At 42.5% G+C, this 135,587-nt stretch overlaps 1 protein-coding gene across 1 annotated transcript; it reads right to left on the bottom strand.

Moving 5' to 3' along the window:
* Window positions 1-26,726: 26,726 nt before the first annotated feature.
* LPCAT1 (lysophosphatidylcholine acyltransferase 1) lies at window positions 26,727-129,577 on the bottom strand. The gene is made up of 13 exons (XM_068236715.1): window positions 129,441-129,577; window positions 99,729-99,943; window positions 98,900-99,012; window positions 94,385-94,445; window positions 67,164-67,222; window positions 66,025-66,059; window positions 65,007-65,061; window positions 63,806-63,888; window positions 54,926-55,051; window positions 49,929-50,082; window positions 41,340-41,438; window positions 36,123-36,264; window positions 26,727-30,439 (listed from the first exon to the last, which is right to left on the bottom strand). The coding sequence occupies exons 1-13, from the start codon at window positions 129,572-129,574 to the stop codon at window positions 30,252-30,254; spliced, it is 1,464 nt and encodes a 487-aa protein (XP_068092816.1). The 5' UTR covers window positions 129,575-129,577; the 3' UTR covers window positions 26,727-30,251.
* Window positions 129,578-135,587: the final 6,010 nt, after the last annotated feature.

The raw sequence follows: 135,587 nt of genomic DNA, 5'->3' as shown, positions 1-135,587 counted from the left end.
TTGGCGTTTTCCTGCATGTAGCATTTAATACCCATCAAAAGTGGTCTAAGAAAACGTCAGGAAATAAATAGGTAACATGGCTATAAGCACCTAAGAGCCAGTGAATAAAATTGGAAGCAAATACTTGTCCAACTTGTCTAATTTCAACAAGGAGCTGTAGTAGCACAACAGTTTGCACAAGCTTTTAGCACTGTAGCAATGCTTGGTGTGATTTGCCTTCTTAAAGCGGCAGGGGCGGTCCTAGGGTCCTTGGAGATCGGGGGCACCTGTGGGCACTAGGTGGGGGGTATATACAGAAATGGGCGTGACCATGCAGTGAGTGGGCGTGGCCTTGGGTGGGGCCAAATGTACATGAAATTAGCAGCGGTGTAAGCTACAGATAACGGGCCTGCCCATCTAAATATTGGGTGGAGCCCCCTGTCCTTTATTTAGATAATTTACAATCAGTATAGGCATAGATCAAAGATGTATACGCACGTACAATTTTGATTGGTCAATCACTGACCAATTTTACCAACCCCATGCAGTAAGTGGGCCAACAGACAATGAATTTGATGAACAGATCTAAAATTGGCTAATCAAAATTGTACGTGTGTACCTGGCTTTACAGCTAATACTGTACATACTGAAAGTAACAGGGATCAGCATACAATACAGCTGGTTTACAATCAGTAAAGGCACAGAGTAACACCTTATACTATACACCAGGGGTGCCCACACTTTTTCGGCTCGCGAGCTACTTTAAAATTTGCAGAGGCCAGGAGATCTACCAACGTCCCAAATGCTAAGCACGCCCCCCCCCCCCCCCCGCGTAGGTTAGCCAGGTGTATGTGCCTGCAGCATAGGTTACGTGCCCTCAGTGTAGGTTAGCCAGGTATATGGGCCCTCAGTGTAGGTTAGCCAGGTATATGGGCCCTCAGTGTAGGTTAGCCAGGTATATGGGCCCTCAGTGTAGGTTAGCCAGGTATATGGGCCCTCAGTGTAGGTTAGCCTGGTATAGGGGCCCTCAGTGTAGGTTAGCCAGGTATAGGGGCCCCCAGTGTAGGTTAGCCTGGTATAGGGGCCCCCAGTGTAGGTTAGCCAGGTATATGGGCCCCCAGTGTAGGTTAGCCAGGTATATGGGACCCCAGTGTAGGTTAGCCAGGTATATGGGTCCCCAGTGTTGGTTAGCCAGGTATATGGGCCCCCAGTGTAGGTTAGCCTGGTATATGGGCCCCCAGTGTAGGTTAGCCAGGTATAGGGGCCCCCAGTGTAGGTTAGCCAGGTATAGGGGCCCCCAGTGTAGGTTAGCCTGGTATATGGGCCCTCAGTGTAGGTTAGCCTGGTATAGGGGCCCTCAGTGTAGGTTAGCCAGGTATAGGGGCCCCCAGTGTAGGTTAGCCTGGTATAGGGGCCCTCAGTGTAGGTTAGCCAGGTATAGGGGCCCCCAGTGTAGGTTAGCCAGGTATATGGGCCCCCAGTGTAGGTTAGCCAGGTATATGGGCCCACTGTGTAGGTTAGCCAGGTATATGGGCCCCCAGTGTAGGTTAGCCAGGTATAGGGGCCCCCAGTGTAGGTTAGCCAGGTATAGGGGCCCTCAGTGTAGGTTAGCCTGGTATAGGGGCCCTCAGTGTAGGTTAGCCTGGTATAGGGGCCCTCAGTGTAGGTTAGCCTGGTATAGGGGCCCTCAGTGTAGGTTAGCCTGGTATAGGGGCCCTCAGTGTAGGTTAGCCTGGTATAGGGGCCCGCAGTGTAGGTTAGCCAGGTATTGGGGCCCCCAGTGTAGGTTAGCCAGGTATAGGGGCCCCCAGTGTAGGTTAGCCAGGTATAGGGGCCCTCAGTGTAGCTTCGCCAGGTATAGGGGCCCTCAGTGTAGCTTCGCCAGGTATAGGGGCCCTCAGTGTAGCTTCGCCAGGTATATGTACCTGCAGGGTGGGTTAGCCATGGTCCTCTGGACTCCTGGAACCTCCGGCAGGCAGAAGACGGCAAAACGCGGCGAGGAGAGAGGGAAGAGAGAGGCGGCGCGGCCGCTACGTCATGGCTGGGGGTGGCGCCGGGGCATGTCACAAGCACGCACATTGCAGGCTGCCCGGCGCCGCCCCCAGCCATGACGTAGCAGCCACACCGCCTCTCTCCTCCCTCTCTGCTCGCCCCGTCCCCTGAATTCCTATTGGCCGGCAGCTAAACATGCTGCTGGCCGCAAAATTTAATGAGACGCGGCCAAGAGGCCGCGATCTACCGAAAAGGCGGTCGCGATCTACCGGTAGATCGCGATCGACCTATTGGGCAGCCCTGCTATACACACTGGAGGTAGATCAGCACACAGTGCAGGCACGCTGTGTGCAGAGCCGAAAAATGTGTGGGCCATGGACCAGAATGTGGGTGTGGTCACGGGTGGAGACAAATTTACATGAACTTAGCAATGGTGGGACATTAGATTAGGACAGTGGTGACAAACCTTTTGGAGGCCGAGTGCCCAAACTGCAACCCAAAAGTCACTTATCTATCGCAAAGTGGCAACAGCAATTTAAACTAAATACTGTACAAACGTTTTAACTCATACATGAACATTATGGAAAATCCAAGTTGAAAATAAACTGTGAAGATAAACAATTTCATCCATCTTACTCCTGAAAAATGTATTCATTTTTTTAGAACCTTACAGTTTTATTTTCGGTTTAAAAAGCTAAAAAAGTAGGTTTAAAGCTATTGTCTCATATGATGAGAGAGAGAGAGAGAGAGAGATGAATCTACCTGGCTATGTGGGGTTCTCTTTGGACAACTGTTGAACACAAAAGACAAGGCCATGCCTGGCTACAGATCTGTAAGCAGTGGATGCATGGTGTAATGGTGAAGGGCTCTGCCTCTGACACAGGAGACCAGAGTTCGAATCTTGTCTCTGTCTGTTCAGTAAGCCAGCACCTATTCAGTAGGAGACCTTTGGCAAGTCTTCCTAACACTACTATCTTGTCTAATTTTTCTCGTGACAACTGTTGAACACAAAATACAAGGCCATGTCTGGCTAGATGTCTGTTAGCAGTGGCTGCATGGTGTAATGGTGAATGGTGAATGGCTCTGCCTCTGACACAGGAGACCAGAGTTCGAATCTCGTCTCTGTCTGTTCAGTAAGCCAGCACCTATTCAGTAGGAGACCTTAGGCAAGTCTTCCTAACATTGCTATCTTGTCTAATTTTTCTCTTGACAACTGTTGAACACAAAATACAAGGCCCTGTCTGGCTACATGTCTGTAAGCAGTGGCTGCATGGTGTAATGGTGAATGGCTCTGCCTCTGACACAGGAGACCAGAGTTTGAATCTCGTCTCTGTCTGTTCAGTAAGCCAGCACCTATTCAGTAGGAGACCTTTGGCAAGTCTTCCTAACACTACTATCTTGTCCAATTTTTCTCGTGACAACTGTTGAACACAAAATACAAGGCCATGTCTGGCTAGATGGCTGTTAGCAGTGGCTGCATGGTGTAATGGTGAATGGCTCTGCCTCTGACACAGGAGACCAGAGTTCGAATCTTGTCTCTGTCTGTTCAGTAAGCCAGCACCTATTCAGTAGGAGACCTTAGGCAAGTCTTCCTAACACTGCTATCTTGTCTAATTTTTCTCTTGACAACTGTTGAACACAAAATACAAGGCCCTGTCTGGCTACATGTCTGTAAGCAGTGGCTGCATGGTGTAATGGTGAATGGCTCTGCCTCTGACACAGGAGACCAGAGTTAAAATCTCGTCTCTGTCTGTTCAGTAACCCAGCACCTATTCAGTAGGAGACCTTAGGCAAGTCTTCCTAACACTGCTATCTTGTCTAATTTTTCTCTTGACAACTGTTGAACACAAAATACAAGGCCATGTCTGGCTACATATCTGTGCTACTGCCTATATAGAATGTGCCCTAGTGGCTGCAGCTCTGGTGCTTTGAGTCTGCCAGGAGAAAAGTGTGATATAAATGTTATTTGTCTTGTCTAATTTTTCTCTTGCATTAAGCATAAATGGTACATGCTAAGCTACTTTCAGCGTCTTTCAGCGTCTTTCAGCGTCTTTCAGCGTCTTTCAGCGTCTTTCAGCGTGTAGTGTTGGTGGTACAATGGATATGTTAGTTGCCTACCATACACTAAGGCCTGGGTTCAAATCCCTATCCTGGTATATAAGCTGGTTTTTGAAATACTGGAATTCCCTGGCAAATGAAACCCTTCTCCCTCCGGTAGGAGGGAGGACTAAAATAGGGGTCTGTGTGAAACCTAGATGTTAGCCTGGGACGTTTGATGTGTATTTCACTCAATCATGTCTGCCTCCAGGTATTAGAGCCTTTGAAACACGTTTTCCATAATTTTTCTAGGTGTCAGAATTTTTTCTTTTTTACAAAGTTCGGCTCCCCATTGAAGTGTATTGCGGTTCGCAAACTTTTTTGCGAACCGAACCTTTCGCGGAGGTTCGCGAACCGAAAATCGGAGGTTCGCGACATCTCTAGTCATCATGCAGCCGAAAAAAGGCTGCTATTTATTATTATAATTTAGAAAATAGATTTTATTTATGAAATCTTGTATTTTTAATTTGGGTCCACTTTAAGGCAGCGCCAGGACTCCCCCAGTTTAGGTAGTGACAGGAGCCCCCCAGTTTAGGTAGTGACAGGCACCCCCCAGGTTAGGTAGTGACAGGAACCCCAGGTTAGGTAGTGAGCGACAGGGACCCCCAAGTTAGGTAGTGAGTGACAGGCACCCCCTAGGTTAGGTAGTGAGTGACAGTGACCCCCAGGTTAGGTAGTGAGTGACAGGGACCCCCAAGTTAGGTAGTGAGTGACAGGCGCCCCCCAGGTTAGTGAGTGACAGGCACCCCCCAGGTTAGGTAGTGAGTGACAGGATCCCCCAGGTTAGGTAGTGAGTGACAGGGACCCCCAGGTTAGGTAGTAAGGGACAGGGACCCCCAGGTTAGGTAGTGAGTGACAGGCACCCCCGAGGTTAGGTAGTGAGTGACAGGGACCCCCAGATTAGGTAGTGAGTGACAGGGACCCCCAGTTAGGTAGTGAGTGACAGGCGCCCCCCTCACCTGACACAGCCAGCAGCATCAGTATAAGCCGGCGACCAGTTAGAGTGGGCGCACGGACCCACCACTCTGTATATGCAAAAGTGATGTCACTTCCGCATATCAGTGCAGTGTCTGCTACGTCCTAGCGCCTGCACTAGTGGTAGCCGGCTGATCGAAGCCTGATGCTGGCAGTGGCGGCCTGCAAGGGGTGGGGGGGCAGCGGTGGCCAGGGGAGGGGCAGCGGGCACCCTTGTAAATAGATTAGGGGCACCCTAGGACATGTTGGGCCTCCCTAAAATAGGGCTAGCGACGCCGCTGTAAAGCGGTATAAAACCCTGACATAATATTCAATAAAATCATGTTTTCCTACTTTTTATAGGCCATACGGTTATTTGCTTTTGTGCATAAGTATTATTCATTTAGAAATTACAAGTTTGCAAAGTACACTTTTTTTGCTCTGAGAGCTGCCTTTGCATTTCATACATAACTGGTTTTATTCATCTTGTATTGAAGGCAGAAATGCTTTCTGAGTCTCTGTCTGTGTTCAGGAGAGTCTGCACAGTCGGACTTTTTTTTCAGACTTTTGGTCCTCCTCAGTACATAACAGGGATTAATATGACTCTATGGGATAGGGCTTGGACCAGTACAACAGAGTAACCAAGCAGCTTGGGGTGATCCAAACCACTAGGAAATTAAAGGGAACTAAAAGAGACCGAAACCCCTCCTACTAAAAATCAATGCTTGGTGAAATTTGCCTTCTTAAAACAGAAGGTACTACCAATAATTCAGCTTTCAGACCACACCAAGCATTGCTTATTATTAGGAGGGCTTTTCAGTCTCTTTTAGTCCCCTATACTTTCCTAGTGGTTTGGGTCACCCCGAGCAGCTTGGTTACTCTGTTGTACTGGTCCAAGCCCTATCCCATAGAGCCATATCAATCCTTGCCATGTACTGAGGAGGACCAAAAGTCTGGAACAGGCTGTCTGCATGTGGGTTGATGTCGCTCTGTAAAATGTAAAGCTATAGGCTTGCTATACACCAGCGGTTCTGGATGCAAGCTTGGCTACAGGGGTATAAAGAGATAATCTGCATATTCAGCAGCAGTGCATTGTGGGCAACCACAGATGTTCACTTAACCTTCCTGGCGGTAAGCCCGAGCTGAGCTCGGGCTGTGACGCGCAGGAGGATTTCTCAGGCCCTGCTGGGCCGATTTGCATTTTTTTTTGCAACACGCAGCTTGCACTTTTCTAGCTGCGTGCGCACTCCGATCGCCGTCGCTCCGCGCCGATTAGCCGCTGCTTGCCGCGCCGCCCCCCCCTAGACCCCATGCGCTGCCTGGCCAATCAGTGCCAGGCAGCGCTGAGGGGTGGATCGGGAATCCCTTTGACGTCACGATGTCGATGACGTCGGTGATGTTATCCCGCCTGTCGCCATGGCGACAGGGGAAGCCCTCCAGGAAATCCCGCCGGAGGCGATCAAAGCGGGTGGGGGGATGCCACTGCACAGTGGCTATCATGTAGCGAGCCCTAGGCTCGTTACAGGATTTAAAAAAAAAAACAAATTTTAAACTGCTGCGCTGCCCCCTGGCAGATTTTAATAGACCGCCAGGAGGGTTTTAAAGCTGAATTATTGCAAGTACCTGTTTTAAGAAGGCAAATCACACCAACATTGCTTTTTAGTAGGATGGCTTTTTAGTCTCTTTTAGTCCCCTATACTTTCCTAGTGGTTTGGGTCATCCAGAGCTGCTTGGTCACTCTGTAGAACAAAATCTTGTTGCATATCCTATAGGGTAAATAACTGCAGGCCAGAAGACTCCGTAAAGGGAAAGGGGTGACACTTTAGTAGATAAAAGGCTCATATTTTGTTCCTTGATCCACTTTGTTATGGCATGGTGCTCCATCATGTTGCAAAAGGCATTGTTCTTCACCAAACTGTTCTTGGTTGGTTGGAAGAAGTTGCTGTTGGCGGATGCTTTGGTACCATTCTTTATTCACAGCTCTTAGGCAAGATAGTGAGTGAATCCACTCCCTTGGGTGAGATGTAGCCCCACACATGAATGACTAGAGAGAGAAGGACTGGCTACCGTAAAGTAAGCACAGAGACAACGGGAGCCCAATAGCGTAGTATTTTCAGAGGATACTCACAAGATAGGATTGCATAGCGAGCAACCAACCAAAATCACTTTTAGAGAATAACTTTAAAGAGGTGCTCAATGCCAGGCTGTAACTATAGTCCGGAACTATTATTTGACCTGATTCAATTAGCGTTTATTTAATCACAAAATGTGTTGCTTAGTGCAAATCAATTTCTTGATTTTAAAAGCAGTGTTGTCCTTGAGGTAAGCCCCTCCCCCAATTTACATTTTAAACTGGTATTGAAATCTCTCCCCTTCTTGATGAACTGATGCATAGTTCATTTAGATCAGAGCTGCCCACATTTTTTTTTTTTTTTGGCTTGTGAGCTACTTTGAAAAATTAGCAAGTCAAAAGGATCTACCTATGTACAATTTTAGGAGCACACTTGTATATACAGAATGGAAAATGTAGTGGGGTCGGGATCTACCTAGAAGTCCTTTGCGATCTACCGGTAGATCGCGATCTACCTAATGGGCACCCCTGATTTAGATTAAAACCTAGTAACAGCAATATCCTTGCATGTAAAGTTCTTTTTTTATGAAAAGCAACGATGACTTCACGTGTCCTTGCAAGCAACCATGTTAACAGAGGAAGAATAATGATTTAAAGCATCACCCTCCTTTTAAAGCATCCAGTCTGCTATTCTAACTCAACCAGCATGACAGAATGATCTCCAGGTCCTGTGCTTGTCAACACTCTTACCTGTGTTAATAAGAGTACTGAAATGATTTCAGCAGGTCCGTTTGTGGCAGGGTTGAAATGCAGAGGAAATGAGTTTTCTGGGATTAACCACTTGCCGACCGCACGCTTATACCGTGCCTCGGCAAAGTGGCAGCTGCAGGACCAGCGACGCAGTACTGCGTCGCCAGCTGCAGGCTGATTAATCAGGAAGCAGCCGCTCGCGCGAGCGGCTGCTTCCTGTCAATTCACGGCGGGGGGCTCCGTGAATAGCCTGCGAGCCGCCATCGGCGGCTCGCAGGCTAAATGTAAACACAAGCGGAAATAATCCGCTTTGTTTACATTGTACGGCGCTGCTGCGCAGCAGCGCCGTAAGGCAGATCGGCGATCCCCGGCCAATCAGCGACCGGGGATCGCCGCCATGTGACAGGGGACGTCCTGTCACTGGCTGCACAGGACAGATAGCGTCCTGTGCAGCCCGGATCACTGGGCATGACAGGTAGGAGAGGGAGGGGGGGAATTTCACCGCGGAGGGGGGCTTTGAGGTGCCCCCCCCGCAACATGCCTGCAGACAGGAGCGATCAGACCCCCCCTGCACATCATCCCCATAGGGGGGAAAAAGGGGGGGGGGGCGATCTGATCGCTCTGCGTGCCCGCTGATCTGTGCTGGGGGCTGCAGAGCCCACCCAGCACAGATCCCAACAAACAGCGCTGGTCCTTAAGGGGGGGGGTAAAGGGTGGGTCCTCAAGTGGTTAAAGTGGATCCGAGATAAACTTTTACTCATTGCATAATTGTGTTCCTTTCATTCCTCAACCCAAATACTTTTTTGTTTTGTTTTAATACTCTAATTCCCTATAAACTGAACAAGCCTCGCCCACAGCTCCTTTTGTGCCTTGGCACTGTAGCAAGGGCTTATGGGAGCTCAGTCTGGGCAGGAGGAGGAGGTTACTAGCCATTGATTTCAGAGGCAGGGGGAGGAGGACTGAATTTACACACAGGCAAGCTGATCGCATCTCAAGCCCTCAGCCTGTGACAATGTGACAAACAGAATATTGTATCACAGGAATAAATAATCAAAGTTTTGAAGCGGTTTGCAGCTAAATATGCTGTGTAAACTATCTAAACGTTAGATAAGATATGTAGACAAGTTACTTGTTATAGTTTTTCATCTCGGATCCGCTTTAAGTAAATTTTTATGGCAAGGAAGGACTTTTCAATTCATCTGCTCACTCTTCACAAGATTCTGGGGGATATGTAAATTGCCGTCATTAAAACTGAAGCAGCAAATTTTGTGAAAACCAGTATTTGTGTCAAAACTTTTGGCCAAGTCTGTACGGAGTTTGCTATTGCCAATAAACTACCTGCAAAGGAGTACAGAAAGAGACACAGAAAGCCCAATATATTGTAGTACTACTGGTAATATGCATGTGACATAGGCACAGAGACGCTTTGCTTTGTACTAGACCTACATGAGTTTTATGCTCCATTCATAGCCTGAGGAAGCGGGATATGCCTGCAAAACACGTTGCACTTTCTGGAGTATGTGAATAAATATTTGGTTGAACTCTATCAACAGTTTGTTGTGTCTGCTTAGAGGAGGGAAATCCACCTCGGCCTCCCCCGACTTAAAAAAAACAAAAAACTTTTTATCAACTTTTATCCTTTTGGCGCCTCTGTTTGCCTGTACCTGCAGAGAAGGTTTAATAGCAGTGTGGGATGAGTAAGCGGCAGCTGTGGATGTGCATCAGCAGGTTCCTCATTCAAGCTCCACTCACAAGAGGATATTGGCATGGTAACAATAATATAAACATAAGTATTCAGTAAAACGGGGAAAAGAGGCGCCCTGGTAGGATAAAAAAAAAAAACAGCTTAAAAACGATAAATGTGAGGTAGCTTACCTCAATGACGAAATCTCTGTAATTGATACAAAAGATTTTTATTTAGCACAGGCAAAGCGTTTCGCGGGTCTCAGCCCACTTCATCAGGCCAATAGCAGTGCCAAGTGATAGGAATCAGTCTAGCATAGGGAGCCACTGAATAAGTATTTAGTGTTGCGCATTAAAGTGGGATTAAACACTGCTTTTAAAATCATAATTCATACTAGAGTGGTACATTGCATTATAATGTACACATAACATATAAAACATTTGTTTTTGCATGCGATGTAACACGCAAAGAAGCAACTGACTGCATTAATGCACATGTGTAGATACTTATATGTGTATCTTCTTTGACTAACATTGTGGACCTCAGTGTGCAGCAATGTACATCTACTGCATAGTCTAAAATCTGCATAACATGTCAACGTGTGCGCTTGTAGCAATATTCAGTTGAATCCAAATTGAATCCAATGCACAACAGTGCAACTGATGAGGTGTGAACTGCTCAGATTTTGAATCGTACCGCATTACAGTGTGTAAAAAACAATGCAGTGTGAAAGTACTTTTACTATAGAGTATCCAATCATTTAGATTCAGGGGCTGTGGCATCTCACACCTAGCTGGCAAATTGATATACTCATGTCTGTCAACATGACATAAAAATAAGCAGCAAGATGAGAACCAAAAATAAGTCCTCAGCAACTTTCTGTTTTACATTGTTACTCCAGCTTCTTCTTGAACAATGAATAGCAAATGTAATCCAGCAGGTCGACGTGGATGGAAGGAAAATACGTAATTCGACTTCTAGCGGATGCTGGCGGCCGAATTACAGTGTTTTAAAAGTAACTTCAGCTCAGTCTTCTGACGGCGCCAAAGTTACTGACTGTGTGCCGCTATAGCCGTAATTCCTATTATGGTCTGTGGTGGCGCCAGCTGCGCCAAAACCTCCTGTGCTGGATTCCTAGTGTTTGTGTAATCCATACATAAATATAAAACATACAGCACACACTTACCAAAGCTTCATAACTGGGTCCTGAATCACAAGCGTGTGCCAGCCTGTTCATGGGGTACACCAGAATACTCAGTATATAGGTGTATGGTGCAGAACAGTAGGAATTCTTTTTTTTTTCCTATGGAATTCAGTGGCATGTGGGTCATGCCAACAATGCATTGAACAATTTTATGCTCAAAAGGGATCACCTATGGAATATCAGTTGAGTTTGGTTTATGCTGAATCGAACTGGGCTTGCACAAAGCACTTCTAAATAATCATGTAATCAATATTTACTGTAAAAGAAGATGGAACTAAAGCTATGCAACCCTGATGTAAAGTCTGCTTTGTTTCTAAAATAAGTAGAGCTATCTGCAAGTGTTCCAATCTTGCCAGTCAAGGTCCTGTGGAGCCTGATGTCAGACTCATATAATTTTGGCATATCATATAATCAATTTCAATGCAGATGACTGACAGTTTTCTACGGATAATAACCAAGATGACTAAATTGGAGAACTGTGCTCCATGTCCTGAATTAAACCTGAATTGTCACAGTTATAAGAGAATATTTTCCCTGCACAGAGAAGGTATTATTTTCTCTGGCTATGTCAACCAGGACAGCTAAATGCTTCCAGTAGTGAAAAGTGATGAGAACTTAGTACTTTCTAACGTCCATGTCATTGGGGTGCAAAAAAACTAATGTTTCGGTTACAGCAGCCAGGAAGAGTCATACTTATGTCAGCTGGAAGGAATATTCCAACCGCTTTCAGTGAAAACATTTGTTTTGTAGGTCCTATTCTCTTCATCAGGGCAGTGAGAGCATCTCAAAGCTAAACTCAGGACCGCTACTCTTACAATCTAATTTGAGTACAGTGATCATCACTGCCATGATCTACTTCCAGCCGTGATACAGGTCACTGTCACCACTGTGTATTGTGATCCCAAAAGATTCTGCAGAAAATGTACAGGAAACCTGCTCTGACATACATGGAAGGGTCACTGGCTTTGGGGACACTGAGGAAAATGTGGGTAGTGAGTCACCAAACGTTTTCAGGCAATCTGGTTATTTTGGACAAGGCTTTCCAACCCTGTCCTAAAGTACCACCTACAGTGCATGTTTTGTGGAAATCCACAGATGTAGTTAATCAGCTGTGCTAAGACACTAGTGATCTCGCCTGTGAATGTTTGTGGTTTTCTGCAAAACATGCACAGTTGGTAATACTTGAGGACAGGGTTGGGAAGTTCTGCTTTAGGACACATACCATAATTCTTGTAGGAATATGGTGGTGGTGAAGTGTGATCCTTAACCACTTGAGGAGCTAGCCTTTACCCCCCCCCTTAAGGACCAGCGCTGCTTTTTCAGATCTGTGCTGGGTGGGCTCTACAGCCCCCAGCACAGATCAAATGACAGGCAGAGCGACCAGACCGCCCCCCTTTTTTCCCCACTAGGGGGATGATGTGCTGGGGGGGGTCTGATCGCTCCTGCATGCTGTGGGTGGGGGCACCTCAAAGCCCCCTCCACCGCAGGATTCCCCCTCTCCTCCCTCCTAGTGTTGGGCGAACAGTGTTCGCCACTGTTCGGGTTCTGCAGAACATCACCCTGTTCGGGTGATGTTCGAGTTCGGCCGAACATCTGATGGTGTTCGGCCAAACTGTTCGGCCATATGGCCGAACTAAGAGCGCATGGCCGAACGTTCCCCGAACGTTCGGCTAGCGCTGTGATTGGCCGAACGGGTCACGTGTAGTGTTGGGCGAACATCTAGATGTTTGGGCCGAACATGGTCGCGATGTTCGGGTGTTCGAGCCGAACTCCGAACATAATGGAAGTCAATGTGGACCCGAACTTTCGTGCTTTGTAAAGCCTCCTTACATGCTACATACCCCAAATTTACAGGGTATGTGCACCTTGGGAGTGGGTACAAGAGGAATTTTTTTTTTAGCAAAAAGAGCTTATAGTTTTTGAGAAAATCGATTTTAAATTTTCAAAGGGAAAACTGTCTTTTAAATGCAGGAAATGGTTTTCTTTGCACAGGTAACATGCTCTTTGTCGGCATGCAGTCATAAATGTAATACAGATAAGAGGTTCCAGGAAAAGGGACCGGTAACGCTAACCCAGCAGCAGCACACGTGATGGAACAGGAGGAGGGCGGCGCAGGAGGAGAAGGCCACGCTTTGAGACACAACAACCCAGGCCTTGCATGAGGACAAGAAGCGTGCGGATAGCAATTTGCATTTTGTCGCCATGCAGTCATAAATGTAATACAGATGAGAGGTTCAATAAACAATAAACAGTAATTAGTGTTGTCCAGAATGCGCACAATGCGTGGGTCGCGTTCAATGCAGTCCTAGGCCGAAGAGGTCATAGCCTAGGGTCACAAAAACCTGTTTATTTGGGCAATTTCAATGGTGGCGAGTCTGACGTACATAAATCGCAGCAATGGCCGTTAGCAACGTCTGAATCTCACAAAATGTCCCATGCAGGTAGAAGACATATTGTTAGACTTGGGCTCCAAAGATGGGTTCCCTACATCTCTGCAAACCAGAGTTACAGGGGTGCAAAATTGGTAAAATCCCCCATAGGCTTTCATTGCCTCCCTATTTCACTTTCCAAAATCTCACATCTTTTCAAAGGGCAATTGCTCAGCAGTGGCAAATTTTCTAGCATTGTAGGGACCCTTAGGTGGAACATGACTGGTGAGTTTCGGGCCCCTAGGCCAAAGAGGTCATAGCCTAGGGTCACAAAAACCTGTTTATTTGGGCAATTTCAATGGTAATTATGCTGACGTACATAAATCTCAGCCATGGCCGTTAGCAACGTCTGAATTTCATGAAATGTCTCATGCAGGTAGAAGACATATTGTTAGACTTGGATTCCAAAGATGGGGTCCCTACATCTCTGCAAACCAGAGTTACAGGGGTGCAAAATTGGTAAAATCCCCCATAGGCTTGCATTGCCTCCCTATTTCACTTTCCAAAATCTCACATCTTTTCAAAGGGCAATTGCTCAGCAGTACCAAATTTTCTAGCATTGTAGGGACTCTTAGGGGGATCATGACTGGTGAGTTTTGCCACTGCTGAGCCATTGCCCTTTGAAATGGTGTGAGATTTTGGAACGGTAAATAGTAGGCCCAATGAAAGCCTATGGGGGATTTTACCAATTTTGGAGCCCTGTAACTCTGGTTTGCAGAGATGTAGAGACCCCATCTTTGGAATCCAAGTCTAACAATATGTCTTCTACCTGCATGAGACATTTCGTGAGATTCAGACGTTGCGAATGGCCATTGCTGCGATTTATGTACGTCAGACTCGCCACCATTGAAATAGCCCAAATAAACAGGTTTTTGTGACCCTAGGCTATGACCTCTTTGGCCTAGGGGCCCGAAGCTCACCAGTCATGTTCCCCCTAAGAGTCCCTACAATGCTAGAAAATTTGCCACTGCAGAGCAATTGCCCTTTGAAAAGATGTGAGATTTTGGAAAGTGAAATAGGGAGGCAATGCAAGCCTATGGGGGATTTTACCAATTTTGCACCCCTGTAACTCTGGTTTGCAGAGATGTAGGGATCCCATCTTTGGAATCCAAGTCTAACAATATGTCTTCTACCTGCATGAGACATTTCGTGAAATTCAGACGTTGCTAACGGCCATGGCTGAGATTTATGTACGTCAGCATAACTACCATTGAAATTGCCCAAATAAACAGGTTTTTGTGACCCTAGGCTATGACCTCTTTGGCCTAGGGGCCCGAAACTCACCAGTCATGTTCCCCCTAAGGGTCCCTACAATGCTAGAAAATTTGCCACTGCTGAGCAATTGCCCTTTGAAAAGATGTGAGATTTTGGAACTGTAAATAGGAGGCCCAATGAAAGCCTATGGGGGATTTTACCAAATTTGGAGCCCTGTAACTCTGGTTTGCAGAGATGTAGGGAACCCATCTTTGGAGCCCAAGTCTAACAATATGTCTTCTACCTGCATGAGACATTTCGTGAGATTCAGACGTTGCTAACGGCCATTGCTGCGATTTATGTACGTCAGACTCGCCACCATTGAAATTGCCCAAATAAACAGGTTTTTGTGACCCCAGGCTATGACCTCTTCGGTCTAGGACTGCATTGAACGCGACCCACGCATTGTGCGCATTCTGGACAACACCAATTACTGTTTATTGAACCTCTCATCTGTATTACATTTATGACTGCATGGCGACAAAATGCAAATTGCTATCCGCACGCTTCTTGTCCTCATGCAAGGCCTGGGTTGTTGTGTCTCAAAGCGTGGCCTTCTCCTCCTGCGCCGCCCTCCACCTGTTCCATCACGTGTGCTGCTGCTGGGTTAGTGTTACCGGTCCCTTTTCCTGGAACCTCTTATCTATATTACATTTATGACTGCATGCCGACAAAAAGCATGTTACCTGTGCAAAGAAAACAGACATTTCCCGCATTTAAAAGACAGTTTTCCCTTTGAAACTTTAAAATCGATTTTCTCAAAAACTATAAGCTCTTTTTGCTAAAAAAATTTTTCCTCTTGTACCCACTCCCAAGGTGCACATACCCTGTAAATTTGGGGTATGTAGCATGTAAGGAGGCTTTACAAAGCACGAAAATTCGGGTCCCCATTGACTTCCATTATGTTCGGAGTTCGGCTCGAACACCGCGGCCATGTTCGGCCCGAACCCGAACATCTAGATGTTCGCCCAACACTACTCCCTCCCTTCCCCGAGAGATCGGAGGCTGCACAGGAACGGATCTGTCCTGTGCAGCCTCTAACAGGCTCCCCGCTGTCATGTGACAGCGATCCCCGGCCGCTGACTGGCTGGGGATCGCTGATCTACTACAAAGCTGCTACTGTAGCAGCGTTGTAACAATGTAAACAAAGCGGATTATTTCCGCTTGTGTTTACATTTAGCCTGCGAGCCGCGATCGGCGGCCCGCAGGCTAATCACGGAGCCCCCCACGCGAGCGGCTGTTTCCTGATTAATTAGCCTGCAGCTGCCACTTTGCCGACGCGCGGTATGAGTGCGCGGTCGGCAAGTGGTTAAAGAAAACCTGAACTGAAAATTAAAAGTCAAAATAAACATACACAAGTCATACTTCCCTCTCGTGTAGTCTACTTGTCAATCTATTTCTCCTCTCCTGCGTCCTGTTTGTCCACTGTGATCAAGAGAATTCTCCGTCCTCCATTTTGAAAATGGCCATTTCCCCATCTCATTTTGAAAATGGCCATTTCCCCATACAGCTTCCTGGTCAGCACACTGTTAAACTGTAACATCACGCACTTGAGCCATAGGGAAACAAGGACATTGCCTGACATATAACTGACAGCAACTGATATTTTAGTTCTGCCAAAATGTTGTCAGAACTGGAAGGGATCATTGTCAGAAGAAAATGGTAAGCTTCTGAGAGGAACTAATGGCAAGGTAACTATGTCATGTAAGTTTGAAGTTACCTCATGTGTTTATTTGAAATAATTTTACTCAGTTCAGGTTCCCTTTAGGACCCGTTTCCACTATTGCGTTGCGGAATAGCCGGCGAATCACCGCAGGCAAATCGCATGCGGGGGCGATTCCGCATACTTTTTTTGCCGCGATTTCGCATAGGTTAGGGTGATGCGATTTTAACCATGTCACTTCCTGTGTGAATTAACATGGGTACCTATGCGAAATCGCATGCGAATTCGCTGCAAAAGAAGCATGGGGAAAACGCATGCGATTTCCCTATTAAATACATTGCGTGCGATTCGCCTGCATTCCACACGCAGGCGAATTCTGAGGGCTGTGCTGTGCAGAAAAATCCTGCACAGAAAAACGCACAGCAAAACTGACAAGTGGAAACAGGCCCATCCATTTGTATTGGCTGTGCGAATCCGCATGCGGGCAACGCATGCAGATTCGCGATAGTGGAAACGGGCCCTCAAGGACAACATTTCATTCAGCTATCCTAGCACTCGGTGTATAAGCATATTAATCAAAAGTTGGATAGAGGTTGAAAGGTAATCTGGAAAGCCTTTAATCTGCAGAAGAAGAAAGAGGACTAGTCGTGAAGTTAAAAGAAAGGCAGTTGCAGAAAATCAAGCATAAAGAGCTGGGTTATCCATTGAATGCCACCTAATTAGCAGGGTTAGGCCTGAGACCTTTCTGTGTCTCTCATCTTGTTTTATTGTTCAGAGTTCTTCAATAGCCATAGGTTTGGTGTGATACAAAATGAAAACATTTGCTCGAACTGGTATCTGACATAACTTGCATGGAAAATTATAACCCCTCCCTTGTTAGAGTGAGTGGAATCTTATGGGCTGTCCAGAAGGTTGCACTGCAATAATGCCTCATGCTGGGCATACACGGCTCGTTTTTAACCATTTAGATGGCTCAATAGATAATTTCGGACATGTCTGATCTCCCGCTCGATCGTTTCGCCACTCGATTCCGGATAGCGGTGAATGGAAAAAGATAATCAAAACAAGCAGAAGATAAGAGAATCGACTGCAGAATTGAGCGTGAAGCGATCGGACAGGAGAATCGAGCAGGAAAAACTAGCCGTGTATGCCCAGCATTACAGGGAAAATATACACTAAGTTCCTATACCAAAAAGGCCATTGTACACGTGCTGTGAGGGAGGAACACAACCTAGAAAAGTATAGTGTATGGTGCTACTGGATTACAGCTACCAAGCTTGAACTACCTGAGGAGATCGGAAGATGCCTACAAAAAGCATTGTCCTTAATATCTAATTAACTGGTAGCTGGAAAAGCCTCCTAACCTATTAGGAAGTATTCCTTTTTAAAGGCTTAAAATAGTGTTCTTTTGGATGATCTTTGCAACAAAACTCAGCTACTTGGAACTTTCAATGCAAGCATTGCTGTTGCCTTCATCATATCTTTGCCACCTATAGCAGCAGTTTTCCACCATCCATGCCACCTGTCCAAATGTGTGTTCCCTTTTTGCATGCATAAACGGTCTTCTTGGGTGGGGTACTCTAACTTTTTAGGATGTTATTCTATTTTTTTGAAGGCTTGGAGGAATATTATAACTTAAATTATAATTCTAAAGAACAGTGAACATAACATTTTAATGTAATGCTGCTTGGGAACCACTTCATAACATACTGCAAAAGTACTCGGAGTCGTAAGAGATTGCTCACACCACAATTTGCATGATGGGACAGGACGTGATTGATAAGCATGATTACAAATTTTAGAGGATGTGTTTCACACCTATAGGGTTTTGAAGCAGAAACCCAATCCCTGGAATTACAGCAAGTAAGACAGATGCAAAGAAAGAAGAAAGACAAGCAGTCGAGAAAGACAAAACAAATTTGTATTTTATTAGATTAACACTGAAAAAACTGAGTTTAGACAGTCACATTAAAATATATTTAAATGTGCAGTTTAACCAACTTCATAGTAAGTATTAACACAACAAAAATATACTTTTTATCTTGCTGTGCTACAAATTAACATTAGTACTTCCTAAAAAAAACACAAATACAGAATGAAAAAAAAAAAAATACACAAAAGCAAGTATATAAAAGTACAATATAAGAAGTATGGGTGTGCTGATTGATTACATAGGAACCATTTTCCGCAAAAATATTGCCTGGTGTCAACGTTTTGGGTAGAGTGGGGGTGGGAAAAAGCTAGCTCTTCTGTTCTTTTTTATGGCTGTCTGTGCTCCCTCCCCCACACTTCCTGTTTCAGTGACACTCAGGATTGTTCTGTGCTTCCTTTTCCCCATCTTTAGAGAATTGTTCCCATTAATGAGAAAATTATACTGTTAACATCCTCTCAAACTCTTTGAATATGTGGATAATGTCCTCCAGAGATGGGAAACAAGCTGATCTCAAACCAATGACATTGGTGAATGCAAGAGAGGGTGGGGAGAAATTTAGGGACATAGTATACAGTTCTTTCATTTTTTACCCACCATATTTTGGTTGATGATTCACTCGAAATAAAACAGTTCAACAAAAGTGGTTACATTGCTTTTTTTAAGTATGTGCACATTTTTACAACAGTCTAAGTTGTAACAAGTGAAAAGAAAATGAGCTAGTTGCGGTCACTCTGCTCCAAATTATCCAAAATCAGCACAGGTTTTGACAAGTAGCTAACATTTTAGTTGTAGCAACATTCCAGGGCAGGCTCTTGCAGCAGACACATTTCATACACCTTCCATAGCTGTAAGATTGAGTGGCCCCTTGCAGCAGTATGGCTCAGGATACTTATGGCTCTGTTCTCTTCACTCAGGCCAAGGGCTATAGCACTGAAAGTACAAACTACTGTGCGCATGCATGAAGTGTTACAAGGCACATCATAAACACGTCTACAATAGCCTTTTACAGTTAAAGGTAACGGTGGCTATTGCAAGGCAAGCTCTACCCATCATCAGCCTTCATCATTCAAAGCATGGCTGGACTGCTGAATGCTTATCAAAAAGTCAGTCATACAAATGGACAACCTAGAAGCTACAAAGCAGCAGTTTGGTATATACTGGTGTATATACATGTAATAACTGGGAAACTTGGTCTTCAATTAAGAAGATCTAGTGACAAACCTCTATCAGATATGTATGGTACACATAACCAGACTCCCCTCCACCCACACTGCTAAACATCAGTTTGGTGGAGTTCTTCTTTAATAACAACAAAAAAATACTTTTTTTGTGTTTAGCTGCTTTCATTGGGACTGTAACAGCAGAAATTGTTTGAACCCAGCATGCAACACAACTGTGGTGGGCCCACCAGGAAGCATGCTAACTATAGTAAAATGTCCTGGATAACTTAATATCCTAGTTTACAGCCTAGCCTTCTGATGACATATTAGTCATTATAATAGGGATACAAGGGTCATACTTACGCTTTACAGTGATGCATAGGATATTGGATTGTAGCCTGGGAACTTTGGTTTAATTACCAAGTCTCACAGTGAGCAAGCTGCCTGTCCTAGAATTAGAAATTCAGAGAATGGAAGCTTACATCAAAGACTTCTCAGATAATTAAGTAGATTTGTTTTAACAGCAATATAGAATTCTGCTACAAAATAAAAACCTGTGCAGTTTTGGAGTTTTAACATCAAACCTGAAAGACTGGTATAAGCTAATTTTAGACTAGCACCAATATTCAAGCCAGAAAAATCTACAACTCTAGAAACTCCCTGACTCATGTAAAAGCAAACCTTATAAAAGCAAAAAGGTAACTGGTTAGAGTAAATAACTCACATTCAGGACTACAGAGTGGTTAAAGCACATCTGAACTGACCCAAAATAGAAACATGAAGATGTGTCTGTATTATTGGGACCCCAATACTTGTAGCTCCCCAGGTTTTACTGGTCTGCCCTCTGCTGCAGCACTCTGGCCTTGTACGTGGCTGCAACTGAAGATAGTCGAATGGAAGCTGAAGGAGTGTTCCACCTCTGTCCATACTCCACACTCTGTCTGCACTCCCATCTGTGTACAGCAACTGTGGCCAGGATTGTTCTGGGTACTCATGAGCGGCATTACTTAAGTGCACACACCTAGAATGCTCCTGGCTGTGTCTGCTGCACACAGTCAGGTGGGAGCACGGACAAACAGAAAGTGTGGAGTGGGACAGAGAAAATGTAGGAGGAGAATTCCTTTGGCTTTTGTTCAAATGGCTTTAGTTGGACCCACAAAGAGGGGCAGAGCGGTGCAACCGAGGAGAGACTGGTGAAACCAGGGGATCTGTAGGTATCAGGATCCCATAATAGAAATTTTGTATGTTTATATTAGCATTTTTGTGTCAATTAAGGTGTCATTTAACCTTTCTCCATCTTCCTAGCTCCAAATTTAACTGCACCTCTGAACTATGGAAAAGAGCATTAGAAATGTTCACAAATATGTGCTTCCTGTGGTATTGCAGCATGCTTCCAAAGACCTGTTCATATTGAAGAGTACAAATTTACACTGCACTCTCAAATTTCCTGTTTGCAGCAACTAGAGTGTGCTTAGCCCAGGGGCAGTGACCAATTCCTATGAAAACTATGGATATTTAAAATATGGTTTTCAGGATAATGTAAACAGGCCTTGGAATATCACACTGAATTAAATATCACGGAACTCAAATGAATACATATTCTACAATGCATGAAATTGATCAAGTACTGCACAAATAATACGAAAACGTTACATATAAGGGAACGTTCTAATATTTTGTGCACTGAGAGGTTGGCCCTTTGACCTACGGTTAGTAAAACCACCCCAAACTGACAGAAAAAAAATACAAATAAAATAGCAAAGTGCAAAATTTAATGTTCACAGCTCATACATAAACCTGATTAAATAAAGTTTCAGCATACACATCAAAGTGCAGTAACCAACCATCCTTTACGGATCTCACCACAGCAAAGAAAATTTTGGTTAATATGGGTTACAGCTTTTCACAGATCATCGCAGCTTACTGTGCCACCTCATTCCACTATTTAAAACGACGTTTGCAATGTACAAATGAAAAGAAAAATACACAGTTATCTGCTGCTGTTTAGATTTGCATTGGCCTTTGATATTTTTCAGTTAAGAAGTCAATAAACCCTACGATTTACTCTACATTTTTGATTTAGAAAACCACTTCCATTATGTTAAGGCCCGTGTTGTATGTATTTACATGTAGGTAGTGGTGAACAGGAAGAGGCAGTCACATGATACTTCTATGTATGGTATAGAACCAATGTATTTGTATTAATTATACTTACCAACTACATGTTCAAATTGATTCCTGCTTCCAGTAGTAAATGTATCAAAAAAGTGGAAAAAGGGTGAAGTTATACTGCCCCTTCAACTATTCAGTTACTGTGGGAGTTATCACATGAGACATCCTAATGCGCTTGTCATTCCCAATCGTGAGGAAAAATCTCTAACTCTGTGATCCCTTACATTTGTGCGCTGCATCTAGAAGCACCAACCCACTGCAGGTGCAATTAGTGTGGCATTTTAAAATAGCAAAGACAGTTTCCTGAACTCTTGCTTGATAGCCCTGCCAGTGTATGGCAGACCTACAGTTGAAACCCTACAATGAGGACTGGAGCTCCTCAATTGGTCAAATTACGAAAATCTTTCATGGGTTGGCAAGGATTTAAATTAAAAACATGAACTCAAGTAACGCTTCTCAAATTCAGTGGCTGGTTTACCATATCAAAGTAGAATTCCATGAATTTTATGTGGACAATTTATAGTCATATCTCATTAAATATTAAAGTTATTAAGCTGCCAAGTGTCTCTTGTTATATGTTATATTCTGTGTTGCTGGAAGTCAATTTGATCCCCTTGAAAGATGAATTGAAAACTTCAGACAACAAAATAGCCAAAGACTGGTACTAATTGCCTATCAATGGTTACATAGGCGAGTAGAACAGCCCATGCCTGACCCCATCATTTGAGGAGGTTTGACTATCTTTTAGAAGATTGACAACTTACTAATGTAGGCTATTAAAAACTCATATACGTGTTATCAAGCGCCTTTACCCAATGAAAGTTCATGGAATTTCCTTTTAAACCAAGTCCAGATGATGAGGACCAGTTGTATTAATAATAATAATAATATTTATTAATATAAAGCATGAGTTCACAAACCTTGTGTGTCACTAATCTCAGCTCGGGACAGCCCAACACTCTCCAGTGGCCCACCAATGGTTTCTGTGCCATTGTGGGAACCACTCAACTAGAGAATGGGGAACTGCATGGTTACAACAGCTCATAAAACCTGTGAGTAAAATGCACAGAAAACCTTCCCTGCAACTCATAGAATACAAATCTCACCATGCAAGACAGGTAGACTTGAGTTAAGACACCAGTTGGAAGGGTTTTTGCCCCATTTTTTGGTGAAAATTATTTTAAAATATATCTTTTCTTATTCCCTTTGACACTGGAGTAAAACTTTTACAAATACGTACATCTGATAAAAAAAAAAATATTAAATAATTTTAACACACCTCCAACCGAAGAACCAACATAAAACAAGTACAAATGACCATCAATCCGCACTACTTCATGTGTGGTTGATGTACCTGAAAAAAGTACTGTAAATATTACTTTTCTTTCCAATAGAAACAGATATATATAGTATTCAATTAAACTAGCATCAGCTCATACTCTCAAAATCTAAAAACATTAAGATTGTATATGAAAAATCAGAGTGTTCCCATGTATCAGAAATACCATGTAACATGATATATATATATATATATATATATATATATATATATATATATATATATATATATATATATATATATATATATATAGTTATTAGTTGTGCGTGAATATACACAACACCTCGTATGCCATTTTGTAAGACACAAACATATGCAGTTAATATAAACCCACACGCATTGAAAGTATTAGAAATATAGTCAGATTCTGTTTTTTTCCCTTTTTTTTTTATTTTTTTAAATATTTTTAATTATTCAAAATCCTGTCCTTATTTTGCCTCCCATCAAGGTCCTCCTTCCCTCATTCAAACAAGCAGTATGTTCAATACGTTTGAATATCTCAAATACGATTGTTTGAAGTCAAAGAGACGTCAACGGACCTGTCAATCAGGGGCAAATTGGTCAGAAACTACCTGTTTAGGTCAAGTGTGTCTTTTGATTTACAAAAAATGGGAATGTGAAGAAGAGAGAAAAAGAGCACACTTTCTCCAGGAATGATACAACAACAAGCAAAACTCAGCATTATCCCAACACCCACAATCAGGAACATGGTAAAATCCTAAAACTACCTTGTCCTAGTAAATTCACAGTAACTATAAAAAAAGGAACTTAAAGAGACACTGTAACATCAAAAAGATCCCCTGGGGGGTACTCACCTCGGGTGGGGGAAGCCTCCGGATCCTAATGAGGCTTCCCACGCCGTCCTCTGTCCCACGGGGGTCTCGCCGCAGCCCTCCGAACAGCCGGCGACTGTGCCGACTGTCAGTTCAATATTTACCTTTGCTGGCTCCAGCGGGGGCGCTGTGGCGACTTTCGGCACGGAAATAGACGGAAATACCCGATCTCCGTCGGGTCCGCTCTACTGCGCAGGCGCCGGAAACTTGCGCCTGCGCAGTAGAGCAGACCCGACGGAGATCGGGTATTTCCGCCTACTTCGGCGCCGACAGCCGTCAGAGCGCCTGCGCAGGAGCCAGGAAGGTAAATATTACGTCACCGCTGCACGGAGGGCTACAGCGAGACCCCTGACGGATGGAGGACGGCGTGGGAAGCCTCATTAGGATCCGGAGGCTTCCCCCACCCGAGGTGAGTACCCCCCAGGGGCCGTTTTGTTGTTACAGTTCCTCTTTAAAGAAAAAAAAAAAGCTATGCATACCTCTCACAGAGCAATCACTGTAGATCATCAAAAGTCAACTGCATACACAGGTTTATAATCAAACGTTGAGTTCAAATTGATTTAAATGGACTGCAGAAAAGCCATTATAGTACTCTTTAAATGTCACCTTTTAGTCTGCATACATATATGTTCAACCTGAGGATTCATTCTAAGTTATTTCACGGACATTTTAGCATTGAGAAGTAATAGATTATAGTGGTCAACAATGCAAGAGTCATCACTATACATCAGTATACCAATTACTACAAGAAAGACAATTTAGTGTAAATGGTCACAAAGCACACATCTCTGAATCGTCTAATGGAAGCAGTTCTCGGACCGGGTCCTAGTGTATTGCACTAGTTTCCCGGGGCAAAGCAGTTGGATTTGCTCAACTTTACTTTCAAGTGACCTTGTTGCCCTAGATGTGCGAGTTCTGCAATGGGGAAAACATCCACTTCCTTTAGAGGTCTCCTGAAGACATGCTGTACTGACAGATTCCCTTGAAATTGGGAGGAAAAACTGTCTAATACAAAGGATATAAATAAAACTGTACTGCATACCAGTTTTTTTGAGCATTGGTCAAATTATTAGAAGAAAAAATACTACAGTGTACTATTTAACATTGAAGGCAGGTCATTTTTAATATTCGAGAGCTTTAAGGTGACCATACACCATACAATCTTGACTATACAGATTTACAAAATCTATATAGTATAAGGGCCAACAAATTGTCAAAACAATATTTCCAAAGTATTTTAAGGTCTTATACTACATGGAATTGGTAAGACTGAACAACCAAGATTGTAGGGCGTATGGCCACCTTTCGCAAATTTCAAATTTACTAATATAAGACAGGAGCGAACCAATTTTCAGCTTTCATCAGCTTCTCACAGCTAACATCTAGTGATGTCTAGTTCATTTCTGTGGGTTACTGCAGTCTGTTACATTGCTGAAGGTTTTGCTTAAAAACAGCTCCTGATTGTTCTGATGGCCCAATAAGAGATACATCAGCACAATGTATTGCCGTCTCCACTGTATATGTACTCTGTAGCCAAAGACAACTCACATTTTTGTCACTCTAAAAAATGATTCAACTTATCTTCCAATCTTTGCGTGAAAGATGGATGATTACACATTTCAAAAGGGAAAGAACAACATCTTTTCAGTCTGTCAGAAAGAGGTTCTAGAATGCCGACATGTGAAGTCCTAAGGCCACGGGAGACGTACTAAATCACCGACTCTGTATACTGCTACTCTACAGTGAACTAGAGAACTGACATGATTTCATTAATCTATGGGCAGCAAAAGTTTTACATTTTTAACCACTTAAAGCAAAATGGGCGTTTATAGACATCTCATTTGTGCACTAATTATTGCAGACAGGGACATTTAATAAGTGTTCATTCTGCCAAAATGCACATGCTCATTTTAACCCCTCAATGGAGAGGCGTTAGGTGGTTAAAGCAGAACTTGAGCAATTTTATTTTTAGCTAACAGTGTAGGGGTGTTAAAACCTCTGACAGTGTTTTATTGCCATCTGTGTCAACAATAGAAATACTTTGCATACTACATTTGCATGAGGATGTTTGAAGAGATACCTTTTCTTCCGATAACTGGTAACAGAACAGGAAGTGATGCCAAAGGCACCTTAAAGAGAGACTAAAGCCAATAAAAATAGGGCTTTTTATTTACCATTCCTCTTCTGCCATGTCAGGAAAGAAAAATCGATGCATTCCTGCGGCATAACGAGGTCTTTAGCCGCCCAAACTCCCCAAGGAAAAAAAATTCCCCATTACTTGCTGGAGGAGGCAGAGCTTTAGGCTGTAGCTCTGCCTCCAGTTTAATCAATCAGCGCTAATCGCCGCCTCTCCCCGCCCCTCTCAGTGAAAGAAGACTGAGAGGTGCGGGAAGAGGCACCGATCAGCGCTGATTCACTGTACTGGAGGCAGAGCTACAGCCCAAAGCTCTGCCTCCCTGGGTAGCAAAATCCATGACTTTGAAAGTCATGAATTTTTGCCTCGGGAGTTCGGGGGGTTACAGACCTCATTTTGCCGCGGGAATGCAGTGATTCATCTTAGCTGATATGGCAGGAGAGGAATGGTAAATAAAAAGCCCTATTTTAATGGCTTCAGAGTCTCTTTAAGGGAACACAGACTGCAATAAAAACCTGACAGACGTTTGAATCCTTGCCCTCTACATCCAAAATGAAAACACAGAGTACACATGGAGTACCAGTTACAGAACATCTCCACTTCACTAACAGCTTTGATCATGTAAGGTAGAACAGTGAAATCATCAATTTTATAAACAGTCAAAAGCATTTGTACAGATTCTTGAAGAAACGTTGAAACAGTCACTTATGAACTACAGTCCTCAATATTTTACCACATGGCCCAGAAGCCATATTTGAAGAATTCCCATACATACTGAGGCAGTACTGGACATGATACATATATTGGTCACTTTACAAAGTTGATGATTAAACACTTGTTACCATTTCGGACTGTAAGAAAGGTGGAGTTTGTCTTTACACAACACAATCATACTGTGATTTGTCTCAATATTCTGGAAAAAACTCCTAAAAGTCCAACTATAAAGTTAAAGACAAGCCTGCAAACCATTTACTATAGTACATTCAGCACGGATAATAAAATATGAATAGAAGAGTGCAAGAAGAAAGAATTCTAATAAAAAAATACAAAATAATTACTCTGAAAACATACATCTGGATTGTAGGAAAAACAAACCCTTTTGTTTAATAAATGGACACAAATAATAATCTAAAGCAACTATTTATCATAGTGCACTAACATTCCACATAGTTTACGTTACTTGTTGTACATGCACACATTGTACAGTACAGTGGAAATACATTAGTGTGAACTTGTTATTAAAGGATATTTTCCAAGGACTATTAAACCTAAAACATATCATCCGTGTATCCATAACGACAGCTTTGATTGCATCATAAATAGATCTAAAGTCAAATTTTAAGTGTGCCTGAACAACCATACTAGCTCTGCAGAGATGGGAAAGAGATTTGCCTTGGTTGAAAAGCTTAGACCATTTGAATAGTTTAAAGGTGCCCATACATCGACCAAGAGACCAATCTCAAATCTAATCAGATAGAGATCTGTTGCCTGCCCATACACTGCAGGCCAATTCCCGATTAATTTCATGCTGAACTCGATACAGAATCAGCCTTGTGACGCCACATCCGTCCCCTCGCTGGCCTGAAGCTTTTCAATGTGCCCCCCAATGCACTATACATTACATGCCTGCATCTGCCACTTGTCCGCCATTGCCAGAGTAACGCGGGTGTGTGACGTCACATACACGCCCACATGTATGCAGGCAACCACGTGGGGCACATGTATGGACAGAGGAGTGATTGGAGCGAGCCCGGAGCTAGTGGTGGCCGCGGACAGGTAATATATAGTGCACTGGGCACCGGGGGGCACATTGAGCATTAGGGGGGGACAGCATCGGGGGTTTCGTTGCTCCTCCCAATATTGCTCGCTGCTACTGTCGTGCAACCGACTCCTCTTGCAGCATGTCCGACTGATTAATGCGACCTATTGTGACCCAAAATTGATTGCATTGTTGATCGGGCATGCGCTTGGCGGCACAGATTTTCATCTGATTTGATTATAATAATCGAATCGGATGGTTCATCAGCTGCCAAGTTGCCTGATGTATGGCCACCTAAAAAGTTGCTCCACTCTGCAGCAAAAGACCTGGAAGCTCCCATAAGCCAAGAGCATAACATCACTCATCTCAGTAAAGTGGTGCTTCCACTCTGTGGCAAGAACAATGAGGATTTTACCACTAGGATTCCTTTTAATTAAAATATTTAAGCTGAACTGGGTTATATTGTCTCAACTAAATGTGACAGCCTTTTACAAAGTCTGAAAGAGTTCTAAAGCTCTGTACACATGCTAGATAAAACTCACCTGAGACAGCAGATAACGACCATCTATGCTGAGAATCCTGTGCGTCTACAGCAGCCTCCGACCTTGGCGGCTCAGTTAGCGATTCACCTAGATCCGTTGTTCTCCCCATTTATCACATCCACTGAGTAATGGCACTCTTGTGCGGCCCCCCAGCCTATACTGTCTCGGTCCTGCAATCGGCACATGATCCCTGCTGGGCAACATGCCTCATATGTGTGTACGAGGGTTGAGCTAATGTATATGAACTATTGACCTATTTTTCTTAAAATCTACCCTACACTCAGGAGCTGTTCTTTGCAGGCAAGAGTTTATGGCTGTAATTCCTCAGTGAGTGTTACACCATAATCCGACTTAGTCATTTGCATACCTGAATGTTTAACTCTTTCAGGCAGAAAAGGAGGAAAAGGAACATGACCTAGGTATCTGCGTGCTGGCACTGTACATAGTCTTGTCCATCTCCTTGTGCTACCTCAGGTACACTTTAACATTTTGCCAGGGGCGCAACCACTTAATAGGGTCCCACTGCAAAAATAATAGCATGGGACCCCCTTGGTCTCTGAACCCCACGTGATCGGGAGCCGGTGAATGGCAGCAGAGAGTTTTCTGCTCTGAAGCAGTGTCTGGAAGCAGGAAAAAATTACACACGCTCCTGCACACAGTGTTTGTGAGTAAATTGGGAGGTTTCTTTGCTAATTGACTGCACTTGCGGTTGGGAAGAGGGAGGCAGAGGGGCTTCCATAGCCTCTGCCCCCCCCCCCTGCGATGGAAGGGGTCGCAGGGGTGATCGTTACGCTCATGCATGTTGCATATCATAACACAAGAAGTAGCTATTGCAAATTCTGTACTTGAATCTAAAGAGGGCTTTTGACACGTTCCTTGCATTAAGGCCATCCACAGCTATAATTTCTTGATGTGGATAATAGCTTGATCAAGTCAGGGGAGGTCGTTCCGTCCTTGCACCCTTCTTTATGCTGAATTGAGGTGTGTTGTGGCCCAAAATGTTGAATTTGATAGATGAATGTATTTTTCAGTCTATACCCCTTGCAGCACCATTTTTCCCCTTCTCTGCTGAGCTAGCATAGCCTGTTCAAGTCGACCTACAAATTGACTTCAAATCCACAGCAAACTGCTGAGCAGCCAGTTATGGTATGTTGCCAACCAACTGCCAGTATTATGTCCTCATTAGAAAGAAAGTCAACAAATACAGGAATTTACAACTCCCAACTCCTGTTTTTGTTTTTTTTGACTGTTTAAAGGACACCCAAGGTAAAAATAAACTAATGAAATAAACAATTGTATCTATCCTCCTCCTCCTAAAAATGACTTAAGATATTCCAGTTTTATTTTATATTTAAATCTACTTTAAGTGTTTACTGTTTTAGCCCAATGACACATTAATTGAAGTATGCCAGAGCTAAAATCTAGGAACCATTGACCCTTTTATCGCTTTCCTTCTCTCAGAAGCCATTTTCAGCTAGGAAAGTGTTTTATAGTTGTAGTTTCTTATTAGTGAGGGTCACACTGTAGTCTGACCCAGTCCTGACTCATACAGGAACTGCCACTTGCATACCTGATAACTCTTTCAGGCAGAGAAAGAAAAAAAAAAGGAACACAGCCTAGTTATTTATGTGCTAGGCACTGTACATACACATGTCTATCGCATCATGTCACTTGTCACCTTGGGTATCCTTTAAGCTTTACCGAATAGTCCTTTACTGTCACCCACATTTCTAATAAGTAAAACATGATTCTTTTATGTTTATTGGCCAATGAAATACAATTTCTGCACATGTAGATTCAAAAAGTAGACTGGGTGCTATACAATAGTACACCTATATATTTGCAGGACAGACTAAAGAGAACTCTCAACACAACATGTATCAAAAAAACTTACAAAGTAATATTTAGAAAATGACAGACCTTTTGACCCTAAGACTTCTTAGCAAGGAGGTCCCTTGCCCTTCACACTCTGCTGTCTAATGCATGGACTGACTGCCAAAATCAGTAATTGTTTCACTTACTTCTGTAGCAGCCAGTGAACCAATCATACAACAAGGCACTTTTGTAAGATTTTTTTGATGACAGTTGTATATATTTTAGCACACAGTGATTATAGACCACTCGCAATCTTTGCAATTCTAACACCTTATAACTGTAATAGAGATGAAAAGGTACACAAAAGCTGGGCAAAAGGTGGAAACGGTCACAAAGAAAAGATTGTTTTGTATAGGTGAGTCTAACTCTGCTCAGAGGTACAATACACATGGGCCCCTCCTTGGCAGAGGGGGAAGCAGTAGCGGGTCTAGTTTGTTTTCTTCTTATCATTGTGGTATTGTGTTTCCTCCATGTTGTCAGGTGTGAAATCCGTACAGAAACCATTAGGAGCGTCGGAAGAAGGACTGTCTAGACACGTTTCAAAGTCTGCTATCTTTGGATAGATATAGTCTTCAGCAAAATTTGGGTTCATTGCTGCAAATCTATCAAAGTCCCCTAGAACAAAAAAAAATAAATGAATAAAAACTAAGCAAATCAGAGAATGTTGTTAAAAAAAAATGAGGCTTAGCTAAACTGCAGCACCTTTTATAGTGATCGCCCAAAGAATGTTTATGTTCCAAGTTTTGTCATACCAATACGTTTGCATTATGAAACATGTGATGACACAGTAGGTGGAGTTTATTCACCAGAATGTAAACAATATTCACAACATGCTTATGAACATTGACAAATCTAAACATTCACAGAAGGAATCTGAATATTCCCTTAACTTTATAATTTTAATATTGCAAGAATCAATGTAAAGATTTTCTAAACAAAAAAAAAAATCGATTTTGACTTATTAGTCAAAAATATAATTTTACTCTTATTATTTTAAAATGTTGCTTATATAGAATGGATTATTTTGAAAGCAATTTTCATACTGCAAGACTTTTTTGTTACTCCCGTTATGTGCATGTTTTCTGTACTGTAATTCTTTGCTTGTAGTTAAAGGATACATCAGAGATGGCAAAAAAAATGAGATCTACTTACTACAGAATTCTGCAACGCAACTGATCACTGTTACTATTTATTACGCAGGTTAGAATTATTCTATTCTATTCAAAGTTGTCTGCAGCAAAGTGTGCTTAGAATTTAAAGCCTTTGACTTTTTTGTAATCACAAATAACATTAATCCTAGAGGGAAAGCACTACACAGGTTAACAGAGTTTCATATCAAAATAAACAAACAGTATACCTTCAAAATGCCAGACAATTGTGCTGTACAGTTCTATACAGGAAGGCAATAGAAGACATCAAGTGAGTGATTTTAAGGAGCAGTGAAAACAGGCACTGAGGTTTCACAGTGTTCACTTCAAATTAATTTTTTTTTAAATCTACTGCGTCTGACTGGATGGTTATGTGACTAGGAACTGATATACAAAAAAGGTATAATTTTATAATCATCCCAAAATGTAACACACTATCTGTAGTTTGCAGTGAGCATAATGCCAATATGATAGTTGAATATTCTGTGAGGAATTCAGTCTAACCTTATCCTTAAAGCAGAATATAACCCTGCATTTCATCTTTGCTCTAAAACATTATTTACAGCATATTATATGCAACCAGCATTTTTTTTATCAGACCAGCATTGGAAGGGTTACACACAGAGCTTGAAAGTTCAGTGCAATGAACTGCAGATGCACCTGAACTTTAGATAATGTTATCTTGTGTTTACTTAAATGTATCAAGTGAGGAATGTGACACATTCTCTGACTGTGGAGAAGCCTCTCAACACAGAGTCAAAACAGGTCTGCCTGAACTAATGAATGAATAAAACCAGTCATTAATAAAATGCAAAGTCAGCTCACAAAGCAAAAAAACTACTTTTGGGAACCTATAACTTCTAAATGAATAATAATACTTGCATAAGTGCACAAATGCAAATATAATAACCATATGAAATATAAGAAGTAGGAAAACATGTTTTTATTGAATATTGTGTCAGGGTGTTAAACCGCTTTAAAGCTATGCACTTGAAATCCTCAGCACTGAAGTGTAACTTTTCAGTATGCCTAAAGTGACCCTAAAAGCAAAGATTGTTTTCAGAAACACTGGCTGAGATAGCTGGAGTGGCTGAGATAGCTGGAGCTCTGGTGAGAGTCACCTGATCAGCTGAAAGTACAGGAAAGGTCAGGAAATTTTAAAGGTGGTCATACACTGATTGAACAATGTCTGATCAACATTCTGATTTTTTTTTTTTTTTTTTTATCATCAGAAAACAGTTGGAGGGATAATTGAGCAGTGCTTCACGCACTGAAATCAATATCTGATAGACTTGTTCTGTCAATCTGTTCACAAAGTGAGCCATAATGCTAACCCTCTTCTCCCCTCCACAATACTGATGGTGCGCATGTTCAGAAACACTGAATTAATGTAAATAACTGAAATGCACTTAATTCTTGTACAACTGACAGAACTGTTTCATTCTGTTCAACAGTGTTTTCCATGGATTGAACCTGCAAAATTTGTATCAATTTACAATTTATTCGATAAAAGAATCTAATCTATTGGTCTATCATACAGTTCCCCAACCCTATCCTTAAAGAGACTCTGAAGCGAGTCTTAAAGCATGTCATTACTGTAAAGCACTATAGATAGAGCTAAACTGCCGCATCCCCACGGCAAAACGAGGGGTTTATACCCCCAAATCCCCTCTGCAAACTTGGGGGAGCGCTTCTTGATGAGGCAGAGCTTAGTGCTGTAGCTTTGCCTCTTAGCGTGTCAATATCCGCTGATTGCTGCCTCTCCCCGCCCCTCTCAATCTGTCTTCACAGAGGGGCGAGGAAGAAGCGGAGATCCGCGCGGCGATTGACGCGCATGTAGACAGAGCTGCAGCTCAAAGCTCTGCTTCCATGAGCAGCAAAATACACGACCAAGAAAGTCATGGAATTTGCAGAGGGGATTTGGGGGTTATAAAACCCTCGTTTTGCCACAGGGGATGCAGCGGCTTAGCACTAGCTAAAGTGCTTTAAAGTAATAACATGATTTAAGACTCGCTTCAGAGTCTCTTTAGGGCCCACCAACAGTACATGTTTTGCAAAAAAACACAATCATGCACAGGTGAGGTAATTAGTGTCTCAGCAGAGCTGATTGACTACCTGTGTTGATTTCCACTGTTGGTGGGTCTTGAAGACAGGGTTGGAGAACACTGGTCTATCAAACATTAATATTTATCAGTCTACTGTCTACAGCCATCTTAAGTAGTATGCGTTAAAGTAAGGTAATATGGACAAGCCATCCAGGAAGGTGCAAATTCCCCTTGTCAATTTGTAAAGACGCACGATAAAAAAAAGGGAATCGGCGGTTCCCTGCAATGACTGTCTGCACGACTACACTATGCAGCAAGGTGATTAAATACCAATCACAATGCTACTTTTGAGTCTATGGACCCTTCCTCTACTACTTGGGATATCTAGTGGTAGCATCAGCCATCAAGGGCCATTGCACCTCCACTCCCCAGCAGAACCCCCCTTGCTTGTATGATTCATATGTTGTCTTTAATAAATGGTCAACTGAGAAGTGTGCTCTATCTCAAAATGCTGAAAAAGTTGGTTAATCATATACAGATTACTAATGAACTAATATCTAAGGACAGGCTACAGATGTAAAAAATAATTATAATCATTCACTTTATGTAGTTTATTATGGTGAAGGTGAAGTGACAGGTTTTCTTTAACGTGTACTTCCTACAGCCGCATGAGGTGCGTGGGCTGCCTCGCCGTCTTCACTGTTATCTTCTCATTCCACCTGGTAATCTGGGCAGTCGGGTGCGCCTGCGCATGCACCTCTGCCGCTCCCCTGTGCCCGGGAGTGTACTGCACAGACGCAGAATGAGCCAGGCTGCAGGAGCATGATGGCGAGTGTGCACAAGGCCGAGCCGCACATGCACAGAAGAGCACGGCCGGCTGGATTACCGGGTGCAATTAGAAGATAGCGGAGTAGCCGGAGAGGACGGCGAGGGAGCCCACGTACCTCATGGGGATGGAGGAAGCACCAGGTAAGTATTAATACACTCTGAGGAATTGTCCAATGAGGACAGGAAACGCGTAGGTGGGCGGAGCCATAGCCCGAGCGCGTCCTCCACCCCACGTGGACTCATGTTTGGCGTTCGATAGCAGCTCACAGTGACCGGTCCTGCCACATGCCAAGTATCCTGCTATCCTTGCAGTGAACGGAGTAGCTTCTACCCGGGACTATACACAGGACTGGCGAGATCACTACAGCTTGAGTCCTCAATAATCGCTACATGGGAACTTTGCAAAAGCCAGGAATCATCTGGTCAGCGGCTAGTGCTATTGTGCCCCACAAGAGTGTATGTAGGTGGCCACACGTGTGTGAGTGAGAGGTGTTGCCGGCTTAGCTATTACCATGCTGCGCAGCAGGCTAGTTTAGCTTGCTTTTTCACTCGGTCTTTCGGCTCTGCAGTGTGTGGTTTTTATCATGGCAGAAATTTTGCATGCAACTGCCATTCATGTGTTTGTCTTTTGATATTTCATATTTAAATAAACTTTCCTATCCGTTTTTGAGTATAGAACCTTGTCAGCTCTTATTGTCTATATGTCTATTATTAGGTTGCTCAAACCCCGACGGGGTTAGGGAGGAAAAAAGTTTTTTGACCCAATTATCTCCATTATTGCGGTATCCACTATTGTTTTAAGTATTAATACACCAAGGAAATCCACCTAAGGTTTCCTTTAAGACCTTCAAGTACGACAAGGAACCTTAAAACTCTGGCACAACAGAGGAACTTCATTATAAAGTACTTTTCTCAGCAAGAGATGAATCTCCTCGTAGAACAATTCAAGTTTACGACATGGTATTGCACTGAGGACATCCAAGGGACTTTGGGTAGACTCATGTAGTGCAAGCAATGTAAATGTGGTGGAAGCAAGGTCAGCAGGGCTGAAAGGCATTTTTACTATACGTTCGCTACTCTATTGCTCTGTACAATGATTTGCTGATGTAGAGAGACTGGGTCGGAAGGTAGGGAAGTACTTTTAGGGAAGTTTGGGCAAAATAAGAAAAAAAGCTTTGCTCCAACCATTGTTACTCTATATACACTTAAGATGCCCTGCTGTTGTTTTTCCTGGTTTCGGGGGTAATCTAAGTTATTGGCATGTGCATGGCTGTATACCTGAGAAAGAGTTATGTTGTACCATGCTGCACAAGCAACAAATAAAATGTTTAGAAAAAGCAAACTCTGGCACAGTAAATAAAAGTGCTAATACTGCCTTATATATCACCCCTCTTCGCTGTACATCACAGCCCTTTTTGGGACTGCTGCCATGTTTGCTGTGTGCCAATTCAACTGAAAGAACTTCAGTTATTAACCAAGTAATTATTATGCGATGCCCAGATTGGAGAGGTTTTGACTCATAGGCTGCGGCAGGACAATCAAATAAACTTGACTTTATCAACTATTCTGGTGAAGAGGCAAAAAATGATGTGTAAAATCATGGTTTTATAAATAAAATTAAAGTGGCCTCTTTCACAGTAGGCTGTTGTGTTTTGATGCGACGTTAAAGTCGCTACGCAAATCACAACGCAACGCCCCAAAAAAGTCACAGCGCAACTTAATGCCCCGTTATTGTCGCATACAATAGAGCATACAGACAATGAAAAGTATGCTCCAAGTCATTATTTAGCATGTGCAAATAGTCCAACGCAGCTAATAACGTGAGTAACGCACAGCATGCAGCACTCTCTAATAAACACTACACGTTACACACAAACGCACAGGCTTAGTATTGCTGTGCGTTAGTCTGCGTTAAAACATTTTCTAACGTGCGACTTTAACGTCGCACTGTGAAAGAGGCCTAAAAGTCTTACAATAAAAAAAAGCCCCTAACAGTAAGTGCCCCTAACATTTTAGACTTGCCTAACAGATTAGGTCAAAAAGACTGGTGCTCGAAATGACCCAAGAACTTCAAACCGGGCATCAAAAACAACTGACCAAAGATGCGGAATCTGAAAGTAGTGTTCATCGCTAAACAAATCTACCACATAAATTCAAAAATAAGACCCAAATAACAGCTAGTATGCAAAAGCAGAAGCAATGCAAACATGGAGTTATGAACATTTACATAAAACATTGAAACCCATAACGCTGGTGACACAACAGTAATGCGCTTACCAAATGTGAGCTTGCCCTGCTCTTCTTCATCTATTGCTTTAAAGAGATCTACTACATTCAGCTCCGATACTCCCAGTGCTGTCTTCAGTATCACTGCCAGGTCTTCCTCTACTATGGTTCTATCATTTTCTGACTCGTACATCTACAAAAGACAAAAATCATCATTCAACAAGATAAAACAGACCTGAAATTATACCTGGCTGAAGGATGCCACCTTTTCATGTGCAGGAAATATCTCAAGCAGCACAGTAGATTTTTCAAAGCAAATCTTCCATTATACACACATGAAGTCATCACAACCCATCTAGCACCTTCAGCTGAGCACAATGTATACTTTCAGCTCTTTAAAGAGACACTGAAGCGGAAAAAAATGATATAATGAATTGGTTGTGTAGTACAGATAATTACTAGTACATAAGTAGCAAAAAAAAATATTCTCACATTTTTATTTTCAGTTATACAGCTTTTTTTGAAAAAAATTTTTTAATTTTTTTTTAAATTATAACATTGCATCATTCTCTAATATTTGCAGTTTACACACTACTCAGCATTCTAAATGTTTTTTACAGAACAAGCAGTGAACTTTTGACCTGTCCTGAACTGTTCTCTACAAAAGAAAAAACAACGCAGTTAAGATAACAACCTTCAGAAGACAGGGCTCTCTGTGACTTTAAAAGTCGTGGAGCTCAATGGCAATTTGCATAGATAACAACTGGAGTTTAACTCATCCTGTGCTGGAAACAACATTAGACTTCTGTCGCTGCGTCTAATGCTTTATTTCTTAATTGTACTACACATACAAATCATTATAACATCATTTTTTTTCTCTTCAGTGTCTCTTTAAGGTGGCCATACGCATCAATTTTTCTTATTCTATTCCTTGCATATCCTCTGAAATATCAGACTGATCTATTTTTTTTATTGAATTTAACTAAAAATAGAAGAAAGGAACTAAAAATAGAAGAAAATATTGATCGGACAGGATGTAAAATTTAAAACAATCGGGGGCGAGGCAAGTGCATTGGCAGATTGATGGCCAATAGCTTTGCATTGCATCGAACAGTGTTACTTTGAAGTTTGAACGGTTTTCAACAGATTTCCTGCTGGAATCTATTGGAAGTTGATGAGCAACATATAGTTCATTCCGTCTGAATCAATTGCTTTCAGAAAGTAATAGATTGTTTTGGAATACTGGGTGGAAATCTAAAAGTGTATGGCCAGCTTTAACGGATTCATTAACCTGATGTGAAAATAAATAAAATACCAGGAACAAGGCCCCACCAATATTCTGCAGCAGTGTTAAAGAGTACCCGAGGTGGTTTAAAGTCTTAAAAAAGGGACACAGAGGCATGTTCCCATCTGAAGGACATGCCTCTGTATGCCCTGCCTGCCGCTCTTAGTGCCCCCTGTGCCATGCTAGTCCCACCCCCTGGGATTTGCCGACATGCAGATGTCAGACTTACGGGGAAGGGGCATCCCTGTGAAGGATAAAAAATTTCTGCAAAAAACGCCTCTTCTCCGCCTATCAGAGCCTTCTAATAGGCTCTGCTTTCTCCCTGCCCCCTCCACGTCAATCATCGCTGTGTAATAATCCTGATTCAAAACTTCCTGTAAAATACAAGCACTAGTCTCCAGCAATGCTTAGCTACAAAGATAAGGAATTACACACGCAGTGTTTCTCTCCCTCCATTCTCTTCCTCCTCCCCTTGCTTGTAGAGTCAAGACACAGGCTGAGGGCTGGAATAAATTGCCTTATTTGTCCACACAGGAGCAGCTTGCTAGCAAGTGAGGATTAAAGCATGCCTGCCAACTAGCCAAGTACATCCATAGGTATGTTTTCTTCAATAAAAGCAGCATCTTTTGGACAATCTGCTCTACTCAAAAGCCTCTGATTTCGGTTTGTGATATTTACATTTGATTCCTATCATTGCTGTACTAGTTGGCCTTCATTTTATCACTTGAGTTAGGTGAAAAATATCTAAAGCTCGCGATACAAACATTGATTTTGATCACTGAAATTGGCCCCACCAGCCAGCCATCGTGCCCCCCTACAAAAAACAATTTGAAGCTGGAGCCGCCACTGCCTGAACTCCTTTTGTGCCCAAAAGAGTTAACGCAGCCCAGTCATTTCTATGCTTGGTACTGTACATACACATGTCTATCTCATCATGTCACCTTGGGTATACTTTAAATGTGTCTGTGTAGTCACATACGCTCTAAAGTTATCTTTTCATGACTGAAGTTGGCATTTTTTACATATATATTAAATTGCTCCTTAAAGAATTATCATTTGACAGTCATGCCATGTCCAATCATTGAGGCTGCTTACACACAGGGACGTTACGCGCCTGTAACGCTCCCCCAACCCACAGCAATGTAACACAAGTGGGCTGTTCACACAGCCCACGCTGCCTTACATGTAACGCTGCACGTTCTAGTGAAGGTGCAGCATGCTACGGCGTTAGAGCGGCTTATGCCGCGTTAGACTGTCTGCACATGCGCAGTCATGTTGGGGAGGAGCGGAGAGTGGCCAGGCACATGGCTAATTAATATTCACTGCACGTTGTGACGTGCAGTGTTTACTTCCTGGAGCGGCCGCTCTGTGCGGTGATTGGCCGGCGGGACCACGTGATGCCGCATGCGCACAAGAGTACGCATCACGGACGCCAGAGTGAGCTGCACAACGCGGCTCACTCTGACGTCCACATAGAAGAGCACCAGGCGTCGCGTTAGGTGCACGTTATGCGACCTTAACGTAGCACCTAATGCAACGTCTTGGTGTGCAAGTAGCCTTAAGTCAATGGATATATAAAGAAATTTGATTGCTCTGTGTATGGCTGCCTTTAGACATTGCACTTTTCTTTTATTAATTCTCTTGTAATACCTAGAAAGATAGACAGAGGCATATCTCACCCCCCCCCCCCCCTCTTCCATTATCAACTTCCAACTAAGCAGTGATCAAGTGACCTCCACATGACCTATTGGATAGTCTGCCAACAGGAATCACTTTCCACTATGCTTTACAGTGCTTTCTATCAGCAAATTATTTAAAAAGTGAACCTGTGGTTACTAATATAGAACATATATGTGTTTTAAGCATGTTTCTTGCCTAAAAGAAGGAGTTTCTTAAAAAATGTTCTGTATTAGTGTGCTTTTACATTTCTGCAAAGGTAATGACGATTGTCTCTTTACCTGCTTTTAACATCCATTCTCAAGATGCCAGAATGCAGGTATTGGGGTGACTTCAGTAATCAATCAGCCTCTATGCTTCATTATTATTGGTTGACCTGTGCCTTCCTGCCACCAGATAATCCTCACTTCACATTTCAAAGAATTGAACCTTGTATACTCAGACTGAACTCTCCTGAGGTGGCCATTGGAGACAGTATCAGCTGCATACATGTCCCTCAAGCCCCCTCTTCCATATGGAACATCCATGTACAGCAGCCCCCTTTATCAGAACCTCCCCTCTTCAGTGTGTTGTTCCCCAGTGGCAGCCTCCCTTTTCAATTTGCAACGTACTCTTCTATAAGCATAAACTTCTCTACCATGTCAAGTCGCCCCTTTGGGAAACAGCCACCCAAGACCTGGGCCTTCAAGGCTTCTCCAGAAATCCAGCCCTGTCTCTGGGGGACATTTAGTAACAAGACTATATACATTGCAAGGTGCTGCAGAAGATGTCAGCGCTTTATAGAATCTAAATAATAATAAATCATAATATGTCACATACAAATAGAAAGTGTATGAGTAGAAATCTAATGATTTCTAATTTTTTGTTTATCGGTTTAATAAAAGTGGAAGAGTCGATGTTTGTTTAGAGTAAGATGGATCAGCTTTTCCCAAGTCCAGCAGGTGACAATTCTATGCCAGTCTTAATTCTCACTGCAAGGCTTGCTTGTCAAATGTTTTTTTTTTCCCCAGAGTGTTCAGACTAAGGATACCATATTTTATTTATCTAATTTAATCCCTGTCTCATTTTTTCACTTAAAGTAAATAAGTAATCCTCCCTCAACCCCACAGTCAGCAGTGGCGACCCTCTCAAAGCTGGCCAGCCACTTGCCTTCTCATTGTGCCCCCCTGCACCGCAGAGTTCTGCGCATGCACAGCAAGGCAAAAATCACTACTGTGCATGCACAAAAGTCTCATGGCGATGGGAGCGCAATCAAGATGCACACGACTCAAGGCCACACATGTACAGTAGCCTGCGACTGGCCACGACCGGCCAGCTTTGAAGGGGTCGCTGTTGTTGACTGGAGAGTTTTTAGACTTAAATATCCCTTTAAGTTTCATTTTTGTAACACTCTCTTCATTTAAAAACAATGGGCCTAATGCACCAACTAGCTGTAGCACTGGCAGCGCAAACCAATTTTACAATTACCTAAGTAATTTTACAATTACCTAAGTAATCACGCACTGCCTGTTAACCCATTTGCGCTACTGGAGATACCAGGTTTGCACGCATGTTGCTATGATGCTAATGGGTTAGTGTGTGTGTGTGTGTGTGTGTGTGTGTGTGTGTGTGTGTGTGTGTGTGTGGGGGGGGGGGGGGTAGTGCTCCCCCAGTGTTGGTAACAGTAAAGGTGGCCACACACCATACAATGTTTTAAATATCTGTTCAATTTAAGAATTTCAGTCAATTTTTCTGACTGATTGTAGCATTTCAAAAATATGGCCAATGTACCACACATCTATGTTAAATTTTTCCCCAATTATGATAAAAATGATTGGAAAAACTGACAAAATTGCTAGGGTGTGTATATTAATAAATTGACAATTAACACACACCACACAATCTTTAGAAAGATTGAAGAAAAATATCTGGCATTCCGAATCGATAAAAATCGAAGAAACCGGGAAATCCGATCGGATTTTTCAGTCGAATGAAAAAAAAAAAAAAAAAGCTTTCGATTGTTTCGGGAGATCCGATTGTTTTTATCGAATTGCTGTAAAATCGGATCATTTTATTGTATCGTGTGTGGCCACCTTAAGATTGCTCTGCACTGCCTGGGGCAATCTTACTGCTAATTTGGGCATCAGGCCCATTGTAACATCAATCGGGTTACAATGATGAGCTTAGAAAGGTAGGTTTTTCATGGCTTACTACTCTTATCGTGAACAATACCACACATATATATTTAAGAAACACAGACAAGTACAATGCAGTGCTCTATATTGTAAAATCACTTTAATTAGAATACATATTTGAAAAAAAAATACCTCAAAAGCCAACTGAATGGTGTCTAATGTTTTGGAAGGTCTACATACAACTGACAAAGCAATAACATACTCCCGTAAGTCAATAGCACCTTCTTCATTCTGCAACAAATAAGAGAAAGATGTAAGCGTATAGAGACATTCAAATTATTGAACACATTTACATAAAGCAGTTATGATAAAGAGCATCCACGGATCATTTCAAAAAAGATATACCATTGAACTGAAGAGCAGATGTTCATAGTGACATACCCCCTTGTGGGAGGAGTGGGTGCCCCTTAAAACCAGGGCTGTGGAGTCGGTACAAAAATCCACTGACTCAGACTCCTCAAGTTAGGATTCCACCGACTCAGACTCCTCTTATTTGCAACCGCAATCTCAGATCTGCGCACGAGCTTCTTTTATCCTCTTCTACAATTACCTCCTCACATTCACGGGTACAAGACTTCTCACATGCCTCACCCCTCCTCTGGAATGCCCTTCCACAGCACATCAGCCACTCTGCCACCTCTGAAATCTTTAAATGCACCCTCAAAACCCACCTTTTCCAACAAGCATATTCTCTTAGGCGATGCACCCTTCAACCTCGCATCTACATTTACTCCTCACTAAATAACCTAATTACGCACTGCCTGTACATATACTGTATACTTCCCCCACCTCTTGTTTCCACCCCATGATCAGGGGTCCCCAACCTTTTTGAGCCCGGGGCCCACTATCCCAACCAAAATTTTCTCCGGGGCCCAGGGAGGGGGGGGGGGGGGGTAGTGACGGCGGCAGCCCCCCATTTTTTACCTGATTTTGAGTATAGTATATAGGCAAGTAGGTATCTAGGTATAGTTGCCCCCAGTATAGGTAGCTAACACAGTTGCCCTTGTATAAGGACTATAGTTGCTCCAGTATAGTTAGTTAGGTAGTATAGTTAACCCAATATAGTTAGTATAGTTACCCCAGTATAGCTAGTACAGTTACCACAGTATAGCAAGTACAGTTAGTCCAGTATAGCAATACAGTTACCACAGTATAGCAAGTACAGTTAGCCCAGTATAGCTAGTACAGTTAGCATAGTAAAAGTACAGTTACCACAGTATAGCAAGTACAGTTACCACAGTATAGCAAGTACAGTTAGCCCAGTATAGCAAGTACAGTTAGCATAGTAAAAGTACAGTTACCACAGTATAGCAAGTACAGTTACCACAGTATAGCAAGTACAGTTAGCCCAGTATAGCAAGTGCAGTTACCACAGTATAGCAAGTATAGTTAGCCCAGTATAGCAAGTAGTTAGCCCATTATAGCTAGTACAGTTAGCCCAGTGTAGCCAGTAGTTACTCCAGTATAGATGCACCAGTGTAGCTAGGAGAGATGCCTAATCCCCCCAGCCAAACACCCCCCCCCCCCCCCCCCCGCTCCTGTTACCTTATGAGCGGGCGTCGCGTCCTTCCTTATATTCCCCATAGCTCCTCTCCTCTTGCAGAATCTCTTATTACAGCAGCGCTTCCCACGCAGCTGCTGTGAGGAAGGGAAGGAAGCAGGGCAGCGGCTTCCTGTATCGGCGATCACCGTTACCATGGGAACCGCTGCCCCGCCTACTTCCCTCCTTACAGCAGCCACACAGGAAGCGCTACTATAATAAGAAATGCTACAAAGCGGAGAGGGGCTATGGGGAATATAAGGAGAGAAGCGGCCGCCCGCTCGTGAGGTTGGGGGGGAGAGGGAGAAAGGCCAGATCCCCCCGAAATCTGCCCATGGACCACCAAGGGGCCGCGGCCCCCAGGTTGGGGACCTCTGCTTTAGATTGTAAGCTTGCAAGGGCAGGGCTCTCACCCTTTTGTGTCATGGAATGTTATTTTTAATTGCTTGCACACATTTTAGTCATCATGTTAAATTTGCTATTGTAATCACCTGTTCTGTATTTTATACCAGTGTTCATATTTGATGTATACCATTGTCTGTATCATTATGTATCCCTTGTTTGTTTTCCTACATTGTACAGTGCCACGGAATATGTTGGCGCTTTATAAATAATAATATTAATAATAATATTTTGTTGATTGAAAGTATGTAACATGAAATGCATCTCTTAACTGCCAACACTTAGGAATTTTAAAATACAACTGAAGTGAGAAGGATAAGAAGGCTGCCATATTTATTCCCTTATAAACAATACCAGTTACCTGGTTAGTTGGCTGATCTTCTGCCTCTAATACTTTTAGTCATAGACTAAAACTAGTCCTTGGTAAGAGTACTTGTAGAAGACAGGAACAAAGAACATCTATCAGGCCCTAGGCAATGTAACTGTGGGTACATGTAAGAGTGATGTGCAGGTACTCTGCAGGGGAATGAGGCTAGTCTTCCTCTATTACACATTCTTCATGTACAATCTGAACCAGGTTTATGGGTGATAGACAACACCTCTGTGTTCAATGTGCACAACATTCTCAGTGGATTCCCTGCAGCTCTGTGGGGAGTGTAGAGTATAGTACTACTGTGAGTACTACTGTGTAACAGTAAATCTGAGACAGATGAAATTAAAGTTTTATACATACATGGAGCTTCCTCCAGCCCCCTTCAGGGTAATCAGTCCCTCGCTATCCTTCTCCTCCACCTGGATCTTCTGCTATGGGTCTAGGTACTTGAGCCAGTCGGGCGTAGTGCGCATGCACACACTCTAACTCTGGGAGCGTACTACACCTGCAGCACCATTGCGCTTTGCAGGTGCAGAAAGTTCCTGGCTGTGGGGGCGGCACGCGGCCGGACTGCGCTGACTGGCTGAATTACCAGGACTCATAGTAGAAGATTCAGGTGTTGGAGGAGGAAAGCAAGGGACTGATTTGCTTGAAGGGGGCTGGAGGAAGCCCCAGGTATGTATAAAAGGTTTTCTTTTCAACCGTCTCAGGTACCCTTTAATTCGTAGTCATTAAACCAAATTTTAACAACATATCAAATAATTTGATTTCATGAGCAAAGGGAGTGCATACATTTGCATAAACCAGCATCAGCGCAGAACTATTTCCATCTCATTGACCATCTCTATTAGTGACACAGCTACACATCAGGCTTTATTCTTACAGCATAGATGTTATTAAGATGTTATTTATATATTATTATTTATATATACGCACATCGTATGTAATGTACACTCACAATCAGGTATGTATATGGGGACTGCTTTATTGAAGCAGCACAAGTAACTATTTTTTTATTGGTTTGTTTCATTTTTGTGGACTAAGCACAGCTATTACTGTATATATAAATTATTTGATGACTTATCTGAGAAATAGAACATGTTATCATATTTTCTATTTTAATTACAGTTTAAATTCATTAGGAGTCAGAGTCTGCATTTTCTCCCGACTGACTCCAGGTACACAAAAATTGCCCCAACTCCGACTCCACAGCCCTGCTTAAAACTGTCAACGACAATCAAATAGAAAAAAAAGGGGTACCTTGCTCAACGTCACTCAGTGACGTTGAGCAAGGTATCCCTTTTCTATTTGATTAGCATCCATGGATCCCAATAAAGCTTCCATTTTTTTTCTGGAGTGTTTTATAACTGCAGAATAGATATATTATACGGATACAAAAAAAAAAAAAAAAATTAAACCACACCTGCTGATTATTGCAAACCAAGTTATCTTAACCTTTCTCTTTGCTCACTGCTCGAAGGTGTTCCTTTTCCCTTTTCAACTGCGATTTAATCTGCATTGATTGTTTAGCCACTGCAGCGTGTATAGCCCTCCATTTTATTACCAGAAATGACAGATATATGGAACAGTTCCATCCCAATGCCGTAATACCCCCTTCACGGTCAGAGGTGTGACTGATAGCCCCACAAATGATCTTTTGTGCTACAAGTCACAGCTTTCTTGGGGAGGACAGAGGAATTTTCTGTGACATTTATTAGGCAAAAGATCTTTGTATAGTCATGAAAAAGGAATTTTCTGTAGATTTTGACCATGTAATTATATTTAACTAAGCAAGATGTAGTATGATTTTTTTTTAATAAACCCTTAGCCAATAGTGAAATCCACCCACTGCTTTGTGGAAAATATGCCATAATTTATCTGCCAGTCCGGTGGGTAAATCTTGTCACATTATGTCATTCCTTAAAACAGCAGTTCTCACAAAGGTAGCACTTATAATGCTGCTCATCCTGGTTTGAAGAGAAGACTGTTGACAATGTTATCACCATACAAGACAGTAGCTGTCTGTCAGGTCTGAAACGGGTGAGAGGAACTTTGAGCCCAGCATTTGTAGGATTGGCTGATATTTTTTGGATTGGCTGATATTTTTAATTTGGCTCATGCAATTCAATCTTATTGGTTAGCCTGTTTTTAGTAGGCAAACGTATCATATTCACTTGAGTAAAATTAACACTATATGGTTAATATAAAAAAAAAAATTAGGATGATGTATTTAGCGATTTAGAAACCTTATCCATGCAATACTGTATTTGCATAACGCATTTCGTTATTTGTCTTAATTATCACATTAAATCCGTCCCTTTCTTTCAGTTTATCTAGTGGAAGATAGTCAAATTCAACTATTCTATTTAAGTAATCTAGAAATACCACGGCACCACTAAGAGCTCTTTTTATATTGGCAGCTGAAGGCAATGAATTCGCCGACATTCAGCTGCTATCTTGCACTGGCCAGGTACTTACAGTAAATTCTTTTGTAATTAAAGAAATAAATGAGAATACCCCATGATGAGATGGACTAGTCCAAAACCTGAAAGATCGGTTAGATTTTTACTACCTACTGTAAGTGACAGAAACGTAGGATAATAAGTATTTTTAGTGAATTTTATTCTCAGAGAAACGCACATTTTCTGTGTATGCATTTTACACTTTTTGTGATAGTTGTCCTTCAAGTCGCTGAAGAAATTCACTTCAGTTTGACTTCTACATAGACATAGCATGACTTGGCTGAACAAAAACATTTGCCGATTTTATTTTCAGGTTTCAACAGAATTATAATTAAAGTTAGCAAACCCCAAACCTTAGCCTATTACATCTATAGGAGTATACAAGTGAACTCGAGGTGAAAAACTGATGAGAAACAATTATATATATCTTCTTCCTACTACTAAAAAGTGACTTTTTAACCAGTTCGCATTCAGTCGTTTTTCGCTTCATGCATCCGAACAATGTTCACCTCCCATTCATTAGCCTATAACTTTATTACTACTTATCACAATGAACTGATCTATATCTTGTTTTTTCCGCCACCAATTAGGCTTTCTTTGGGGGGTACATTTTACTAAGAGCCACTTTACTGTAAATGCATTTTAAAAGGAAGAATAAGAAGAAAATGGAAACAAATCATTATTTCTCACTTTTCGGCAATTATAGTTTTAAAATAATACATGCCTCCATAATTAAAACCCACGTATTGTATATGCCCATTTGTCCCGTTTATTACACCATTTAAATTATGTCCCTATCACAATGTATGGCGACAATATTTTATTTGGAAATAAAAGTGCATTTTTTCCGTTTTGCATTCATCACTATTTACAAGCTTATAATAAAAAAAAAAAAGAAATATTTCAATCTGACATAGATATTTAAAAAGTTTAGACCCTTAGGTAAATATTTGTGTTTTTTTTTTTTTTTTAATTGTAATGTTTTTTGTTTTTTTTTAATTAAACATTTTATGTGGGTATTTTTGGGAGGGTGGGATTGAAATTGTATTTTTTTTGTAAATATATGTGTATTTTTATTTTTATTTAACCTTAAGATGTAGTTTACTTTTTGGCCACAAGATGGCAGCCATGAGTTGTTTACAGTGACGTCACTCTAAGCGTACCACGTACGCTTAGAGCGACATAGGAAGCAGAAAAAGCGTAGCTTCCGAGAGAAGCTGTCGCTTTTTCTGCGGGGGAGAGGAATCAGTGATCGGGCACCGTTGCCCGATTCACTGATTCACTGGCTAGCAAACCGCCGGCCGGGAGCGCGCGTGCACGCGCGCGATCGGCCGCGTGGACGCGCAGGAGCGCACATGGCTTCCTGGACGTGAGTTTCACGTCCAGGAATGTCAAATAGTTAAGTATCCCATTTTTATAAAAAAAAAATGTTTTTAATATATTTAAACATTTACAAAGTAGGTTGAATGTTTTATGGTCTCTAATCAGTGGCAGCTTTTATCCCAAATTGTAAACACCCGAATATCTTGGGTAAGCAACTTATTAGGAACAATATTGTTATATCACTGTAAACATACTTGATGGTAGTTAGTTGGAGCTTATAAACCCAGTCTTAAAGGACAACAGAGGTGACATGTGACATGATGAGATGGATGTGTTTGTACAGCGCCTAGCAGTAGTATACAAATGACTAGGCTGTGTTCCTTTTTTTTCTTTTTCTGCCTGAAAGAGTGAAACATCAGGAATGTAAGTGGCAGTTTCTGTCCAGGTCGGGACCGGGTTGGACTGGGTCAGACTATAGCATAACCCTCACTGATAAGTAATTACAGTCATAAAACACTTTCCTGTCAGTAAATGGCTTCTGAGAGCAGAAAAGAGATAAAAATGGTCAATAATTCATAGATTTGAGCTCTGGCATACTTCAATGAAGGTGTCATCGAGCAGAGACAATGAATCAGTAAAAACTTAAAAAATAGATGTAAATATAAAATAAAACTGTGGGACATCTAAAAAAGTAATTTTTTGGAGAAGGAGGGTAGATACAATTGTTTTTCTCATCAGTTTATTTTCACCTTGGATGTCCTTTAAAGTATCAAACTTGATATTTATTTATGATTTTTTTAAGTGAATACCAAGATTGGTATTCAGAGCAGTATTTTCATTCGAAACTCTGTTGGCTGGTTCTAGATTTTAACTAGTGAAGTCCACCATGTATTAGCTATACATTTAATTTAATAATACCAATAAAGAAAGGCAGACTCCGGCACTCTCCAGCATGAACTTCCTTTATTAGCCACGGAAAACAGTTACAGGTACACAGAAAGGCCCTGGACTACAGCTCTTTCTTGTGCATAGCACGCCTCTTCAGGGCACGTCAATGTAATCATTCTCACAGGAGCAGAATTCTCTGACTCCCTTTAGGGCTGAATTACCCCAGTATCCCACATCCCCATGGTTATGACAAAACTAGATCATAACTGCTCCAATGCAATCTCAGTGTATGGGGGACAACTAATGGGGAATTTAGCTACAAAATAACCACATCACCACTGTTCTCTCACAGCTTTAAAGCCTTCAGATTATACACTCAGTAACACCTAATTAAAACCAATTTAGCTATATCAGGACATGTATAGTTTAATTCCAATAATTGCTGATGAATGGACCTCTATGTGGTGCTGATTCAGTGAACAGGAGCATTCTTAGCTCTAGAGCCCTCTAGCAGCCGCATTTCAGATTCAGAAATCACGAAGTTCTGCGTTTTTCAGGACGATTCCTGGAACGATCGCAATTTGCCCCCCAATTCCCTTGAATGTGATTGCTCCTGGGTCACAGGCAGCACTTCTGATGTGGAATTACCCACATAGGTTATTACTGTTGATTTTCCGATCACCTGCTAAAGCGCCACTAGAGGGCCCCAATCCTTACATTTTACCCACAATGTTTACCATAAACAGGTCTGAATTTCAGACTACAAACTAAATGTAGAATACTAAATAGGTGATGCCACCATAATTGCAAGATTTACAAATCCCTATTTAAACAATTGGCTTATTGAAGCCCAAGAGAAGTTACAGGGAAGGTCCGAGCACAAGAAAAATAAAAAAAATCTACTTGCTTCAGGCTTCCCCCAGCACCCTGCATCTGTCCTGTGCTCTCGCCGCAGCTCCGGTTAATCCCCAGGTCGGCATCTGCTTGCGCTTCACCATGCTACTGACGTCATCCGGACTGTACTGTGCAGGTGCAGAACTACTGCGTCTTTGCAGTACAGTCCTGATGACATCAGCACGACTCAGAACTGATCGCGCAAGCGCAGTGGGCATCTTGCGCCAGAGGGGACCCTGGGCCACCGGCAGGGAGCGGAACTGCGGCGGGGGCACCGGACTCCTGGCAGTGGCTGGAGGAAGCCCCAGGTAAGTGGATTTTTTTTACTTTATTAGTGCTTGGATGTGTCCTTTAAGGTTAGCAGGACCACTTCTGAAGTTGGCTCTAGTGGCTAGTTTAGCTACACTTCTTGCCGCAATAGCAGTATAGGGGGTGCTATTGTGGCTGAGAACGTGAATAATCACTCGCGCTCCCATGTCTATCGGCCGATGACGGCAAAACCGGAAGTGGTCGCAGGCGGGTCCAGGAGCATCGGAGCGGGGCTGCGAGGCCACCGATCAGCTGAAGGGGCTGAGGGAAGCCCCAGGTGAGTAAATCTCATTTTTTTTAGTAGGCTTAAGGTTCACTTTAAAATGGCTGTGCTTTGCATGCACATAAAAGCATGTAAGTGAAATGGAAAACAATGACTTTAGTTCTTGCAACGTATGCAGCATAAAGAAAAGAACTGCATTTTTTATTTCCATTATAGCACTGACTAAAACATATATTCAACTGTAGTAATACATGCTTTATTCACTTTATAATCACACCCTAATTTTCTAGATGTAAACAATTCATACCTCATCAAATAAGGCAAACAGGTCTTCTAATTTCTCTGTTACTGGAACAGACAGGTATTCGGCAAACTCCTTTAGGTTTATCGTCTTGCCTTTCCGTTTCTTGGCGCTTTCTGAGAATTGTTTCAGCTCCTTTTCAAGCTTTTCTGGCTTTAATCTATGGAAAAAAGCAGGTCTTACTCAAGGCAGTAAGAGGTGATTAAATAGTTGTATAATTGTTACTAAACTACACAGTACATAAGGTGGAATAATAGGTCATGCAGTTTAGCTCAGAGCATGGCTGACATAGCCTTAAGGTGGCCACTAACTGTCCAATTTCTAGCAAAAAGTTTTTGAGCGATCAGAAATTCTGATCGGATTGGTTGTAAATAATCTCCATTGATGGGCACAATCGATTACAAACGATTATAAAACTGGTCAAACCAAAATTTGGATTTTCTAGTTGGTTGTGATAGATAGCAAGCAAAGATTGGTTCATTGATGGTGTAGTGAACGATTTTTCTTCAGATCAGAAATATCTGATCACGCGAACGATTTTATTTACTAGAAATTAGATCGTTAGTGGCCACCTTTAGGTATATGCAGAATTGGCACTGTACATACACGTTTATCTCATGTCACATGTTGGTTCCGGTACCCTTCTAAGGGTGGCCATACATGGTACAATTTTTCATTTTTTTTTCGATTAGATAATTTAGTTCAATTATTCAGTTAGATCAAATATAAAGATTTTTCCAGAATGTCCGATCTGATTTTTCTCGAAAAAAAACGGGATAATCGTTCGAATTTCTTGATCGAAAAAAAAAAAAAAGTTCAACTTTCATTTGATCATTTAGATCGAATAAACGAGATAATCGAACGTTTTTATTGTACCATGTATGGCCACCATAAGTGTTCTCTTCAGCTCCCATTTTTGCATACTGTCACAATCCCACCTTTGCTAGCAAGACTGTGGACAGACACCAGACTTGTGCCTTCTGGGGGTGGAACTCAAAGGCTGAATACCTTCCTTTTGTTGTTATACTTTGAATACTGCAATATGATGAAAGGCTATACCTTCCTGAACAGTTACTGCTTATCCACATTTCAGATGAGATGGTTGGTTGACAACTACATAAACCATTTACACACTTTAGTGTTCTCTCCATATCTTACTATGTAAAGAAAACACAGAGAAGTCAAACATTTCTAAGCCCTGTTCTAATGCTCTGTCCATTTACAACACACAAAACTGCCAGTATTTAAAGTGAACCAGAGACTAAGCACCCTCATGTATTTTACCATATATATCAGTGGGAACATTAGAGAAAACACCCACCCTGCTCTCTGTTTCATTCTTCACTGATCAGCAGGCTTGTTATCAGCCCTGATAAAAGCATTCAGTCTGGCTTTGCTCAGGAATCATTATAGCTGAGTCATTATAGCAAAACCAGAAGGTGGCAGGCTTGGGCTTGAAAAGACATCAGAGAAGACAGACTCAGCTATAATGATTTCTGCGCAAAGTTAGACTGAATGCTCAGTCAGGGATTTTATCAAGGCTGACAAGAAGCAGGCTGAGCAGTGAAAAATGAAACATAGAGCAGGGTAGGTGTTTTCTCTAATGTTCCCACTGATATATATATATATATATATATATGGTAAAATACATGAGGGTGCTTCGTCTTTGGTTCAGTTTAAACATTGTGACTTTGAGCTGAGGTTTAGGGCCATTGGCTCATATCACTAAATTTAGGATAATTAGTAACAAGACATTAGTATCTACATGTTGAAAACTGTAGCATCAATGGACCTCAGCTGTGATTTTGACTTACAATTATTTCTTTATTATTGGTTTTGTATTGCAGATGGATGAAAATCAAAATTCGACTGACTGGATAATTTGGGGAAACAGATTCCAGGCAAATTTGACCACAGGAACCAATTTCAACAAATAAAGGTATTACCATGGAGCAGAATACTCCTAAAAGTATTTAAAATAATATTTTAAATGTTCATATATACAGTATTTGGGAAACTACTCCTTTTTTATGTTGCCACTCTCTACATGCTCCTCTAAAATTGATACTTTACAGGTCCTGTGGTAAGGATGAGACCTGTTGTATTATATTATTTTGATGCACATCCAGATTGATAAATAGTAATGTTTGTTAACACAATGTATTCATTTGACTGTACTTTGCAGTGCCACTGAAGACATTTGCACTTTTTCTGCCTCTGAAGAAGAAACTTCAGGTTGGGAAAAACGTCAGGCATGGATTCAGATATTGTGTGGAGAATCTACAGGTTTGTACACTCAAAAAATTACAGTATATAGGGCCTTTTAAAGATGATATTAAAAATATTTTAAAGAACCTTAGACAGCTCACTGAGTGGTCTGACTTGACAGTCATACAAATATACAGTCTATACAAAATGGGGTCTCACCATTGTGTCCGGTTCTTGGAAACCCAGCCTTCCCTCCAGGGATGTATGCTACCTTTAAAGGGGAACTGAAGAGAGAGGTAAATGGAGGCTGTCATGTTTATTTCCTTTTAAGCAATACCAGTTGCCTGGCAGCCCTGCTGATCCTCTGCCTCTAATACTATTAGCCATAGCCCTTGAACAAGCATGCAGCAGATCAGGTGTTTCAGTGGCTCAGACTTTAAAGTCAGATCTGACAAGACTAGCTGCATGCTTGTTTCTGGTTTTATTCAGATACTACTGCAGAGCAATAGACTAGCAGGGCTGCCAGGCAACTGGTATTGCTTAAAAGGAAATAAACATGGCAGCCTCCATATACCTCTCTCTCCAGTTCCCCTTTAAAGCAAGATGGTATTACCACGTGTTCTTTAACCATTTCAGCCCACCGGGATTTTTCACCTTATGCATCAGAGCAATTTTCACCTCCCATTCATTCGCTCATAACTTTATCCCTACTTATCACAATTTATTGATCTATATCTGGTTTTTTTCCGCCACTAATTAGGCTTTCTTTGGGTGGTAGATTTTGCTAAGAATTTTTTTTTTTTTTAATAAATGCAATTTAACAGGATTAATAAGAAAAACAATGGAAAAAAATCATGATTTCTCAGTTTTCAGCCATTATAGCTTTAAAATAATCCACGCTACCATAATTAAAACCTATTATTTTATTTGCCCGTTTGTCTCGGTTATGACACCATTTAAATTTTGTCCCCATCACAATGTATGGCGCCAATATTTTATTTGGAAATAAAGGTGCATTTATTCCGTTTTGCGTCCATCACTATTTACAAGCGTATAATTTAAAAAATGTTCGTAGTATACCCCCTTCAAATGCATATTTAAAAAGTTCAGACCCTTAGGTAACTATTTATGTCTTTTTTTTTTTTTTTTTCTTCCCCATTAAAAATTTTATTTGGGTAATATTTTGGTGTGGGAAGCGCGGCACCGCAGCAGAGCAGCCGCCCGGATGTGAGCTTCACGTCCGGGCGGCACAAATAGTTAATCTGCGAAATTGGACTAATCAGTTGACAGGTGAACTTATTGATAAGTCTGCCTTGATGGATATAATGTTTACCACCCAGACACTCATGGACTATAATCAAATTAGCCACTTCCTTCACCATAGCTTTTCCAAACTCTCTATATCCCCGCAACTCTCCCCTTTTGAACGCCTCTGCGCTCACACAGGACATCAAAAAGGTCTCATCTCCCAAATTTACTCTATCCTACAAAGAAAATCAGGTTCTCACACTCCCACACATAAGTATATGGCCAAATGGGAAACTGCTCTGTCCACTTCTATATTACTAGAGGTTTGGGAGGATATTTGGAACAATGCTAAACTTTCTTCTATTTGTATACAAATCAGGGAAAACATATGTAAAATCTTATTTCGATGGTAGTTGACTATGGATATCCTCTCGAACATTTACCATAATATGTTGGAGGGGATGTGGTGAGAAAGGCACCATTGAACACATCTTTTGGTTCTGTCCTGTTATAGTTCCTTTATGGCAAGAGGTTCAATCTCCGATCTTTCTGGTGTCCTCATTCCTTTAGATCCCCTCCACATGCTCCTATGTAAACCTGTTCCCGACATTAATAAAAATACAATGCAATTGATCATTCATATTCTAACAGCCACCAGATTATCCATAGCCAAGACCTGGAAGAATATTGCCCCCCCCCCCCCAACAATATCAAATGTTAAAAATAAGGTTAATTGGAACAGACCGATGGACCAAATGACAGCATCCCTAAGAGATACCGGTGGCAAATTCCACAAAATATCGGATCAGTGGACATACACATCCCTAGATTACAATCCCCCTTAGCTACCTTCCTAGACTGGAAAACCTCAACCTGAGTTCCTTCATCTGTACGCTCTATTTTACAGGCTCCTCAAATTTAATAGAGGCCTACTCACCTATAAAGCTCTATTGATACGCTGGACTTACCTATATAGTGACTTTTCATAATTTTTAGTTTAGTGTTTATAGAAGACTAATTTTTCAATTGATACTGTGGATTTTCTCATATGATATTTGCATTGTCTTAGGCTTCACCTGTTCTCCTAATACTCCGATACGTGTAGCAGGACTATTTGAACTTTGTTATCACCTCTCACCAAAGTCTGGAAAATTAACTTAAAAGACTCTTATTTCCTGCTTTATTTTGCTTATATTAATATAAGAAGTGGCCTTTGATAACTGTAATTTGTTCTACTTCAGTATATGATGCATCTGCTTACCTTGAATAATAATTTAAAAAAAAGTGGTACAAAAAAAAAATGTTTTAAAGAATTTAGTGTAAGAGTATTATGCTCCATTGCAAAACCCTATTTGTTGGCATTGGTTCTTGTAATTCTGTATGGTAAGGAGAGGAGTAGACTTGTGCAATAAATAGAACGTATTTACACATTAATTTGATCAGAACGATCAAATCTGTCAGGAATTGAAGTGCATCACTGTGTGCAATGGTACGTTAATATGCTCCTAGGTGCGCATTTATGTATGTATGTGTGTGAGGTTACTTACCCCAGACTTCTTACAAGTCTTGCAAACTCCAAAAGAGAGGTGTCTGATGGGAGACGGAGCTGTCCCTCTGCTAATGCCAACTGACAGTCTTCAAAGGTGTAGTCTGTCACAGACACATCCAATGCTCTTTAAGAGGGAAATTAAATAGAAATAGAAAAAGAGTCAGTAAAGAATATTTAAGAGTCACCTACAGTACAAACAACAGGCAAGTTATTTGATGAACTATTGACCACAAACCCCTATTAGCCTGCAAATATAGCCCACATTTCAGCATTGTATTTTGCCAGTTCCCTCTAGTCTCGCTTCACACGAACTGTAAACAGCCAGCCTCAGAGAGCGTGTGAGGGAGTTAGTAACACACTACAGACAGGTAGTTGAGTTATGTGACCACTGTTTTCAAAACAATGGCTGCCTTTATTACGTTGGAATGAATGTCACCGGAGAAAGATATTTAGTGCCCTTTATAGATAAACTGAAAACTCTAATTTGATTGTAGTTGCAGCGTAAATTCACAGGAGACTGGATGCTGACAGACACAAACAATAGTATTTTATAATGCAGTTTACTAATTAAAGCCCGTGTCAGCACATCCAGCGAAGGATACATCTCTGCTAAGCAGTGAATAAATTGCAAGGGTGAAGAGCAATTGACTCGCATTACATCCTGGCATAAAGTGGAAGCCAAAGTCAGTGCAAGTCACATTATTTATTTAGCTCAGCTCCTGTTCTGATAACATTGCAATGACTGAGATAGGTATAATCAACAGAGATAGCTCCTGTTCTGATAACATTGCAATGACTGAGATAGGTATAATCAACAGAGATAGCTCCTGTTCTGATAACATTGCAATGACTGAGATAGGTATAATCAACTGAGATAGGTATAATCATCAAGATTTCCGTAAAGCCCTATGGTAAAAAAATAAAAATAAAATATGTCAAACATAGATTTTTTTTTTTTACTTTACATGTGTCAGGAAGACCATCATTCCACCAAATACTAACAGCTCAAATAGAAATATTGTGTTTATTTTCTGCCAATGGCCTACTCTATTAATACCGATTTTACATCAAGTAAAAGAACACTTAACCACTTGCCCACCGCCCCCAGCCCATGGGCGGCGGCAAAGTGGCAACGACCGCAATACGCCCATCGGTGGTGGCTCGTTGCAGATTAGCTGGCAATAGGCTCCGCCCACCCGCGACGTCAACCCGCCGGCCAATTAGCAGCGCCGGCGGATCCCCGACATAAGCGTATAATACGCTTTGTAATGTATACAAAGCGTATTATACAGGCTGCCTCCTGCCCTGGTGGTCCCAGTGATTGAGGGACCACCAGGGTAGGTTGCAGCCCCCCTGATAAGCACAACAACACACTGATCCTGCCCCCTCCCCCTGCCCTCTGACTGCCCACAGCACCCATCAGATCCCCCCCCTGCCCACCCCCCTGAACCCTGTTTGCACCCAATCACCCATCAACCACTCCCTGTCACTATCTGTCAACGCTATTTTTTAGATTAGGTCCTAAAGTGCCCCCCCCTGGAGGCTCCTGATCACCCCCCACACCCTCAGATCCTATCCAGACCCCCCCTCCCCTGTGTACTGTATACATCTATTCTCCCCTGTATTTACCCATCAATCACCTGTCAATCACCCATCAATCACCCCCTGTCGTCACCTGTCACTGCCAGCCATCAGATCAGACCCTAACCTGCCCCTTGCGGGCACCCAATTACCCACCCACAACCTCAGATCGCCCGCAGACCCGTCCTCAGATCACCTCCCAAGTGCATTGTTTACATCTGTTCTCCCCTCTAATCACCCACTGATCACCCATCAATCACCCCGTCACTTCTACCCATCAGATCAGACCCTAATCTGCCCCTTGTGCACCCAATCACCTGCCCACACTCTCAAATAGTCCTCCAGACCCCCTCTGATCACCTAGTTAGTGCATTGCATCACCTACTGATCACCAATCAATCACCCCGTCACCCCCTGTCACCACCTGTCACTGCTACCCATCAGATCAGACCCTAAACTGCCCCCTACGGACACCCAAACACCCGCCTACACCCTCAGATCACCCTCAGACCCCGCCTGAACACCTCTCCAGTGCATTTACATATTTTTTCCCCTCTAATCACCCACTGATCACCCATCAATCACCCCCTGTCACTGCTACCCATCAGATCAGACCCTCATCTGCCCCTTTGCGGGCACCCAATCACCCGCCCACACCCTCAGATCGCCCTCAGACCCCCCCCCCCCCCCCCGATCACCTCCCCAGTGCATTGCTTGCATCTATTCCCCCCTCTAATCACACCTTGAGACACCCATCAATCACCTCCTGTCACCCCCTAGCACACCTACCCATCTGATTAGGCCCTGATTTGCCCTGTGTGGGCTCCTGATCACTCGGCCAAACCCTCAGATCCCCGTCAGACACCCTTCTGATCACCTCCCCAGTGCATTGATTGCATCTATTCTCCCCTCTAATCACCCCCTGAGACATCAATCACCTCCTGTCACCCCCTAGTACTCCTATCCATCAGACCAGGCCCTAATCTTCCCCCTGCGGGCTTCTGATCACCCGGCCAAACCCTCACCCGCCCCACCACAGTGACCGAATATTTTTTTTTCTAATCACTGCTGGTCTCTATGACTTAATTGTGGCTGAGACCAACCGTTATGCCACACAATACGCAACCACCAATCCAGAAGCTACCATGCCCAGCTTTTTTGGTGGAAACCACTCCAAGTTTCCGAACGTAACATTTTTTTGGGGCCTTCTCCTTAACATGGGTCTAGTCAAAAAGAATGTATTGCGGTCTTATTGGTCTATGCACCCAATACATCACATGCCCATGTTCTCTGCTGCCATGTCCAGGTCACGATTTGAGAACATCCTGCGCTTCCTGCACTTTAGTGCCAATACAACCTGTCATCTAAGGGGCCACCCTGCTTATGACCGGTTCCACAAAATTTGGCTCCTCATAGACCACCTGTCATCAAAATTTGCAGATGCTTATACCCCTGAACAGTCATTTTGAGGCATTTGGTTTCCAGACTACTCCTCACGGTTTTGTGCCCCTAAAATGCCAGGGCAGTATAGGAACCCCACCAAATGACCCCATTTTAGAAAGAAGACACCCCAAGGTATTCCGTTAGGTGTATGATGAGTTCATAGAAAATTTTATTTTTTGTCACAAGTTAGTGGAAAATGACACTTTTTTTTTGTTTTGTTTTTTTACAAAGTGTCATTTTCCACTAACTTGTGACAAAAAAATAAAATTTTCTATGAACTCATCATACACCTAACGGAATACCTTGGGGTGTCCTCTTTCTAAAATGGGGTCACTTGTGGGGTTCCTATACTGCCCTGGCATTTTAGAGGACCTAAAGCGTGAGGAGTAGTCTAGAAACCAAATGCCTCAAAATGACCAGTGAAATCCTAAAGGTACTCATAGGACGTTGGGCCCCTTAGCGCACCTAGGCTGCACAAAAGTGTCACATGTGGTATCGCCGTACTCAGGAGAAGTAGTATAATGTGTTTCGGGGTGTATTTTTACACATACCCATGCTGGGTGGGAGAAATCTCTCTGTAAATGGACAATTGTGTGTGAAAAAAAATAAAAAAAAAAATCTCATTTACAGAGATATTTCTCCCACCCAGCATGGGTATGTGTAAAAATACACCCCGAAACACATTATACTACTTCTCCTGAGTACTGCGATACCACATGTGTGACCCCTTTTTGCAGCCTAGGTGCGCTAAGGGGGCCAAAGTCCTATGAGCACCTTTAGGCTTTACAGGGGTGCTTACAATTTAGCACCCCCCAAAATGCCAAGACAGGAAACACACCCCACAAATGACCCCATTTTGGAAAGTAGATACGCCAAAGTATTCAGAGAGGGGCATGGTGAGTCTGTGGCAGATTTCATTTTTTTTTTGGTCACAAGTTAGCAGAAATGGAAACTTTTTTTTTTTTTGTCACAAAGTGCCATTTTCCACTAAATTGTGACAAAAAATAAAATCTTCTATGAACTCGCCATTCATCTTAGTGAATACTTTGGGGATGTCTTCTTTCCAAAATGGGGTCATTTGGGGGGTATTTATACTATCCAGGAATTCTAGCACCTCATGAAACATGACAGGTGCTCAGAAGAGTCAGAGACGCTGCAAAATGGGAAAATTCACTTTTGGCACCATAGTTTGTAAACGCTATAACTTTTACCCAAACCAATAAATATACACTGAATGTTTTTGTTTTTTTATCAAAGACATGTAGCACAATAAATTTGGACAAAAATGTATATAGAAATTTTACTTTATTTGAAAAATGTCAGCACAGAAAGTTAAAGTTTTTTTTTTTTTTCAAAATTCATGTCTTTTTTGATGAATATAATAAAAACTAAAAATCGCAGCAGCAATCAAATAGCACCAAAAGAAAGCTGTATTAGTGACAAGAAAAGTAGGTAAAATTCATTTAGATAGTCGGTTGTATGACCGAGCAATAAACCGTTAAAGCTGCAGTGGTCTGAATGGAAAAAAGGCTCTGGTCCTTGAGGGGGGAAAAGACTGCGGTCCTCAAGTGGTTAAAGGATACCCGAACGGACATGTGACATGATGAGATAGACATGTGTATGTACAGTGCCTAGCACACAAATAACTATGCTGTGTTCCCTTTTTTCTTTCTCTGCCTGAAAGAGTTAAATATCAGGTATGTAAGTGGCTGACTCAGTCCTGACTCAGACAGGAAGTGACTACAGTGTGACCCTCACTGAAAAGAAATTCCCCTTTTTACCTCTTTCTTGCTCTCAGAAGCCATTTTCTGCTAGGAAAGTGTTTTATAGTTGGAATGTCTCATCAGTAAGGGTCGCACTGTAGTCGCTTCTTGTCTGAGTCAGGACTGAGTCAGCCATTTACATACCTGATACTCTTTCAGGCAGAGAAAGAAAAAAGGGAACACAGCACAGTTATTTGTGTGCAAGGCACTGTACATACACATATCTATCTCATCATGTCACATGTCCGTTCGGGTATCCTTCAATTTACTGTATATGGTATAAAATGCTCACATCCGGAGAGCAAACAGAGATGCCCACACATGCATATTTGAGCACTGCCAGATTCAGTGATATTAGCGCATTCCACATTAAACTGCTCTTCAAAACAGAGCCTTCACAGTAGACTGGAGTTTTAAAGTGAAAAGAGCACAATTTTTAGCACCCATTGCATCTCAATAGCACATTAACCACTTGAGGACCACAGTCCTTCTACCCCTTAAGGACCAGATCCTTTTTCTCCATTCAGACCACTGCAGCTTTCACGGTTTATTGCTCGGTCATACAACCTACCACCTAAATGAATTTTACCTCCTTTTCTTCTCACTAATACAGCTTTCTTTTGGTGCTATTTGATTGCTGCTGCGAGTTTTAGTTTTTATTCAAAAAGACATGAATTTTGTCAAAAAAAAAATGACTTTTTTAACTTTCTGTGCTGACATTTTTCAAATAAAGTAAAATTTCCTATACATTTGAGTGCAAAAATTATTCTGCTACATGTCTTGGTGAGTTCAGAGAAGATTTTTTTTTTTGTCACAAGTTAGCGGAAATTGATTTTAATTTTTTTTTTTTTTCACAAAGTGTCATTTTCCGCTAACTTGTGACAAAAAATAAATTCTATGAACTCGTCATACACCTAACAGAATACATTGGGGTGTCTTTTTTCTAAAATGGGGTCAGTTTGTGGGGTTCCTATACCGCCCTGGCATTTTAGGGGCCCAAAACCGTGAGTAGTCTGGAAACCAAATGTCTCAAAATGACTGTTCAGGGGTATAAGCATCTGAAAATTTTGATGACAGGTGGTCTATGAGGGGGCGAATTTTGTGGAACCGGTCATAAGCAGGGTGACAGATGACAGGTTGTATTGGGCCTGATCTGATGGATAGGAGTGCTAGGGGGTGACAGGAGGTGATTGATGGGTGTCTCTGGGGGTGGTTAGAGGGGAAAATAGATGCAATCAATGCACTGGGGAGGTGATCGGAAGGGGGTCTGAGGGGGATCTGAGGGTTTGGCCGAGTGATCAGGAGCCCACACGGGGCAAATTAGGGCCTGATCTGATGGGTAGGTGTGCTAGGGGGTGACAGGAGGTGATTGATGGGTGTCTCAAGGTGTGATTAGAGGGGGGAATAGATGCAAGCAATGCACTGGCGAGGTGATCAGGGCTGGGGTCTGAGGGCGTTCTGAGGTTATGGGTGGGTGATTGATGGGTAATTAGTGGGTGTTTAGAGGAGACAATAGATGTAAACACTGCGCTTGGGTGGTGATCTGATGTCGGATCTGCGGGCGATCTATTGATGTGGGTGGGTGATCAGATTGCCCGCAAGGGGCAGGTTAGGGGCTGATTGATGGGTGGCAGTGACAGGGGGTGATTGATGGGTGATCAGTGGGTTATTACAGGGAAGGACAAATGTAACTAATGCCCTGGCGAATTGATAAGGGGGGGGGGGGTCTGAGGGCAATCTGAGCGTGTAGGCGGGTGATTGGGTGCCCGCAAGGGGCAGATTAGGGTCTGATCTGATGGGCAACAGTGACAGGTGGTGATAGGGGGTGATTGATGGGTAATTAGTGGGTGTTTAGAGGAGACAATAGATGTAAACACTGCGCTTGGGTGGTGATCTGATGTCGGATCTGCGGGCGATCTATTGGTGTGGGTGATCAGATTGCCCGCAAGGGGCAGGTTAGGGGGTGATTGATGGGTGGCAGTGACAGGGGGTGATTGATGGGTGATTGACAGGTGATCAGGGGGGATAGATGCATACAGTACACAGGGGGGGGGTCTGGGGGGGGGGGTGTCTGGGGAGAATCTGAGGGGTGGGGGGGTGATCAGGAGGGGGCAGGGGGGGGGGGGGGGGTAAAAAAAATAGCGTTGACAGATAGTGGCAGGGAGTGATTGATGGGTGATTAGGGGGGTGATTGGGTGCAAACAGGGGTCTGGGGGGTGGGCAGGGGGGGGGTCTGAGGGGTGCTGTGGGTGATCTGGGGCAGGGGGGGAGAAATCAGTGTGCTTGGGTGCGACATAGGGTGGCTGCAGCCTGCCCTGGTGGTCCCTCGGACACTGGGACCACCAGGGCAGGAGGCAGCCTGTATAATACACTTTGTAAACATTACAAAGTGTATTATACACTTTGTATGCGGCGATCGTCGGGTTAACATCCCGCCGGCACTTCCGTATGGCCGGCGGGATGTTGCGGCGGGTGAGCGGAGACAGGCGCCGGCGGAGGATCGCGTCACGGATGACGCGATCGCTCCGCCCATGCCCCTACAAGGACCGCCGCCATTTGTCAATATGGCGGTCCTTGCGGGGTCCACTTGACGGCCGCCAATTGTCAATACGGAGGTCGGGAAGTGGTTAAAGCACAAACAAACAAGCAGCACAAGACGCAGTGGTCGGAAACTTACTGTGCAGATAAGCAACACATTTTGCTTGATTCCCATTGAATCAGAAGATCTTTTCTCAAACCTCTGTTTCCACCTTTTCTCTCTTTTTTAACACCCTTAGGTAAACTCACAAATGGATGTTAATTGCCAACAGCTCCAGGCTGGAGGTAAAATGCCAAGCATCTCACTTGTTTTACCACCTGTTATTTGTGAATTGACATTTATGAGGCATTAACTTCAGAAGTCAGTAAATTTTGTTTTCCATGTGGTAACAGCGTTTGTGAATTGACATTTTACAAAATGTTTTTTGTTTTACCGCATGCGGTAGGTAATGCTTTATGAGTTAAGCCCAATCAAAGCCACTGTGAAAGGAAAGAAGATAATAGAAAACCCTCCCACTCTCCCTTTGATAAAGGGATGAGGGGATGCCTTAATTCCTATTGGCTGCTAGGGGCAGGTTCTATATGGTCTAATCCCATGGTGTGGATACCTAGGAACACTACAATGGATGGAAAAAAAGACATAAGCAACCTCCTTCCAACAAATTCACCTGATGGTGAAAGTCTGCCTCATATATGTGAAGAATTTACCTTATGCAAATCAACAAGATTTGCTATGAATTTGACCTTGTGAATTTTGCATGCTCATCCCCCAATTTGCAAGTGTGCCTTTAAAATGATTCCGTTCTTCTACGTAAGGGTTGGCCACACCAAATATTAATTTGATTTTTGTTCTTTTATTTTGCGCAGTTAATTGATAAAACTTAAGGTGCCCATACACTGGCAGATGGTCATCAGATTTGACCATTAGATTCCTCTCTGATCGAATCTCATCAGAGAGGGATCTATTGCTGCCAGGGTAGTGCAAACAAATTTCCAATAGATTTCAGAATGTAATTTTGTACAACTCGCTATGAACATACATTACTCGATTACTCACCATGGGGCCCATAATGAATAATCGAGTAATGTATGTTCATAGCATTTTTTTTTTTTTACAAATGTCTAAAACCGTACAAGGGTCACAAAGCCTGAAACTAAAAGGCGATGTGAAAAAGCTAGTGATGACCCAACAATGTTTGTTAAACGCCCCACATTGATGTAACTGCTGACCATAAGAGGAACTAAGATAATAGGTTACTGGAACACAACACAACCATAAATATATTCTCTTTAAATCATCACAAAGCTTTTACACACAAATATTAGAATGAACCTGTATGTCGAGCGACATAATTCTAAGATGTATTTTTATCATTAATGTTACAGTTGTGAATAGAGGGAGGCCTTAACCTGAGCATTTGTCTCACTGTGACCAAATATTCATCTCAGCAACGTGGCAGGATGGAGGGCAAGATTATAGATCAGTCAAAAGTATTAGAATGTGCTACAAACAATCACAAAATGCAACAGACTAAGATATCTGAGGTACATACTTGGCCATTACACGCCTTACGTTAAAGGCATACAAGGCAGGATTCTTCTTTTCTTCTTCAGATGGAGTATATATTGGAAGAAACTACACAATAAAAAAAAGACAATACACATGAATATTCCTCACACCAAAAGTACGTTTCTATTATTCTGCATCCTGCTTAGTCTGAGTTCAGCAATAAATGTTAAATCATGCCACCCCATTGTCATGCTATTTCCCATGCTGTCATGGCCTATTTCTTCCTACATTTTCTTCCCAACACTGCAAAGAGGCCTCTTGAGCGTGTCCCAGTGGCTGCAGCTCTTGAGCGCTTTGAGTCCAACAGGAGAAAAGCCCTATACAAATATGATTATTGGGATTAAACCAATAGCAGGATTACAGGATGGTACTGCAAAGTATTTGATATTCTAAAAGCAAGACAGTCACTCTTGGCTTTGAATGACTTTACCAAGGTACCAGATAAGGAATAGACAGTTACAGTGCAAATAGGAAAGCTTAGGGTGAGGGTTGTCTAACGTATGTCCAGTCACAGAACTCGAACAATTCAATCAGGCTGAAATGAAATAGATTGCCAATATCGTTTTCATTAAAATCTTGAAATTTTTGTCTGAAAACTGATGTATCCATATAGGACCCTGTTCTGCCTGACCATGGTTCCTGTATGAATGCTCTATCAAGGGCCTTTTCTGACCGATTTGGGTCCCTGGACAACAACCTGTGCCCCCCACTCCCTTCCTGACATACAGTTTCTATAACGAGAGGAAAGCAGAGGATGATTACAATTTAATTCCCCAAATTACTCAAGGAATACAACACAGGGGACACTAGAAAGCTGCAAGACTTCAAAGGGCCCTGCAGAAGCTGTAATATATGGTGCATTGCAGTCAGTCTGAAAGAGACTTTAAATAATTTAGAGGGCACATTATTGCATCATGTACACTAGAGGGTATACATACAATGCCTTTGCCTGTAGGACCTGTGCCCAGATTTTTGTTATCTATTTAGGCTTGCTTTAAAATGAGGGGAGACGAATTTAATACTCAACAGTAGCTAACATCTGGAAATATGCCTGAAGAAGGGGACTAGATTCCAGAAAGCTTGCATAATTTAACTCTATCAGTCAGCCATTAAAAGGTATTACTTTTACAAAACGTTGATACATACTTAATAGTACAATCCATACAAATCAAAGGACTCCTTACCTCAATTTCTACATAGTTGTGAAACTGACATAATGTAAGCCAAAGTATTTTCATTCTAGAACAGAGAAAATGAAATGTAGAATTTAGAGCATCCAAGGACAAGTCTTCAATTCCCATGAATGTCACTGGAGTTCATGTGGTAAGCTAACCAAGCACTATTAGATCAGGTAATAATCAAGGGTATCTTAAGGAGTGTACACATGCACAATTACTGTTGCGTGCAGAGATCAGGACTCAATTCCTCAGGTGATAATTATTGCTCTACAGAGAGGCAGGGGCGTAACTAGGGTGCATGTGGCCCCCACTATGAAAACAGTGGGGGACCATGCTTAAAAACTGCCCCCACTAAGTGTGTCCTGCCTCTGTGACCCCGTGCGCCCCTTAACCCCCTTGGCGGTATGAAAAATACCGCCAGGGGGCAGCGCAGCAGTTTTTTTTTTAATTTTTTTATTTTTAAATCATGTAGCGAGCCCATTTGTGGATAATGGCTCTCACTGTGGTTCGCTGGCGTCCCAAAGCTTTAGAGATGGCTTTATAACCTTTACCAGACTGATAGATCTCAATTACTTTTGTTCTCATTTGTTCCTGAATTTCTTTGGATCTTGGCCTGATGTCTAGCTTTTGAGGTGCTTTTGGTCTACTTCTGTGTCAGATAGCTCCTATTTAAGGGATTTCTTGATTAAAACAGGTGTGGCAGTAATCAGGCCTGGGGGTGACTACAGAAATTGAACTCAGGTGTGATAAACCACAGTTAAGTTATTTTTTAACAAGGGGGGGGCAATCACTTTTCACACAGGGCCATGTAGATTTGGAGTTTTTTTCTCACTAAATAAAAACCATAATTTAAAACTGCATTTTGTGTCCACCATGCCATCCTATCTATATGTAGAATTTGATGATGCATATAGATGGGGCAACAATATTTACTAGTCATAAGAGTGTGCTATGTTCACTGGCTGTGCTTTACTTTTATTCTATCAAAATGCAACGCTCGCAAAGTAAACCAAACAGCACTTACGCTCCAGGGCCTTGCCATGTCCAGGTTATTGTATCCTACAAAACAAACAAAACATTAAATTAAAATCTTCGCCATTGTCAGCACAATCATTTAACAAGAAGTGAAAAAATGTATATATATATATATATATATATATATACACACACACACATCCTGGAAAAGTCCATTGTAACAGGATGCAGGGGTGTGAGACCTAAGCATATAATGGCTTGCTGTGTGTTTACAGATCAGTGTTTGAACATCTAGAAGATGAACCGAGAAAAAGGCAAAAGATTCCCTTTCCAAGGACAAAGACTATAGATCTGGATTTAGGTTGTTTGTACTGTGTACAACACAACAACAATTCCCCACAATGTAAGGGGTTTTCATGAGCCACCTAATGTGACAGTTCTCTTCTTAACACAAGGGAAAGGTTCTGGCTTCCTTTCTGCAGCTATTGCTTTTGTAAACAAGATGCATTACTGTCAAGGGATTTATCCATTCCCAAAAGCCAAATGACTATTTATTTGCTGCCATGAGCTGTGGCTCTGAGACAAGTGTGATTTAAATCTGGACCACCTTCCCAGATGGTGCTCACTACATGTAATCAATACCTACTATACCATGCAGGCTTCAGGCACCTACTTATCCTATACGCCGTTTATTATATAGGCTGATGGTTAGTCTTACTCAAAAAATAAACACCGAACAACAATTAATCATGTATTCTTCATATGTGCGTCATAACAAATATTTAATTGGCTTTTGGGAAAAAGAAATATTCAATATTGGTCACATGACCATTATACAAAAGAAATGAAAAGGTTAAAATGACTTGCGATTTCTGGACTGAGCAGCACCTTTGTGCTTGTGACACATTTAGATTCACGTGCAAGTTCTTGAAACAATGAACACTATTGTTTTAATTTGTTTATCTAGTCTATGACAGCTACACTGGACAAATATTTGCAAGACTGACTAAAACAGCAATAAGGATAGGAATGCCTAAACCATGCTCTGCACGTCGGTCTTTTCCATATTTATAGGTCTTGTCATTTGTAGCGTTTGAGATTTCTGACAGCAATGCACGAATGCAAAGGCAAGACATAGTGAAGGAACAGACAAGAGTGCATTATTTATATGTATGCAAGGCTACCTACCATTTTATTTGGGTATCTCAAAACAACTGGCTGGACGGGTACAGCAGGGATAAACGCACCTTAAAAAAATATATATATAAAAACATTAGGTTGTCAATGAAAACAGAAAATCAACACAAATAGCAATATAGTACTAAATACACACAAGATTTGTAATCCCAAAAACCTAAAGCAAATGTTAATAAACATTGAGGTACACAGGAATATTTAGCATTGGAGGATGATAGCTAGTTTTACAATTAATTCTGCATGAGCTTAAAGTAACCCTGAACAAATCTTACAAAACTGATTTATAAAAAGGAGCCTTACATACTGAACTGCAAGGTAAGCACACATCTCATAATAGAGCAGATTTATCAAAACCAATGCAAGGCAAATTGGAGCAGAATTGTTGCAAAATTTAAGCAGATAAAGATTGCGATTAGCTTCTATGAGCAACTGCTGCATTTCTGCACCCGATTTGCTCTAATTGTCCTTGCACTGCTTTTGCTAAATCTGCCGCAATATCAGCAATAGATTCCATGTTAGAATCCATGTAAACGTTTAATGTTATGAAGATCTCCAACAGTAGCATTTAGAAAAGATATTACAAGCAGAAGCAGAGTGTGAGTGATTGCATAGCTTTGTACCACATCAGGTGGTACAAAGCTAGCAACTGCAATGTAGCAATCTGCATTAGGGTACGTTCACATCATGACATGCAGATGGCTGTGCGATCGGAATGCAACGCGTAAGAAGGCACGCCATCTGCGCCGCTACGTGCTGCTCTGCTGATCCCATTAATTGCAGTGCTTGCGGGCAAACTGCATGCAGCAGTATGCAAGTGCATCATAGCGCATCGTACTGCTGTGCAGCTCCTATGATGTGAACGGCAGAAGGGCTGTCTATGCCCTTCTGCCATTATTACGTGCTTCCAAATGCACACGGAAGCGCGTCATGATGTGAACGAGGCCTTACACATGATTTCTGGGTGCATTAGACAGGATATGTGGGTGCCCACATTAAAATTGTAATATTTGAAAGAATAAAAATGTATGTTTTTTATTTTTCAATAATTTCTCACATCTGACTGAGGGCTCGTTTCCACTATTGCGTTGCGAAATCGCTGCGGCAAAATTCGCATGCGGATGCGAAAAATTTTCGTGCGAATTCGCGTGAAAATTCGCATGGATGACGATGTATGCGAATTTAACCATGGAAATGCCGGTGTGCTTTTTCCATTGATTTCATGCGAATTCGCATGAAAATTCGTATACCAAAACAGCATGCGAATTTCCTATTAAATACATTAGCGGCGATTCGCATGCATTGCACTCGCAGGCGAATTCTGCGGCTCTTTTGTGCGTTTTTTCACCGCTGGAAAAACTGCACCTCAGCAACGCTACAGTGGAAACAGGCCCATCCACTTGCATTACATGTGCGAATCCGCATGCGTTGGACGCATGCGGATTCGTGATAGTGGAAACGAGCCCTCACTCCGCATGTTGACTGGCACACACAAGGACAGTGCTGTGAAAAGTGTCTTTGGTGAACATCACACTGTCCAGTCTCCACACATGTGGTTGATGTACTGTATATGGCGATGCGGTTTTCCTAGTCACTTCTGTGGAGCCATGAGGGAGTGCAGCATTAGCTAGCCAATGGTCATACTGTCTTCACATGAAGGGCTAGACCCTCCTGGCAAGGGATGAGAGAACCACTGCACCAGCAAGAAGTGAAAAATATTCTAGCTTTGCAGAAGTGATTGTTTGGCTACCATGCCACCAAAGAGCAACCTTGTTTTCAAACCCTGAGGCTGGTTCCACAATGCAAACCAACATTGGCATTAAATAAGCTTCAGGGATTTGCGCGTTAATACGCGGTAATCCCCGTTCTGGCATCAGGCCAAGTAGGAAGTGAAGCTCTCTAGCGCTCACTTCCTGCAGCCGAAAAGATAAACTGAAGTGTATTGACTAAATACGCTTTCGCGCATGCCCGCAGCAATGCTACTGCGTCATAGACTTACATGACTTCCGGTCTGCCGCAAGTTGCCGCACAGGTTGACCAGTAACCTAGGTATGCGCTCGCATCGGGTATGCGCTAAAAATGTCACTTCCATCGCATCACGTCGATATGAAAGGCCCCATAGACTTTCATTGGTTTAGTGTAGGCCTGTGGTAAAAACAGGCCAACGCAACGCCACAGTGTGAAAGGGGCCTCAAACGGTCATAAGTGTGAGTCAAGACACTGGCACTGAACGAGTAATTATATAATTTACTGCAAGCATGAAGTGAGAGATTATATGGAAAAGTCTATATGGATGACAATAGTTTGTGGTTCACTGATTTCACACCTTCATTAACACCACATAGTTTTCAATGCATGGACAACTCCCACTTCTCATTCATCAGCGGCAGACATTCTGCTAAACAGATTTATGACTGTAGGTCACAGCAAGTGCAACACAGTATCACCTTCAAGCCAAGATATTTGATTTTATAAAGAGGATTACTTTTATGACGACTCAGGACTCGTGCACGGCGAAGCTCAGCTTATCTACTCAGCAGTTCCAACCCATGGGATGCAAATGAGAAAATTACTATATGTTCCGTGGTAACAGACCACTAACTTGTTGGGTAAGCCTTAACTTTGTCTTCTACCTCCATGACAATGGTGGCAACATACCACAGCACTGACATAGGAGATAAATAAAACTGAAGCAGGGCTTGTATAAATGCGTGTCTGATCAGTGTCTTTGAACTTTGGTCAGAACACACATGTAAAGTATGACTATGATCTACATTGTGGCTACAACTTCCCAGTAACTAACAGCCAATTGGTAGGCTGCTGACACTAGGTAAGCACAGCTACAGTGAGGATCTAAGTCAGTCCCACTCTCCATGGCATGCTTCTTGTTGATCGGACATGAGCACCTGTAAGCTTAGTGTTTTACCATTGTAAAAAGCATCTTTGTAACATACTTTTCTATGCATAATATTCCATAGAATGTCTAAAAAAGTTGCAAAATCAAATATAGTCTATTGTCATTAACCTAGTCCAAATCGCTGTGCGATACCTTACAGTGTCTAACACAGCCAGCAAGCAATTTGAAGCTTTTTTTTTCTTCTCCCTTGCTCTGCTAGCAAACAGCTGGCAGCTTTAATTACAACCCCTTCCAATCACAGAGGTGTGAAAAGCTTTCTCCTAAAGGTACATACTGTACACACGTCAGATTTTTCCAAGCGGCCAGTCGTTTGGACGTTAAATCGGACAGGTGTACAAATGGTCATTCAGCTGATAAGACTGGATTTGACCGAATCCGACAAAACCAGCGTTATCAGCTGAACGACCGTTTGTACACATGTCCAATTTGGTGTCCAAACGACCGGTCGCTCAGACGTTCCAAACGACGGCTCATTTGGAAAAATCCGACGTGTGTACACACCTCTAGACCACCATAGAGGGTTAATAACCCCATCCATCAGATCAGATTGACAAAACCTCAAACTGCAGCTTAGAGCAGACAGGCCAGAACCGACCCAGCAGGTATATCGACACTTAGCTTCCCCTGTTCTGGCTTCAAAGGAAACAGGACCGATCCTTAGCACATTGGAATGCTCACAAGAGTTCAGCCAAACTACAAAACTATATTTAATAATGGGCATAATTTTACAATATGTCAAGTTTTAGGAAGATACTAAAGGAACAATCTCTTCAGGCATCATTAATTATACTCTAACACACATGCCGGGAAACTTCCAGAATAATAGGACCCAAGATCACATAGTCATACAGGTTTACAGTACCACTGTAGGGCTACGCCGGTCACACCCCTCATATTTGATATCGCTGTGCTTGATAAATCATGACAGACCCAAAAATGTTAGAGTTATTCTAACATGTAGGGTTTTTGAGATAGAGTATATTCTATAGTTAAGACATTTTCTGTCTCACTGAGAAGGGGGGTGGCTCATCTCAGGTTGTTTGATCATTTGTTGTCGAATACCGTCCGACAAGCCATGTGGACTATGGCAAATGGCCATCTTAGACTTTCCAGACAAATACTTTCAATTACTGCCCAGACTTTCAATTGCCTCATGGACTTTCCGATAATGGTATCTTAAACTGTATTATAGACATTCTATTTCATTTTTCATCTCTACCCATTTCTATAACTCCCTGTCTGTTCTGAATGACAGGTATATTTACCTGTCGGTTATAAAGTACATTTTTGGGTATAGTTTTAGAATAAAACTAACGATTGAATCATTTCAGTCTTGCACCTGTTTCTGCCTATGTGATCGCTGCTTATAACTCTGCCTCAGAAGAGACACACTACCGAATTCTTATTTTATAAATTATGGATTCGCTAGCTAGGTTGTAAAGTAACTGTTCCTTCCTTTTAGGAGTAGCTAGGTGGAGTCTGAACGCTCCCCATTTAATCTGGGCAGTGGTGGCAGCATTACCATCGATTTCCAGCGTAAAACTGATATTTTTTATTTTACCGATTGTACATACAATCGCGATTGTATCATGTATGGGCCCACCAATCAATCTTAAATGTTTACTACGCTCACAGTGAAATCACCTCCAGAAGTCTCTAGTGAATGAGACCTGCATGGCAACTGTGGCCTAGTAAGACAGAATTGGCAGGAGGATGTCACAGGAACCAATTAACTTATCTGTGTGGTTTGGGATACGGAGGAAATTAGGAGTGCCCAGAGGAAACCCTGGCCAACATGGAAAAATATACGAACTCCATGCAGATGTCATCGATGTGAACCTGGGACTCCAGCACTGCAAGGCAAGAGTGCTATCCATTATCCCACCATCATTTTTTTTGTGTGTGAATTTCCATGAAAAAAACTGTCTGAACCTTAGCTGTAAATGCATGCACAAGCCCTTAGGTCGGTCACTGTTAGAATAAATAAATTATAGTAATAAGGTTTCAGTTTATGAAAAAGAAGCTCCAATCATAGCTAAATACTGTATGTAGATTATCCAATGGAACGGTGTATTCTGATTCCTGATTTGTATTTTTTATTTATGAAGAAACTTGGAGAGAGACCAGGTATTATCCATCCCCCTGAGGAGAGCTCTGAATGTGGGCCAAATTTTAGAGAAAATAAATAAATGACCAAAATAAAACATGAAATAAAAGTAATCCTCCGACAGGTAGAAGAACGATCCGCGTTTCATTGCCATGATTTTACAGTGTGTCCAATTGACTTGATTGACTTGTCTTATCATGGCAGATGGACTAAGGCTGGCTATATATGGTCAATTGTAGGCAGATAAGCCTAGTCGATCAATCCCTATGTGATTGGAACTCGATCAGCCACTCATCGATTCCTACCCTTCAATGCAAACTCAATTTCAATAGATTTCTGCAGAAACCTATGCAGGATAGATTAAACAGCAAGCATTGAATTACTTAAAGCAGTGCAACACTAAAGGCAGTCGGACCTCCACTACCCATGCACCGCCCCAATTGCATGGAGATTTTCCAACATGTTTCACGCTTTCACACTTTCGGGTCGATCTAATAAGTTACTGGCACATTCAATGAAAATGATAGAATCTGTCAGAAATCACTCAGGAAAATCAAAGCAAGTATGGCTAGCTAAAAAATGTTACAGCTGCTGTAGATAGAAGAGAGAATTCAGCTTGGTCTTTGGGGAATTTTTGAAATATTACATAGACTGTTATGCTGACCTGCCATAGTGAAAATTAAGGTCCCTTACTCTGTGGGGACAAGTGGAAATTTGTAAATGACTGCTTCATGTAGACCAAACAACGTGTCCTAATATGTTAACTATCCCCACACAGGCCACTGTGTAGGAATTAACATTTTTGCACAGCCAGACTTGAAAGGGTTAAGCTTGATGTTGAGCATGCATACATTTTCTTCTGATTAGGAATTAACAACATAACATTTCCAGCAGCTGATCTGCTGAACCAGTAACTTATCTGTGATTTGATTGACTCAACTGCTCTCCTGGGTAAAGCTACTTAACTTGTTAGGAGAATTTTTCCATCATCTTTAGTTCACATAACAATATTAAAGTTACAATTTGCTTCCATATTTTTCAATTCCAGATGGCATTAGCTGTTTAACGAAAATCTGTGTCTAGTGATAAACAAGTCAGTTGTGGAGTACATCACTAGAATAGAAAACTCCCCTGGCCTGTGATTCATGAGGCGTTCCAAGCTGTAATGATGTAACCAGAAGTTGGCTGGACGATATCCCTAGGCACTACTGGCATTGCAAAGAAACCATCTGCTATGTTGCAGGTTGACAGGAGGTCCCCCAAGCCAGCAGTGTATACAAAATTCATAAACCAAGAAAGTGAAACCTATTGCCAGTTTCTTCATTCACAGAGAAGGTGGTGAATTTTCTTCTTCCCCTACAGTAACCATTTTTGGCCTGACTAGAGTTTGTCTGAAAGGAGCTAAAGAGAAACGTAACCAAGAATTGAACGTCATCCCAATTAGTAGTTGATATCCACTTTCCCATGAGACATCTTTTCCTTTTCACAAACTGAACATCAGGTGGCTCTGTATGGCTGATATTCAGGTGAAATCCCTCCCACATTGTGATGTCAGGACCATGGTTCTGACACCACACTGTGGGAGACTTATTGCATTGTAGGAAATAACAGCTGTTTACAACTGCCAAAAAAGCAAGCAGCATCTCCTTCCATTGACATCACCTGCTCGCAGTAAAAATGTCACCAGAATGTAAATCAGGGAGAGGAAAAATTTTACAATGGGCAACCACTGACTAAATCACTTATACATAATTATTGTAAAAATGACGCACTTTTTTATTACATTATTTTCACTGGAGTTCCTCTTCATAGGGCTGCTTATTTGGTCAAGCCTGAAGCTTTTCTCATCTTCCAACATAAACTTCAGGCAGAAGCAGGAAGCTGCAGGACTTGCACTTCTTAACTCGTACTTTTCTTTTTCAAGTAAGCCTTCTACTGACATTTTCTCACAGGAGTGCATTTAAGAAGACGTTTACAGATAAACTACAGATATACTAGAGGCCATAAATGAAGATCTTCAGATCAGCCCTCAGCCACATCACCCACAGTCAGCAGTCTACCAGCACTGGCTTTTTTATACTATAGGGAAATTTGTGAGAATGATTTGAAGAACATCTACATTAAAAGAGTATTTACAGTATATGTGTGTGCAAGTTGGTGGACTGTTCATTTAGCTTGCCCTGCAAATTACAGACCAAGTGTCTTCCTCAGTGTGGTAAACATTTTGCACTATGCTGTTAAAAAGACGATACACAATATTGGTAAATACAGGTGTTAACAGTATGTGGACTAAAAAGGCTTTTAAAGCAAATCTGACCTATGGAGGAAGGAAAAAAAAAAAAAAAAAAAAAGGTACTGATGACTAACAAAATGTTGAGCCCAGTCCTTTAGCAGAAAGCAGAATGTGAAAAAGTCATAAAAGCTGCAGGTATAACTAGTATTATTCCCCTTGACTGCAGATTAAATGGCATTACTATAGCTTAATACATGTTTAGAATGCTATAGCTGTCACAAGTCCTACCTTTATTTTAAGATACATTTTTTTTGTAAGGGTGGGAACACACTAGGCAGAAACGCATATGAGTTTTCCACTATGTGCTATGGAAAACACATATGCGATTCTGCCTAGTGTGTTCCTACCCTAAGAGGGACACTTCATTATCATGCCTACTTTTTAATTCTTAAATATGGTCATAATAGGATTTGCTTCAGTGTCAAAACCAACAGAGCTTAAAAAAATCTAGTCAACACAAGGCTCATTTCCAAGTACGCTTCCTTTCTAAGCATTCAATATCCATATAACATAGCTGGCCATAGGCATTAGCTGTCAGGGAGATGTGCAAACAGCACTGAACATGCAGGCTTGTATTCTGTGATCCCGTATATCTATGTAAGCGGCAGGCAACACTTTTATATTGGGAGAATTAGGCCAGACAGATGGAGGTCAGATGTTGAGAGATGGGGCAACCTTATTAATTGGTTTGTGTTTTAATGAGTGGTGGCTAAGTGCTAAAGGTATTTATAGATATTTACTTAAAGTCATCAGTATGAAGTGTCTATGAATAAAACTCTTAAAGTAGGATTATACTCCCAAAACTAACATTTCAGTAACTACTCAAAGGTACATAAAAGAACATTTGAAAGCATTACCAAGAATTCCCTGTGTGTTAAATATGTTAAATTACAAAAGTGTGTTAATTTTCACGGCAGAGGGCAGTAGAAGTTTGAGCTTCTCCTGTCTTTGGCAAAGGCAAGAATCTCCCGTTCTTGTGTCTTATGGCCCATACTCACGGGCTACAATTGTCGCCGCAACCATGTGGCACGCGCGTGTTGCGGCGACAGGTCGCCCGTGAGCATGAGGCGCGCACCCCAAACTGTGGCTCGTCGCTGCTGTCGCCAGGCGATTGGCGGCGGTCAATCTTCGCCGCAACTATCGCTAGTCTGCGTGTGTATGCGGACTAGCGACAGCAACCAATAGACAATCCACGGCGCTTCCGACGAGGGGGAGGAACGTCGGCAACAGCTTCCATCGCTGCACTAATCCCTCTTCTGCGTGTGAACGCGGAGGGACCTGGCGACGAGCTGTCGCCGGCCTGTCGCACACACGCTCCCATGTGCTAGCGACAGGCCACAAAAGTGGCCCGTGAGTATGGGCCATTACTCTGCCCCCCTCCCTCTGCTGAATAGACACATCGCTCTGACAACAGCTAAATCACTTCAGCAGAGGGAAGACAAAAACACAGAGAGATTATTGCCTTTGCCGATGACAAGAAATAAGCAAGCTTCCACTGCACCCTGCAGTGAAAGCAAATGATTTTACATAGGGAATACTGGTACTTTTCAAATGTTCTTTTATGTAGTTACTGAAATTTTTGTTTGGGGAGTATAATCCCACATAAAAGTGTAAATTTACTCTTATTAATGCCCACGTTATGCCAAATTTTATACAGTATGTATTAAAGGGAACCTTAACTGAGAGGGATATGGAGGTTTCCTTTTAAACAATACCGGTTGCTTGTCAGCCCTGCTGATCTCTTTGACTGCAATAGTTTTTGAATCACACACTTGAAACAAGCATGCAGCTAATCCAGTCTGACTTCAGTAAGAGCACCTGATCTGCATGCTTGTTGAGGGGCTGTGGCTAAAAGTATTAGAGACACAGGATCAGCAGGAGAGTAAAGGCGCGTACACACGTCAGATAAAAGTCTTTAGAAAATGAAAGATCACAGACCAATTTTACCCCCTTTCATGTAGTATGAGAGACATTCTCTACACAGTCTATTCTGTGGAGCTGAACTCCCCATCAGATAAAAATCTTTGCAAGATGCTGCACACAAAGATTCTGTATACATTAAACAGATCAGTATCTGCAAAAGATCTGTTCCTGCAAAAGATCCATTCCTGCAAAATGCATTCATAGTCTATGATATCTGCAGATCCCATACACACCTTGTTTAATGGACATTCATCTGCAGATCAGACAATTATCTGCCGATCTGAAGATCCAACCTGGTGGATCTGATCTACAGATAATTGTCCGTTAAACAAGGTGTGTATGAGATCTGCAGATATCATAGACTATGAATGCGTTTTGCAGGAATGGATCTTTTACAGATACTGATCTTTTGCATGTGTACAGCGGTCTTTGTGTGCAGCATCTTGTAAAGATTTTTATCTGATGGGGAGTTCAGCTCCATAGAATAGACTGTGTAGAGTATGGCTCTTATACTACATGAAAGGGGGTAAAATTGGTCTGTGATCTTTCATTTTCCAAAGACTTTTATCTGACGTGTGTACCCACCTTAAGGCAACTGGTATTTTGTTAAAAGGAAAAATCCATATCATTCTCAGTTTAGGTTCCCTTTAAATAGAAAATAGAAAACAAATACATGGAATAAACTTTCAAAATATAAAAGTTCTTACTGAATATTGTATATACCAGAGGTGTCCACACTTTTTCGGCTTGTGAGCTAGTTTAAAAATTAGAAAGTCAAAGTGATCTACCTATGTACAATTTTAGGAGCACAATTGTGTGTACAGAATGGAAAATGTAGTGCGGCCGAGATCTACCATACTACCGGTAGATCACAATCTACACAATGGGCACCCCTGGTATATACTGTTGGTCCTCATGGCTTCCTCAGAGGCACACATATTCCTTCTATTCACCACATTCTCAGTCAGGTCTGAAGACAACACTCTATACAAGAGACTGTCCGGATCATCAGTCAGCAATGGGGAGTGTATTTAGTTCACAGAGCAGTCACTTCCCCACCTAAATGCTCATAAGACTTTAATTCTGCAAAACACTTTTATGCAATAATTTAAAACAATGGTCCATTAAATGTAGATAGAAAATGGTGCCTGAACTTTAAAAATTGAATACAACATATGCATAAACGAACCATTTTGTAATTTAAGGTCAGTAAAAGTCACCTTTCCATGTCAGTACTATCATCTATGTACTGTCATCTATGAATTAATAGACATGCACAGCATCAAATTGATACTTCCTTGCAGTCACAGCAACAGTCTACTGTTTCCTGTATAAATGTTCCTAGCTTAAAGTGAACCTAAAGCCGATAAAAAAAAATGAGATTAACTCACCTGGGGCCTCCCTCAGCCCCCTGCAGCCGATCGGTGCCCTCGCAGCTCCGCTCCGATGTCCCAGGACCCGCCGGTGAGCACTTCCGGTTTCGCCGTCACCGGCCGACAGGCATGGGAACGCGAGTGATTGTTCGCGTTCCCAGCCTGTATATCGCCCCCTATGCTGCTATTGCGGCCAGGAGGCCGCAATAGCAGCATAGGGGACGATATACAGGCTGGGAACGCAAACAATCACTCGCGTTCCCATGCCTGTCGGCCGGTGACGGCGAGTGACGGCGAAACCGGAAGTGCTCGCCGGCGGGTCCTGGGACATCGGAGCGGAGCTGCGAGGGCACCGATCGGCTGCAGGGGGCTGAGGGAGGCCCCAGGTGAGTTAATCTCATTTTTTTTTATCGGCTTTAGGTTCACTTTAACTGCTTGCAGTATGCGTTGGTTGAAATCTACGTCCTGCAGCTGGCTGCTCTGACAGGACGTATATTTCAACCTGTTCGCTGCTCCGATGATCGCGACGCTCTGCACCTGCCACAGGACCCTCTCTCTGTGAGCCCGTAAGGGGCTGCTTTCATTGGCTCCTGACCACGTGATTACTGTGAGCCAATAACCTAAATGGACAGGGTCAGGAGCCAATGAAAGCAACTCCTGACTGGCTCACAGAGCTCGTTCGTCATAGAGACGGCAGAGAGAGGGGCATGTGGTGGGTGCAGAGCGACACGATCATCGGTAACCGTGGGAGCGCATAGCGAGCAAGTTGAATTCTACATCCTGTCAGAGCTGCGCAGCCACCTGCAGGTCATAGATTTCAACCATTAGCGGGAGCCAATGAAAGTGGCTCCTGACTGGCACACAGAGCTCTGCCGTTTCTATGAGGGGCCTGCGGTGATGGGAGAGAGGTGGATATGTGCAACAATTTGTCGGGAGGCACCTTTTTGTGGTATTTATTTATTTTATTTATTTATTTGTTGTATTTATAAAGCGCCAACATATTACGCAGCGCTGGACATTAATTTAGGTTACAGACAATATTTAGGGGTGACAAACAGCAATATGACAATACAGGAATACAAGAAAACCAGATCACACAGCACAGTATGAGTACAAGGTAATGCTTAGTCAGTCACTGGATGGGAGCATGGAGTTAGGCAAGTTAGGTTCACTCAAATGCATAGCATGGGTGCACAGTAATAGAGGTGCATGATCAGGTAGGACACAAAAGGAGTGAGGACCCTGCCCAAAGGCTTACAATCTAGAGGGAGAGGTAGGGACACGAGAGGTAGGGGACCAGAGTTCGGCTGTGGGTTTAGAGCAATTGTGAGGGGTGGTAGGCAAGAGTGAAAAGGTGAGTTTTGAGGGCCTTCTTGAAGGTGTTGAAAAAGGGGGCTGCCCTAATGGGTGGAGGTAGGGAGTTCCATAGTGTCGGAGCGGCTCTTGAGAAATCTTGGAGGCGTGCATGGGACTGGGTGATGCGGGGGACGGTCAGGCGAAGTTCATTGGAGGAGCGGAGTGAGCGGCTTGGTGTGTATCTCTGAGTAAGATCAGAAATGTAGGTTGGACAGGTTTTGTGGATGGATTTGTAGGTCAGACACAATATCTTGAATCTGATTCTGGACTGGATAGGAAGCCAGTGGAGGGATTCACGGAGGGGAGCCGCCCTGGTGGAGCGATGGGAGGAGTGGATAATTCTGGCAGCCGCATTCATGATGGACTGCAGTGGGGCTATTCGGGTCTTAGGGAGTCCAGACAGAAGGGCATTGCAGTAGTCGAGGCGGGAAATTATGAGGGCATGGATGAGGAGTTTGGTGGTGGCAGGGGTCAGGAAAGGGCGAATCTTACAGATGTTACGAAGGTGGAAGTTGCAGGACTTTGTGAGGTTTTGGATGTGGGGAGTGAAGGAGAGTGCGGAGTCCAGGGTGACACCCAGACAGCGGGCTTGAGAGGTAGGGTGAATAGTAGTGTGGTTAACAGTGACCTGCACATCTGGGAGGTCCAGGGATGACCGGGGTGGGAAGATCATAAATTCCGTTTTGTCTAGATTTAGTTTTAGGAACCTAGCGGACATCCAGGAGGAGATGGCAGATAGGCAGGAGGAGACCTTGTCCATGGTAGTGGTGGATATGTCAGGGGTGTGGAGATAGATTTGGGTGTCATCTGCATACAGATGATAGTTAAAACCCATGGAGGAGATAACCTTGCCAAGGGAGGATGTGTATAGGGAGAACAGTAGGGGGCCAAGGACCGAGCCTTGGGGGACTCCCACTGAGAGGTGGTTGGGGGTGGACGAGGACTCATTGAAGGAGGTCGTGAAGGAGCGGTTGGAGAGGTAGGATGAAAGCCAGGTCAGGGCGAGATCGTGGTACCAGCAGTCTCTGGTCCTTAAGGGGCCAGGGACTGCTGGCAAGTAAGGGGTTAAAATCCTTAGGTTTTCCACAGTGAGCCTTTATTCACCGTACATGAAGCAAGGAGTAAGGATATCAGGATGTCAGTGTCTCAGAATTATGTTCACAATGATCCTGCCTAGTATGCTAACTGCATAGCGCAGTGAAGTGGAGCTAGAATGAGGATGTGATCTTAAAAAATAAATGTTAAGAAAAATGCAAGCTGTACTTTTAAAAGTTTTTAAGTGAACCTAATTAGGAGAAGGTGAGGAGTATGGATGGAGGATCTTATATCAGTTCCTCTTTAAAACATTTTAGGGTGCACTTTTAGGGTCCATCTCCATTGCACTGCGGATTAATTCTGCATGTCCGCTCACGAGTTCACTACCCGTACAATTCTATGGGTCTGTTCACATCTCTGCATCCCAAGGAATCGCTGCATGAAGGCTTTGAATTAATATGTATGGGTATGTTGGCTTGAGCCTGCACAGCTCGATGCCACGTCAGCTTTACACAGTGTTCGTTGCATCATCTGTTCATTTTCACCTCATGGGTTGAGATCTCCATGATCAAGGAGTCTCCTGATTATCTGGACAATCACTGCAGGAAACTGTAAGCCAATGTTTGACTATATTCACACTGTATGCATGTGCTTGCTACTTTTATAGTGACATCATTAACATGTTGAGCCCGATTTGCCTCATATCAGAACTCATTGATTGACTCATATTGAGGTAGATAAAAACTTTTTATTTATTCCTGTGGAACTATGGTCTCTAGCCATATACTGACAACCTGTGAGCATAAGATTTTGCCATCCATGGACTGTTTGCAATATGCTTCCATACATCCTTTCTTGAAGTAACACAAAAGTTTGCTTTCCTAAAACAGAAAGAATTTGCGATAATACAGGTTGGAGTGAGCTCGAGATGTCTCCCAGGCACCACTGCTGAATATATGCAAATTAACCATTGTACCCTTAGAAGCTAAACACACCTCCAGAACCGCTGGAATGCAATGATGTGTCAGCTTGTTAATATGTACAGAGCCATAATAATCCAACATGCATACAGACTGTTTCGGATTGTTTGATCCTCATCAGTGCATGGCATGGATTAATTTGGCTCTATGGAGTAGGGCTTGTAAATCCGAGAGGCACAGACTAACCAGCAAGCTCATGGTGACCCAGAACTCATTGGGGTGTGTAAGGGACTACAATGGTCCTAAAAGCCCCCCTCATTGGGGTGTGTAAGGGACTACAATGGTCCTAAAAGCCCCCTCATTGAAGTAACAACTTGGTATATGTGGCTGCAAAAAGATTCTTTGGTCTACGAAGCTTGCCGATTTCTGGCAGCAGTTCATACTGGTCTGCATCAGAGCATCATAATTCTCAAGCTCCCTTATGGACAGGTTTCCGTTATATATTTGAAGGAAATGTTTTGCAATTGCTCGTATTGAGAGACTATCTCCATTTGGAAGCATTTGTTGCATCTGCATAAGTTAACATTCAGAGACTATACCAGTTTGGTCCATATTGAATGCTTACAACATATATTGGGGGCAATTACCGCCGCTATTGGGAATCAGGAGCCAGAAGAACTAATGCATAATGATCAATAGGCCTATTGCACACTTTGGTATCTATGACATATGCTGAAAGTGTATTACTGGCAACTTAACAGAATATATATATATATATATATATATATATATATATATACCACTCACTTCAGAATCCGTATTGTTATTCTGATGGTAACATACCAAGTTTTTTTTCTTGTTCTCGGGTTCTCTTGTGTTTCTTCTGACTAGAATGTCTTTGCTTTGCTCCTTGATGTGAACGCCAGTGGCATTTAATGTATGTTGTTATTTGGTGCTCTATTCAATACGTTGTATTTCTACTGCTGCCTTTATCTTTATCTGCCTGTATCTTTTTTTATACTTTTCCAAATAAACTTGCTAGGTTTAAAAAAACAAAAAACAACTCCCTGACACATTGAGTTTGGGTACAGAAGGGTTTCTGTTGTTTTACACTTTGTTATAACATACGCAGTGTCCATTGCAGTTCACACACATTAAACTTGTGGGTTATGCAACGTGCACAGTGTGAATCCAGCCTTAATAATTGCGCAAATCTGTACATTTATGACTTACATATGGAATTCACGTGAGGGCTCTAAATAAAAATAAATAAATGAAAAAAAAAAACGAATAAAATGTGTAATGTTATTAAAATGATAGCCTATGCATGCTGTGTTTAAGAGGTTTTAAAGGTTTTCACACAGAATCTATCACGTAATTGTTTTGATGAATTCAACAGCTGTAAAAATATATGTCTGCATCAAAACACAATTATTCAGATTGAACTCTGGATTATTGTATTTACAGACTCTATGCAGGGTTTTTTTTTTTTGTTTTGTTTTTTTCATTATCCATTTGGTGCCAGAAGGAAAAAAAGAGGAAAGGGAAATATGTAGATATGAGGAAACAACTGTGACAGATTTCTGCTGACAATTATACAGTTTGCACCAAGAAAAAGCAGAGCCTAAGCAAAGTGAAAAAAACAACTCACTGTCAGTATGATCTGCTACACATTTAGATGGCATCATCAGGTTCCATTAGAGCACCATTACAATATGCCATTATAGGATGTGTTTTCTACTCAAAGGCTCTTATTAAATTCACTTTTTCTACCAAGTTTTGTCCAAGATGAAGTTTTCACACTTTAGCAATAAAATGCCTTTTAAAGGTGCACCTGAACTAAGAGGGGTATGGTGGATGCCATATTTATTTTCTTTTAAATAGTACCAGTTGCCTGGCAGTCCTGCTGTTTTATTTGGCTGCAGTGTCAGAATCGCACACCTGAAATAATCAAGTGGCTAATTCAGTCAGACTCCTGTCAGAAATATCTGATCTGCATGCATGTCCAGGGTCTATAGCTAAGAGTATTATGGTGGGAACACACTAGGCGTTGTGTGAAAGGTTGTGTTTTGCTGCATATGCTTTTGTGCGTTTTGAGAGCGTTTGCATTCTGCACATGTGTTTTTCTTACGTTTTAATGCGTTTGCATTTCGTGCGCAAAAATTGCATATGTGTTGTGAGTTTTGTATGCAACTCACTAAGAAGTCAACAGGAAGCAGAAATACATCATCACTTTTTTTTCTTAAACACATACAAAAACGCACTAAAGTGCTATACCTCTGCGTCACCACTGACATACATTAGGTGCATTGTAGATGCGTTTTGGAAAAATATGCAGTAAGTTCAGAGTTTTTAAAGAAGCACATTACAGAATGCGAACATATGCGTTTTTTCATGCGGCTCATTGACTTATTGTGTGCGTTAACGCTAGCGTTTTCTTCTCTTAGAAACAAAGGCTCAGCAGGACACCCAGGCAATCTGCATGATTTCACAGGAAAATAAAGGTCAGCCCACATATACATTTTTCGGTACTTATCCGTTAGCCGGGCGCATCCGGCAGGTGGCGCTAATTACTATTCCCCCTCCATGCCGACATGGATAGTAGGGAAAGATGTAACTCTGGTGGAGTTTTGTCGCCACCTAGAGGATGCGCCCGGCTAACGGATAAGTACCCATTTTTCACCTAATTTTCGGTACTTTTCAATTACAGAGTGCTGAAACGTTATTTTAAACAGAAGATGAAAACTTGCAGTGTGATTTTTATTATTCTGACTTCATCTTGCAATAGGTAATTTACATGCACTAAGAAAATCAGAAAGAAGCACATGCAATAAAAAAAATAAAAATAAAAAAGCCTTTACTACTCCCAGACCAGTATCCAGCATGCAACAACAAGGCCCTATTTCTGATTGGTTATGGTAAATGTGGCCACTCATGATATAGTTCTTTATATTTCTTTTCAATCCGAGAAGTACAATCAAGTCCCCAAAATTATGAATATTATGAATAAAAAGGATTGAAAATGCTAAAAAGAGCTTTCCATTCTTCTGTACCGCCAGTCATTTTTATTAAATTACTGTAAAATCAGATCTTTTTATTTTGTGGCCACCAAAAGGCAGAACTAACACCTGTACCCAGAGGCTTATCTAGAGATGTGCAGGCGTAGCTAATGCCCTGGGCGCCGCCTCCTTCCAGGAACTTTGGGGGGGTGCAGGTCTCTCCTCCTTCCTGTGCAGTGCAGAGAGCACAGGAAGAGTTGCAACGTTATGTGAGAGGACGGAGCAGCTTCCCTCCCCCTTCCCTTCAGCAGTGTGATCCTATTACTGCAGCTGCCATCACACTGCTGAGCAGAGATGATCAGTAACCGGCTGCTCAGGGCTTCTCTGCTGTGGAATCCTGCTTCTCCGTTTTGCCTGCTTTCCCTGCCTTCTCCTCAACTGCTGTGGACAGTTCCAGCAGCAATTTCCCCACCACAGGTAAGAAAAGTTCAGCGGCAGGCAGGTCTGCATCTTTCCCCTTCTATAGCTGCTCTGCAACTCCCTGGCTGGTCTTCCTGCTTCTCTAAACAGACCCAGCCGGACGATTACAGAGTGGCTGCACGAAGGGGAGAGATGCAGATTTGCCTGTGCAGTAGAGGACAAAAGAGGAGGCACCGCTTCTTTAAAATCCGTGTGTCTCTCCTTCCATTGCAGATTTGCCTGTCACTGAACTTCTGTGTTACACGTGGTGGGGAAATGAGTGCTGGATAATCCGGCCACAGCCCTCCCTGAAGTATAGGTAGCTGTCTCTTCTTCCCCCCCCCCCCCTCCCATATAGGAAGCCTCTCTCATCCTAACCCCTCATCACGCCTCTCCCCCTCCACTCCTTATCCCTCATTCCCTCTCCTCAACCTGCCCAAAAATTGTATGGTGTGGATCCAGCCTTACCCCTCATTCTCCCCCTCCCCCATCCCTCTCTTTACTCCTTAGCCCTCACTCAACACCCCATTCCTCCCCCCCACCCCCCAGCAGCTGTGGGGTTTCTTGAGGGGGCGCAGTTACAGTGCTTGCCATAGGCGCCATCTTACCTAGGTACGCCACTGCCTGTACCACTGAAGTCTAGCTTTGATAATAACACTGCACATATGTATTGCGTGATACACCACTTCATATTTCCTTCCTTCTTTTAGGGGGGTCGACCTAACAAAATGGTGTACAATTTTTGCTGATTGCCCCTAGGTACACCATGCCTATTACATTTTGTCAAACAGAACAGTTCCACAGGAAATAAACCATATACGGAGTACAGTTAGCATGTCCCCTTCAGCATGCAGGTATGCTGCTATTGGCATAGAGGCAGCTGATAACAAGTGGCTGATACTGCTGCTGGCATAGTGGTGGCTGCTAATAAGTGGTTGCTGCTGGCACAATGGCAGCTGCTAATTTCTTCATGTTACTGGTGCTGGCATGGTGGCAGCTGCTAATCACTGCATGTTACTGCTGCTGGTATGGTGGCAGTTGCAAATTAGAGGTTGCGGTTGATTAATGGCTGTTGCTGGCTCAGTGGCAGCTGCTAAGTGGTGGAGGCTCCAGGCATAGCTGGCTCAGTGGCGGCTTAAAATTGGTGGCTGTGGCTTGCACAGTGGTGGCTGCGGCTTGCACAGTAGTGGCACAGCGACGGCTGCGGCCTGCACAGTAGTGGCACAGTGGTGGCTGTGGCTTGCACAGTAGTGGCACAGTGGTGGCTGCGGCTTGCACAGTGGTGGCTGCGGCTTGCACAGTAGTGGCACAGTGGTGGCTGTGGCTTGCACAGTGGTGGCTGCGGCTTGCACAGTAGTGGCACAGTTGTGGCTGCGGCTTGCACAGTAGTGGCACAGTTGTGGCTGCGCCTTGCACAGTAGTGGCACAGTGGTGGCTGCGGCTTGAACAGTAGTGACACAGTGGAGGCTGCGGCTTGCACAGTAGTGACACAGTGGTGGCTGCGCCTTGCACAGTAGTGACACAGTGGTGGCTGCGGCTTGCACAGTAGTGGCACAGTGGTGGCTGCGGCTCACACAGTAGTGGCACAGTGGTGGCTGTGGCTCGCACAGTAGTGGCTGCGACTTGCACAGTGGTGGCTGCGGCTTGCACAGTAGTGGCACAGTGGTGGCTGCAGCTTGGACAGTAGTGACACAGTGGAGGCTGCGGCTTGCACAGTAGTGACACAGTGGTGGCTGCGGCTTGCACAGTAGTGGCAAAGTGGTGGCTGCGGCTTGCACAGTAGTGGCAAAGTGGTGGCTGCGGCTTGCACAGTAGTGGCACAGTGGTGGCTGCGGCTTGCACAGTAGTGGCTGCGGCTTGCACAGTAGTGGCACAGTGTTGGCTGTCCCCGCCCTCACCACATCACTGTCTCTGTTCTGCCTTGCTCTACTCCTCCTCGATCAGAACTCCTGTAGCCAAACTACTCCTACGCCTGTAGAAAAATATGTCTGCAAATACAGATGCCATTTTTTTGCATCTTAATTAGTAATCACTATGGAACTACACACTATAGACAAGGGGGAGGGGGAAGCAGAGCAGCGACATAAGTTGGCCCCTGTATGCAGTGCTGCAACAATAGCCTGCGGGCTGCATGGAATTTATAACAGATGAATGCTTCAGGGGGGCCACCTAAAAAGGCCCAGCAGGCTGCTTTGGCCCGGGGACCGAACTTTGGACATGCCTTCTTTTACATGTTAAAAACTGAAAATTTGCCACTGTTATCATAAGCTTTCTCTTACTTTTCCAGAATTATTTTAAATGCTAGATTCTTGTCACTTATATGCATCTCACAAGGCATAATGCATCCACCATTGTGTAACACACGTGAGGACCTGAAGTGAAATATAGCCAAATGTACAATAAAAGTGAGGCAATGTGGATTAGCTTATACGTAACTAGTTTCTGGCTGCAGCTGTGCATCTGAAAGAGCAGCAGCTGCTGGATCCTACAAGAACTGATTGAAAAATAATGAGGTTTTTTTTTTATATATATTATTTAGAATGTGTTGACTCCACAGACTCTGAACATAGTTCTGTTTCTTAGAAAAGTAGCATCCTTCAGGCTTCATATTTTTCACAATGGAACAAATAACGGGCTGTTTTGCAACATAATTTTCAAAGTTGCAAGCATTAGGAATGCCCAGAAATCACATGGCTTTATGGAGGGTGTTCCAGTGCAGTCCCCCCAAATTTCAGTTAGGGCTCTTTCCCACCAGAGCCTGTTTTCTGCTGTGTTACTCAAAGTCGAAACTTTGCATTAACCAATGTAAAATCAAAGTCCATAGACTTTCATTTTACCTTTCACACCCGACACTACGTTTCGGTGCATTGCGGTTCGACGCACCTGGGAGATTTTCCCGTCGGGTGAATTAATAGTTACCGCCGCTTATTGCTTCGCACCGCAACATCCCGATGACAGGCTGCAGGTTGTTCAACGCGAGCAGGAGAACGGCTCCTGCACACGTTGTTAGACGTGAAAGAGCCATGAGTACCAACCATGCAATAGCAGCAGCTTGTGGTTGGACATATTATGTATGCAGAAAACACTTTTTTGAGCACATCTGGTCTCTTGTGAATTATGACTCTAAAGAAATGGGTTTTGAAGGCTCAAAGAATAGCAGAAGCATTGTTTAACTTTCCAGGAGACACACACAAGTTTTGGGGGAACCGTTGTGTTTCCATTCTAAGTCTCAATGCCAAATCCATAATTCCTCACTCATCACAATCTAATCCTCTCTGAGGTTTGAACAGTGTTTTTGAACACTGAAAAAAATTGCTGTTGCATCTGCTCACATGTTAAGCCTGTTTGAGCAAGATGCCAAGTAAAGCCAAAATGTTGCATAAAGAGAGCCTTCTGTCTTCCTGTGACAACTCATTAGCCTTGGCAATACTGACAGTCATAACTGTGGTGTATGGCCTCTCTGAACATGCTTTATCATTCCCGACGTTTATGACGTCTACTACAAAAAGAAAATACAGCACACTGGCTTAGGGCCCGTTTCCACTACAAAATGATGTGAATGCGGCTACCTAGCCACATCGCATCACTTCTGCATCTCCCGTTGACGAAGTCAATTGAAAAGATGGGGCGCGGCTGCGGCGGATGCGGCCGTGCGAGAATCTGCAGCATGCTGCACATCGTCGGATCACTCCGCACAACATGCACGCAGTGAAAACTATTCCATTGCCGTGCATGTGTTTCAGCACACCTGCAGTGCGATGCAGCTATGTAGCCGCATCGCATCGCTCCTAGTGGAGACGGGTCCATAGCTTTGCAACACTGTATGCTTGCTGTGCCATTTCAAGAAATTCCTTACCGCGCTTCCAAATTGAGAAGGATATGGATTTTTCCTTTTAAAATAATGCCAACTTCCTGACTCTCCTGTTGATCCTGTGTCTCAAATACTTTTAGCCACAGCCTCTCAACAAGCATGCAGGTCAGGTGCTCTGACTGAAGTCAGACTGGATTAGCTGCATGCTTGTTTCAGGTGTGTGATTCAGCCACTACTGCAGCCAAAGAAATCAGCAGGAAAGCCAGGCAACTGCTATTGTTGCCATATCCCTCTCAGTTAAGTTTCCCTTTAAGGAGGACACCAAGGCATTTCCACTGCTTACAAGCAAAAATATGCCCGTAAAAATGTGCTCCGGAAACAGCAGCTAGTAGAATACTGGTAAAGTTACGGATATCCTGTTATTAGGCTCTGTGTAATTACAATAGTAAAATATTGGTAATATTTACAGATATTTTACTATCATCGAACCTGACCCTATTCTCACTTGAACACTCCGCTCTATTGATGCCTAACCAAACAAGCGGTGCTTAACCCTAACTGACCCTCTACCCATGCCTAACTCTAACCACCAATGCCACCACCATATGCACCCATGTTGATAGCCATTATCAGCGGCTATAACAGAAGAAGAAAGTCAGCCGGCACCGTCAGATAGAATGCTCTTTTAGAAATTTATTATAGCTCTGTCATCTAAACAGCATAACGTTTCGGAGTCACAGCTCCTTTTTCAAATGCATGACAGGTTTGACCATATATCTACACATATAGCTCTTTTTATACCCACCAACCCTTCCTTTTAGCCAATAGGTTTGTCCCAGTCTCACCACCAATCACAGTCTCCGCTACTATGCGGACCTGATGGGGAACTGGTTACTTCTCTGGTGAACCAATCACCTATGCAGAAACACCTCACGTGTTCGGAGAGAGAAGAGGAGCCGGATTAAGAGTATGATTTATTGCCTTTTTTATGATCTATGTGTTCCACTAATTGTTGCTGTCTATCTCTGTCTGTTGCAGATGTTCGGAGTTGGGGAACGGAGACTCTTTAAGCCGCCTGTCAGGATACTGGCTATTCCATCCTCTGAACATCTCGTTCAGTAAGCCTTTTGATGTTCCCTGGCTACCCACTGGGGGGGGTGTCCGCGACCACCTCTCGCCTCTTGGGCGGTCGGCCTCTCTGGCTCTACTGCGGCGTTGTGTGGGCGCCTGATGGACGGCAGACGCGTTTTATATGCGGTCTGCGGTCGTCCGGTGTGTGCCTGCGGTGCGGTTTGAGCTGGAGGGCTGGCAGCGCAGGTGACATCGGGGGTGCGGGGGGACGATTGCATGTCGCCCTTGACTCGACACTCCATGGCCCGACTGGACGCTACTGCTGCTTCGCGGTGGTGGACGCCAGCGGGTTGCCATGGTGATGCGGAGGCTTGGGTGGCGGCGGTTGGTCCGCTCGCAAGTGGCTTCCCCTCAGGTGGGCGGGCCTATGGGACATCACACACCCACTGGCTATGCGCCAGTGGAGAGGTATCCGAGCCCTGTCTCCCATCAGGTCCGAGGACCTGGGGGTGGAGACGAGGGCATGACAAGCGGCGGGGGGGGGGGTCCGCTATGACGAGCGGAGGCGCCCTATCCCGGCTCCTCTTCTCTCTCCGAACACATGAGGGGCTTGATTCACAAAGCGGTGCTAACTGTTAGCACGCCTGTGAAAACCCCCTTAGCACGTCTAAACAAGCTTTTCGCGCATAAAACTTTACGCGCGCAAAACTTTATGCGCGTAAAACTTTACGTGCGTACTGCACAGAGCGCAGGGCGCACCGCGTGAAGTGCCCATTAAAGCCTATGGGACTTAGCGCGCGTAAAACTTTGCGCGCGCAAAGTTAGCGCGCGATCTGATTGAGAAATCCGGTGCTAACCTACTTAGCACCCTGGTTAGCACGTCTAAAGACTTTAGACGTGCTAAGTAGGTTAGCACCGCTTTGTGAATCAAGCCCGAGGTGTTTCTGCATAGGTGATTGGTTCACCAGAGAAGTAACCAGTTCCCCATCAGGTCCGCATAGTAGCGGAGACTGTGATTGGTGGTGAGACTGGGACAAACCTATTGGCTAAAAGGAAGGGTTGGTGGGTATAAAAAGAGCTATATGTGTAGATATATGGTCAAACCTGTCATGCATTTGAAAAAGGAGCTGTGACTCCGAAACGTCATGCTGTTTAGATGACAGAGCTATAATAAATTTCTAAAAGAGCATTCTATCTGACGGTGCCGGCTGACTTTCTTCTATGCTTCAGGAGTGGTGGTCCTACAGCCAAGGCACGTCTTCGTTCTATTTGGACAGTGAGTGCATTTCTACAAATACTTCAGCGGCTGTAACAGGAAATATGGGCTGTCCGCAATGCAAGCGGTGACTACAAATAGTGGCCGCATTTTCCTGTTATAGCAGCTAATCACCGCTATTAACGTGGGCGTCAATGAAGGAACCCAAATTTTAAAAAATCCACGGAGGAAAGATGCTGGCGGCTGATGACGCTCTGTAGGGGGTGGATTTTTATTTTATACCTTTCAGTTTCCCATCAGGTCCTCTTAGGGCCCTTTTCCACTAGCGCAAACGTATCCACTACGTATTCCACTACGCCGAATCGTAAAGTCGCAAACCGCTAGCGATTTTACAATCGCTACGGTTTGCTTTTTAACATAGGAATCGCGGTAGGTCATTTCCACTACCGCGATTCGTTTTTGACAGGAACGCGAACGCGCGGCGGAGCGATATTTGCCGCGATTTTGCTATGCAGTGCATAGCATAGCAAAATCGCGGCGACAAACGGGAAATCGCCAGTAATTGCGACTCAGCAATCGCTAGCGTTCAGCGTGAACGCTAGCGACTGCTAGTGGAAAAGGGCCCTTAGTGTGCACTAATCTCCTGATTGGTCGCTCTGGTTGCACATGCAATATGATTGATCTATTTGGATATGAGTTTGGGTATATAAGACTGCACGTTTGTGCAGATCATTAGAGAGTGCTTGCAGCGCAAGAAAGAAGTTTGATACTTCGAAAAAGCGGGCTGTAGCTGACCACAGCTGACCACAAACCCACCTTTCACATGTGATTTTTATTGCATAATTTATTGCTACTCTTTTTAGCAGTGCTGCTGACTTTTTTGCTTTGTTGCGGATTCTGGAGGACAACAGAATCCTTGTCAGCTATAGCATGCTGAATCTCCATTGGAGTGCTGGGTTTACCTTGTTTTCTGCTTCCCCAAGTAAAGACATCATGCACTATTGCATTGTAAAACCAGATCCATGCAAGCACAGCCAAACATCTCCACTGAACGTAGTAAAGTATTTTTTGGCATTTTTTCCAGAGTTTAGTTCCCAAGCAAAGTGTACATATACTTGAGGCATAAAAACACTTAGTAAAAAGCATAAAAAAACCTATGATTTTCCAGGTATATAAAAACATTCAAGTAATGCTAAGGGCCCTTTCACACTGGTGCGGTGAGTTTGGTCATTTTATGGCACAACAACGGTAGGCTAATGAAAGCCTAAAGGTGCTTTCATACAGCATGCTGGGCGTCGGAAGTCGCCGATCTACAGTGTGCATACCAATGTTACCGCGCAAACTCTGCGATGACCAGTGGCAACATGTGGTGGACCGGAAGTCATGTAAGTCTATAGCAACGCAGGGATTTTAAAAAGGATGGTGGCGGCGGTGCAGCACGCATGCATAATTTTTACAATATGCTTCCGTGCACTTCCATATTTCCCAAACAGGAAGTGACTGCAAGCAAACGTCCCTTCCTGTTTGGATCTGAGCCAGACAGGGATTACCCTGTCCCCAAAGGCTTGTTTTTGGCGGTTAGAACTACCAGCCATTTTTGTTTGGTTAAATACCAAAATGCATATAATTTGCATAACATTTGCATGCAAACTGGAATTATTTCCATTTAATTGACCATTTCTATTAGCGGAGATGGATTTCTCAATGCTTGTGAAATAGAAAACTGGAACAGCTTCCTAACCATTGGGAATCAGAGTCACTTAACAGGTGACACATAACTGATTGCTTTAGGCAACTGTTCCACTCTTGCTTCAGCTTTTTTAGCACTGGTCTTGATGATAAAGTAGCCCCTCTGAATACCCCTGACCTACTTACAAAGAAATTACATTCTCTGCACAATGTGACCTGCTGTTCATTGCCTTACATCAGTGTGATCTAAGTTCATGGGGCTATATGGCAGAATTGTGCTCAGTCTGGATGCTGGGAGGTCAGGACCCTTCAAGACAAAGTACACAAAACAAGGTTTCACTGTCCTCAGCTGTGTCAGTGTGCTCATAATGAGTCTAAGCTTCTAAGTATATCTGAATAGTGTGCCTCAGCTTCCTAATGTCCCACATAGTGTGCATCAGCTTTCCAGTGCCCCAGCTTCCCAGTGTCTCATATAGCGTGTCATCTTCTCAGTGCCTTACAGCATGTCCCAGTTTCCCAGTGCCTAATACGGTTTTCCAACTTCCCAGAGCTCCCCATAGTGCATTCCCAAGTTCCCTATACTTTCATTATATGTTCCCAGCGTCTCTGTATCCCCATAGTGTGTCCCAAAAGGTTCCAGAGCCTCAGTGTTTCCACAAGTAGGTACATTCAAAAATAGTTTAGGTTAATTTGGGCACAGGGTGAAGCTGAAAGAAAGCTCACCCTGTTGCAGCCAGTCTCCTACCCGCAGTAAATACTATTCTCCGAGCTATTGCCGGCAGCTAAATTACCCTTGTCGGTTTGCTAATTTAGCTCCGGCTATTGCTGGCACCCAAATTAGTCACTAAAGCCAGAATTCCCATTGCGGCCTATGGAGGAACTCAAATCATTGGCCCAGTGCTGCGCCAAAAATAGCTGTTTCGTCCCCAAATTTCCCAACAGTATGTTCCAAGTTCCCAGCATCACCCAATAACCCCATGTTTCCCAGCATACATAGAAACTCTGACATTGACAGTCACGTACAAAAACTCTGACAGCGCACACTGAAAAAGACTGATGCAGACTGGCAGATTCACACTGACACAGATCCCATGACTACAATTCCTCTGTAGCGTGTGCGGTCCTGGCACCTACTCAGTGACCCCACCTCACTAAACTTCTGTTCAATTGCAGAAGAAGCATGTAAGTGTTCTCATTAATTTGCTAGCACTTCTGGAGGAAGTGGAGATATAAAGGTAAAGTTTTCCTGATAGACAGAATAGTGAACCTGGGAGAGGCAGTGCTGGACATGGAGGACAGAGGGATTGCTGGAGGTCTAAGAAAGAGGAGAGGACTGCTGAAGAGAAACTGCTAGAAAAGTGCAAGAGGTAAAAAGGAGAGAGAAGGGAGAAAAAGCTTGCGACCGCCCTGACTTATAGTGCGTTTGAGAACTTTGATGAAACATTTTCAATACCACCAATCTTTATTTAGCTTTACCCACTGTGAAGGCAGCATTGCCACTGTACTCAATGGTAGAATTGTCCCACAATGCTTCCTTCTGCTGGATATCGTCATAAAAAACAAACTAACATCTAGTTTATTAGAAGAAATTTTTGAGCGGCATTTAACGTTTAAGAAAATGGCCTTTTATATTAACCATGAAGCTTTACACAGCGTAAACTGCAGCTACTCCCATTGAATTTTACCTTACATGTGCATGAGCTTCAATGCTCACATTACCACAGAAAGGAGCATTACAAAAGTCAAGTTCACAGTAGGTGCACATGTGCAAAAAAACAAACAAACAAAAAAAAGGTTCATAAAAATAGGAGTCATTCAGGATATAATCTAAACATTAGTATAATTATTGTGCAAATATCAAGTCCACTTAAGAGGACAGAAAAGGGTAATCCAGTAAACACATACAAAAGACAAACAGAGATAAGAGCTGGCACTGACTATAAAGAGCTCCCTGTTATAGTATTGATATAACATCTGCTTAGGGAACATACAGTTATATGCATTCAGTTACGCCAGAGTCATGTACCGTACATATACAAATCCTACCAGGTTTGAAGGTAATCAGACAAGATCTGTTGGTGCAAGTCCCTTCTGGGAAGATCATAACCTTAAAAAAAAGGGGGGAAAAAGGTAAAATTATCAAAACTGACAACTTTACTGGAAAAAAAACCTGAAATAGTTTAAATTTGTATGCATTAATGAAGGACAAAATAGTGCTTCTGCAAATACACAACAATAGCGGTAAACATATGCATGAATAACTTAAAGGACAACTCATGCGAGAGGGATATGGAGGCTGCCATGTTTTCCTTTTAAGCAATACCAGTTGCCTGGCATCCTGCTGATCCTCTGCCTCTAATACCTTTAGCCATAGACCCTGAACAAGCATGCAGCAGATCAGATGTTTCTGACATTATTAGCTGCATGCTTGTTTCTGGTGGTGTTCAGGCACTACTGCCGCCAAATAGATATTATTATTATTATTATTATTATTATTATTATTATTATATGTAGGGCTTCCGGGCAACTGGTATGGTTTAAAAAGAAATAAATATGGCAGCCTCCATAGTCTTCTCATTTCAGTTATCCTCTAAAACACTTTACAAATGTAAATGCAGCTATTACTTCACTTCCTTTAGGTTAATACTGTGATCAAACAATTCCTTGTTTAAAATTAAAGATATCCAGATTTGGTCAGAAGTGTAGTGCAAATGCACACAGTCATTCTCTATCTACAAATATATTGGTCTAAAACTTGATTTGGCATCGTCTCTGCCCTGATTCTGAAGAAGCTCATTATCATACATGGCAAATTCAATGCTTTACACAATAATTAGTTGTTACAGAGCATTTAGCAATCCCTGCAAAAACCAAAGACATCCCAGGGTCCACTGTACTGGGCATGCCTGGTGATTCTCATGCTGCACATATACTTACTACATGCATCTACTGGCTGAAAAGGACAAACCACAACCGACTTATGGAGGAGATGCAACGGAAATCATGTGTGACATGTTCTTGCATAATACACCACTGCTAGGTGCTTTCTTTGTTTGGCTTAATCCAAATACTGTGTGATTTGCTTTATTAAAGCTGCATTAGCATGTATACGTTTAGATAAGAATACGGTTTAAAGCCGCATCTACACGAGTAGATGCGGCCGCGATGCTCCTTATCAATCGAGCCGCTGATTGGGCTCGATTGATAAGATCCGACAGGACGGATCTCCGTACCGCCGATTCCCTGCTCGCTCCCCACGAGGGGACAATGGCAGGGAATCGAGCGGAAGATAAATCGGCGCCGGCGGGTACGATCGGGGAATCAAATGCAGCGCACGGGCGGCGAGCGGGGACGCGGCGGGCACGCGGAAGAGGCGATCCGGCGGCTAATCGAGCCGCCGGATCGCTACAACATCTCCCCGTGTAGACGGGGCTTAAGAGTTTCTCTTTAAAACCTTCCTTTATTAAAAACAGTCACACCAGGTGAAGTATAAAAACTAAACTATAATGCTAGAGTACCAGATAAGGCAGTTTATAGTGGTTACTGGGGGTACACAAGCTCTAAGTGATTTATCTACCCCTAAATCCAATGAAGGTTACTCAACCAGGTTTACTGGCCCTATTTTATTGCTTTATTGAAAATATTAATATGTAGTACAGACAAAATGGCAATGTTTTAGACCAGTGGTCCTCAAACTAAGGCCCGCGGGCCGAATGTGGCTCCCTGAGGCTTATTTACCGGCCCCCCACACACAAAATGTATTATAGATGCGGTCCGCTACATCTTTAAATATTGGTGGTTCGCATATAGAATGAAGCCGGAAAGCAGTAATTCGCTGGTTTCCAATCAAATTCCACATCAGGTGACACTGTTGGCCAATTGGGTATGCTTCACTGTCTGGCCCGCAAAGACTTCTACATCATTTTATGTATACTCCGGCCCCCCAGTAGTGTGAAGTATGTTGACCCGGCCCTTGACCCAAAACGTTTGGGGACCCCTATTTTAGACCAACACCAAATTTCAGGTGGAGGTTGAGTGGCCTTTGTCACATTTGGATGACTAAAGCATACCTGTATTGGGCTACAATAGTAATTCTCCTTAAAGGCTCTCGATCCTCTTTTTCTAGATTACGAATATATTATTGCAGTTGCAGGGAGAAAGTATGAGAAAGTGATCAATGGTGTATATATGTCCCAGATTTCTATCTGCACTTCCATTTTTTTTTTAAAATCTGCATTTTTTCTATCCTCTCTGAGACAGGTGCTTAGGTGAAGAAAATGATCCACACCAGGATTTGCTGTTCCTACCGAGAAAAATCATCAGGTGAGAAATAAAGGGTAATAGGATCAGCCTGGATTCAGCTCTCTGGTGTGTACTGGGCTGATAAACAGATTTGTGCTGGAAAAGACTTATTTGTGCTTTTTTAGTTGTTGATTTTGATTTGAGACAGATTGTAGAATTTCTTCCTGTAAAAAAGTCGAAGCAATATTTTCGTTTAGGTTTTGTCACCGGTTTTGCTTGTAATTAGTCTGTACATAGCCTCTATGGCACAAAAACACTGGTGTTGGTGAATTAAGACAAGACACAGAACATTTATAGCACGCTTTTCTCCCGGCAGACTCAAAGCGGCAGAGTTGCAGCCACTAGGGCGCGCTCAGTAGGCAGTAGCAGTGTTAGAGTCTAGCCCAGGCATGGGCAAACTTGGCCCTCCAGCTGTTGAGGAACTACAAGTCCCACAATGCATTGCAGGAGTCTGACAGCCACAGTCATGACTCAAAGGCAAGTGCATTGTGGGATTTGTAGTTCCTTAACAGCTGGAGGGCCAAGTTTGCCCATGCCTGGTCTATCCCAAACCTTTTCGGTCAAGGGCCGGGTCAACATACTTCAGACTGCTGGGGGGGGGGGGGGGGGGGTCGGAACATACATAAAATGATGTTGAAAAACGTTACATTGAATCTAGGTATTGATTCCTTCAATCATGCCCAGAAGAGAACTCCCAGCAGCAGCCATTCAGTCATGCAACACCCAAAGAACGTCTTTGTACACCAGGCAGTGAAGCATACCCAGGTGACAACCTGTCGTCCAGTTGAACAGCAGTGTCACCTGATGCAGAATTGGATTGGAAGCCAGCGAATGACTGCTTGCTGGCTTCTACAGTATGTGGATGGGTGGTGCCAGCACTGCTATTCTAAATGCGGGCTGCCGTTATTTAATGGTGCAGTGGGCCGCATCTATAAGTTAAACATCTTGTGTTTAGGGTGCCGCATTTGGCCCGCGGGCCATAGTTTAAGGACCACTGGTCTAGCCCAAGGCATTTTGGAAGCAAGTGATCAGCTTCTTACATGATAAGATGGGCTGTCCGGTTACTCTTGACCCCTCCCTATGTCTCTTAAACATTATCCATGCTGAAGGAATACACTCCTAGTACCAAGGAAGATGGCTTTTCCCATATTACCCGCAGCTGTCTTGTTGGGTGGTGAAGAGATTGGATAAGGGGCTCTGCTTTAAGAAACTTGTATACGTGCATAGGAAAAGAGCCCAGCAATTCTACCTCATTTGGGATAAATAAAAGATAGGTCCTAAGCAAGGTAATCTCCTTGTCGGTTATATGTTAAACACCAGTTATGTGTCTAGAACCATGCTGTTAGCGGCTGGTGCATGGCACCGCTGGCAGTAAGTTTAAATTCTTAACTGTATGTATTATATCCTTGCAGTTTCATAATGTCGGCAATATCGTGACAATCTTCCCATTTGTGTATATGTACAGTTGTAATTCCTAGACTGTAGTAATTCACATTTTTGATATTCTATGTTGCTAATAATTGCTGAATCTGTATACAGCTTTGGTGCTTTTTGTTTGCAATTATACTGTGGGTCATGACCACTTCATGTTCAATAAACTTTGTTTCAGATAAAAATAAATAAATAAATAATAATATACAGGTGATTTGCATTGTATTGCATTAAAGAAAAATATGGCACCTCCATATCCCCCTCACTACAGAGTCCATTTAAACAACATCATCTTAAAGGACATCCGAGGTGAAAATAAACTGTTGAGATAAACAATTGTATCTATCCTCAGTCTCCTAAAATGACTTTTCTAGATATCCCAGTTTTATTTTATATTTAAATCTAGTTTTTCAGTTTTTACCATTTCATTGTCTCTGCTCAATGACACTCTTATTGAAGCAGGTCAGAGCTCAAATCTATGAATTATTGATCCTTTATATCTCTTTCCTACTCTCAGAAGCCATTTACTGACAGGAAAGTGTTTTATGGCTGCAATTACTTATCAGTGAGGGTTATGCTGTAGTCTGACCCAGTCCAACTCGGTCAGAAACGGTCACTTGCATACCTGATAACTTTTTCTTCAGGCAGAGAAAGAAAAAAAAAAAAGGAACACAGCCTAGTTATGTGCTTGGCACTGTACATACACATGTCTATCTCATTACGTCACCTCGGTTGTCCTTTAAGAGGCAGTGAAAGAAAGAATCAAGTGCCACAGTTCAGTTAGTTTAAAAATGCACTTCCAAGGCATGAGATGAGCAGCTTCCATACCTGTGGCCATATACCATTGGACAGGGCTCTTCTTCTAATCTCTTCCACTGTTTTCTTCCGAGAGTCCTGATCAGAGCGTGAAACAAACACTGGCCGGATGAAGTTGATTAATGCTGTAAAAAAGGATAAAAAATATACATTCATGTGTATTAAAGTGGAACTCAAATTTAATGTGCAGTCTGAGGTCTCTTGCACACAGCATTCAGGGAAAATCAGAATCGGAAATTGGATTTGTGATTTGCAATCAGCACAAGAGGAAACCACAGAAGAAAAAAAACCAGCATGCAGGACTGATCCAAAATCGCAAATCGCATGTAAAATTGGGTCACAATTGGAATTGCATGTACTGTGCATGTGGCCTGAAGCATTTAACACAGCATAAAACTAATAGCTAAAAAAATATGACTGGTTTCCAAGTTGTTGGAAGTTTTTGTTTCTAAAAGCGGTACAATTCTTTCTCTGGAAAGAATCATAGTGACCCCCTACAGGTAGTCAGTGTGCCCCCTGTTATCTATAGCCAGAAAGTACCCACAGGACCAGTTAGACAGGAAGTGCTCACACAGAACCCTAACTCTCCCCCCCCCCAGCCCACACACACACACACACACACACACACACACACACACACACACACACACACACACACACACACACAAACCCAGTCCTGATACCTAACCTTGAACCTCAAGTATATGCCATCAGTGGGCAGCACAGGAATTCAGAGAATTATTACTCAGTAAAAGTCACTTTTTGGTAGCATTATCCTTAAAAGAATAGCAAGAAATGATTATAAACACACTTCACAGTATGTCTTGTTTGTTTCACTTACTTCCCCAAACAGGAATGTCTTTGCTTTCTGCTTTCATCACAATGGAGGCCATTGTCATAGTTACTGGAATGGCATCAAAATATGAAGAGTGTGGAGCCAAAGTGAGAATGGGAGCCTCTGCAGGCAGCGCCTGTCTTCCCTTCACAGTTACCCAGTGAAAGCCACCAGCAAACCACATTGTACGCATAATCGCTTTTAAGAGAATGTCCAACGTCCTGCAAAATGGGAGCAAACTATTAATTAGGTAGCAAACTACTGATAAAAGATGACATTGCAATTACCCATACCACACCACAGAAAAAAAAACTACATGCCATTTTCTAGTCATACATTTTTGTACTTGGCAATATTAAAATAAAATTTTTATTTCAGATCCTTACCTGGATTTTTTTTTTTTTTTTTTTTTTTTTTTTTTTTAGACAAGCGAGCTAGGTCATTCCAGTGTATTTCCTCAGAACACATACTACTTTGTATAACTAAAAGTAACATTTTTCTTTTACTTTGTATAACTGGGTGCCACAGTGGTCAGCGGATAAATGGTTAGTAGTCTTCCAGGTTCAATTCCTGAGGACACACTTTGTAGCTCAAGTTTACTACTTACTGTAGGCCCAAGAAGATACTGTGAGGTTAACCACTTTCCGACCGCCCAACGCACAGAGGCGGCCGGAAATTGGACCCCGCAAGGACCAGCTCATGCCCAGAGGCGGCGGTCCTTGTAGGGGCATGGGCGGCGCGATCGCGTCATTCGTGACGCAACCGGCTCCGCCCACCTCGCACTGTAACCCGCCCGCGGTTCGGAAGCGCCTGCGGGTTACTAGCACCCGGATCGCCGCATACAAAGTGTATAATACACTTTGTAATGTATACAAAGTGTATTATACAGGCTGCCTCCTGCCCTGGTCCGAGGGACCACCAGGGCCGGCTGCAGCCACCCTAGTCTGCACCCAAGCACACTGATTTCCCCCCCCCTGCCCCCTGATCGCCCACAGCACTCCTCAGACCCCCCCCCCCCTGCCCAGACCACTGTTTGCACCCAATCACCCCCCTAATCACCCATCAATCACTCCCTGTCACTATCTGTCAACGCTATTTTTTTTTTATTCCCTAAACTGCCCCCTGCTCCCTCCTGATCACCCCCCCCACCCCTCAGATTCTCCCCAGACCCCCCCCCCTGTGTACTGTATGCATCGATCCCCCTGATCACCTGTCAATCACCTATCAATCACCTGTCATACACCCGTCAATAACCGCCTGTCACTGCCACCCATCAATCAGCCCCTAACCTGCCCCTTGCGGGCAATCTGATCACCCACCCACACCAATAGATCGCCCGCAGATCCGACGTCAGATCACCTCCCAAGTGCAGTGTTTACATCTGTTCTCTACCCTAAACACCCACTAATTACCCATCAATCCCCCCCTATCACCACCTGTCACTGTTACCCATCAGATCAGACCCTAATCTGCCCCTTGCGGGCACCCAATCACCCGCCTACACGCTCAGATTGCCCTCAGACCCCCCCCTTATCAATTCGCCAGTGCAATATTTACATCTGTTCTTCCACGTAATAACCCACTGATCACCTGTCAATCACCCATCAATCACCCCCTGTCACTGCCACCCATCAATCAGCCCCTAACCTGCCCCTTGCAGGCAATCTGATCACCCACACCAATAGATCGCCCGCAGATCCGACGTCAGATCACCTCCTAAGTGCAGTGTTTACATCTGTTCTCTACCCTAAACACCCACTAATTACCCATCAATCACCCCCTGTCACTGCTACCTATCAGATTAGACCCCTATCTGCCCCTATGGCACTCAACCGCCCACACCCTCAGAATGCCCTCAGACCCAGCCCTGATCACCTCGCCATTGTATTGCTTGCATCTATTCCCCGATCTAATCACACCTTGAGACACCCATCAATCACCTCCCGTCACCCCCTACCACACCTACCCATCAGATCAGGCCCTAATTTGCCCCGTGTGGGCTCCTGATCACTCGGCCAAACCCTCAGATCCCCTCAGACCCCCTTCCAATCACCTCCCAAGTGCATTGATTGCATCCATTTTCCCCTCTAACCACCCCCTGAGACACCCATCAATCACCTCCTGTCACCCCCCTAGCACTCCTATCCATCAGATCAGGCCCAATACAACTATGACCGGTTCCACAAAATTCGCCCCCTCATAGACCACCTGTCATCAAAATTTTCACATGCTTATACCCCTTAACAGTCATTTTAAGACATTTGGTTTCCAGACTACTCACGGTTTCGGGCCCGTAAAATGTCAGGGCGGTATAGGAACCCCACAAGTGACCCCATTTTAGAAAAAAAAAGACACCCCAAGGTATTCTGTTAGGTGTATGACACGTTCATAGAAGATTTTATTTTTTGTCAAAAGTTAGCGGAAATTGATTTTTATTGTTTTTTTTTCACAAAGTGTCATTTTTCACTAACTTGTGACAAAAAATAAAATCTTTCATGAACTCACCATACACCTAACGGAATACCTTGGAGTGTCTTCTTTCTAAAATTGGGTCACTTGTGGGGTTCCTATACTGCCCTGGCATTTTAGGGGCCCTAAACCGTGAGGAGTAGTCTAGAAAAAAAATGCCTCAAAATGACCTGTGAATAGGACGTTGGGCCCCTTAGCGCACCTAGGCTGCAAAAAAGTGTCACACATGTGGTACCGTCGTACTCAGGAAAAGTAGTATAATGTGTTTTGGGGTGTATTTTTACACATACCCATGCTGGGTGGGAGAAATCTCTCTGTAAATGGACAATTGTGTGTAAAAAAAAAAACAAACAATTGTCATTTACAGAGATATTTCTCCCACCCAGCATGGGTATGTGTAAAAATACACCCCAAAAAAAAAAATTATACTACTTCTCCTGAGTACGGCGGTACCACATGTGTGGCACTTTTTTACACCCTAAGTACGCTAAGGGGCCCAAAGTCCAATGAGTACCTTTAGGATTTCACAGGTCATTTTGCGACATTTGGTTTCAAGACTACTCCTCACGGTTTAGGGCCCCTAAAATGCCAGGGCAGTATAGGAACCCCACAAATGACCCCATTCTAGAAAGAAGACACCCAAAGGTATTCTGTTAGGAGTATGGTGAGTTCATAGAAGATTTTATTTTTTGTCACAAATTAGCGGAAAATGACACTTTGTGAAAAAAAAACAATTAAAATCAATTTCCGCTAACTTGCGACAAAAAAATAAAATCTTCTATGAACTCGCCATACTCCTAACGGAATACCTTGGTGTGTCTTCTTTCTAAAATGGGGTCATTAGTGGGGTTCCTATACTGCCCTGGCATTTTAGGGGCCCTAAACCGTGAGGAGAAGTCTTGAAACAAAAATGACCTGTGAAATCCTAAAGGTACTCATTGGACTTTGGGCCCCTTAGCGCAGTTAGGGTGCAAAAAAGTGCCACACATGTGGTATCGCCGTACTCAGGAGAAGTAGTATAATGTGTTTTGGGGTGTATTTTTACACATACCCATGCTGAGTGGGAGAAATATCTCCGTAAATAGACAATTGTGTGTAAAAAAAAAAAAACAATTGTCATTTTCAGAGATATTTCTCCCACCCAGCATGGGTATGTGTAAAAATACACCCCAAAACACATTATACTACTTCTCCTGAGTACAGCAATACCACATGTGTGGCACTTTTTTGCAGCCTAACTGCGCTAAGGGGCCCAAAGTCCAATGAGCATCTTTAGGCTTTACAGGGGTGCTTACAATTTAGCACCCCCAAAATGTCAGGACAGTAAACACACCCCACAAATGACCCCATTTTGGAAAGTAGACACTTCAAGGTATTCAGAGAGGGGCATGGTGAGTCCGTGGCAGATTATTTTTTTTTTTTGTCGCAAGTTAGAAGAAATGGAAACTTTTTTTTTTTTTGTCACAAAAGTGTCATTTTCCGCTTACTAGTGACAAAAAAATAATATCTTCTATGAACTCACTATGCCTCTCAGTGAATATTTTGGGATGTCTTCTTTCCAAAATGGGGTCATTTGGGGGGTATTTATACTATCCTGGAATTTTAGCCCCTCATGAAACATGTCAGGTGGTCAGAAAAGTCAGAGATGCTGGAAAATGGGAAAATTCACTTTTTGCACCATAGTTTGTAAACGCTATAACTTTTACCCAAACCAATAAATATAGGCTGAATGGGTTGTTTTTTTTTTTTATCAAAAACATGTTTGTCCACATTTTTCGTGCTGCATGTATACAGAAATTTTACTTTATTTGAAAAATGCCAGCACAGAAAGTAAAAAAAAAAAATCATTTTTTTGACAAAATTCATGTCTTTTTTGATTAATATAATAAAAAGTAAAAATCGCAGCAGCAATCAAATAACAAGAAAAGGAGCCAAAATTCATTTAGGTGGTAGGTTGTATGAGCGAGCAATAAACCGTGAAAGGTGCAGTGGTCTGAATGGAAAAAAGTGCCTGGTCCTTAAGGGAAGTAAAGCCCACGGTCCTCAAGTGGTTAACTTATCCACAAAAAAACTGACCACCTAAAATGTTTTAAGAATGTTAGATTGCAATGTCCACTAAGAAGAAGATGAACACAAAAAATAACTGAAAAAAGTTCTGTCCAGAGATCCACTTTTAATAGATATGTAAAACAGTTAAAAAAACTATCAGGACTTTAGGGTCCGTGCATACATGGGTTTATTATACTTTTCCTGCTTGCATCATCCAAATTCAAGACAAAGCTACAACTGATCAAAGGGTGTTTTGCATCATTCATGAAGCAAATATAGAGACAAAAGCACAAAAAGTCTTAATTAAGGCTCAATATGAAAATTGTCTTCTAAAAAATGCAATAAAAAAATAAAAACAGCAACGGCGTATTCTAATTAAAGTGGAAATAAGGTCTAAAGGGATTTAAAGGCTGCCAGATTTGTTATAGTGGTTACTGTCCCATTGGATACATTTTCCCTTACTTCCTATTCTTGTGGCAGTTAACGATTACTGAAATAAAAGTGAGCGGAATTACAAAATTTTGCAATTCACATCGTAACTGTACATGGGGAAAGAAAAAAACAACACTTTTTTTTCAGATAAGCAACTGTTCTGTCAAAACTCAAGTTTTCCCAAATGACTGGCAAACACAACATATGCATCACCGCAGTTGTGTCATGGGCCCCTTCATTATGACATCCAGAATTTTTTGTTGTGCCCACAGTTCTAGAACAGTGTCTGAAGAAGCATTTTTAGCTGAAAGCTTACTCTTTTTCAGTTAGCCAATAAATGATATCATCCTGATTCAAAAATTGTATTTGTTATTTGTCATCCACATGCTAAAATGATTGCTGCTGCTAGAAGTTGTAACACTTTCAAGGTTATTGTTCAATTGTATTTTCTGTTGCTAGTAGGAGCAAAAGACCCAATAAAAAATATGGCAGTTTCAATTGGACACTGTTTTTGCTCTAGAACATCATTATTCATCACTCTTGCTTAGCAACTTCTTCAGTTTTGATTTGGATGCACAGTAAGGCCTCGTTCACATTAGGGACGTTTCTGTGCGCTTTCCACAGCGCACTGCCCTGTGCGTTCAGCATGGTATTGATTTTTCCATGTAACTAAATGTAGCTGGTTCACATCTATGCGCTGCGCTGAGCAGCGTTACAAAAACGTATTGTTGCATGTATTTCTGTGCGCTGAGCTGTAAAGCGCACATCAATGCAAGTGAATGGGTGCGCTTTTTTTAGTGCATAGAAGCGCATGCGTTTTTTACCCCTAATTGGAGAAAAAAATAAATTTACATAGAAAAACAAAGTTTTATTGACAACTGCTACTGCTTCAATAAGCAAAACATGGTTTACAGAAGCGCAGTGCAACGCACAGAAGCGCGCACAAACGCTATTTTACCACGCGCTTTTACACGTTTTTTAGCGCAGCAGATGCAAACGAGGCCATAAGGCCTGCGCCCACAGATTCAGTTGTGTCCACTTTTCAGTTATACATCAATGTTACAGATGTGTGAAAAGCGGACAGAAATGGACACAACTGCGTCAGTGGGCTCAAGCTCTTAGGGCCGGTTTCCACTACAAAGTGATGCGAATGCGGCAACCTAGCCGCATCGCATCACTTCTGCCGCCAGTCGCATCAATTCCACATCTCCCGATGCAGAAGTGTATTGGAGGAGATGGGACGCGGCTGCAGGCGGATGCGGCCGTGCGAAAATCTGTAGCATGCTGCAGATTCTCGGATCGCTTCGCACAACATGCACGCAGTGGAAACTCTTCCATTGCTGTGCATGTGTTTCAGGACACCTGCAGTGCGATGAGGCTATGTAGCCGCATCGCACCGCTCCTAGTGGAAACTGGCCCTAAGGCCTGGTTCATGCTCACTGTGAAACCTAACACTTTTAGTGCGTTTCACAGGAGGAAGCAATGGTTGTGTCAACGGATCCAACGTCAAGTATGGGATTAGTTCACACTTAGAATTTTCAACTGATTCATTGGATCCGTGGCAGGAATCAGAACGACCTGTACCATTTTTAGGACACCGTACACAAAAAGTGTATGCTGGTAATAAAAAAAAAACAAAAACTAAAAAAAACTACAAAATACTTGCAACCATCCACACAAGGAATTTTACACGGAAGGCATTTCGGACAATTTCCTAGTCTTCCTTCCTTGTACAGCAACATATTGGAGAGCAGCACACCAAGGGTAATGACAACTATACATTATTGTAGTGTAGAGGACCCAATATTTGCAGTGCAGTAGCACCCTGAACTGTGTAATAAAAGGCACCCAGACCACAACAATTCCCAGTTGACCAGAATTTTTTTAAAATATCTGTACAGAGACCCCTACCCACAGAAAAATAGCAATCACATCCACATTTTTAGTCACATTCGTTGTTCACAGAAAATGGAATAAACATTGATGCAAAACATGTGAAAGTTGTGTAGAGTAGATTAATTGAAAAGGAAAACAGGCTTAACCTGTGGGACAATCTGATCAGCCATCACAGCCCCTGTACTCCAATATGGGACTATCCTAGGTTTCCTCCTGGGCTAGACAAATCATTCAGACTGTGTCAGGCTCTGGGACAGGGGATTCAGTTAAAAGACGTCATAGGTCAGGGAGGGTGTTTATCTCAGGCTCAACTTCAGAGGAAATTAGGAGTCATTTCATCATTCGAGTATCTCCGATTGGCACGCTTTGTTAATAGTGCCATAGCCTTCATCAATGTGGAAAGAGAACTGACCGATATTGATGTGAACTACTTCCAATCCTCTCCAATCCCCTCCAGACAAAGGGCCCTATGCAATTCTCTTTTTCAGTTCAGTTTCAGAGTTTTCTCCTAGGGGATCATTTTTCATCTTCAATTTTAAATAACTGTCCAGCACTTTTCAACTAAAGAAGAACCAAAAAGTGGGTGAAAAAGTACCATCACAATTATTTTGAGCATTTTCTTGCTTTCTGGTGGCCTAAAATACATTTTACTGACAAGTTTAAAAATATCAACTAGGAGAAAACTCAAGAGAAAAAGGGAATTGCATATGGGCCAAAAAGTCAATCACAGTATTTTATTCTCGTATTTATTTTATTATTGTCCCACATATGCGACACTCTCTCAAGATTTGTGGCACAGTGGCGTGGAGAGCTGGGTAGAGAGCTCTCTCAGGAACAATGTTGGAAGATCTTTGTCTGCCTCTAAATCTTCACTGTCTGGCAGAGGTAAGGAAAACTCTTAAAAATGTTATGTACATAGTATAAAACATCTTAACTCCTCCACCAGATCTTGCCAAAGAACCCCCCTCTATGTTGGAGACGTTTGGTCAATGCAACATACAGTGCTGCTCATAATTATTCACACCCCTGGCAAATTGTGACTTAAAGTTACTTTAACCACTTTGTCCTCCTTGACGTATAAAAACGTCAAGGAGGACATGCGCGCTCCCGCGGCCGATCGCGCGCGTGCACGCGCACTCTTGGCCGCGGAGTCGGTAGCCACGGAATCAATGTATCGGGCTATGGAGCCCGATCATTGATTCCTCTCCCCCGCTGAAAAAGCGACAGCTTCTCTCGAAAGCTTCGCTCTTTCTGAAGCTGTGTCCCTACATTGTACGCCATGTAAAAAAAAAAAAAAAAAAATCGAGATTGCCATCTTGTGGCCAAAAAGTAAAACTATAAGTAAATGCCCAAAAACATTACAATACACCAATATTTCCCCAAATAAAACACTTTTATATCCCACCCTCCCAAAAATGCCCACATAAAATGTTTAATAAAAAAAAAAAAAAAAAAAAAAAATTATTTACCTAAGGGTCTAAACTTTTTAAATATCTATGTAAAGATGAAATATTTCTCTCTATTTTTTTTTATAAGCTTGTAAATAGTGATGTATGCAAAACGGAAAAAATGCTCTTTTATTTCCAAATAAAATATTGTCGCGATACATTGTGATAAGGACATAATTTAAATGGTGAAATAACCGTGACAAATGGGCAATAACAATACGTGGGTTTTAATTATGGAGGCATGTATTATTTTAAAACTATAATGGCCGAAAACTGACAAATAATGAATTTTTTCATTTTTTTTCTTATTCTTCCTGTTAAAATGCATTTACAGTAAAGTGGCTCTTAGCAAAATGTACCCCCCAAAGAAAGAAAGCCTAATTGGTGGCGGAAAAAACAAGATATAGATCAGTTCATTGTGATAAGTAGTGATAAAGTTATAGGCTAATGAATGGGAGGTGAACATTGCTCGGATGCATAAGCTGAAAACGACTGAGATGTTAAGTGGTTAATTCAACCAGCAAGTTTTTTTTTTTTTTTTAGATGACCTAGGTGTCTCCCAAAAGATAAAAGACAATGTAAAAGAGGCATTATTGTGTGTGTGTGGGGGGGGGGGGGGGATTTTTCTTAGCTATTAGGCCACTTTCACACCAAGACGTTGTGTTTTAGGGGACGTTAAGGTCGCATAACGTGCCCCTAACGCAACGCATGGTGGTGTTGAAGTTAGAGGTCAGATTGAGCCGCGTTATGAGGCTCTTGGTGCTATCCTGGGAAGTCCGGATCGTTTCAATGATTCGAATCGGATCATTGAAAAGATCCGGATCTTTGAATTGAATCTTTGAATCATTTTAATAGGGAAGCAGGAAGCAGGGGTGCAGCAGAGTGAGAGGTGCAGGAGAATGAAGGCACATTGAGGGTGCTAATGGTGAAGGGAGAGATGCAGCAGGAAAATTGTGCTTGTGCACAAAAGCTGCAGTTCCTGTTTCTTCCAGACATCCACTGTGAACCGAATCCTTCATTGTGATGATCTGGATGATTCGACTCACAAAAAAGATCCGGATCAAAGATCCGAATTATGATCTGGACAACACTACAGTGCAGTGAATATTAATCAGTCATGTGGCTAGAAAAAATTGCAGACTCTCCCCTTACTGAGCATGTGCAAACAGTCTAACGCAGCTAAAACCACAACGTGGGCACTGTGAACAGCCCATTGATTTTTCATTACTGTGAGTTGGGCTGCGTTACAGGCTGCTCTAACGTGCGCCTGTAACGTCCCACTATGAAAGCAGTCTTATTTACATTTGAGCAAAAAAGTGTCCAGTCTAAAATACCTTGGTATTCATGGTTTGTGTGTACCACCTCTTTATAGCACTGCTAGTATAACTAGTCAATTAAAGCACATGGACATTTTCTGCATGATTACCTAATAATACTGACCAATCACACGGATCTACTAGGATAGTCGTGACCTTGTTTCTCAGTCCCTGCTTGACTGGCATCCATGATCTGGAAAGGGTCCAACGATATGTTCACTATTGCGCTCAGCACCCAACTGCCCCAGTATTAGCTTTTGGCAACATTCACACTTTTTTTTGGTGGGTTTTCTGCATAGAACACCACATTTAAAACGTTAATCAATGGGCTCATTCACACTTAAATGTGTTTTTCGCATGCAGAACAAACATTTACAGCACTGAGTATAGTTTCTCAATTACATTCGTTTTTGTGAAGAAAACAAACAACATTTTGAACAGAATACTGCACAAAGAACTCTGCTTACAGTATAGGAGGGGGATGAGGAGGAGAGCGGATGACAGTCAGGTGCTCACCAAAATTACCCAGCAAAAGGGCCCGGGGAGAACACTGGGACCAGCCAGAAACCTCAACACTTGCTGAAGAACTTCTCTCTTGCTCCCACTTTTACATACAGGCGGAGAGAGAAGTATGTCCACATCACACCAAGCAACCACAGACTTATAAAAGGCACATGCTAGTCTCTATTACCACAGCCCTAGCTAGTCTCTATTACCTCTGCCTTCTAACCTATAAGGGAATTGGATAACTGTACAGACTCTAGGTGCAGAGAAACCCACAAGAGAGCTGTGGATGCTGAAAACCTCAGTACCAAGGCTGAATTAAAGTCATTTCATGAGAGGTACAGGAGTTATATTTTAAGATGTCTGTCCAGCAACAGGTACCCAATTCAGCTGCAAGTTCAAAAAGGGGGGGGGGGGGGTGAATAGTCGGCTCTCATCAGGCAAATACATGTTAATGCTTAGCTTTTTAATGCGAGTCAGTTCTCTGGTCCATTTCATGGAAGACGAAGGCAAGAACTAAAAGATAGCCAAATAATTTGTCACATGCTACACACAACCTCTGTTCTGCTAATGATTATTCTGCCCTCCCCCCTCCCTAGTCATCTTCTTCTATTCCCATACACAAGACTTTTCTCAAATTTCCACCCACGTCTGGAACTCCCTTCCATAACATGTTTTGCACTCACTCACCCACCCTTATATAGCAATTTAAAATCTCACCTCTAGTTAAGCATACAATCTTACCCAAGATGTACTGATCAGTCACCAATCCCCACACACTCCCCTTGTACGCTGCTTCCTTCTCCTATTGAGTCTATTCTCCATTCCCTTACACTGTAAGCTTGAAACGGAAGGATTATCGCTCCTAGTACATTTCAGTACTACCGGGAAATGTGCGTTTTCCCCCTCTATTTACAATTTGCAAGATGAGCTGTTCAGTTGTGTATTTTTCGCACCCTCTCACTGTTCCTGCATGCGCAGGCACTACGTACTGTCAACTGTACATCATCACAGGAGATGTTGGGATTACATAAATCAATAATAAGGGTACAAGTGATTTATTTATTTTTGGAAAAACAGAACCAATTTTTACAAGCTAGAAAAACAATCTGCTTTTGGGATTTAACTACGGTAAGTGCTTCTTAAAGGGACTCTGTAACAAAAATGTCATTGTGTTTTCTACCATCCTACAGGTTCCTAAACCTATTATAATGTGCTCTGGCTTACTGCAGCACTTTATACTATCACCATCTCTGTAATAAATCAGCTTATCTTTCCCCTGTCGGACTTGTCGTCCTGTGTCTGGAAGGCTGCCAACTCTTCAGTGTGATCTGCTATGCATGCCCCCCTCTATGCACACTCCCCTGTGTGTGTGTGTGTTATTTACATTAGCCAGCTTTTCTCTGCTCTCTTATCTTTTACAAGCTGGATAAATCATCTGTTCACATACTGATGAGTCACATACTGCAGAATTACAGACAACCAGGCAGAGCTGTCTGCAAGAGTAAACAGCTTAAAGAGTAAGCTTGTAACTCTTCAGTGAGCTGCAGGGGGAAAGAAACACACAAATGATCTCTTGAGATTCAAAAGGAAGGCTGTATACAGCCTGCTTGTGTATGGATGTATTTTCTATGTGTGGACATACTGTACATCAACCTACTTCCTGTTTTGGTGGCCATTTTGTTTGTTTACAAACAAACTTTTTAAAACTGTTTTTGACTACTTTTAATGCGGCGGGGAGCGGCGAAATTGTGACAGAGGGTAATAGGAGATGTCCCCTAACGCACTGGTATGTTTACTTTTGTGTGATTTTAACAATACAGATTCTCTTTAAATGAGGACCAAAGGTAGTTGCACCTTTTAATATACACACACTTTATTTAAAAGAATAGTCCATAATATTCAAAGCTGCACCCCCTATATAGCAAATACACAAAAATACAGGGCAGAACTGACATGCCGTATTTATCAAATTATACAATGTGCTAAATATTACATTTACTTGCTATCTGACTGAGTGCCTTAGTTCCAGAACACGGTTTGAGCTATTTTTATCTTGACAATGAATAATAGAACAATATTCTCATCATGTGGCAATAGATGCAAACACTGGTTACCAGGCTTAGTGGGGGAGACCGAATTCATTTAGACTTTCACCACACTAGCTTACAAATAAATACAGAAAAATGCTTCATCTATTTCCAGAAATTCAAATAAAGTAGTATTAAAAAAGAAATCTGGAACAGTGGAAGAGTTAAAACATCACACTAACAAAGCAAGCACAGCTTTTTCATCAACAACAAAACTGAAAATGCTGAAATGCTTTGTGGTATTCAAATTGTATTTGGCAATCTGTCTACTAAACAGAATATACAAAAGATTATTTTTTTTTGTATCTTTGCTGTGGCTTTGCTTTTACAATTGTCAGTGACTGCAAGTGAACCATATTCTATGAAGATGAATCAATTCACACATTTGCAATTATTAAATGTAACTCACGTAAGAATAAGGAAAACACCATGTTAAACTAATATTTTGAAGTGTACAATCTAATGAATAACAGTGAAGAGTCGCCCATGGGGAAAGTTAAAAGAACAAAACATAATTTTTGCACTATGTGGAAAAGATGCTAATCTTTATGCACACCAGCTTGGAAAAGGGGTTGGGGTGGCAGCAAGAAATTTTTGCTGTAGGAACTACAATAATGGATGAAGTGTAATGAAGATCACGACACACAGATAAGTCCACATTACAATTTTACTAAAAACACGAATCACTAAAAATATGACCTAACCCTAGCATCTAACATAAAACTCCCATCGTACCCTTCCTCCTTATCAGGTGCTTCAATACAAAACGATGACCATCAGAGCTCAGCTACAAACTAAGGTAGCCATCAGTGATCCTCTTAATACGGACTTGTAGGTACTCGGCAGAGCATCATTGGTAGCCATACATTCATCCATTTTCCCATTTGATTCCTGGCACATTTTATTATTGTGGTTAAATCGGCCAGAACTCTTTGCCCCTACATGTCCAATCAATCAACATTTCAAACTTATTTGACATAATATGGATCAAACAGGACAGAAATATCTGCGATTGGAGGCAGGGGTCAACAGCCCTAACGTTGCACTGCATGGAACACCACAACACTGTGTTTTGATCATATTTTTGAACAGGACCATTTGCGGCCTATTTGGCACCCCAGGCAATGCCCCCCAGCGATAAAGCAGATATTAGGGACATACATGCAGATTTTACCAACAACAAGCAGGTTATGTGGGAAGCACAGTGGCATAGTGAATGGCACTCTTGCCTTGTAGTGCTGGATCTCCAGTTTAAAATCTCAGCCAGGGCTCTATCTGCACAGATTGGATGTTCTCTCCATGTCTGGTTGGGTTTTCTCCCACATCCCAAAAAATATACAGAAGTTAATTTGGCTTCCCCTAAATTGGCCTAGACTAATTGGACATAGGACTATGGTAGGGAATAGATTACAAACTCCTCTGAGGGACAATTAGTGACAGGACTATACACTCTGTAAAGTGCTGCGTAAGATATTGTGCTATATAAATACTAAAATGGTCAGAATAATATGAATCACAGAGAAGAATACCAGTGGTAGGCAGGTAATCACCAGATCCTAGTGTCAGGCAAGTAGCGGTAAGTAGAATGTAGGTAGGTGGGGATCTCTCCCTGTTGTGTGATTGGTCAGCAGCAGCAGGAAGGGAGGGCACATTGAAAAGTGGCAGGAGGCCCAGGACAGAAAGCTGTGTGCTGAGCTCATCTCCTGTGGCTTAAAGCGGACCTGAACTCAGAACGTCTTCTCTGCTCTAAAACATACGCAGCAGCATAATAATCTTTAAACAAAAACCATTTATGTGTTACAGCTGATACAAATCCTAAAATAAATCTGCACTGTTTCTACTTCCTGATTTATGGAAGCAGACATATTGCTAACAATCAGCGGGGAGGGAAAGGATGCGGGCGGGTTCGGTATAGCAACAGAGGCTGGGCAGTATATGCAGACCCAGCCTCTGTATGCTGATAGCATTGTTAGAACCCACCTCGGGTTCTCTTTAAGGGAGCTGCTCTGTGGGAGATGGGGCTCAATATGGGAGTGCGCCACAGAATTCTCCTTACTTAGGATGGCGCTACAGACGGCACTACAGACAAAAGTCTAGTCGGTCTTTAAAAACTGCCCTGTTTTCAATAGATTTCCTGAAGAAATCTATAGAAAATTGATGTTCTGAATGTAGTAGAAATCTATCTATTTCTCTGATCTGACTCCGATCATAGAGGAATTAATAACTTTGCCACAATGGGCGGCAATCTATGAGTGTATAGCTAGCTTTAGTGAAACACAGCACCCAGTTCATTTACTAAAACCGTAGGTCAGGTATACAAAGGCTGGTGCCCAAATGAAGCAACTTTGTAGTGGGCTCGGTGGCAAAGCCAAAATAAAGTTGAAAACATCCTACCCAAATTAACTGCATTATTATTAATGATCTGCCTATTTTTTGGACACCAACCGTGCCTTTCTAATATGACATACTATCCCAACTTTATTCAAGGACTCGTGCATTCAGCAGGATGGAACTTGTAATTTGTCAATTTTGAAGGCAACAAACCTGTTTTCTGCAAGCTTATAAGGTTATATTAATATAAATTTTGTTAAACACAGACTCAGCATTATAAAAAATAGAGATGGTATTTGAAGCACAACATTTCTTAGAATTAGCTACAGTGCAGAACATAAAGGTTCAAGTTCAGTGCAGTGTGTAACAAGCAGGGCTGTGGAGTCAGTACAAAAATCTTCCGACTCAGACTCCTCAGTTTCTGAAACCACGACTCCGACTCAAACTCCGACTCCGGGTGCCCAAAATTGCCCCGACTCCGACTCCTCAACTCCGACTCCACAGCCCTGGTAACAAGGAAGTATTGCTTTTCACATGCAAAGACGAATGGACTATACAAAAATAAATAAACTGGGTTGCCCAGTAGCTAGCATACAGCTGACTAGTGGCAATGTAAGAAATTTGACATAAATAGCTCTTTGTTGTCTAAGGTGTAAATATTTGTTTTCAGATTTGTTATTAAAGCCCATCTCCAGGCACTAGGCCTACACATGTACAGACTATTTATGTCCTCCTTATAGGCACTCTATATTCTAAGGCATCATGCGCACTACAAAATACTAAGGCACATGAGAAGCAGGGCCCACTAATGCGCACTCCATGCCTTGTATTTGCATCTTTGTTGTATTTGCCTACAGGCTGTCTGTGTACCAATTTAAAAGGCAAGTGGCTGTCTTGGAGTGAGCATTTGCTTCTTGTGTTTTGTGTCATGCACACTACCCTGAAAATAAGACCTACCCCCGAAATTATGTGCAAGCATGATTTTTCAGGTTGCTCAAAATATAACCAGATCTCTAAAACCTAGTTACAGTTAATAAAAAGTTAATGTAAATAGTGTCAACTCTCTAAGGGCATTACATATTCACTATATTGCCTGTCTTTCGACACACTAACTTTGATGGCTTCCCATTCTTTTTCCATAGGCTCTACTAAAAAGGATCTCCACAAGGTTTAGGAGTGAGTTTACGTGCATTGTTCACCCTTTTTCAGAATAGCATTTGTAAGCTCAGGCACTAATGCTGGATAAAAATGCCTGGCTCGCAGTTTACACTCCAATTCATTCCAAAATATGTTCTATTAGGTTCACGTCAGAGCTCTGTGCAGGCAACTCAAGTTTCTCCGCACCAAACTCTCTCAACCATGTCTTCTTAATGGACCTTGCTTTGTGCACTGGTGCCCAGTCATTTTGGTACAGGAAGGGACCATTCTCAAACTGTTGATAAACTTGTGAGCATGAAATTATCAAAAATGCCTTGGCATCACAAAGCATTCAGAGTTCATTGCATTGGAACTAAATGAAGGTCGTGGTGGAATGCACTCAAACCAGACTTCTTATGGATGTGCCAGGCTAGTCCTGTAACACTATAGTAAAAGATGTCAACACCATCCAAGTATAATTATGCTCTTATTTATGAAGAGTAAGAGACATTACAGCAACATTTCGTAACAGCATTCCTTCTTCAAGTTAGTCAGAACCCTAACTGACAGAAAAAGCTAGTTCCCATGTATACTCCTGGCCAATCAGGTTTTCTTCCAATCATTATTAAACATCATCATATTCCTATTGGGTCTGTTCTTGAGATGTGGCATATAATTGAATAATATGATGTTTAATGATGATTGTCACTCATTGCGACCCGTCACTACAGGGAACATGTCACTAGAGTTTAGTGATGGTGTGCTTTTCAGCGCCTCATCTTATGCTTTGCATTGTCCTTGGTGTGATGGAAAACTTGGATGCAGCTACTTGGCCATGGAAACCAATTCCACGAAGCTCACTATGCACTGATCTCAAGCTAATCTGAAGCCACACAAAGTTTGCGGTCTGTAGCCACTGATTCTGCAGCTGTTGAGTTTGTGCACTTTGTGGCCGAGTTGATATTGATTCCAATTACTTCCACTTTATTATAATATCACTTAAAGAGACTCCGTAACAAAAATTTCATCCGGTTTTCTTCCATCCTACAAGTTCCTATACCTATTCTAATGTGCTCTGACTTACTGCAGCACGTTCTACTATCACCATCTCTGTAATAAATCAACTTATCTCTCTCTTGTCAGACTTGTCAGCCTGTGTCTGGAAGGCTGCCAAGTTCTTCAGTGTTGTGGTTCTGTGATGCATCTCCCCCCTCCAGGCTCCTCTCTGCACACTGCCTGGGTGTTATTTAGATTAGTGCAGCTTCTCTCTGCTCTATTATCTTTTACAAGCTGGATAAATCCTCCTCTGAGCTGGCTGGGCTTTCACATACTGAGGAATTACATACAGGCCGAGCTGTCTGCACTCTGCAGGAAGAAACAGCCTGACACTTCAGTTGAAAATAGCTGTAGGGGGAAAGAAACACACAAATGATCTCTTGAGATTAAAAAGTAAGGCTGTATACAGCCTGCTTGTGTATGGATGTATTTTCTATGTGTGGACATACTGTACATCAACCTACTTCCTGTTTTGGTGGCCATTTTGTTTGTTTATAAACAAACTTTTTAAAACTGTTTTTAACCACTTTTAATGCGGCGGGGAGCAGCGAAATTGTGACAGAGGGTAATAGGAGATGTCCCCTAACGCACTGGTATGTTTACTTTTGTGCGATTTTAACAATACAGATTCTCTTTAAGGTAGCCACTTATGATCCAATCTTTTTCATCCTTACCATTTCTATGTAATATAAGGTAACTGCCTGAAGTATCCATTCAGTATATTCACTCAATTTACTATTACAAGGATTTGGTAAGATTGGATGAAAAAGATTGGATCATTAGTGGCCACCATAAGAATGGAGTTTATAAATGCATCGAATATTCAGGTGGCATCCTATCATGGGACCACACTGGAATTCGCTGATCTCCATTCTTTCACAAATGTTTGTATATGTCTGCATGCCTAGGTGCTTGATTGCCATAAAAGAGATTGAAATACAGAATGACACATCCACTGTCCTGCTATCACTTCATTGCACAGCAGAATGCATTTGTGGGTGTAGAAAAGTGCAGCCCCACCCATAAGTGTTGAACCTGAAATCAATGCAAAGGTCACATGTTCCAATATAAGGCACAGACATTGCACAATAATTGCATAGGTGACCCCTTACTCTAGCAGATTTATAGTCTATTATGCACACTGATTTTAGTCTACACAGGTATCTAATCGCATGTGGTTTTTATGCAGTACTGTTTATGGGTGTTTTACATCTTCTTACTAGTTAATGTGTCATGCGTGAACATTTGCATAGGCTGGTTTTATTATTTCAATTAACGAATATAAAATATTGTGGTTCAGTATGCAAAAGAATGATTTACCATGCCATCCAATTTCCCTTAAGTTCCACTAATAGAGACTTCACCCAGCTCTACTCAACAGTCTACAGACATCCACGTAGGATGCTTTAAAATGTTTTTGCTATTCATTTAAAATTCATACGTTTCATGGTTACTGAGAGTGGAAGCAAGCAGTCCAACCGCAATTCACTGCACATGGTCAACCTGCTAATTAACCCATTCGCGTTCCGTCGTTTTCACGTGAGAAATGTTCACCTCCCATTCATTAGCCTATAACTTTATCACTACTTATCACAATGAACTGATCTATATCTTGTTTTTTTCGCCACCAATTAGGCTTTCTTAGGGGGGTACATTTTGCTAAGAGCCACTTTACTGTAAATGCATTTTAACAGGAAGAATAAGAAAAAAAAACGGAAAAAATTCATTTCTCCTCAGTTTTCAGCCATTATAGTTTTAAAATAATACATACCTCCATAATTAAAACTCACGTATTGTATTTGCCCATATGTCCCGGTTATTACACCGTTAAAATTATGTCCCTATCACAATGTATGGCGACAATGTTTTATTTGGAAATAAAGGTGCATTTTTTCCGTTTTGCATCTATCACTATTTACAAGTTTAAAATTAAAAAAATTATAGAAATATGTCATCTTTACATTGATATTTAAAAAGTTTAGACTCTTAGGTAAATATTTACATGTTTTTTTTTTTATTGTAATGGTTTTTTTTTTTTATATTAAACATTTTATTTGGGTAGTTTTGGGAGGGTGGGATGTAAACAAGAGGGTTTATAATGTAAATGTGTGTTGATTTTTATTTATTTTTTTTACTTTTAGTTGTAGTATTTTGGCCACAAGATGGTGGCCATGAGTTTGTTTACATGACGTCACTCTAAGCGTAACACACGCTTAGAGAGATGCATGGGGGAGGTAACAGCCAGAAAAGGCGCAGCTTCCGAGAGAAGCTGTCGCTTTTTCAGTGGGGGAGAGGAATCAGTGATCGGGCACCATAGCCCAATTCACTGATTGCCTGGCTAACGAACCGCGGGCCGGGAGCGCGCGTGTACTCGCACGATCGGCCATGGGAGCGCGCATGGTTCCTGGACGTAGTTTCTACGTCCAGGAACTAAAATAGGTAAAAAGAAAAAAAAGAAAAAAAAATATCACTTTTTGGAATCACTTTTTATGTAATATAAGTGAATGGCTTTACGCTATGAGAGCATTCTTAAAGCGATCTGTGGAGGCATCATTATTTAGCTGATTTTACTGGAATAAGGAGAGAATATTATTGCTAAAGAGAACTACAAGAGGTGGCAGGTAGGCGGCGGAGGCCAGTTAACAGTTCCAAGGTGCCTTTAAACCTGCCGGTAGGTCTTACAGGACATCCAAGGTGAAAATGAACTGATGAGAAAAATAATTGCGTCAATCCTCCTTCTCCTAAAAATGACTTTTACATAGCCCGCAGTTTTATTTTATATTTAAATCTAGTTTTAAAGTTTTTACTGTTTCATTGTCTCTGCTCAATGACACCTTCACTTAAAGAGAATCTGTACTCTGAAATTCTTACAATAAAAAGCATACCATTCTATTCATTATGTGCTCCTGGTCCCCTCTGTGCTGTTTCTGCCATTCTCTGCTGCAAACCTGGCTTGTAATTGCCAGTTTTAGGCAGTGTTTACAAACAAACTAACCAGCTTCTAATAGGCTCAGCTAAGCAGAGTGTGTTAGTCACACAGAGCCTGCAGGGGGTGTGTACAGCTTCTAGCTAATCACAAGCAGCCCTGCACATTCCAGTCTGACTGCCTCAGCCTGACTGTGCCGACTATAGAGAGAAGATTAGATCATATAACAGAGATAACACAGCTACTGTGCAATTAGGAAAAGCTGCAGTAAGCCAGACCACATTAGAAAAGGCATAGGAACTTATAGCATAGAAGAAATAAAGATAAACAATTTGTTACAGAGTCTCTTTAAGTATGCTAGATCTCAAATCAATTATTGATCCTTTTTATCTCTTTCCTTCTCTCAGAAGCCATTTACTGGCAGGAAAGTGTTTTATGGCTGTAATTCCTTATCAGTGAGGGTTATGCTGTAGTCTGACCAAGTCCGACCCGGACAGAAACTGTCACTTGCATACCTGATGTTTAGCTCTTTCAGGCAGAGAAAGAAAAAAAGGAACACTGCCTAGTTATTTGCATGCTTGGCACTGTACATGCACATGGCTATCTCATCATGTTGCATGTCACCTCGGTTGTCCTGTAAACGACGGGGAGTGTCACATTCCGGGTGTGGTGGTGGCTTTACTGTCCCGAAGCACCTCTGCTGCCTTTTATATTGTGGAGAAGGCGAGTTTCGATGTTATAATACATATATTACCGGTTATCCCATATTATCCCAGTATGAGTACATTTTGACTGGTCGGAAAAAGACTATTCCCAACTCCTTGCTTGTATATGTTACAGCCAGAACCCGAAGTCTGGCCACTTCGGGTCCTGGCCGGCCAACTCCCCCCCCCCCCCCCCCCCCCCCCCCGTCTTCTCTCCAATTTCTCCTGCAGGACCCGGGGCTGCCCCTGCTGCAGCTGCTTTCCCTATCTCAGAGCTTTCTGCTTGAGTGATTGGCACATTGCGTGCCTCAGATGCTGCTAATCCTGCATGGAGACCGCTGACAGTGCTGCTTATGTCCAGAGAGCCGGCTAACACAGAGGCTGCCATTGCTGGATTACAAGCTGGTCCAGTGCCAAGCTGCAGTATTTGCATCTCATTGACGATCGCTGTTGCCTAGTAAGTCAGGGACATGGAACAAGTCCTCCCTGACTGTATGCTTGTTCCAGGGCAGTGACTAGTGACAGCAGCATGTCAGCCCTTGAGCTTGGATGTGGATACTTAAAGGGATACTGTAGGGGGTCGGGGGAAAATGAGTTGAAGTTACCTGGGGCTTCTAATGGTCCCCCGCAGGCATCCTGTGCCCGCGCAATCACTCACCAATGCTCCAGCCCCGCCTCCGGTTCACTTCTGGAATTTCAGACTTTAAAGTCTGAAAACCACTGCGCCTGCGTTACCATGTCCTCAATCCCGCTGATGTCACCAGGAGCATACTGCGCAGGCCCAGTATGGTCTGTGTGGGACCTTTAGAAGCCCCGGGTAAGTTCAACTCATTTTCCCCCGACCCCCCTACAGTATCCCTTTAAAGTGGACCTGAATTCGTGCACAGGACAGAAGGAAAAGGTAGAGAAATGCCCATGTATGTATTTACAGAGTTTAGCCTGTCATCTTCCCCCTCATATGTGACTAATCACAAGTTGTAATTTTATCACTTCCTTGTGCCACCTGACTGCCACGGCACATAAGCTAATTCGAAAGCACAGGATGTTAACACTGAAAGCAGGAAATAGCCACACTGCAGATTTATTGCAGGATTTGTATCAGGTGTAATAAAGAAATGTTTTTCCTTAAAGATTCTTGTGCTGTTATGTATCTTTCAGAGCAGAGAGGAAGTTTTAAGTACCTTTCATGCTGCCCGACCGGACCCGGGATGTTCTGGGATTTGTACATTTTGGACTTTGGCCACTTTGCAAACTGGCCGGCCAATGTCAGAAATTCCCAGCATTTTGGACTTTGGCCGACGTCAAATCGGCCAGTTCTAGAAATGGCCGGCCACTTCCCACTTTGGCCGATTTCTGGTTTTGGCCGTAATATATATAACAATTTCCCCACTGAAACATGTAACCAAAGGGAATATACATAAAAGGTTTTCAACAGAGTGGATTAAAGGACACCTGAAGTGAGAGGGATATGGAGGCAGCCATATTTGCTTCTTTTTAATACCAGTTGCCAGGGCAGCCCTGCTGATCTATTTGGCTGCAGTAATGTCTCTGTATTAGCGGCATGCATGTTTCTGGTGCGATTCAGATCTGACAATAATTTCAGAAACAGCTGATCTGCTGCATGCTTGTTCAGGGTATGTGGCTAAAAGGATTCAAGGCAGAGGATGAGCAAGACAGGCAGGTAACGAAAACAGAACAGAGATGCAGATCATGAAGGTGGATATGAAGAAACTGCAAGTTTATCATCCTTCAGATGCATGCAAGAAGGAAACAGACAACAGCAGCGAGGAAAGCTTGCAGTAAATGCATTAAAAACATGTCAGCTTGGCTAGAATGGCAAGCTGCAGACTAAGTACACATACACACTTTGGGTTTGCCTTAAAGTGAACAAGAGACGAAGCACCGTCATGTATTTTACCATATAGATCAATGGGAACATTAGAGAAAACAGCTGCTCTGCTGTAACAGAGAAACCCTGCTCTCTGTTTCATTGTTCACTGCTCAGCCTGCTTCTAATCAGCCGTGATAAAATCCCCAACTGAGCATTCAGTCTGGCTTTGCTCAGGAATCATTATAGCCGAGTAGTGTAGTGGGGGTGTCTCAGCACCTTGCAGGGAAAAAAAATATAGGAGACAAATACGGGAGCCCAATAGTGTAGTATATTAGTATGCAATTGAAAAAAGGAATTTCAATAAATTACTACTCACAAAAGGATATATGAAAGAGGGGAGAACCGAGAGCCCAATATAGTGTAGTAAGTCAAGGCAAAAATGATATAGTGAAGAGTAATGTATATACTCACAAACCCGGGTTACCTCCAGGCAACCACTGTATAGGCAGGTGAGGAGATTGGCCTGTCCTCACTCAGGACTAAGAAGTCGCTCTCTGTAGACGTGAAGAAGAAAAAAGGGGTATCCCCCTCCACCAAGGGTGGTTATGTAATGTAGTATGTAACTGAACAGAGGCACCAAAAGTATAAAAACAGTATTTAAAATATTAAAAAATACTTAGGAGGCAGTGGTGGACTTACCTCCCTCAAGCTGACACAGGAAACTGTGTATATCAACAAAAAGAAAATTTATTGGTACACTCCAGGGTATTGCTTACAACGCGTTTCGCAGGTCTATACCTGCTTCTTCAGGCAGTAGAGGTAGGATTACACTGATAGGGACAAAAGGCACGCATTTGGTATGTGATTTAGACACAACATGATAAACATACATTCAATTTCTTTATTTGGATATATGAATTTTGAGGGGGAAGGTAACTATTTGTGAAGGGGAATGAGGGGAGCCACTGGGTGAAAATCGGATTATTTAGCATAGGGAAATTAAGTAAAATATAATCACTATATTGGTATGTGCAGCGTATATTATGAACCTATATGGGAAGATGGGAGGAGTTTAGAGGGAGGATGAGGAGTGGAGGGGCTGAATAACTATAGGGAGGTTGTGAATGGTGGATAGAGGAGTGTGACATATAGTGCTGAGGGGAAGATCATATAAGGTGTACAAATTGTATGTAGAATAATTGAGTGGGCATAAACCTTATAAGTGTGTACAATGTACAAAGGATAGGTTGAGCGTGGAATGGTTAAGTGAGTATGAATCATTATGAGGGGATAAAGGCATCAGTAGAGAAGGCAGATAAACAGTTAGGGGAAAGAAAAAAAAACATAGAACTTACCAGCACAGTGTCAGTCACACCTGGCGCCTTTGTGCCTAGGTGTTACTGACTCTCCGCTTATGTATTGTAAGGAAGCCCTTAATTGGTTGATTCCTGGCGGACACAGCCATTTTCTTTGCCACGTCGGCTGTGTCCGCATTGTAGGTCAATGGACACCTACAATGCGGACACAGCCGACGTGGCAAAGAAAACGCCCGCCCAGCCAGGAATCAACCAATTAAGGGCTTCCTTACAATACATAAGCGGAGAGTCAGTAACACCTAGGCACAAAGGCGCCAGGTGTGACTGACACTGTGCTGGTAAGTTCTATGTTTTTTCTTTCCCCTAGCTGTTTATCTGCCTTCTCTACTGATGCCTTTATCCCCTCATAATGATTCATACTCACTTAACCATTCCCCGCTCAACCTATCCTTTGTACATTGTACACACTTATAAGGTTTATACCCACTCAATTATTCTACATAAAACTTGTACACCTTATATGATCTTCCCCTCAGCACTATATGTCACACTCCTCGAAGAGAGGCTCCCTTTGCCATATTGACTTGTTCATTTGGCACTTTTATTGGTCTGATGAAGCGGGCTTGGACCCGCGAAACGCGTTGCCTGTGCTAAATAATCTTTTGTCATATACAAGGATTTCGTTATTGAGGTAAGCCACCTCATATTATTTCCTCGATTTTAAGCTGTTTTTAGATGCTTTTATTTCAACCAGGGCACCTCTTTACCTTTGATTATAGCCGAGTGTCTTCTCTGATGTCTTTTGAAGCCCAAGCATGCCCCCTTCTGGCTCTGCTATAATGACTCAGCTATAGTGGCGTAGCTAAGAAGTTGTGGGCCCCGGTGCAAGTTTAGCATTGGGGCCCCCCCAAGCACTCTATACATAATTGATATTGCGCACCAAAACCAATCAAGAACAACCACAGTGTCAGAGGTGCAAGAAGGGGATAGGAAACGGTGTGTTAATGATCACTACTATTCCAATCAACTATAGAAGTGAATATATCAATAAAGAGCTAATACTGTGTTTGAGGAGTGGGCCCCTCGGGCCCCTCTAGCCCAAGGGCCCCAATGCGGTGGTTACCTCTGCACCCCCTATTGCTACGCCACTGCTCAGCTAGAATGATTCCTGAGCAAAGCCAGACTGAATGCTCAGTTAGGGATTTTATCAGGGCTGATTAGAAGCAGGCTGAGCAGTGAAGACTGAAACAGAGAGCAGGGTAGGAGATTTCTCTAATGTTCCCACTGATATATATGGTTAAATACATGACAGCGCTTCGTCTTTGGTTCACTTTAACTGGAATAGTTCCTGGAGAATATCAAAAGTGCGTAAAGCTGTACCCAATGCTGCTGACCCTTCCTGCAGCAAACCGCTCAGGCGGATCACCATCTTCCCATTTTTTGTAACTGCAGGATCTTCCAATGAAATTTCCATAGTGTGATGCTGTGACTAAGTGTCCCTGCCTCCTCCATTGAGCAATACAAACTGCTTGGCCAGATTTAAATGATGATTCAGGGTGTTTTCCCTACTGACAGGAGTTCTACTTTAATAATCCACAGCAGATAAGAAATACTAGGGAAAACTGTGTTTCTTGTTATTCCAGAGCAACACTTAGTCTAAAGTACTGAGTAGTTGTTGCCACTACCACTACTAGTGAACATGTATCTTCACTAAAATCCTGCAGATTAATTAGCCAGCCGCTAATGACTTTGTATGCATGTCAACTATTTCACTCTCTGTCAAGTGAAGTAGAATAATGAGGTCAAGCTCATGTTGACAGGGCTGGATTGGATCATACCACTTCCAGCTTCCCTAAAGCTCTTGCAATAGGCACTTGCTGAAACCCTGCGACAAGTTCAGATAATCATTCTTCCTTTATCCTCAGCTGCCTTGTTAATGGGAGGCTTAGTACAGCAGTGAGATGAATGGTTAGGAGATCACCAGATGGGGTACTGGCTCTAGTAAGGATTTACATGCAACCTGTACTTCATTAATACAAACAGCAGATGTATAGCTGCTTCTATAGGTCTGTGAACATAGGAATCTGTTTAGGAGAAAAAAAATAGAAGTATCCACAAACCACCTTCAAAGGATGCTCTGACACTTCTACCTTAATCAAAAGCAACTCCACCCAAGAGATCTGGAATGTCTTACTTTACAAGTTATGTGTACGTCTCACTTCCTAAACTTTCATCTTAGCATCTCATAAAATCTAATCAAAAACTCTTTAACCTAATTGCCCCTCCTAAAATGCTGCATTTCCGCGGCTGACAACGCCATAAATCACCCCTAATTACCCCTGGCAAAATCCACGACTTTCTTGGTCGTGGATTTTGCTGCTGGAGGAGGCAAAGCTTTCAGCTGCAGCTCTGCCTCCATGCGCGTTAATCAGCACGTATCTCCCCCGCCCCTTTCAGTGAAGGAAGAGTGAGAGGGGTGGGGGAGAGGCGGCGATCTGCACTAATAGACACGTGTAGAGGCAGAGCTGCAGCTAAAAAGTTCTGCCTCTATGCGGAAGGAGCCCCGCGATGTCCCCAAGGTAATTTGGGGTGATTTATGGCATTGTCAGCCGCGGGGATGCAGCGTTTTAGGAGGGGCAAATAGGTTAAAGAGGTTTTTAAAGTAAAAACCTCGTTTTTAGGAGACTTCAGAGTCTCTTTAATGCGTTTCTGGCGCACAAAAACAAAACAAACAAACAAAAAAAAAGACATTCTGCAGTATAATTCTAAAATTTGTCAATTTTCTCTATCAATTACATTAGCTGCTGTGGAAAAAAAAAAAAAACGCACACGATTTTCTTCATACAAACACTTTGTATGCAGGAAACACAAGCAGAAAAACGTGCGCAGAAAACTGAAAGACAAGTGTGTCCCCTGCCTGAACTAAAGCTTTAAATTACAATGTACTTGGAGCTTGAAGCGAGAACGATATGGAGCCTGACATATGTAATTTTAAACAATACCAGTTGCCTGGCAGTCTTACTGATCCTCTGCTAACACACGTAACAATATGCAGATCAGTAGTTTCTGACAAAAATCTGACAAGATTAGCTGCATACTGGTTTCAGGTGTGTGATTCGGACACTAATGATGGCAGAATGAGCAGCAGAATGGCCTGGGATCTGGTATTGCTTAAACATTTAAGCCTTCTGGATGTAGAAGCTACATCCAGAAAGCCATGTGCGCTCCCGGCTGCGGATCGTTAGCCCAGGAATCAATTAATCGGGACATAGTGCCCGATGATTGATCCCTCTCCCCGGCTGAAAAAGCGACTGCTTCTCTCGGAAGCCTCGCTTTTTCTGCCTCTTGTGCCCCCCCCCCCCCTACATCCCTTTAAGCGTACGTTACGCTTAGAGTGACGTCATGTAAACAAACTCAAGGTTGCCATTTTGTGGCCAAAAAGTAAAACTACATCTACATGTAAAAAAATAAATAAAAAATAAACACATATTTACATAAAATAATTACTATTTACATCCCACCATCCCAAAAATACCCAAATAAAATGTTCAATAAAATAAAAAAAAAAAAACACATAAATATTTACCTAAGGGTCTAATCTTTTTAAATATCAATGTAAAGATGACTTTTTTTTTTTTTAAATTACAAGCTTGTAAATAGTGATGGATGCAAAACAAAAAAAAAATGCACTTTTATTTCCAAATAATATATTGTCGCCATACATTGTGAAAGGGACATAATTTAAATGGTGTAATACCCATGACTATTAGGCAAATACAATACATGAGTTTTAATTATGGAAGCATGTATTATTTTAAAACTATAATGGCTGAAAACTGAGAAATAATGGATTTTTTCGGTTTTTTCTTATTCTTTCTGTTAAAATGCATTTACAGTAAAGTAGCTCTTAGCAAAATGTAACCCCCCCCAAGAAAGCCTAATTGGTGGTGGAAAAAACAAGATATAGATCAGTTCATTGTGATAAGTAATGATAAAGTTATAGGCTAATGAATGGGAGGTGATAATTGCTCGGATGCATAAAGTGAAAAAGGACTGAAGGCTGAAGTGGTTAAAAGGAAATACATTTGGCAGCCTCCATATCCCTCTCGTTACAACTGTCCTTTAAGGTACCCTGCAAGGATATTCAGAGTTTTATAGTCTATAACTGTATGAAACCAGTCAGTGCATGCATATATTTAATTAGAGCCCTACTACTATGCTAATTAGTGCCCTTTCTCACATATATGGTATGGTTTCTGTTCCCGTCAGTGCGGTTGCTATTATTATTTGCTATCTGTACTGAAGTATTTGTAGTAGTACTCCAGAAACATCAGAGAATGAGGCGGTTGAATCTCTGTCAGACCCCTCTCTTATTATTTAGTATGACAGTATGACAAAGGAGAGCTCTATTGACAGGGTGATTGAGGAGTGGGGGGAAGGAGTTCTATAGAAATGTGTGCCTATTAGCTGGAGAAAGGCAGCTACCACAATGAAGAAAATTATCACACTGTCATTTGAGATTCAGTATTTGTAGTTGGGACCCTGACAGCATTGTGTGTTCAGGAAGTGGTGTTCAGCCAGCAGCATGCATACACAGTATACATTACTACTGTATCCTAGGTGGCTATACACCTAGAAATGGCTACCAGATCGGCCATCAGATAGATACATCTCTGATCGAATCTGATCAGAGAGGGATATGTTGGCTGGCCACACACTGCACATAGATTTTCAATCGATTTCAGCTTGAAATAAATTGAAAATCTGTAGAGCCACCAGCTGCCTGGCCACCCAGGTCTCCCCACAGTTGTTTGCAGCAGAGTACTCTCATGTCCTCTAATGGCCAGGGGCTTTTCACCATGCTGCGGGGCTGCTTCTCCCAGTGCCTTCTCTTCCTGATTCATTTGAAAAAAGTTGAAGTTCAAACACTAGAAATCCAAAGTGTATGCTGCCCAACCTCTAGTGTTTGAACTTCAGCCTTTGTCACATGACAGGGAAAGAAGGCATAGGAAGGCAGAGCACCATGGCATGAAGAAAAGCCACCGGAGGACGCAGACCGACAGGACAGATCAAAGCTCTGCTGCCAACACTCCGTGTCAGTCGTCGCCAAGTCGCTTCTGGCCTATCGCCAATCGAGCAACATTTTCCATCCTTCGCGATCCACCAAATCGATTGATCTCACACAGAAATCTATTGTTCAGCCAGCATTTGCGACACATTGATTGTATGGATACGTGACAACTCAAGAGTAAAGGAGGCCATTAACGATATAATTATTCGGACAATCGTTCGGGCCCACTAATAGAAGAAGGAGAGCTGCTATCCAATTTTGATCAGTTTAAAGAAATTGATCCATTTTGCAAACTAATTCTATTTATCTGATGGAATTGGATAGTGGGCCCAAAGGATTGGTTTTAATCAATATTACAATCCAATCAGAGGATCTATCCTCCAAAGAATGGTATCATTAATGGCCACCTTTAGAAGTACAGCTCCTTTTCACTCTTCATGGGCTAAATACAGCAAAGTACTTCTTAAGAGATACAGATGCAATACTGCTTGCTGCCACTTCTCATAGAATTTTGTAGCAGATGAACTTTTGAAAACCTAACCTGCTCATATAAGAGCTTTCATTTATTTGCAGCATAATTACTCTAGCACTTTAGAACAGCGGTCACTGACCATAGTTTACCCCTGGAACATGACAACCTTAGGCCTCGTTCACACGTGTTGCTGTCCGTATTTCGGCAACGCATGCGGGAGGCAGACACGCACGAACATCAGAAGTGCATAGACTGCACTGTCTGATGTTCACATTACATGCATTGCAGACCTGTGCGGTCCACGAACGCATGCTGCACGCATTTTTTTTTCAAAACGCACAGCTGACCCATTCACTACAAGTGAATGGGATCAGCCACGCAAGGCATACAAATGCAGATTGCGTGCGATCGTATGGCCATCTGTGGGTTGTTATGTGAATGAGGCCTTACACAGACCTCTACAAATTTAAAATCAGGAGTGCCTCTAAAATAAGACCAACACCCAATGTTGAGCAGAAACATTTAATGTGTTCAGTTTATCTTTGCAAGTTTGCAGAAGATAATACAATTATAAGTTACACATGCAGATTCAGGTTCAAGCGCAGAAACATAGGATTCATTCTTACAGTGACATTGTAACTTATGTAAAAGTTTATTAAATGAAACTCACCATATCCACCAGGTCATGGGCTTCTCAAGCTCTTTTCCAGTACGGCCTATGGCTGCAATAAAGGCAAAAGGCCAGGCAAGGAGCATCATAAAAGCAGCGAAGAACAGACGAATGGGAAAGAGAGTCAACGTCATGAAGGCAATCTACAAAATAAAAACATCAGGCCAGTTCAGTTAAGGATTTCTGGTGTGTAGACAATACATCATGGTAAATAACTGTTGTATTTCATATAGGAAGGGTAACTTAAAATAACTAATATAAAGTTACAAATGAACTTCTCAGTCACATACAAATTTCAATACTTATCTTATAAAACAAACAAGTTGACTCTAAACTGAACTTTTTAAACGTTTCTGTACCGTGTATCGACCAGCTGATCCGGCCAGCTGATAATATTCAGCTGGCCCGATCATGCCGCTCGACCTGCGCTCGCTCGATCCCCACCAGCGGACAATGGCAGGGATTTGAGCGCTGATAAGGAAGCGCCGGCGGGGACGAGCGGTAATCGATCTGCGGGGACGCGGCTGGGGTAGTTCCGGCGGTTAATTGAGCCGCCGGTCGACTCGTGTATTCCAGCAGAATCATACCAGTGCACATTGTACTTGCCTCTGCACCAATGCAGAGGCCAGAATACCATAGGAGGTGGGAGGCTACCTGCACTTGCAACTCTGTGCAATGCAGGGAACCAACCAAGGCTGCTACAGCACATTCGTAGCAGCAACGCATAGCTACCTACAGGCCTGAAGAATAGAGTAGATCAGAGCCACTTGAGGGACATCAGAATGTGCGCTTTCTTTGTCTTTAGATTCAGAAAAAAAGCAAGTTGCACTAGCACCAATGTTGCATTATGTAAACTGTTTACAGCAGTGCACTCCCAGTTAAAAAACATTTTGATCTGACCTCAGTAAACTATAATCTGCTCGCTGCCATATATTATACAAGTCAACTTGCAAGAGAAAAACTGAATAGAAGCCGTTTACTAGAAAAAAGAAAAAAGTAATTTTTACTACACTACAATTAAGCGGCATTTTATAACCTGACCCATTTATAGGAGGGTATTAGGGTCAATATTTGTTTGACAGCATTTCATTCTAATAATTACAGTCCATTTTTTATTTTAGCTTTGTACAGTATGAAAAAGGGATACATGTAAGAAACTTATTGTACACAGTTATTCTGACAAAATAAATAAAGAGGTATTGCTCTTCTGAATCTTCACTGAAAAGACTTCCTGTCCTAAGGACTTGCATGGTTGTAATATGAAAACTGGTAATCCTCGGGACAGGAAGTGAGGGACAGAAATAAAAATGAATAAGAGTTTCCAATTTTTGCCCTCTTATTATTTCTTTTGTCTCAGGTACTCTTGGAATGATTTCCTTACTTTTTTGTCTGCACAGAAATGGTTTTAGTTTTTTAAATTATAGATTGAGACAAAACACGGCAATAGAAATCCAAATGAATCATTAACCACATACCACCATATCCAGTATTATAATAATGTTTCTTCCCGAATAAAGCAAACCTCCATTACCAACTTTTACAATATACAGTACGATTAGAAATTTACTACTATAAACACAATTAAAATAAGATCTGTTGCACATCCATTATAACACAATGCATTTTGGGGCTATTTATAAAGAAATGGTGTTGTCACTTTCTTGTTACCTCTTTTTTCAAATAGGATTACGATTTTTATATTGCCACATTTATAAAAAAAAAGGCAACAAGACACTGTTTCCTGGTGTGTGGAGAACCAGGTACTAGAATTGCCTTACAATGGTGATCAGAAGCTCCATTCACTTAAATGGTGTACAGTAATAGTCACCTACAACGATTATTTCTCAATATAAAAAAACAGAAGTGAATGGCCCATTACCTTACACAACAGTACGCCTGACGCACGTCACGGAGTGGAGGTGGAATGCGGAAGGACCTAGGTGGGTGCACACGGCCGGGAGTGCGGGACGCCGCGGATACTATACGGAATGTTGGACGCTGAGCCTCGGAAATCCACCGCTGTAGCACACCCTCCATCTTTTAAGGTTGTGAGTTGCTGGAGTGCGCGACTAGCGCAGCTGAGATATTAGAATTCTATGGATATACTGCGCAATGACTGTTTTTAATTTAGTTATTAAAAAGGCCTAATTTTACAAGATGATGCTGAGTGTGGATCACTGATGAGCGGGGTGAGACACACGATTTGAGCATGATTGCCACCTGCAGATAGGTGGTTTGGATCTGGTGAGCCTCTTGTTTGATGTGATGGTGGGAACACAGTATGCACCGTTTGTCACCTGCACGGAAGTTTTGGGGAAGTTTGCCCTCTGAGAGATGAAACAGTATTACACTATGTGAAGCTATCTTTGCCGGGTCCTGGGAGAGCGCAGTGGATTATTGATGTGGTACCTTACACAACAGCCACGTACCGGTACTGTGAGATGACCTGCAGCAAACTGGGTGTTTGAAACCTATACTACTGTACTCCACTGCTTTCTTTGTGATTCAGATGGCATGCTATTGTACGGAATAGGCAGTTTTTCCCTGTCCAGCTCAGATGTAGGGAAATGCTGCATGTCCATACACAGTGGAAACAGGCCTTAAGGGCTAGGGCCCAGTGGAAATCACTTGATTTTGCAACTAAAAACAGGGAATGTAATTTTGAGCCCTGCATTCCCCGCTCTGGAAATGCTGCAGGCACTGCAATTTCGACTTCATCTAATTCCAATCACGGGTATGGAATCCGAGCCATAGGCTTTTATTGGCCAAGTGCTTCGGGAATCACACGTGAAACCTCAAAAGTGCAAATCACAGCAAAAACGCTCCAACAGGCTCCGCCTTACAGCTCATAACTTACACAACTAAAAATTGTTAAATGCATAGATTACGGTACTTATAACTATTTTTAGTCAAAGTTCATTCAAAGATGATTCATGTTATTCATCTCTTAGGTCCATTAAACCTGCAAAGGGCATTTTCATGTCAAGGTCCTAATTTTGTTTTTTCAAAACTCGTTTAGAACTATAGTTGCTGCTACATTAACAGAAAGAGGTGATTAAACGTAAGGAATAATTTTGAAAATAATTACTACACCGCTCTTGGAATGGAGCTGGAAAGCTTTGATGACTAATGAGGTTGTGATGAAACACTCACGGAAGAGTGTCTAAATATAGGAACTCAAAGATCTCATTGATGAACAGTTGGCAGACAGATTCATTTTTGCACAACATTTTCCTATGGAAGTAGCAGCTATTCATGTCTTCCACAAGACTGGTTCCTGGCTGTACTCTGCTGGGAGATGCCAGACAAAGGTATTTGCACAAGGAGACTGGGATCCACAGTTATGCATGAATATACACATGTTTAGAGAAAGAGGTGGCAAAGTTTATACATGCGCGCTCTAGATGCTGCCAGACAGACTGAGGTGGGATAATGAGCTCCATAAAGCTACCCAACAGATAACTGACATTTGTACACATATAACAGGAACGGGAATATCAAACCTTGACAGGCTTCTTATCGAATAAAGAAACAAGTCACTCTTTGGAGCCTTCCAGGGGTGTAAATGATGTGCATGCATAATTAGTAGTGCATTTAAAATAAATGCATGTTTTAAGTACCCTATATGTCTCATGTAAGATGTAACCTGTGCTTGTGATCATTAGATCATTACTGCTAAACATCCCCACCAGTAAGCAACATCAGGACCGCATCTGCTCATATCAAAACACGAACAAGAGGTACTCAGCCAGACTATCCCGACAGTGGCTGGCTTGTGTCTGCACAGATAGCACAGCACTTACAAATAGTTTATCAGAAACCAGTAGCCCTGCCTGCTCAACTGACCTCTTGCTACAAAAATCTATCCCAAATACTGAAATTCCACTATATGTCACCTCTAAGAAGTCCAGATGCTTCCCTGTTAAAAGCTAAGGCCATCTCGCTATCCATGGAAATTCTAACCATGTTGTGCTAAAATACATGTGTGATATATTAGCTTGTTTTCCATTTCCATCCCTTATTACGGGTTGCCATACTAACACATCACAGGTTCCTAACGATGAGGCTACCTAGTAACAAAAGACACATTGGTTCACCACCCGAGCTGCAGACTCCACAGTATAATGTGTTAAATGCAAGGAAGATGCATACTGTATATATAAAGTTAGATTAACACCACAAAACAATGCAAAAGAGAAAATGACATCCAGCCCAATTTGTAAAAAGATGGAAATGTGGGTGAGATTACAGGTGTATTTTTAAAGATTAAGTTTGGCTAGCCAACAAAGTACAATACAACTATTTTAATAAAAATAGAGGCCTTGTGCATATACCTCAGTCATAAACCATGGAAAATAGCTCCTTTAGGGCGCATTCACACTCGGGAAATTTGCGCCTGCGATTTGCACATTGCTGATTGCCAATGATCAGCAAAGCGCTGCACAAGTACGGTAATCCTATGGGGTTACTCTCACTGCAGCGACTGCGATTATTGCCAATCGCAACCACACTACATGCAGCATTTTTGAGTGCTTCACAATTCTCATTCATTGGAATGGGAAACGCTAATCACAAATGTTCTCCAAAATTGCAGAATAGTGCAACGCAAAATCACAAGAGTATGAACAGGGCCTAATTGTGTATGAGTTAACGCCCTCCTACAAGGCAGGCAAAAGGGGTGCTGGACATTTGGGCGCCACCATAGGCTGTAATGTGAATTATGGTTATAGCGGCCTAACCACTTCACCTCCAAGGGTTTTTAAAAATAATGAAAATGTATTTCATTTTTCTATGGGAAGGTGAATAATCGGGTATTTGGATGTGGTTTTACTTTTTGGCCACAAGATGGAGATACAGAGCTAGTGTGTTCTAAAAATAGAAACAGAACCAAGACTTTATATTTGTTTATATTTGTGTAAATACAGGGAGGTAGATACTCATGCTGGGGGAGGTGAAATGTGGGCGCCAGCAAAAGACTGAGCTCAAATAAAAACAAATATATATAAAAAAAATGAAGTGCAATTCGGTCGTCAGCAATAGCGATTCTTTTCCCTAGCGGCCTGGAAGAGGAACAGTAATGTTGCCAGGAAATTTGCAAGAGCAGGGTGAGTCGTTTTTCATCTTCACCCTGCGCCATTTTTGGATGTATGCCTCTCCTAATCCAGGACATTACCAACAGAGCTAGGTCCATAAATATTTGGACATTGGTAAAGTTTAGTTATTTTAACTGTTAGGCATAAACAAAAATATTGGAGTGTCATTTACAGAAAGTGTGTATGCAGATTGCAAGCGTATGGTTCACATCACTTTTTAAAGGGACAAAAAGTAATTGGAAAATCACATTTCTTGATCTCATTTGGAGCATCCATCAACATTTTTTTAGCAATAAAAAAAGTGTCTAAAAGTTTGGTAAGTTGTGATGAAACGCTGCTATGCACTCTGCATGTGCTACAGTGTATAATGAATGCCTTCAAAGCTGTCCCAACTTTCCATTGCCCCCATACTGTAACCCAGTTTCAATACATCCAAAGTGTGATCAAGCTTTGCTGAAGCCTCAGTAGTGAGTCACCAATTTTGTAGTGCTGAGAGGACAGCAGAAGCGAGAAGGATATGAAGGCTGTCTGTAACGATCAGTGTCAGCAAGATTACAGCTCTGTGATTATGTGGTGATCTGCAGTATCACCAATAATACATATACTATATCTGATTATATGGTGATATGCAGAATACCCAATAATACAGATATAGTAAGCAAACAGCGTGTAAGACGTGACTAAGTCACTAGCTTTATTGCACAACATGTGATGATTGGTGCAAACAGTAATTTTCTGATAGAATTTTAGCGGTAACCTCACCAGTGGCGATGGAGGTTACAAGTAGAACCACAGCGGTAATCTCACTAGTGGCGAGGGCCCACTGGTGAGAGAGAGTAGTCAGACAGATCAGGTAGGCAACAGACGGGCAGATAAGGTACAGTAACGCAAGACAAATCGTAGTCAATAAACAGGCCAAGATCGGCAACAGATCAGAAGAGCAGAGGCACAGAATCAGGAGGCAAAATCAGAGTCGAGGTCGGGCAGGGGTTGGCAACAATCAGACAGGCAAAGTACAGAATCGATAGGCAGAGAGCAGAGTCAAGAATTCAGG

Source organism: Hyperolius riggenbachi, chromosome 5 (assembly GCF_040937935.1).
Source record: "Hyperolius riggenbachi isolate aHypRig1 chromosome 5, aHypRig1.pri, whole genome shotgun sequence".
NCBI lineage: Eukaryota > Metazoa > Chordata > Amphibia > Anura > Hyperoliidae > Hyperolius > Hyperolius riggenbachi.
Note: the sequence above shows the minus strand (reverse complement) of the source record. Positions and strands in the feature narration are given on the sequence as shown.

Coding starts and splice junctions, on each gene's coding strand:
- LPCAT1 (XM_068236715.1), bottom strand. CDS start 129,574: ATGACGTTGACTCTCTTTCCCATTCGTCTGTTCTTCGCTGCTTTTATG. Junction 66,060..67,163: donor TGAGATACCCAAATAAAATG/GTAGGTAGCCTT, acceptor TTTGTTTTGTAG/GATACAATAACCTGGACATG. Junction 55,052..63,805: donor GTAAGGCGTGTAATGGCCAA/GTATGTACCTCA, acceptor TCCCTCTTAAAG/AGCATTGGATGTGTCTGTGA.